At 39.0% G+C, this 144,179-nt stretch overlaps 4 protein-coding genes across 7 annotated transcripts; 1 reads left to right on the forward strand and 3 right to left on the reverse strand.

The window, feature by feature from the left end:
* Positions 1-61,885: 61,885 nt before the first annotated feature.
* On the reverse strand, positions 61,886-108,747 carry LOC143859735 (protein RDM16-like). 3 transcript variants are annotated; one of them, XM_077370391.1, is made up of 7 exons: positions 107,862-107,915; positions 67,528-67,608; positions 67,324-67,450; positions 66,726-67,193; positions 66,442-66,636; positions 66,193-66,353; positions 61,886-63,158 (listed from the first exon to the last, which is right to left on the reverse strand). In XM_077370391.1, the coding sequence occupies exons 1-7, from the start codon at positions 107,909-107,911 to the stop codon at positions 62,282-62,284; spliced, it is 1,959 nt and encodes a 652-aa protein (XP_077226506.1). In that variant the 5' UTR covers positions 107,912-107,915; the 3' UTR covers positions 61,886-62,281. The 3 variants fall into 3 exon arrangements, with proteins under 3 accessions (XP_077226506.1, XP_077226507.1, XP_077226505.1); XM_077370392.1 differs by having other exon boundaries at positions 67,324-67,445; positions 107,862-107,907; XM_077370390.1 differs by having other exon boundaries at positions 67,324-67,608; positions 107,862-108,747.
* Positions 77,699-80,261, reverse strand: LOC143859736 (uncharacterized). 2 transcript variants are annotated; one of them, XM_077370393.1, is made up of 3 exons: positions 78,509-80,261; positions 78,277-78,418; positions 77,699-78,117 (listed from the first exon to the last, which is right to left on the reverse strand). In XM_077370393.1, exons 1-3 carry the CDS (start codon positions 80,061-80,063, stop codon positions 77,829-77,831), a joined length of 1,986 nt encoding a protein of 661 aa, XP_077226508.1. In that variant the 5' UTR covers positions 80,064-80,261; the 3' UTR covers positions 77,699-77,828. The 2 variants fall into 2 exon arrangements, with proteins under 2 accessions (XP_077226508.1, XP_077226509.1); XM_077370394.1 differs by having other exon boundaries at positions 77,987-78,117; positions 78,204-78,418.
* Positions 108,748-112,930: 4,183 nt separating the features above from the next.
* LOC143859708 (uncharacterized) lies at positions 112,931-114,112 on the reverse strand. Its single transcript, XM_077370358.1, has one exon. It carries the CDS (start codon positions 114,110-114,112, stop codon positions 112,931-112,933), a length of 1,182 nt encoding a protein of 393 aa, XP_077226473.1.
* A 19,447-nt stretch (positions 114,113-133,559) lies between these two features.
* LOC143859709 (uncharacterized) lies at positions 133,560-134,555 on the forward strand. The gene has a single exon (XM_077370359.1). It carries the CDS (start codon positions 133,560-133,562, stop codon positions 134,553-134,555), a length of 996 nt encoding a protein of 331 aa, XP_077226474.1.
* Positions 134,556-144,179: the final 9,624 nt, after the last annotated feature.

The following is a 144,179-nucleotide window of genomic DNA, read 5'->3' on the forward strand; positions in this document are numbered from 1 at the left end:
TTTGGTTTTGATTGAATATTGGTACCTTGCTAACTAGGCTATAAATCACCTAATTAAGTTTGCTAATCAACAAGGGTTTTTGAACTTATATTAATTTGTAATATTGTTTAAGTTCAACTATTTCAAACTTAATTAAACAAGGGATAAGTCTTGGGTGAAATTTTAGTAAAAGTTTTCAAAAGGTAAAAGTTTTATAAACATCCTATTCACCCCCCCTCTAGGTTGCCAAACCAAGTCACTACTTGGATTTCAATTGGTATCAAAGCTTGGGCTCTTGATTAAGACCCTAACCGGTTAAGAGTTAAAAGATCAAACTTTTTGGCAACTCAAAAGATGGGATCTAGACTACCTATTTTGGATGGTTCGGATTATGGATCATGGTTGATCCATATGAAGACATACTTAAAAGGTCTAGATAAAGATATGGTAAAGATAATTGAAAATGGATTTATGTTAAATGCTAAATCTAAAGGATTAAATGAATATAATAAAAAATTATCTTTACTAAATACAAAAGCCCTAATTGCAACATGTTGTGCATTACCACCACACATTTATGAGAAAATATCCTCTTGTAAAAATGCTAAAAATGTTTTGGACTCTATTGAAAATCTTCAAAATCAAAACATGTGCTTAATGGGATTATCTAATGAAGACCCCTTGGATAATGCCGAATTCACACTTGAAGAACTTGTTGAAAATGTCCAAGAATTACATAAGAAACTTGAGGATCAACTAGCTAAGAATTCAAACTTGAAAAATAATTTAGCTAGTATTCACAAGGAGTTTAGGTCACTAGAAATAGACCATGCACATCTTAGTGAAGAGAATGAAATGTTTGAAAATAATTTTATCGAACTAAGTGAAACCATTAAATCACTAAGAGAAGAAAATGAACTCCTTAAAGAAGAAGAAGATAAAATCAAGAATTCCTCATCTCTTGAAACAAATAACTTCAAAATGGAAATCAATGATTTGAAAATCAAGAATGAGAAACTTGAGTTGGAAAATTACAAACTACAAGAAAGTGTAAAACATAATTGCCACCATGACCATTCTTGTAGATCATCATGTTCATCCCGTCCATCTACCTACTCATATATGTCTTGTGATTTTTGTGGTAGATTTGGACATTACAAATCTAAATGTATGTTTAGATTTGTAAAAAGCAGTAAGTTTGTTTGGGTTAAAAAGGACTTATCACCTAGAGCAAACTTGCTTGGAACCAAGATAGTTTGGGTTCCAAAAACCCCAACATGATATGTATTGTGTTTATCTTAGATTAGGGGATGTGCTTTAATTTTATATCATATGAAAATTTGTTTGGATACAATATACTTGTCTTGCTTGAATGCCATGTATCCATATTTTGTGCTTCAAATGATCATCCTTGAAAATCCAAAGTCTTTATGCTTGAAACTTGATAAGGCTTTGATATCTTGCACTAAAATGTTATATCTATTGGAAGAGGTCCCCTAGATATTTTATGTTTAATATCTAGTTGATATGTGCTTCATGATCAAATCATTTGTGACGAAACAACCTATATATACAATATACTTATATTGTTTGACTTGTATGTATCTATATGTATTTTTGCTAAGTGCACACACTATGACTTAAATCTTATCGCACTTAGAATATGTCTTTCATCCACATGACAACCACAATAGAGCATTAATGTGAAAACCATAAATTGTGCTTACAGGATATTCAACCACACCTTTGTGCCCTTGTGTTCAAATTGTACTCACAAGTATATCATCATATTTGAACATTATTTTGGTAGTTGCTAGAAGCTAGGTTATACGATCTATCACATCTCTCTAGCAAAACCAAAAAGAGAAGAAACCCATAGGTTTAAAGACTTGAACTTAAATGGAAATTTTTTTTTGGCAATTAAATAGTTTTTAAGTGAAAGTTGTGAATATGCCAAAATATTATTCTTTAAACTCTATTTTCCTTAGATCTTTCCCTAGAATCACAAAATGATATAATATGTAGGGAAGTTGAAACATGAATCTAGATTCAATGTATGACTTGAAATGACAATATCATAGATATCTAGAATCATATTTGGGCATTTACTCACTTGAGTAAAATTAAAATTCATTAAGGTGGTTGTATACATTAGATTGTGATGGGAACATGTGCCTCCCACACATTTTTGGTTTTCAATAGGGCTTATGCACCTTGTGCCTAATGCCTTGTCATTTTACATGTGGTTGTGGATGTAGATGTAATGTTTGGACCATGCACATTATGTGTTATGCCCTTTGTGTCCAAACATGGTAGATTATCCATGGAAACCTTGATGATCATATCTTTCTCATAAGGTATACTCTCACCTTCATGAATCATGGATGTCTCTCTAAGACATGGTATTTTATTGACCATTCTCACTATGTCTTAGTCCTATAGAATTGAACTCAAATTGGTATATATATATATATTCTATAGTTATCACCCCTTGTTTGATAATATCTACACGTATGAGATGTTAAACCATTAATCTTAAAAGTCACTCAATTGGTGCCCTTAGCCTTCTTAGATTCTAAGAGGGAGATGGTACATTCACCTTAATTAAAATATCTAACAAATTGGCCTTGTGCCAACATCTCAAACATGAATAGGTATACATTTATATGTGATCTCCCTAGCTAGTTATGTATGTTACATACTTAAGAAAGTAAAGCGTGAATTTGAAAATATGATATCACATTTAGGGGGAGCATGAGCCAAAGATTGAAAATCTTTTGTGCTATGCATGTTTATCATGATGAGCTAAACTATGTCTATCATTTTATCATGATAAACCGACACTTGGAGAGTAAGTGTCATTGTAGCCCAAGGGTTGAGTTTAACTTGGTATCTTTTAGAAAATATATCCAAAAACCTTTGGAGTCTATGCAAGGACATCCCTTTGGATTCATGCATTGCATGATTCATTTTCAAAAGGGGAGCTTAAAGGTCAAGATTTGTCCTTAGTGGCTTATCATATGATACTCAATGTATATATCATTTGGATTATGATAAGTACACCCATTAGGAGCCATGATTGCTCCATATGTGGTTAGTTCGGGCTTGTCTTATGCTCCTAAATTGGTATCATCTAGCATGTGACTGTTTTAAGACAAAAAGCCCATAGCCTAGGACTTAAAGTCATATCTTTTAAGCTTTTAGACTTATCTTGGATGATCTAGATTGGTATCATCTATTCCAAGAATAAGTTTTGATGGCCAAGCATTCAATTGTCATATCTTTGGCCTATTGTGTAATGTCATACCTTGTTTTTATATAAGGCAAATGACAAATACAAAGGGGAGAGATTACCTTTGCTATATTCATGTTTAAAATGACTATAATGACTTGCTTATATAGTTCATTTTTTCATTCCCCACCTATATGTGCTTATATGTTCATACTTTAACAAAAAAACAAACAAAAAAAAAACAAAAAAAAAGGCTTAAATGTTCATCTTTTTGAATTTTGTGCTCAATCTTAAATATCTTTCTTGTTTTCCATTCATAGGAGAAAATTATACTTTGTAATCTTAATCTCTATGAATTTGATTGCTTATCATGTGTACTTTCACTTGAAAATTTGTATTTTCATGATAAGTTTCATTGTCATGCCATATATCCTAATAGTTAGCCATATTAGGATCAAATGTCCATTTCTATGCATGACAATTTAAGAATATATTTTTAACTTGAAATATATATATTCTTGCTTATCATGATGAGTCTATACTTACACATCACCTCATGATAAGATTCTAATAGGAATTTTAAAAACAAAAGGGGGCTTATCATGCTAAGTCTAAAACTTGTTTAATTTCTTTCATGATAAGTAAAATATAAGCTTTAACTTTCTAATATATTACTATATTATGGGTCATAGGGTAGATTTATATTGGAATTATATATATACTAAGATATACCCTAAAAAGTTGTGCTAAATTTGGAATGTCTCTTTGTTTTTCCAACATAGGCTTGATTTGTTTTGTGTCATTCCTTTCCTATGTTGATTATCTCTTATCATGCCATATATACATTAATTTAATTGGTAAATCATGACAAGAAACTAGGGGGAGCATCATATTCTCATTGTATATCTTGATGCTTTATGTATTGTGCTTAAGTGCTTAATTCTTCCTTTTTGCTTATGCCAAAAGGGGGAGAATTTGTATAATTGATTAGATCCATTATCATATGCATTCTTGTATTATACCTTGTTGAATATATCTCATGCATATGTTGAGGGGGAGTAGTCATGATTAAATTGTCCATCTAATCCTCATAAGAGGTTCCTCCCACCTATCTAATCAATTTGGTTTGTCATCATCAAAAAGGGGGAGATTGTAAGCCCAAGGGTTCCCCATGGGTTCAGTCAATCACCTTGTTTTGATGATTAACAAATACAAATTGATTAGTCGTTTATGGACTGATCAGTTGCCTTGAGTGTTGTGTCTTAGACAGGAACTTGACATGCTTGACATGTCATATCGCCATTACACAATGCAACACAACACATGCTTGAGGATCAACATGCAAAGGAGCTTGAACACATTGGTGGCATCATCCTTGGAAGATGTTAAAGCAAGGAGCTCAAGTGAAGATCCCACAAGCAATCCAAGAACCACATTGAAGATCAAATGAAGATTGGCTCAAGAGTTCATTCAAGAGAGTGTTCAAAAGGGTAGTATGTATCACCTTTCTCTCTTGTGTTTTCTCTTGATCAAGGCACATCTTAAAACCCCTAAAATATGTTTTTCAAAGAGACTAACACACCCTTTAAGGACTTAAATGGATAAGTGAATGGCCATGGTGGTGTACCAACATGTTGGGACCCATATGGCATTCAACACAAGAAAGAACAAAACAGAGTTCCGAAGCAACAACCTGGACCAGCAACTAAATCCTATCAAAACTTATTTAAAACATTTTCAAATATTTTTTGAAAATATTTTTACCAGATAGCTCTCATTTTTCTCATATCCGTAGAGTATAAGAACATCGAAATCTGACGAGAAATGAGGGAGATATAAATTTTTCAAATGAAACATTGTTTGCTGGAAATCCAGGCTCGGAACTCCGAGAAATGGTCCAGGTTCTAAAAATAAAGGCTCTGTTTGGATTCTCGGAACTCCGAGAATTTTGCTCGGAACTCCGAGAATTTGCTCGGAACTCCGAGAAATGTCTCGGAACTCCGAGAACACTATGAGTTCAAAAAAATATAGCCGTTGTTGTCCAACGGCTAGTTGAATTTTTGACCCAGTTTTGACTGTTTTGCCCCCCAAACGGTCACATGGAGTTGGGACACCATATATACCCATCTAATGGGTCTAAAACAAGAGAGGAACATTGTCCAACTTCAACAAACCATAGAAAATCATTTGTGAACTATTTTTGGTTAAATTCTCTCACCAACCAAACTCTTTGTGCCTTGATTTGAGAAAATCTTTTGAGATTGGTTTAGGCTTAAACTTGTTTATTCTTGAGAGCATCTTTGGAGCTTCAACTTGCATTGTAGCCTACATAGAGGCAAAGCTTTTATCTTCTTCTTTATTCTATCGGTGGCAAGGGCATCCGTGTTTAATTCCCTTGGGAGAAAGCGCTTAGAACTCGGCGGAGAAGGAGAGTCATTGTAAAGGTGGAAGGGCATCCTTATCTAATTCCCTTGGAGTGTAAAAGCCTCGGAGCCGGGCGTCGTGGAGGTCTCAATAGTGGAAATCCTCAAGTGCGACCTTGAGTAGAGTGGAGTAGGCCGTTTGCCGAACCACTATAAATCTTTGTGTCACTTGTGTTGGTATTTCTCTATCTTTCTCTCCCTCTCACTTTCTTATTTATTTGTGCTTGCATTCTTACATATTTGGAATTGAGTGAGTAGTTAGCATTTTGGTTTTGATTGAATATTGGTACCTTGCTAACTAGGCTATAAATCACCTAATTAAGTTTGCTAATCAACAAGGGTTTTTGAACTTATATTAATTTGTAATATTGTTTAAGTTCAACTATTTCAAACTTAATTAAACAAGGGATAATTCTTGGGTGAAATTTTAGTAAAAGTTTTCAAAAGGTAAAAGTTTTATAAACATCCTATTCACCCCCCCTCTAGGTTGCCAAACCAAGTCACTACTTGGATTTCAATATACATTGGTGTATGTTCAAATGATTGAACCCTTTGGGTATTTTCTATATTGCAACATAACACCAATATTTATAATTGAAATTCCCAACAAAATTTAAATACTCAACACAATATTTATAACACCAACATTTTATAAATGACTAAACTCTTTGGGATTTTAATATCCAATTTTATATCAGATTTTGATCACAAATTATTTATGACATCTGTAATACCACTGTCAATCATCAAAATCACATGTTATCCAAATACGATAACAAATTTAGCATTTAGATTTGCTATAGACACTAATACATTATGTATCCTCAAACCATTTGATATTATAATCTTATCAAATATTTCTTATTCTATTTGTATACTTGAGCAAATCATATATTGAGCAAATTATTCAATGACTTACATATCTTATTTCGACTAGAAATAACTAAAAACTTAAAGTCATTCTATATAGGAAACTGTTGGTGAGCTTAAGCGCACCAAACTTATGGTGCGCTTAAGCTCCCCAATCACATGGGTCCCACATTTTCTGTGGTGATCCAAACCATTCATTTGCAAGGCCTTATCATAGATAGGGGGTGTACCAAAAATCAGCTCCATAGGATCATCCTAACCCCTCCATTTGTGGAGGACAAAAATGGGCAGATTTGTGGACAAACACTGTCTGTCCATTTTGTCCTCCACAAATGGAGGAGTTAGGATGATCCTATGGAGCTGATTTTTGGTACACACCCTATCTATGATAAGGCCTTTCAAATGAATGCTTTGGATCATCCTAACAAAGTGGGCCCCATGTGATTGGGCGCTTAAGCGCACCATAAGTTTGGTGAGCTTAAGCACACCAACAGTTTCCTCATATATATATTTATATATTCTTTGCTATCAAGATTACTACCAAGATACAATCTCTGCCATTCATTTAATACTAATGAATCTTAGAGATTAAGAACATGGTTTTCAATTTTAGCATTCAAAACCTAATTGTCAAAATAATTTATCTTCGCTTCCCTTATAATCTTTTGCAACTATTTTGATTCAGATTATTTATTGACCTATATCTCTTTATCTTTTTAAAGATCCACTTATAGCAAAAGAACTTCCACAATAGAGTCTACATTATTACTATCTCCATTCTACAATAGAATCTAGATACACTAATTCCTCTTTATAACCTTGAGGAGCAGACTCTACTCTTAGACTTATTAAGATGGGAGTTTAAGAGATTATTTAGTTGATCCTACTAAATAAACTTATGAAAACAAGATCACATTATCTTTTATTTCTCTTTTTCATATTATTATTCATTGGGTTTCTCCTCTTTATACTGTTGTAATGATTTTAGAATGGATTAAAATCTTCTAACTTTTGGACGGAGGAGAATTTAATCTTAAAAGATTACAACATATAGGTCAACAACTTTGTGACCTCCCATAGAACATCAAGTTTTACTTCGTAAGCATGTAAATTTACATATCTAGGAATATGTACTCAATACTCTTCCTTTCTAACTTCTTGTATTTGGGTACTTGAAATTAATCTTCTTATAATTTCTTCCTTTGAGATCACTTAAGAAAAGTTTAACTTTCTTCCATATCTTATAAGGATATACAAGATGAGTTTAGAGGTTAGTAAAGTTCATACACTAACTAGGATTTCTGTTAATATCATATTCATTAGTTTTGCTTCATTACTTCATCTAAGTAAATATAAGTCAAAACTTGTTTCACATATTTCCTTTATATTTTCATAAAATTATGAAAGAGGTAATTTCCCTTAATATTATACATAACAGGACATGAATGTATTTGATCTTCTGTTCATGAAAGATTTTCATAGATATTTTGTTGTAATTTGTTTGGAAATTTTTCTCGAGATTATGTTGTAATGAACCTGTATATGTGAAACAGTTTGTAAAACTGACATGGGTTGATGATAGGTAAAAGTTTATATATATGAGAAAATGGTTTCTACACACAAGTGTAGATAAGTTATCTACGCACTAGCTTAAAATATAGTGGTCGGCATATTGTTTGGGTGATCCAAACCCTTCATTTGATTGGCCCTCACATAGATAGAGTGTCCACAAAAAATCAGCTCCATAGGATCATCCCAACCCTATGATTTGTGGAGGTAAAATGGACGTGTATAAACCTTCACAAATCTGTCCATTTTTTGCCTTCACGGTTCGAAGGGTTAGGATGATCCTATGGAGCTGATTTTTTGTGGACACACTATCTATGTGAGGGCCAATCAAATGAATGGTTTGGATCACCCAAACATTGTGGGCCTCCACTGTATTTTAAGGTAGTGTGTAGATAACTTATCTACACCTGTGTGTAGAAACCGTTCTCTCTCTCTCTCTCTATATATATATATATATATATATATATATATCATGATAAAGTATTGCACACTTGAACCGGACAGCAATTCAATTTTGAATTTTGTATTTATGTTGTGTCCACCTTTAGGTAGTTTTGTAACCAACATAAGTGGCTGCAACCTTTCCACTCATTTTGAATTTGAATGCCCATTACTAGGCAGTTGGTATAACCAACTATAGTGGCTTCAATCTCCCTCTCTTCCAGTTATGTATTTTGAATTTGAATGTAACCCATCTTTTATTATTTAATGAAAGCCTTAGTAAGAGGCAAAATTAACTAAGCAAAATTAATTCTATCATGGTATCAGAGGGTGCTCCTCCAAACACCACCGATCCTCATATGGCCTCCTCATCCTCTCTTGTTTCTTCAACCTCCCCTCTTCCTCAAGCCAACGTCCAAAACATCACACATTTAGTATCCATCAAACTCTCCCGCACCAACTATGTTCTTTGGCGCAGTCAGTTACTTCCAATCCTTCGCAGTCAAGATATCCTCAAATACGTTGATGGCTCATATCCCGAACCACCTCCTTCCATCTCAATCACCAATGAAAATGGCATATCCAAAATTCTACCAAATCCTGACTACGTTACTTGGTCTTGCATTGACCAAATGTTGCTCAGTTGGCTAAATGCAACGTTAACTGAGGATGTACTCGCCCAAATGGTTGGCTTTCATACTTCTCGTGCAGTTTGGCTTGCTCTTGAAACCTCTTTCTCTGCCCCTTCCAATGCAAGAATCATTAGTCTTCGCTATCAATTGCAAACCCTTAAAAAAGGCAACTCTTCCATGACTGATTATCTTCAACAAATTAAAAGCATTGCACATGCACTTGCGGCTATTCAACAACCTCTTTCTCCTGCTGATCTTGTTCTTCACACCCTATCGGGACTTCCTTCTGAATATGAATCCTTTTATACTACTGTCATTGTGCTAGAAAATCCTATCTCCTTTCAAGAACTACAATCCCTCCTTCATAGTCATGCCTTACGCCTTGAACAAGTTCACCTTTCTCATCAAGCCATGGTTCATTCCACGGCTTTTACAGCTACCCAAGTTCGTGACTCCTCTTATCACCGTGGGCCTGGTCATAGTCGAGGGAGGGGTCGTTCCTCAGCCACACGCGGCCTCCTTCTAGCTCAAACACTAATGGTGTGCTTGGCTCACCCCCACCGACTCCCTCAAACTCCTCCCCTCTTCTTTGTCAAATCTGTGGCAAACGAGGCCATGGCGCTCTTCGTTGCTATAATCGCTTTAACCAATCATTTCAATCTGATGATTTACCATCCGCATTTGTAGCAATGTCTCTTCCGTAAGATGATCACCAATGGTATCCAGACACCGGTGCTACAAATCACATGACTCCAAATCTTCCACCATCAACCTCAAGGGTTCCCTATCATGGCTCCGACTCCATTCTTGTTGGCAGTGGATCCCACTTACCGATTTCTCATAGTGGTAATTTTGCTCTCTCCACACCATCATCTGTACTTCCCTTAAAAAATGTTCTTCAAGTTCCCACACTTAAAAAAAATCTCATTTTTGTTGCTCAATTAACCCGTGATTTAAATTGTGTTTTTGTTTTCTTTTCCGATGGTTTTCTCATTAAGGATCGTTTGACGGGGAAACTTCTTCATCACGGCAAGAGTGAAAATGGCCTCTACCCAATTTCAGGTGCCTCTCCCTCATCGTCATGTCATGCTCTTTTTGCCAACAAAGCCACTGCTAATGTCTGGCACATGCGTCTTGGTCATCCGTGTTGGAATGAAACCAACGAGGTTGGAGGGACAAGATGAGTTTCAAGAGAAGAAGATTGTTCTCTTGATATCAAAACACACAAAGAAAGTAACCCAAGTTGTTGTACTACTCAAAACCCTTCAAATTTCACTTAAAGAACTTACAAATGAAGAAGATACACAGTCTAAAACATAACCTACATTCCAAATCCGAATTTAATAAGACTTAACTAATCTTAGCTTCCCTAAGTACCACTAACACACTATCACATGAAAAGTAAATGACTAGCACAATTCCAAAACACAAAACATAGTCCCTAGGCCATTAAATGCCACAAAGGAGATTTCCAATCTGGTCAAGAATCTTCCAAGCCAAGAAGTCAAGTGGATAGATGATCATGATCTAGTGGTCAAGATTAATTTCCAACAGCCTCCCTTAAGCTAGACCACTACAATACCGAGTTTTGCCTTCATCTTGACGAATGTATCGGTCTTCAAAGCTTTTGTAAAAATATCCGCAACTTGATCTTGAGTCTTGCAAAAACGAACGTTGACAACTCCACCATTTACCAAGTCTCGAATGAAATGATACTTGATCCTTATGTGCTTGCTTTTGCCATGAAAAACTGGATTCTTTGTGAGTGAAATAGCCGAACTATTATCACAAAATAAATGTGTACCACGTTCTTGAGAATGTTTGAGTTCTTCTAATATCCATCGTAGCCAAAGACCTTGACAACCCGCCGAAGATAATGAAATGTACTCCGCTTCCGCCGTAGAAAGAACAACAACCGATTGCTTCTTTGATGCCCAAGAAATTGCACCCGAACCAATGTTAAAAACATAGCCGGAAGTACTATTGCTATCATCAACACTTCCGCCCCAATCACTATCACAATAACCAATCAAACTTGAATCTTTAACTCTTCCATAACGTATCCCATGATCAACCGTTCCACTTACATACCTTAGGATTCTTTTACCGGCTTCCCAATGACTTCTTTTTTGTGATTCCATAAATCTACTAAACATACTCACCGCAAACATAAGATCCGGTCTTGTAGCTGTCAAGTACATGAGACTACCGACAAGACTTCTATAAAGAGTTGCATCAACTCCTTTATCATCCTCATTCTTGCATAGTTTCAAACCAACTTCCATAGGTGTGCTAATATGTGTGGCACCTTTCATTCTAAACCTCTTTAGCAAATCCTTTGCATACTTCTTTTGAGAAATAAAAATTCCATCCTCTCTTTGGTTGACCTCAATACCAAGAAAGAAATGGAGAAGACCCATGTCAGTCATCTCAAATTCTTGCATCATATTTCTTTTGAATTCTTTACACATACTTGAACTATTGCCGGTAAAAATTAAATCATCAACATATAAGCAAACAATCAAAAGCTCACCTTTAGTGTTCTCTTTGATGTAGAGGGTGTGTTCATAAGGACACCTTTTAAAACCATTCTTCATGAAATATCCGTCAATGCAACTATACCATGCCCTTGGTGCTTGTTTCAAGCCATATAAAGCCTTCTTCAATTGGCACACTTTGCTTTCTTCACCTTTCTTCACATAACCGGGAGGTTGATCAACATACACCTCCTCTTCAAGAAACCCATTTAAGAATGCCGATTTGACATCCATTTGATAAACCTTCCAACTATTTTGTGCCGCCAAAGCTAGAACCATACGAATTGTCTCAAGACGAGCAACGGGAGCAAACACTTCTTTGTAATCAATGCCATACCTTTGCTTGTAGCCTTTTACTACTAAGCGAGCTTTATACTTTTCAACTTCACCACTTGCATTCAACTTTGTCTTGTAAACCCACTTCACACCGATAGTCTTTTGCCCATTTGGAAGCTCCGTTAGCTCCCAAGTATTGTTCCTTTGGATTGAACACATTTCTTGATTCATTGCTTGCTTCCACTTTTCTTCTTGACATGCTTCCTCAAAACTAATCGGATCGGCATCGGCAAACAAAGCAAAATTTGCTAACTTTTCATCGGTAATTCTTCTAGACTTTTCATAAATTTCTCTTATGCTTTTCGTCTTCCTTGGAGGAGAGTCAGGGCTTGTTGAAGACGATGAAGATGATGGAGCCGAAAAAGATGGAGAAGAATATGGAGTGATAGTAGGAGCCACATCCTCTTCATTTTCTTCAATTCCACCATCATGAATATCTTTGCTTTCATCCATATCTACCAAAACTTCTTTCTTCTTCTCACTTTGATTCCAATTCCAACATTCTTCTTCATTGAACTTCACATCCCTACTTATGACTGAAAATCCGATATAGGGGGTCCCAAGTTATAATAGAAATGGCAACTATGAGGAGGGAGAATGCGGTTGTCTAAGGAAACTAGAATTTACCAATTTGAAAAACTTAAACCGATTAAGGGATCAAAAACAATATTTTAAGCATACAAGTTAAATCTAATGGTGCAATGCAAATGAAAGAGCAAAGAGATAGAAAGAGTGCACCCGAGATTTAAAGTGGTTCGGTCCTCAAACCCGAGGCCTACTCCACTCCACCAACCAAACCCGTTGATGGCTTCACTATTTGATCTTCTTAACCTTGGCGAAGATCGGTGCCAATTACAATTGCTTTAACCTTGGTGGCAATCCTCACCACGGAGAAAAAAGGGCTCCGCTTCTCCGAATACTCGCCCGAATACAAATCTTGAAAGATGAAAGAAAGAACTAAAAAATCCCTTCACAAGGGTTGCAAAAGATGTACAATTGAGAGCCTATGATCCAAATCCTAGAGTTGGTGATGAGAGGCACAATTGAAGCTTGATTCACTCTTGGGTATTCAAATGAAGTTTAAGAGTGTTAGGATTGATCGTTTGTATGTTTAAAACACCCATATTTATAGGAAAACCAAAATATGACCGTTCAATGGCATTGAGGTAATTCCAGCAAAATTCCAAACGGCTCTTTTTCAGACCGTTGGAGTGTTCTCGGAGTTCCGAGAATTCTCGGAGTTCCGAGAAAAAATCTCGGAGTTCCGAGAAGCCACACAGAAATTGGAAAAAGTCTACTGGACCATTTCTCGGAGTTCCGAGAATTCTCGGAGTTCCGAGAAAAACTCTCGGAGTTCCGAGAAGCCTATGCAGAGCAGATTTTCAATTCTGTTTTGGGCTTCCAATTCTCAACCAAGATGGGATTGCTATGAGGGTTCCAAGGTGTTGGAACTCCACAAATACAATCACTTGTTTATTTAGGGTGTGTGAGATTAACTTAATTATGCCTCTAAAAACCTAATCTAGGTTTGGATCAAATACATTCTAAAAGACAAAAAATGGTCTTCAATATGAATTTCTTCATGTCTTCAAGTCTTCATGACTTCTTGCTTGATGACTTAGGCCTTCCAATTAGTGGTCCAATGTGGGCTTCTTGGCCTTCAATCCAAGCATCCTTGATCTTACTTTATCAAGATCTACAACTTAGACAAACAAACACATTAGTGATAAATGATCACTTGTGTATTGGAATCATCAAAACAAGATGGGAATGCCAAGGTAAAAACCATTGGGCTTACAATGACAATCTTCTTAGTCATGGGATTGAACAACTTGTACGCTTTTGAACTTTCACTATATCCAACAAGGATACATATTTCAGATTTATCATCCAACTTTCTTCTTGTTTCATCCGGCAAATGAGAGTACGCAATACTACCAAAAATTCTCAAGTGAGAAACACAAGGCTTATGACCACTCCAAGCTTCTTGAGGAGTCATACCTTGAGCACTTTTTGATGATGCCCGATTCAAGAGATAAATAGCACATGCAACGGCTTTCGCCCAAAACATATTAGGCATCCCTTTAGCTTTCAACATACTTCTAGCCAATTCCATAATCGTCCGATTCTTCCTTTCAGCAACCCCGTTTTGTTGAGGTGTGTACCGAGTGGTAAGTTGATGCCGAATCCCATTCTCTTTCAAGAAATTCTCAAACTCATGAGAAACATATTCACCACCTCTATCGGAACGCAAAATTTTCAACATGAAACCACTTTGCTTTTCAACCAAGCTCTTGAAAGTTTTAAAGCATCCAAAGACTTCCGATTTTTCTTTAAGAAAATAAAGCCATGTCTTTCTACTATAATCATCAATGAAGGTGAGAAAATATTGATTACCTCCAATTGATGTTGTTTGCATAGGCCCGCATAAATCCGAATGCACTAGCTCAAGAGGATTTGATGCCCTCCATGCCTTTCCAATAGAAAAAGAGTCTCTTTGATGCTTTTCAAGTGCACATCATTCACACACTTGATCTTGGCGGTCGATATTCGGCATGCCTCTCACCATATGCTTCTTGTTCATGAGAGATAAAGTGCTAAAGCTCAAGTGACCATAGCAAAGATGCCATAGCCATGACATATCTTTGACAATAGTGTTGAAGCAAGGAAAAGCTTTACTTTGAAACTTTAGAGGAAACATCTTGTTTTGAGTCATTCTCACCTTGGCTATGAGAACATGATTCTTGTCTTTGATTTCACATACATCTTCCTTGAAATGAACATCGTGCCCTTTCATTAGAAGTTGCCCAACACTCAAGAGATTGTGCTTTAGACCGGGAACATAGAAAACATTGGAGATGTGCTTGACGCATTTCTTTGTTTGAACAAGAATATCACCACTTCCCCTTACGGAAAGCCTCTTGTCATCACCTGTTCGAACTTCACTTTGGAGAGATTCATCCAACTTTACAAATACGCCTTTGTTGCCGGTCATGTGGTTACTACAACCACTATCAATATACCACATCTCTTCAAGAGCCACTTCTTGCACATTACAAGCAAGAAAAAGTGTGTCTTCTTCTTTACTTTCTTCTTTCTCATGCATGAAGGTGGAGTCTTTCTTGCTTTCTTCCGCAATCTTCTTTCTACAATACTTCATGGTATGACCAAACTTTTGACAATGATAGCGAATTTGGGATAGAGGTCTTCCTCTCCCTCTTCCTCTTGTAGAAGAACCACCTTCATCTTTTTCATATTCTTGATTTCTTTCTCCACCATTTCTCCCCCTTCCACGAAAAGAATTTCTTCCTCTTCCTCTTCCTCTAGAGCCTCTCCTAAAAGAGACTTGAGTTTGAAAAGCTTGTTCTAGAGGAGAAGAATCAAAAGAAGATGAGTTTCAAGAGGAGAAGATTGTTCTCTTGATATCAAAACACACAAAGAAAGTAACCCAAGTTGTTGTACTACTCAAAACCCTTCAAATTTCACTTAAAGAACTTACACATGAAGAAGATACATAGTCTAAAACATAACCTACATCCAAATCCGAATTTAATAAGACTAAACTAATCTTAGCTTCCCTAAGTACCACTAACACACTATCACATGAAAAGTAAATGACTAGCACAATTCCAAAACACAAAACATAGTCCCTAGGCCATTAAATGCCACAAAGGAGATTTCCAATGTGGTCAAGAATCTTCCAAGCCAAGAAGTCAAGTGGATAGATGATCATGATCTAGTGGTCAAGATTAATTTCCAACAATCCGTCGTTGCGTACTCTCCAGCACCTGAAGTCTCTTAAGAAGTTGTCATGTTGTGGTTCACTATCCAAAAAGAATATATGTTCTAGTTGTATGGCCAGTAAAATGGCCCGTCTTCCCATTAGTTTATCTTCTCATGTATCTACTAAACCTCTTCAGTTAATACATTCAGATTTATGGGGTCCATCTCCTATAACTTCTTTGAATGGATATCATTATTATTTATTGCTAGTTGATGATTTCTCACATTTTAGTTGGCTTTATCCATTGTGTAAAAAAAACGACACTTTCTCATGTTTTATTCATTTTAAACGAATGGTGGAAAATGCTCTTGATTAAAAAATTCTTGCATTTCAAAGTGATTGTGGTGGTGAATTTACAAGCATCCCTTTTGAGTCATTTTAGACTCCAATGGCATTATTCATCGACTTTCTTGCCCCCACACCCCGCAGCAAAATGGTATTGCCGAACGAAAACATCGACATTTGGTTGACTTAGGTCTTTCTCTACTCCATCATGGTCACATTCCTAAAACCTATTGGGTTGAGGCTCTTCAAACTAGTGCTTATATTATCAATCATCTTCCATCTGCAACCTTAGGTTACAAGTCACCCTATGAAATTTTATTTAATCAATCTCCGGACTATGGCTTTCTTCGGATTTTTGGATGTGCTTGTTATCCCTATTTAATGCCTTACAATCACAATAAATTTGAATTTCGAACTAAACAATGCATTTTTTTAGGATATGGGGTGCATCAAAAGGGGTACAAATGTCTTGAACCTTCTACTAGTAGAATATTTATATCACGTCATGTTGTGTTTGATGAGTCCCTTTTTCCTTTTGCTACTACTCCTCCGCTCACTTCTACACCACCCCCTCCTATTCCCAAACACTTCTCCATTGGTTGTTTCCTGCCCCTACTCCGTGTCAAGCAACAGATCATCATCACTAACTTCCTACTATTTTATCCAACCCAACACCTCCTATTGACCCCTTATCCACTTCACCATCGCCCAACCCTAATGTTTCCCACCAATGTGATCCCACTTCTTCCTCTTCTATGCCAACTCCTACGACATCTACACATCCTATGATTACACGCCTTCAGGCTGGTATTCGAAAACCCAAAGCACTATGTGCCACCAAGCATCCAGTACCATCTTGTTTTGCCTCCATACTTGCCTCCTCACTTCCACCCTATCCAAAAACGTACACTGAAGCCTCTCGCAATTCACAATGGCGAGAAGCTATGGTTGAAGAATTTAATGCCCTCTTGAGAAATGGAACATGGTCACTTGTACCTCCTCAACCGCACATGAATATCATTGGCTGCAAATGGGTTTTCCGTACTAAGCGGCATTCCGATGGCTCCATTGATAGGTATAAAGCACGTTTGGTGGCTAAAGGCTTCCATCAAGTGCCCGGTCGTGACTTTGATGAAACCTTTAGTCCTGTGGTCAAATCCCCAACGATTCATGTGATTTTGTCTTTAACTGTCACCTTTAATTGGCCACTTCGTCAGTTGGTGTAGACACCCCATTTTGACCAAACCCCAAATTGTCATTCTGAATAAGGTTCCTCTAAATAAGTGAATTAGTGTTCCCAAATATGCCCTAACCTGGTTTAGAACCTCAATAATGTGTCCGCCAAATTTCGTCGAAAACCGTCAGGGTTTGCCTAGCAAACGAGCGTAGTGCAGTGTGCATAGTGCAAAGGCAGAAGGAGAGTGGATTGTCCATTCAGGAAGGTGCCCACATCAATCCAGAAAAAAAGAGAAAATCTTTGCCCCATTTTCTACTTGGGCCCCCCCTGATAGGTTAAAAAAAATGCATAGATAGGGGCTGTCCAAAGGACAAGAAAGAGGTAGAATATATCATTTTTCTCAAGACCATGTCTTACCCGAGGCACTCCCCCTGCTGGTATAAAAAAAGTTTAAAAATACACTAGAATGGGCTGTCCAGGTAATGAATTGGGGGGTGTGAATTTCTTTTTTTTTTCTTTCCTTTTAAATACCCAGCAAATTAGGGCTTGAGGGAGGGGGTCTCATTTTACAGCCGCATAAGAGAGAAGCAGAGAAAGAGGGAGAGAGAGTCGCCTCCACCTCCGGCCTCGTCTCCGGCAAGCCAGCCACCGGCCAGCCACCACCACCTTTTCCCACCTCCTCCAACCATCCTCATCTTCCACCTCCATCTTCATCTTCTTTGCTATTGAAACCCACCTCCCATCACAGCCACCAACCCCCACCGCCATCTTCACCATCTCCGGTCCCCACTCCGGCCGTGCCACCTCCGACCATCCTCATCTTCCACCTCCATTTCCATCCCAAGCCACCACCTCTATTTTCATCTCTTTCACAAACCCAAACCCATTTCTGTTTCCCCTTTTCACAAACCCCATCTTCTTCAAAACCCATTTTCATCATCTCTTTTCTCCGACCATAAACTCCATTAAATCCGACCACTCTTCGCCCATTGCCACCACACACCTCCAGCACCGTCACCATTTCTAAGCCTTAAACCCATCTTCATTTTCTCCGGTGGCTCCAATCGGAATCCGGCCGACACCTTCAATCTTCTCCATTTACTCCGGCCAGCCCATTCCGCCGTGAGATCCGATCTTACCCCCCATCCACAACCCCCTTCTTCTTCTCCACCGGACCTTCACAACCCACACCACGATCGTATCGCATTTGCTTCATCACCCAAACCCACCACCAATCGGCCACTCTCTTCTTCTTCTTTTTCTTCTTCTTAAATCCCATTCTTCTTCTTTTTCACCCACCACCCACTACCTTGTCTCCGGCCGATCTCCAACTCCAGCAACCATCTCCAACTCCGGCAACCATCTCCACCTAAATCATCTACAGCCACCATTTTCCCCTTATTTCTGTTTCTTAATGTGTGTGAGAGAGAGAGAGAGAGGCTCGGCCTCGACTTGTCTTCCCCAACCCCAACTTCGGCCGGCACCACCATCGCCGCCATTATCTCGTCCACCCTCAATCTCCATCCACAACCCCCTCGGAGCTCCGGCCAAACCTCTGCAGATTTTCTTCTTCCCCTTCTCAGCCACCAACCCTTCATCTCAACCATCATCTTAAAACCCATTTCCCTTTTACCACCATCAACCGACCAAAACCCATCATCTTCTCCTTACAGCCACCACCGTTCCAAACCCACCCCAATCCCATCTCAGATCTCTCCTTTGGGGTTACTTGGGGTTGTGAAAAGAGCAAAGAAAAGAGGGTCGGTTAGGGTCCTCTGCAAAAAGCTTGGAAAGAAGAAGGAGACTAAGAGCCTCCATCGGTTTCTGCGATCGACTCCGGCGAGCTCCTCCGCCATCTTGGAGGCCAAATTTTGAAGACATATGTCCATCTCTTGTTAACACCATCTCCTTCTTTCTCAGCCACTCTGGTATTTTTTTTTATCCCTTTTAGCTATGATTAATGGGAAAATCATGCTTGCCATGACTATTTGGGTTCTGTGATTAATGCTAATATTTGATATGAACTTGATGAAATTGGTTTGCTATATCAGATTGTTTGTTGAGATTTTGTGGAAATTTAAAGGGATTTGAAGCACTCCATAGTCTAGGTTCTCAAAGGTTCTCTAGGTCCATATTTGATTTTGATTTTCCCGATTTATCATTGTTTGAACCAGCAGTCAACTCGAGATAGTGCTTGTTTCCTCGACCAAATTGTAATGCCTAAATGCACTTTTGGGATGATGTAGCTCTCCTTCATCCGAGCTTTACACTGTTTTCTATATATCAGTCGTTTTGCTTTTAAATCATTGGTATATGTGTTGAAAGCATTTCTAGTATTTTGTTGGGCATCTGTCCTTCATGATGGTGGTATCATAATCAAATGGAAAATGAGCTTGGTGTCTTCTGTTTCATATCTTCTCTGGTGCATCGTTCCGTCTAAATTGGACAGTGTGGTCTAAGAGTCTAACACTTAGTTTTGTTACTCCCTGATCCGTCTTTTGAGATTATGGGTGTGCATGTCCAAACAATATAGAGGTGAATTTTGCCCCTCATGTCAATTGAACCTTGAGTTTTCATGAACTTTTAATGTGTATCCATGTGTCTGAGTTGGTTTATTTGATATTAAATGATGAACTTTTGTTCTCTTGTTGGTTTTGGGTCATGAGCATTTGAAGCTTTGATTGTGAAAATAATTAAACCCTTAGGCAATTGTCTTGTTAGAAAAGCCGCTTCATTACTTGGGCCCAATTCGTTCTGAAGTTATTTGACGATGTTGATCCAAATGGTTGGATATAGTTGGATTCGGGCTTTTGTCCCTGGTGTTGAAACTCACATTTTGTCTTGACTGGGTTTGCATGTTGGAGTGGCGTGAAGAGGGGACATGATGTGTAGGTCTCACCCGTTGGATTTATTTTCCCAAAGCTGAGATCTCGGGTCGCCTTTGAGAGCTCATTCCGAGTACCTTTTCCCCCTCTTAGATTTTAAGCAATCGACTTCTTTTCAGTGGAATCGCAGGATTTATCCTCTCTGCCTTGTTCTGATCCACGTCATTTGCTCTTTATGATTGATAGGAAAGTAGAGAATGGCCTTATTCTTTCTTAATTCGAGAGCGTTTTACTGCGGTGTGTTTGTGTCAGAAAGAAGGGTGTAGAGGGATTTTAGATGCGGTTTCTTGATATAACTTTTCATCATGGTTTGGGCTCCTTAATGCGAATATCTGAATTACGCATACTTTTGGGTTTGATCCTATAGTTTCTTGGCTCCCATAATTTTGTGATCTTATCAAGGTAATAAGATAAAAAGCACGGGATTTCAACTAACTGGCGGTTTGAGGACTATGATGGGGCTACTCGAAGCCCCTCCTTTTTATCTTTTCCCTTTCGGGTTTTGGTATCAATATTCGGGTTTATTTGGGATTTCTTGAGCAAACCCTTGTCATCTTGATTTTCCATTAGAGCTTAAGTTTTTTGCAAGTGTTTGGCATTTCCATCGATTTTTGAGAATTTTCCTCTTAGGTTCAGGCGATGACGGAATATTTCTTGAGCCAACCCCTTGCCCTTCTTATCATTTTCCTCATCTTAGGGTCTTCGCAGGGTTTGAGGGGTTTCCTTTCTTTTCGGGATTGTTCTTCATACGTTCCTTAGGATCCTCTTCGAGTTTCGATGTTCCATCATGTCTTGAGATCACTTTGTCGTGCCAGGCGATGACAGAATGTTTCTTGAGCCACCCCTTTGCCCTTCGTGTTCATTTTCCTATCTCATCTTTTTCTACAGGGCTTAGAGGTTTCCCCTTCTTCGAGATCATTACTTCTTATAGGGTTTAGGAGTTCCCTTCACTTTCGAGATCATTTCTTGCGCGTCCCTCGGGATCCTTTTCGAGTTTCGGGATTCTATCGATTTAGTAGTTCTTTTTATAGGGTTTTGTCTGTTCCTTTTGTTTAGAATTTTACCCTTAGGGTTAGAAGCTTTTCATCTCTTGTTTGTTTAGGGTCTTCCCTCGAAGGTTAGTTTTGTTTTCGTCTCTTTGAGATTGTTTTCTCATATCGGAATTTTAGTTCCCTCGTTTATTTTCTTTCCCCCAAGGCTTTAGGGATCCCGTTTCCCTCTTTGATATCCTACCGTGATATGGTGGGTATAGAGGCTCTTCTATCGGATCCCCTTTAGCCGAAAGGGTGCTAACACACATTTAATCGTCAAAAATATAAAAGCACTTCAAAAACATTTGAAAACATTTAAAAAAAATCTAAAGTATTGAGTTTTATAGCATATTAGGAGAGTTCGTTTCGAACTACGTTGGCTTGATCCTCTCTCACGAGGTACGTAGTGCAGCTTGGGATCTTTATCCCAAGTCCAGCCAAACTTTTGTAAATAAACTTTGAAAATCTTTTAAAAACCTTTGAAAACCTTGTTTTCCAAAGATCTTCCTCTAGAGTTAGGAGTTTGTCCTAGATAGAGAGTTTTAGAGTTAGGAGTTTGTCTTTTGTTGTGTGCTTGTTGTGTGTTTATGTTAGAGTTAGGAGTTTGTCCTAGGTAGGAGCGCCTCCGTCCGGTCAGTTGGCGATTCACATCGCCGACTAATGACTAGGTCTAAGATGCGTTAGTGATCCCATTGTTTTCCCTATGACGCACAGCCTAGTTATACATAGGTTGTAGGAACCACTCGCATTAGCTTAGGGCTAACCTGCATTTAGTTAGGGCATATAAGGTGTCCTAAAATCTACAATTCACTTGAATTTAAATAATCGTACAAGAAGCTTTAAGAACTAGTCTTGTCTTTTAGATCGAGTCTAGGATAGAGGTGTAAGTGTCTCAAGCATCCTAGTTTAGAATAGGCGCGAAGAACTACGTTGCCTTGATTCTCGTGGAGGCGGGGATACGTAGGCTTCTTTGGATGAATACCAGACCATCCGAGGACTCGGGCTAATCATTTAGAGTCTTAGGATTTGTTGCATAATTATTGTATTTATTTTGATGTGTTTTCTTACTTTCTTGTACTAATCCTATACCTTTAACTGTAGCTTGTATGTATTTGTCCATCAGAACTTAGACACCAGTTAGGTATGTCACTCATAACCTAGCTATATTTAGGTGGCACCTTTTTCATTTATTTTTTGTGTGCTTATTATTTCTATTCTCAGGAAATGCATGCTTAGATAGACGACTCCTGAGGATTGTTCCCATTTCACATGATTTTTGCCCAAAACTCTTCGAGGTTAATAATAGATGGCATAAGAGACCAAGTGTTCGCACTCGGGCGAATTGGGGGCGCTCTTCAGACCTTCTCCATTCGTCATCAGGCACGGACCTCTTGTATCTCTGGTTATCCATTGCAAACAGAGCATTTGTTTTGGTTCCATGGCGCATCCATGGATGGTGACTCTGAGTTATTTTCAGATATATCTTGGTTTCGAGCCCTGGCTCCGGATCAGGATGTATCTCTTTCTTTTTTATATCGCCACTCATGCTATGCTGTGAGGGTGGCAACAGTTTCGAGAGTTCCTTGGCAGAGCTCTCCTTCACGTTGTGGATGATCCAGAAGATGTTAGGGACTCGTTCCCTCATCACCGTCCTCGGATCGGGGTCCAGAGGCTGGCGACTCTACTGGGGAATTCTTGAAACATTGCCTGACTCTATAAAAATGCAATTTTTACTAACTTTGGAGAATTTTGAGCTAAAATCATTTTAAATGGGAATTCTATCGTTAGAATCCAGGGGAACCAGATAGGTGCGTAATTAAAACGAGGGATTCACACACTGCACATCATACATTGGCATATTCTTTATTTCTTTCATTGTTTTCATTATTGGCCCCAGGGAATAGATATGACGCGTACCAGACGGGTAATTATGACCTTGAGGGAACCGTTGTATCTATTTCCAAGCTATGCGCCGGAGCTGCAGCCGTAGACACTGGATGTGCTGGTGTTCTACAGCAGCCGATGAGCGGTGAACATACTCTGTATAATGCTGGGTGTGCTGGCATTATACTTCAAGGGTATGGTCATATGCATAGTACCCTGCAGATATGCCTGCGCCCTACTTTTATTTCATTATATTATGTATATATATATTAGTTGCTCCCTTTAGAACCAAAATTAGGGAACCCTTACTAGGACACTATATATATGTACTCATATAGGGTCGAACATGTGTTACTTATACATGTAAAGCTTAGAGTTAGAAGCTGTATACACCCCCATTTTGCTCCGCTTTAATCAACAAAGAAGTTAGTGTTCCGCTGTCGGTTTTTCAGTATTTTCCTTTCCCGTGTCCGCTTCTTATGTGTTCTCAATCTTTCCGATCATTTCCGCTATGTCCTGCATCTTTCTTTTCGCCAAGTATTGAGAGGGGTTGTTCGTAAGAGCCCGAGCAAGAGAGAATTTAGACTCATTGGTCGGGCCCGCATTGAACATTTTAACTGGAAAAGGATCAAGTCCGCGTATCCCACATTGTTTTATTAAATGAGAGTGTTGAGCTCATGGATTCTCATGCTATGACCTACCAATCTGATAGATAAGATCATCATTAGGAGGTAACCACCACTTTACAGGGAGCATCTAAGTGAATGGTTCAGATCAGTCTTTGGGACTAGTACAAGGGGGCGCAACCTAATTTACATTGTCGCCCTTCAAATAGACAGTTTTGATCCTCTAATGGAGGGAATTTAGATGCCATCGATAATTTATATTGCAGATCGACAAATGGAGGGTTAAGATCATCTTATGGGAAGGATTTTTGAGGAGCACAACCTGTTCACATTGCGGCCTAGCGAATGGATGGCTCGGATCATTACATGGAAAGAATTTGGGGTGCCACCCTATTTTAGTGTGACCCATCACATGGGCGGTCCAGATTATCCTATGGGAATAATTTTTAGAGAACAGGTTATCTATAGAAGGGCCTCATCCATTTGGGTAATTTTGGATCATCTCATGGGCGGTCATGATCATATGGAAATAATTTGGGGCACATCAAATTTACATGGTGGCAGATCAAGTAGACAGCGGCACATCCAATTACAGCTTCAGCACGATGTGTACCCAATATATATGCATTCTATTTTTGGATTCAGATTACATTCGATTGAATCATTTTATTTATATAAGGAACGCATGGCAGGAATGAGGTTTGAATGGCCGGTTGTGTCTAAATATATGTGTGGGCCCAACTTTATGCTCAAAACAGCAACCTTGATTGAAGAGAAGGTTTTCTTAAAGCAAGAATGCCAAAATTAAAGCATGCCTATAGTGCTGTTCGTGGTTTTGAGGCATTGAGAAAAGCCAAAAGCAAAGTTGCTTTATTGGTTGTCTTGAAAATAGCAAGTGGGTAATTTTAGATGGGATGCTATGGTAACATGCCATGAGGATCAAGTGAAAAAAAAGAAACGTTCCCATTTGTTTTGGGGGAGAAAAAGATATAGTGGCTGTTATTGAGGCCGAGGAGGGGGAAGAAGAAGAAAAGAAAAAACAGAAGGGCAGCTATCATCTCCTTCCTCCAGAGAGTAGCTATCATCTCCCTCCTCCAAACAGCAGCTCCTTCCAAACAGCAGCTATCATCTCCCTCCTCCAAACGGCAGCTCTCCTCAAAACAGAGGCTCCTAATAGCAGCAGCTCTCATATTCTTCTAGAGAAGAGAGGATCGTCCCTCTCAATCCCCACTCTCCATAGCCCCTTAGCCTTCTCATCTCTCCATCTCTCTCACCTACACTCTCTGAAATTAACAAGAGGGGGGGGTGAATTGAATTTTAACACTAAATTATCCCTTTTGATAATTACTTGTGAACCTAGTTAGAATTTTTCTTCTTTAAATTATGTTTTTGGTTAGTGCAAGTAAGATTGAAAACAAAAGATATACCAAACCAAAAACAAGAATGAAAGTACAAAAATGAGAGATGACACACCGATATATAGTGGTTCGGGCAAAGCCCTACTCCACTCTTCTTAATATCGTCCTTAAGGATTTCCACTATTGAAGACCTCCACGATGCCCGGCTCCGAAGCGGTTACACTTCCAAGGGATATTAAATAAGGATGCCCTTACACCTTTACAAAAGACTCTCCTTCTCCACCGAGTTCTAAGCGGTGCTCCCTAGGGTATTAAGGTAGGATGCCCTAGCCACCTTTGCAAGAAATGAAAATTGAATAGCTTGGCTTCTTCTTGAAAGCTTGATGCTCTTTGTAGACCCTTGATTGCTCTTCAAAGATGGTAGTTGCAAGTGAAAGCTCTAAATATCCCAACTCAAGAAATTTGCAAGTGCAAGGCAAGTTTGGGAAGAAAACAAAATCTTTAGCACAAATGGATTATAAGTTTTCTTTAATGCTCAAGGAGGTTTTCAAATCATCAAGAGAGAGGAGATGAATCCTCTACATGTTGTATATATAGTCTCTCCAAAGAATATGACCGTTTGGGGGTGGGAATATCAAAAACCACAAAATAATTCAAATCCCAACAGCTATTTTTTGAGCTGTCGCGAGGTTCTCGGAGCTCCGAAAAATTCTCGGAGTTCCGAGAGAACGGCCAGAAGAAATAAAATTTCTACTGGACCATTTCTCGGAGTTCCGAGAAATTTCTCGGAGTTCCGAGAAAATGTCCAGAAGCTACTAGACCTTTTCTCGGAGTTCCGAGGGAACCCCGGAGCTCCGAGCTCGAAGCTCCGAGAAATATCTCGGAGTTCCGAGAAGCCTAAAAAATCAGCAAATTTGAGATTTTATTGCTTGTTTGATTTTTGGCTTTTGGAACTCAACTCCTATGATAATTATGGAATGTTTATGAGGGTCCCAACATGTTAGTCCACCACATAATCATTCACTAAACCTTTAAAGTTCTTTAAGTGTTATTTGAAAAACATTTTGAAAATACTTTGCCTTGACTTGAAAATCTAAAGAGAGGAGATGTACAATGATACCTATGCAACCTTCAATTTCTCTTTAGCTTTGGTCTTCAAGTTGATCTTCCATCTTTGTATGCTTGCTTGAGAGATGATGTGAGCTCTACTTAGCTCATTTGACTCTTGTTGGGTACATCTTCAAGCATGACCATGTTGTGTGTTGGTTTCTTCAATGACCAATTCTATCTTAAACACAACACTTCAAAGCAAATTGATTAGTATTCAAGAACACAATCAATTATGTTTAGAATCATCAAAACAAGATAGGAGAGTAGACCCTTGGGCTTACAATCTCCCCCTTTTTTATGATGACAAACAAAATTGATTATGAGGTGTGTGTGGAGTGACATAGTAGGCAAGTGAATACTGGAACTCCCCCTCAATATATGCACACAGATAAATGATAACAATTAAAAGCATATGGTGCATAAAGTCAATTGAATAGATAATCAATTTCAAACTTCTCCCCCTTTTGTCATCGACAGAAAAGGGTGTAAAAAATAAAGCAATTTAGGAGTAGATAAAGATCGAGTTAGGTACTCCCCCTAAATCAATGCTTATGGTATAAAAATATATAAAAATATATATAACCAAGTGATGCACATATACCTGTTCATGATCGAGATGTTGACATATGTCAAAATGTTAGGTATTTTAATTAAAGTGAAAGTACTTCTCCAACTTAGAAAACTAAGAAGGCTAAGAGCACCAATTGAGTGATTTTTAAGATTAATATTTGACATCTCATTCATGCAGATACTACCAAACAAAGATGATATATATAAATACTATATAGATAAGCTGGTGAAGGGCACAAAGTATTTATTTGGCAATTTCTTTGACTTGATCCGCACTCCAAATGTTTAAGGTGTCTCATTTCCCCGGAATCCGTATAGATACGGTATTTCATTCTCTCTGAGTCCATTTGAAAATGGTCTTTTCTCTTTGAACATCATACAAATGTGATGTCTCATTCTCTTGGAATCCGTATAAATACGGTACTCCATTCTCTTCAAACCATTCGAAAATGGTATCTTATTCTTTTTTTAGCTTCATACAAATGTGAGGTCTCATTTCCCTGAAATCCATATAAATACGTTATTTCATTCTCTCTGAGTCCATTTGAAAATGATATTTTCTCTTTGAACATCATACGAATATGATGTCTCATTTCCTTGGAATTCGTATAAATACTATATTCCATTATCTCTGAGTTATCTTCGAGCATCATATGAATATCGTGTCTCGTTTTCCTTGAAATCCATATAAATACGTTATTTCATTCTTTCTGAGTCCATTCGAAAATGGTCTCTTATTCCCTTTTGAACATCATACAAATATGATACCTCATTTCCTTGGAACTCCGTAAAAATACGGTATTTCATTCTCTTCAAGTCCATATAACTATGGTCTTTTATTCTCTTTGAGCATCATACAAATGTGATGTCTCATTTCCTTGGAATCCGTATAAATACGGTATTTCATTCTCTCCGAGTCCATACAATTATGGTCTTTTATTCTCTTTGAACATCATACAAATATGATGTCTCGTCTCCTTGGAAACCGTAAAAATACGGTATTTCTTTCTTTTCAAATCATTTGAAAGTGGTCTCTTGTTCTCTTTGAGCATCATATAAATGTGATGACTCATTTCCTTGGAATCCGTATAAATATGATATTCCATTCTCTTCGAGTCCATACAACTATGGTCTCTTATTCTCTTGGAGCATCACACAAATGTGATATCTCATTTCCATGGAATTCATATAAATATGTTGATTCTTTCTCTCCAGGTCCATTCGAAAATGGTCTCTTACTCTCTTTTGAGCACCGTACAAATACGATATCTCATCCTTCCTCAGTCTATTCCAAAATAGTCTCTTATTCCTCTTTGGAATCCATACAAATATGGTTGCTCATTCTTTTGGGAAACCGTACAAATACGGTCTCTTAGCCTTTCAACCCCGTACAAATACGAGGCCTCATTCTTGTTGAATCCATTCAAAATGATATCTCGTGTCCTTTGAATCCATATAAATATGTCTGAGCCTGTTAAAAAATGATGCTTCGTTTCCTTCAAAAATCTTTCGAAAGTCATCCATCATTTTCTCTAAGACCATTCGAAAATGGCGCCTAGTTTCCTCTGAAGCCGTTTAAAAACAGTATTCCTTTCCCTCCGAAAATCCATTTGAAAATGGTATCCCATTCCTTGATTGCCCGTTCGAAAACGGCGCCGCTTCATAATCATCTTTTGTTCTGGATTGTAAGATTTATGCACCCGGAGTAAAGCTGATTTTTCGTTATTCTAAACTGCCATTTCATGGTGTTTTGAGTAAAGGATTTTTGATAGATGTTCAAATTCTAGGACTTCATCTAGTGTGTTGTATTATGTTAGGTTGCATACACTCGCATTTAGGTTGCATTTTGTCTAGAGAGTCCTTGTTGGCAAAGCGCTGCGCAAAATGGTGTTGTCACTTTTGCTTTGGTATTCAATGACTATGTCATCTCTACCAAAGAGGGGCATCTGTATACACCCCCATTTTGCTCCGCTTTAATCAACAAAGAAGTTAGTGTTCCGCTGTCGGTTTTTCAGTATTTTCCTTTCCCGTGTCCGCTTCTTATGTGTTCTCAATCTTTCCGATCATTTCTGCTATGTCCTGCATCTTTCTTTTCGCCAAGTATTGAGAGGGGTTGTTCGTAAGAGCCTGAGGAAGAGAGAATTTAGACTCATTGGCCGGGCCCGCATTGAACATTTTAACTGGAAAAGGATCAAGTCCCACATTGTTTTATTAAATGAGAGTGTTGAGCTCATGGATTCTAATGCTATGACCTACCAATCTGATAGATAAGATCATTGTAAGCCCAATGGTTTTTACCTTGGCATTCCCATCTTGTTTTGATGATTCCAATACACAAGTGATCTTTTATCACTAATGTGTTTGATTGTCTAAGTTGTAGATTATGATAAAGTAAGATCAAGGATGCTTGGATTGAAGGCCAAGAAGCTCACATTGGACCACTAATTGGAAGGCCAAAGTCATCAAGCAAGAAGTCATGAAGACTTGAAGACATGAAGAAATTCATATTGAATACCATTTTTTGTCTTTTAGAATGTAATTGATCCAAACCTAGATTAGGCTTTTAGAGGCATAATTAAGTAAATCTCACACACCCTAAAAATATATGTGATTGTATTTGTGGAGCTCCAACACCTTGGAACCCTCATAAGCAATCCCAACTTGGTGTTAAGTTGGAAGCCCAGAAACAGAATTGAAAATCTGCTCTTCATAGGCTTCTCGGAACTCCGAGAGTTTTTCTCGGAACTCCGAGAATTATTCTCGGAACTCCGAGAATTATTCTCGGAACTCCGAGAAATGGTCCAGTAGACATTTTTTCATCTTCTGTTAGAATTCCCGGAACTCCGAGATTTTTTCTCGGAACTCCGAGAAATATTCTCGGAACTCCGAGAACACTACAACGGTCGGATTTTGAGCCATTAGGGATTTTCCAGAAATTACCGTAATGCCACTGAACGGTCATATTTTGTTTTTCCTATAAATATGGGTGTTCTAAACATTCAAACTATCAATCCTAACACTCTAAAACTTCATTTGAATATCCAAGAGTGAATCAAACTTCAATTGTGCCTCTCATCACCATCTTTAGGATTTGGATCATAGGCTCAAATTTGTACATCCATTTTGTAACCCTTGTGAGGGATTTTTCATTTCATTCTTTCAACCTTCGAGTGTTGTATTCGGGCGAGTATTCGGAGAAGCGAAGCCCATTCTCCGTGGTGAGGATAGCCACCAAGGTTAAAGCTGTTGGGGTGAGGATAGCCACCAAAGTTAAAGCTATTGTAATTGGCATTCGATCTTCGCCAAGGTTAAGAAGATCAAATAGTGTAGCCATCAACGGGTTTGGTTGGTGGAGTGGAGTAGGCCTCGGATTTGAGGACCGAACCACTTTAAATCTCGGGTGCACTCTTTCTATCTCTTTGCTCTTTTATTTGCATTGCACCATTAGATTTAACTTGTTTGCTTGAATATTGATTCCTGATCTCTTAATCTTAAAATCGGTTTAAAGGTTTTAAATTGGTAGATTCTATTTCTTAAAACAACCATATTCTCCCTCCTCATTGTGTTGCCATTCTAGTATAACTTGGGACCCCCCTACATCGGTTTTTCACTTAGTATCAAAGCCTTGGCTCTTAAAAGATTTTAAAATTTTTGTGAAAGTTATTTCAAAATCTAACTAGGGAAAGATTTTATTTGGCAACTTCTAATTGTGAAATGGCACACCAAATTGGAACCGGACTTCCGGAAGGCCATTCCACAACTAGACCTCCTTTCTTCAATGGGTCAAACTATGGACATTGGAAAACAAGGATGCGCATCTATCTTCTTTCAATAGATGTGGAACTTTGGTACATTGTTGAAAATGGATACAATGTACCTTCCAAACCATTTGAAGAATGGAATGTGGTAGAGAAAAGGCAAGCTAATTTGAACTACAAAGCAATAAATTCTTTGTTTTGTGCCTTAGCTACCGAGGAGTTCAATCGAGTTGCTCTTTTTTATTCCGCCAAGACTATTTGGGATACCCTTGCGACTACCCATGAGGGAACATCACAAGTCAAGGATTCCAAAATAAACTTGTTAAAGAGCAAGTATGAAATGTTTAGAATGAGTCCAAACGAGAGTATTTCGGAAATGTATACTCGTTTTTCTATTATTTCTAACGAACTAGCTAATCTTGGTAAATCTTATCCTACTGATGAGCTTGTAAGTAAGTTGCTTAGGTCTCTTCCTCCACATTGGGATCCAAAGGTCACCGCGATTCAAGAATCAAATAATCTCAAGACGCTAACCATGGAGGAGCTTGTAGGATCTCTCATCACCCATGAGATGCTCCTTACTAGCCGACAAGAGGAAAAGAAGCTGTAAGCCCAATGGTTTTTACCTTGGCATTCCCATCTTGTTTTGATGATTCCAATACACAAGTGATCATTTATCACTAATGTGTTTGATTGCCTAAGTTGTAGATCATGATAAAGTAGGATCAAGGATGCTTGGATTGAAGGCCAGGAAGCCCACATTGGACCACTAATTGGAAGGCCAAAGTCATCAAGCAAAAAGTCATGAAGACTTGAAGACATGAAGAAATTCATATTGAAGACCATTTTTTGTCTTTTAGAATGTAATTGATCCAAACCTAGATTAGGTTTTTAGAGGCATAATTAAGTTAATCTCACACACCCTAAATAAACAAGTGATTGTAATTGTGGAGTTCCAACACTTTGGAACCCTCATAGCAATCCCATCTTGGTTGAGAATTGGAAGCCCAAACAGAATTGAAAATCTGCTCTTCATAGGCTTCTCGGAACTCCGAGAGTTTTTCTCGGAACTCCGAGAATTCTCGGAACTCCGAGAATTATTCTCGGAACTCCGAGAATTATTCTCGGAACTCCGAGAAATGGTCCAGTAGACATTTTTAAGATTCTGTTAGAATTCCCGGAACTCCGAGAATTCTCGGAACTCCGAGAACACTAATAACGGCTAGATTTATATCCGTTGGTGTTTTTCCAGAAATTACCGTAATGCCACTGAACGGTCATATTTTGTTTTTCCTATAAATATGGGTGTTCTAAACATTCAAACCATCAATCCTAACACTCTAAAATTTCATTTGAATATCCAAGAGTGAATCAAACTTCAATTGTGCCTCTCATCACCATCTTTAGGATTTGGATCATAGGCTCAAATTTGTACATCCATTTTGTAACCCTTGTGAGGGATTTTTCATTTCTTTCTTTCAAACCTTCGAGTGTTGTATTCGGGCGAGTATTCGGAGAAGCGTAGCCTATTCTCCGTGGTGAGGATAGCCACCGAGGTTAAAGCTATTGGGGTGAGGATAGCCACCAAAGTTAAAGCTATTGTAATTAGCATTCGATCTTCGCCAAGGTTAAGAAGATCAAATAGTGAAGCCATCAACGGGTTTGGTTGGTGGAGTGGAGTAGGCCTCGGATTTGAGGACCGAACCAATTTAAATCTCGGGTGCACTCTTTCTATCTCTTTGCTCTTTTATTTGCATTGCACCATTAGATTTAACTTGTATGCTTGAATATTGATTCTTGATCTCTTAACTTTAAAATCGGTTTAAAGGTTTTAAAATTGGTAGATTCTATTTCTTAAACAACCATATTCTCCCTCCTCATTGTGTTGCCAATCTAGTATAACTTGGGACCCCCCTACATCGGATTTTCACTTGGTATCAGAGCCTTGGCTCTTAAAAGATTTTAAAATTTTTGTGAAAGTTATTCCAAAATCTAACTAGGGAAAGATTTTATTTGGCAACTTCTAATTGTGAAATGGCACACCAAATTGGAACCGGACTTCCGGAAGGCCATTCCACAACTAGACCTCCTTTCTTCAATGGGTCAAACTATGGACATTGGAAAACAAGGATGCGCATCTATCTTCTTTCAATAGATGTGGAACTTTGGTACATTGTTGAAAATGGATACAATGTACCTTCCAAACCATTTGAAGAATGGAATGTGGTAGAGAAAAGGCAAGCTAATTTGAACTACAAAGCAATAAATTCTTTGTTTTGTGCCTTAGCTACCGAGGAGTTCAATCGAGTTGCTCTTTTTGATTCCGCCAAGACTATTTGGGATACCCTTGCGACTACCCATGAGGGAACATCACAAGTCAAGGATTCCAAAATAAACTTGTTAAAGAGCAAGTATGAAATGTTTAGAATGAGTCCAAACGAGAGTATTTCGGAAATGTATACTCGTTTTTCTATTATTTCTAACGAAGTGGCTAATCTTGGTAAATCTTATCCTACTGATGAGCTTGTAAGTAAGCTGCTTAGGTCTCTTCCTCCACATTGGGATCCAAAGGTGACCGCGATTCAAGAGTCAAAAAATCTCAAGACGCTAACCATAGAGGAGCTTGTAGGATCTCTCATCACCCATGAGATGCTCCTTACTAGCCGACAAGAGGAAAAGAAGCCAAAGGAGAAGGAGAGGGAATTTAGATCCCTAGCACTCAAGGCTTCCAAGGAAGACTCATCAAGTGAAGCGGATAGTGACGAAGAAGAAGCTTTACGAAGATTCAAGAGCTTGTGGAGAAAGAAGCATAAGAAAGATAAGAAGAAGAAAGAAGAAAGTGATGTTGATAGAGCCTTAAGATGCTTCAATTGCAAGAAGATTGGACACAAAAGACCGGATTGTCCACTTCTAAAATCAACTTCCTCTAAGTACAAGGGTAAGAAGGATTGGAAGAAGCATAAGGCTCTTGCCGCCGGTTGGGATGCGTTAAGCACATCGGGCAAAAGCTCAAGTGAAGGGGAAGACAATAAAAAAGATGATCTTTGCTTCATGACATTCACCCATGAAGTTGAGGTAAACTCTAACCCCTCATATTCTTCATCTAGTAGTAAAAGTGAGAGCATACCTTATGATGAATTGTGTGAAACCTTGCATACCCAAATTTCCAAAAACAAGGTTCTTAAAAAATCCATTTTAAAATTAGAAAAAGAACTTGAATTTTTGAAAATTAATTTATCTTCTTCAAAATCTCAAGAACAAGTTACACTTGAAAATCATAAACTTGAGATTAATACCCTTAAGGGTAGTTTGGATGAGAAAACTTGCCAACTTTTAAAATTTCAAAATATGGCAAGCTCATCCAATTCTTATGAAGATGAAAGAAATGAGCTTTTAGTTCAAACATCCCATCTTCATAATGAAAATGAAAGACTTAGATTATGTTTACATGGATTTCTAAATGGAAATAAAATTATTGACATAATCCTAAGTAAAACTAGTCTTAGACCTCAACATGCTTATCATGATAGGACTAGTGTATCTAACCCTCTTGTTAGATGCCATTTTTGTGGAATGAATGGTCATTACCAATTCCAATGTGCATCCAAGAGTAGGGCTAGATGTGGGACCAAGAAATCTTGGGTTCCCAAAACCCCCATATGATGTTATTCATATTGTGTAGATCAGGGGTTTTTGAACTTAAAATTGAATATATTTCATTTGTATGATTTTTTGATAACCCCTCTTGTATTGTAAAATTATTTTAACTAGTGGGAGTTAAAATTGAATTTTTCTTTGAAAAAGGGGGAGCTTTAAAATTGTAAATTTTAAACCCTTTGTTTTTCTTACCCCTTCTTTTTGTTGATGACAAAGGGGGAGAAGAATCTAGAGTAAAGACTCTAGAGTAAGAAAAATGTGAAAAGAGTATATGCTTTGATTTGTAAATCTCTTGTGCTTGTCATCATCAAAAAGGGGGAGATTGTAAGCCCAATGGTTTTTACCTTGGCATTCCCATCTTGTTTTGATGATTCCAATACACAAGTGATCATTTATCACTAATGTGTTTGATTGTCTAAGTTGTAGATCATGATAAAGTAAGATCAAGGATGCTTGGATTGAAGGCCAGGAAGCCCACATTGGACCACTAATTGGAAGGCCAAAGTCATCAAGCAAGAAGTCATGAAGACTTGAAGACATGAAGAAATTCATATTGAAGACCATTTTTTGTCTTTTAGAATGTAATTGATCCAAACCTAGATTAGGTTTTTAGAGGCATAATTAAGTTAATCTCACACACCCTAAATAAACAAGTGATTGTAATTGTGGATTTCCAACACTTTGGAACCCTCATAGCAATCCCATCTTGGTTGAGAATTGGAAGCCCAAACAGAATTGAAAATCTGCTCTTCATAGGCTTCTCGGAACTCCGAGAGTTTTTCTCGGAACTCCGAGAATTATTCTCGGAACTCCGAGAAATGGTCCAGTAGACATTTTTAAGATTCTGTTAGAATTCCCGGAACTCCGAGAATTCTCGGAACTCCGAGAATTATTAATAACGGTCATATTTTGTTTTTCCTATAAATATGGGTGTTCTAAACATTCAAACTATCAATCCTAACACTCTAAAACTTCATTTGAATATCCAAGAGTGAATCAAACTTCAATTGTGCCTCTCATCACCATCTTTAGGATTTGGATCATAGGCTCAAATTTGTACATCCATTTTGTAACCCTTGTGAGGGATTTTTCATTTCTTTCTTTCAACCTTCGAGTGTTGTATTCGGGCGAGTATTCGGAGAAGCGAAGCCCATTCTCCGTGGTGAGGATAGCCACCAAGGTTAAAGCTGTTGGGGTGAGGATAGCCACCAAAGTTAAAGCTATTGTAATTGGCATTCGATCTTCGCCAAGGTTAAGAAGATCAAATAGTGTAGCCATCAACGGGTTTGGTTGGTGGAGTGGAGTAGGCCTCGGATTTGAGGACCGAACCACTTTAAATCTCGGGTGCACTCTTTCTATCTATTTGCTCTTTTATTTGCATTGCACCATTAGATTTAACTTGTATGCTTGAATATTGATTCCTGATCTCTTAATCTTAAAATCGGTTTAAAGGTTTTAAATTGGTAGATTCTATTTCTTAAAACAACCATATTCTCCCTCCTCATTGTGTTGCCATTCTAGTATAACTTGGGACCCCCCTACATCGGTTTTTCAATCATCATTAGGAGGTAACCACCACTTTACAGGGAGCATCTAAGTGAATGGTTCAGATCAGTCTTTGGGACTACTGCAAGGGGGCGCAACCTAATTTACATTGTCGCCCTTCAAATAGACAGTTTTGATCCTCTAATGGAGGGAATTTAGATACCATCGCTAATTTATATTGCAGATCGACAAATGGAGGGTTAAGATCATCTTATGTGAAGGATTTTTGAGGAGCACAACCTGTTCACATTGCGGCCTAGCGAATGGATAGCTCGGATCATTACATGGAAAGAATTTGGGGTGCCACCCTATTTTAGTGTGACCCATCACATGGGCGGTCCGGATTATCCTATGAGAATAATTTTTAGAGAACAAGTTATCTATAGAAGGGCCTCATCCATTTGGGTAATTTTGGATCATCTCATGGGCGGTCATGATCATATGGAAATAATTTGGGGCACATCAAATTTACATGGTGGCAGATCAAGTAGACAGCGGCACATCCAATTACAGCTTCAGCACGATGTGTACCCAATATATATGCATTCTATTTTTGGATTCAGATTACATTTGATTGAATCATTTTATTTATATAAGGAACGCATGGCAGGAATGAGGTTTGAATGGCCGGTTGTGTCTAAATATATGTGTGGGCCCAACTTTATGCTCAAAACAACAACCTTGATTGAAGAGAAGGTTTTCTTAAAGCAAGAATGCCAAAATTAAAGCATGCCTATAGTGCTGTTCGTGGTTTTGAGGCATTGAGAAAAGCCAAAAGCAAAGTTGCTTTATTGGTTGTCTTGAAAATAGCAAGTGGGTAATTTTAGATGGGATGCTATGGTAACATGCCATGGGGATCAAGTGAAAAAAAAGAAACGTTCCCATTTGTTTTGGGGGAGAAAAAGTTATAGGGGCTGTTATTGAGGCCGAGGAGGGGGAAGAATAAGAAAAGAAAAAAAAAGAAAAAACAGAAGGGCAGCTATCATCTCCTTCCTCCAGAGAGTAGCTATCATCTCCCTCCTCCAAACAGCAGCTCCTTCCAAACAGCAGCTATCATCTCCCTCCTCCAAACGGCAGCTCTCCTCAAAACAGAGGTTCCTAATAGCAGCAGCTCTCATATTCAGAGAAGAGAGGATCGTCCCTCTCAATCCCCACTCTCCACAGCCCCTTAGCCTTCTCATCTCTCCATCTGTCTCACCTACACTCTCCACAGTAAGAAAAAAGAAAAAAAAAAGAAGAAAAGAAGAGAGAAACAGGAGGAACGACTCTCTCTCGGCTCGAGCTGATCCCTCGCCACTCTCGACAGCTCTCTCTCTCTGATCCTTCCCCACCCTCTCTAACCATCGCTCTCAATCTCTCATTCTCTCTTTGTCTCTCTCATTCCCACTTTCTCTAAAAAATAAAAAAAATAAAAAAATAAAAACAAAAAAAAACAGAGTATTGTGTTTTCTGTTTCTCTCACCCTCTGTTTCTCTCGCATTCACTCCCTCTCTGTTTCTCTCACACTCATTCCTTCTCTGTTTCTTTCACATTCATTCCCTCTTTGCCAAACTCTCGATCTCTCATTCCCTCTCTAGCCATCACTCTCGATCTCATCTCCCATTCCATCTCTGTCTCTCTTTGTTCTCTCTCTCAACCTCTCTATCTCTCAATCTCTCTGTATCTCTTTGTTCTCTCTCTCAATCTCTATTATCCTCACTCTCTCTACTACTCTCTCTCCCTATCTGTCTCCCCATCTCTCTCTCTCGTTCCCCATCAACAAAAAAAAATATAAAAGAAAAAAAAAACAAAGAAAAAGAGAAAGAAAGCGGAAGCGGATCGTGCGGCGGCGGGATTTTCGGATTTTTCGGCTCTCGGATTCGGCGAGGATCTCCATCACAGGTAGGCGCACAATTCTCAGATTTTTCCAGGATTATTTGGCATTTTTATATATTTTTGCATGATTTTTAGCATTTAATTATATTTAATTCCAAATTATATGTGTGTGCTAAAAATCATGATCTGCATGAGGGTTTCAGTTCCAATTCGTCCCGAAATTTAATACAATGATCTACTTAAATAGACTAAAATAACCATCGGATCGTATCAGACATTGGATCAAAGGGTTTTGAAAATTTGAGTGAAGAATGGAATTTTATTTAAAATAATGGCTGAGAAATTACAAAATTCGAAAAAATAGCTATCTCAAGATGATCTATTTTTTGGAATTTAAAATTTTTCTTGTGTTCATCACATCAGAACAAGATTAAAAGATATTTTCCGGAGTCGTAATTTTCTCGAAAAGCATATTTTAAAAATAGAAAACTCTTCAAAAAAAAATTTTGACGAAGAAAAATAAAATATATACTAAAGATTCCAAAATTAATGAAATTTCGTGAGAAAATAATATAGTACTGATACATTCTACCATGAATGTTTAAGGATTTTTGGATTCTGCTTGATATATTATTTAATGCTTTCTTTGAAAATTATCAGATTTTGTGAGACTTTTTACTGACATCAGATCACTATTAAAATTCTAAAATTTTTTACAGTAGTCTTATATTTTATATTTCTTGCTGCTGTAAAATTTTTAATTGATTTAGATCTTGTTTCCTTAGGGATGTAGTGTAAACTCATAATCTGGTCAAAAAAATTGAAAAATCCGAAATTGGTAGTAAATACTCTTTAAAATTCATGAAAATCTCACAGCATGCTATGTTTACTCATATCTTACTACTGTAGAAATTTTAATGAATTTAGATTTCTATTTCTAGTAGTTTCTGTGTTATTTTTACAATCTGGTCACTTAATTGTTAAATCAAAAATAAATAGGAGCATAATGTAAAAATCTGCAAAACTCTTTCAATAAGCTACATCCCATCATATCTTGTTGCTGTAGAAGTTTCAATTCATTTCGAATTCGTTTGCAATAATTTCACTTGTAAAATCACTCATATGGTTTAAAATTGATAAAATCCATTGAAATTTTGAAATTAATTAAAAATCATCATAAAGTTCCTAAAGAACCTTGAATTTTTGTCACATATTAATTCCTTAATCCATTGAAACAGAAATCTTAGGGTCTTTAGATTTCCCTGGTAAAATGGTCAGTGCATCCATAATCGTATCCCAATTGCAATCGATCTTAGACAATTTGAATATTTAAGCTATAGCATGTTATTGGCTCCGAGGTTACTGTCCACAGAAATCCTAAGATATTCCAGGCAATAAGGTACTATTACCTAAGTATTAAATTGCACAAGGAAAGAGCGCACGATTCCCTTCCTTGGATGCTATCCTAGGCCGAAATTGGTGAACCCTAGAACCATTGGTAATCCTTAAATGTCCAGAAACTGAAAATCCTTGAAATCTGAAATTCATTAACTTCAAGAACTTAAATCAATTTGTCTCATGTCTTTCGAAACCATTGGATTATGGTTTCCGTCATAAGGACCATTAGAGCCCAATTTAGGAACACTTACGTCTTGTCGTGTCCTAAGTTTTAGGGAGTCCTAGGTTTTAGGGAGTCCTAGAGTTAGGAGTCCAGCCTCATCACGGACGTTTGCTATGGATAGCAACCGTGCCATAGGTTTAGTTACACTAGTCACCCTATCTTTCCCTAGGACAAGCCTAGTAAACTAGGATGTAGGTTAACCTGCATTAGTCTAAGGAACCACTTGCATTTAGATAAGAATCATATAGCATCTTAGATGAAATCCTAGGATAATAAAATCCTCAACTTGAATTAAATAACTTCTCCTAAAACTGTTGAAACAGTCAATCCCGTCTAGGTCGGTGTCTTAGTTGAGTTAGGCATAAGTAGCTTAGCTTAGGTGCACCGAACTACGTCGACTCTGATCCCAGTGAGGCTTGAGAACGTAGGCAGCATGGATGTCTGATGGCATACCAACCGCGAGTCGGCTCCACAACAAATTGTGGGGTTTTGTATATTAATTTTCTTGTAAATTCTTAATTAAATCACTTAGGATTTTCAATGAAATTAGAATTTTAGGAAAACTTTTACTTAGATTGAATCCAGACAAATTAAGAAATCAAGATACACATTTAGGATTCATATTAAAATTAGATTTTAGGATGCATGTCACTTAGTTCGCACATTAACGGATAGTTGAATGAGCCACTTAAAATAAATTTAAAAGAGTTAACTTTTGGAATTGAAGACCGATTATCGGGCAGGAATGGTGCATGTGGTGGATAACTCCGCATACCTTCCATTCTTGTAACCAGGTAACGAGTCTAGATTTCTGGTTAATTATGGGTCCTAGATCTCACATTTAAGTGGCGACTCTGTCACTCTCTTTTGTGTGGAATTCGGATTGCCTTAGTGATCCCAATTTCACATAAAAGATGAATTAAAATCAATAATAAAAGAGCACACGCCAATCGCGTGGGTACGAGAGACCAAGAGAGAGCGTGGCGGCTCGCGCCCCACCCCTCTTGCGGGATCGGGTCCCACAGAAGCTTTGTTCCATTTGTAGACTACGGTGGCTCATTTTATATGGCTACAACACAGTCATAGTGCACTCACAAGTATGTCTTGAGTCAAGATCTCCTTGACTCCGCTAGACTATATTTAGGGCTGGTGCCCATGGTTAGGTTGTACGTATATGTATATATGCCTTTTTATTGATTATTAGAATAGGGTTCTCTTCTTAGTTAGGGTTTCTTATCTAATTCAATCGGTTATATCAATTCTTTATTCACATCCTGATCTGGTCTGTGGTTTTTACTTGCCGTTACCATGGCCATGATCTATCATTTGATCTTTCAGTCATTGGAACTAACCCGTTGTTACATGTTCTCATCTATGGTTAGTCCTTCTTTTGATTACCTTTTTCTGGTAGTCAGGAGTCGTTTATTGGTCGTGAGCTTTTCCTGCCACTATCATTTTAGCATCAGTATTTTTGCTGAGAGTCCTGTTCTATTGGTTTTTTTTTATTCATTCATATACCCTTTTGTTGAGCCGTGGGGATCCCCTGTATAGCCGTTATGCTGCCGGATTTTATCGAGAGCATTTTTTTTAGCATGACCACTATTTCTTAGAGTTAGGAGAACCATGAGTTTACATTATCTTGACTTTCTTGTCTAGCGCCGTTATGCTGCCGGATTTTATCCAGAATATTTTTGAGCATGACCGCTATCCTTCAGAGTTAGTTAAATCATGAGTTTGTCTTACCTCGATCTTCTTGTATAGCCGTTATGCTGCCAGATTTTACCTGGAACATTTTGAGCATAACTGCTATTCTTCAAAGTCAGGGATAGACCATGAGTTTGTTGTATCGTGATCCTTTTGTTTATTCCTATTTATCCATTTGTGGATTATCATCAGATTCTTGACTTTTGTCATCATTTTTTTTTTTGATCTTTTGTACATATAATTGATTCATATTTTCCATCATGGATTTACCTTTCTTATATCATGATCATTGATGGATTAGCTAAATCTTGCCTATCTGTCATAAGTGCAGGATTGTTGCTGAGGTCCAAACTCATTTAGATTAGGGGTGTTTATCATTCCTAACTTTTTCAGACCCCAAAAGAGAGCAGTCATATTCCAAAAAGACTTAAAGGGATAAATTGAAGATTCCTTGAGATCCTGTTGGTGTAGGTCATGTTAATCAGTGCCTACCTTTCTTTGACCTTCATAGATTGACTTACTTGTTTTGTAATTCAAACATGTTCAGGATTATTCTTGTCTCTATTTGTAGAGGATATTTTATCCCCATTATCATTCATTTAACCTAGTGTTTTAACCTCAATTTTAGGATTCTTAAGGTGAGCAATTGTCGCTATCACCCTCAAAAGAGATAACCAATTGAAACCTGCTTGGTCTAGATCATCTTCGGTATCTAGACTCAGTTGATCCTCCCATTACATCGAGAATACCTTTACTCTCTTTGTCTGATTGTCTGAATTACCAGAGGTTCATCCAATGGCTGACCCAGTTGATCCTATGATAGCCATTCAGGAGATGATGAAAAATCTTACTCGTGACATGGCGAGCATGAAGGAAGAGATTACCCATTTGAAAGTTCAGAGTACTGACAAGGCCCCCAATTCTAGAGGGCCAATACCCCAATTTCCTCAAGTTGTGTCTCCAGATTCGAAGAGACCAATTGTTTCACCATTCGAAATCAATTTAGAGGATGAGCAATATGCTGAAGAATATTGTGTACCTGTGGTCAGTAAAGAGAAAGGGATGTATGACAAGTTAGAGAAGGAGATGTACAACAAGTTCAGAAAGTTGGCTCAAGATGTAGAGAATATGAAATTTCAGGGGCCAAAGAAGTTCGACATTTCTGAGTTTATGATACCTCCTGAGGCTATTCTGCCACCCAAATTCAAAACCCCTGACTATGATAAACATGTAGGATGGTTCATAAAGCTTTCCCAACAACATGGACTCAACCCTGAGCAGATGGCACAACTATTCCCTGTGTCCCTTGTGGGAATTGCAAAATAGTGATTCTTGCGCTTGAAACCCGAAGAAGTCAGAACTATGGAGGCCATAGCAAACAAACTTGTCGAACAATTTTCGATGGAGGACGGGATAGAGGTTACGAAGAGGGATTTGAAGCAGTTGAAACAAGGGCCAGGAAACCTTTACCTCTTTTATCCGACGATGGAAAAGAAAATTAGCGCAATTGAGTCAAGCACTCTCAGAGGCAAATCAAATCAAGCTGGTAGTAAAGAGCCTATCCTCCGAATATTTTCATTTCATGGCACCTCAGCACTACCCAAGTTTTGATCATCTGATAAAGACGGAAACTCAAACTGAAGATGCTTTGGTAAAAGGCCTGAGGTCCAAGACTTTATCTGATATCAAAGAGGGGAAAAGACCTATGGTCGAGCCAAATGAGGTACATAATGTCAATTCTGTTAGGACTCCAGTCAAAACAGTAGTGGAAGGGGAAGAATCAGCAGAAAAGAAAACAAGAAAATTTACTCCGCTTCCTTGCTTGTTATCCTACCTTCTCAGGAGATTGATCAAGGACAGCAAGATCGAATTGCCTGAACAAAGAGTTCTCCCTAATCCTCTGCCTAAGAATTGGAGAAAGGATTTATTTTGTGCATATCATCGTGGTTCGGGTCATACGACTGATAAATGTTATACTCTGAAGCATAAAGTGCAAGATATGATCGATGAAGACGAGCTCACTATTGAAGAGTCTGGTGTTCCTCAAAAGCCTTTCGATGCTCATGCTGCCTCTCCGCTAGCTTCGATAAATGTCATTTCTACTGAAGGACCAATCTTGGATCCTGCATCTCTCATTCACCCTATTTCCGAGACGCTGCTTGTCCCATCAAGCACCCGATCTGTAGAAGAATCTGTTGAGAAGACTACACTTGTCAGAATGGAAAACTGGATGGTCAATCTCTTTGGTCAGATGGCTATGCTAACTGAGGAAGTAAGGGAGATGAAAATTCAGATGCAACACTTGTCCATTAAATGTGACTCTGCTCCAAAGCAACTTGTTGATATGGGTACTATGACAGAAGAGGCCTCTGTTCAGAGTTTAATCCTTGATAGATATGTTGATTTGCATAATGGGAAAAAGCCTTCCGTTGCTTCAAAGGAAGTTAAAAGTGTTGGACCTTCTCGCCAACCTCTTAAGAAACCTCTCATTGCTCCGAGAGAGGTTAAGAATGTTGAACCTTCTCGCCAACCTTTAAAGAAGCCAGTGGTAGATGAAGAAAATATGGGTCAGAAATGGGAAACAGAATTCACTCAAATGCCTTGTTCTCTTATAGCCATCATCAAGAAATGGGTCAGTGAAGGTTGTTTGAGACTTCCAGATATTAAACTTGTGCCTGAATCATTCCCCAACAATTGGAGGATGGATCAATACTGTGAGTATCATAGAGGTCCGGGTCACCTGACGGAAAATTGTTTAGCTTTGAAACATGCAATCCAGAACCGGATAGAGAAAGACTTTTCTGCTCTTGCTGAAATCTATGCCTTTGCGAACCAGCCACTTGAAAGAACAATTCAACCTCGCAGAGATCCCGTCACTTATGTCACTCCAGAGCCAGGGAATAAGTTGAAGGGAAAAGAAAAAATGTCAAAGTTTGAATATCTTAAGAATGTTGAGGCAGATAAGGTGCTGTCACCAGCAGGTTTTCAAAGGCAATTTGGGCCAAGTCAACATGACTTCAGAGGACCACCCTTTCCAAGGTTTCTGAACTAGGGTCGAACTCCTTAGCCAGCATTAACATGGAGGAAAGCGTGCTACTTGTGAACTTCAGTGCCAAGTCATCGCCTCTGTTCAACTGTTATGTTTCAAGAGTCATATGTCAAGTATCTTATTTCAAGATTCGTTTTTTGTCAAGTTTATACCAACTCCTAGGTTGAAAGTTGGTGGGTCTTGTAATGTCAATGTCAAAAAAGAAAAGAAAAAACGAAGTGTCATGTCTGTCAGTCTTTCATATATAGAGTCAGTTTTTTGTTTTTTATCAGAACTGATGAAGAGCCCATAGAGGCGTGTCTGTGAGTCATCTATGTAATTCAAAGTTTTCAATTCGATAAAGCATTTGGTTCTGTATCTTCAATGTTTTATGATTCACTCTTAGATTTAATGTTTAAACAACTAAAGACACCCTTCTCGGATGAGAATGCAGACGAAATTCACCTCGAGATCTGAAAGAAGGTCAAACGAGAGGAAGAGCGTCGAGCATAGCCACTTGAAGAAGAAATCGAAGCCATTGATAGTGGTATCAAAATTCGAAACTCGAGAAAGATGGAGTGGCAAAACTTTATCTCCCGAGGAGCGCAAAGAATCGATAAACCTGTTTAGAGGGGCTTGAGGTAGTCTTGCTTGATCCTATAAGGATAAACCAGGGGAATACCCTGTCGTTGAGCAAAGCAAGACTCCATTGGCTTTAAACATCTAGTTGAAAGTGAAGATTTTAAAGAGTAAAACATCAGACATCCTGGGGAGCTGATGAAATATTGAGAAAAGACTTTCTGGCAAGGAAGTTGTATGATAAATTTGAGCCCTAAGAAAAAAAAAGGGGAGAAAAACAAAAGAAGAAGAAAGAGACAAGGAGTTGTGGAACCTTGAGCATAAATTTAAGATCTTCGAGATGGGAGTGGAGCACAGTGTTGTAGCTTTGCCTGACATGCCGTCAGACTCCTAGAAATTTTTTTAAGTCTTTGAATCTTAAGCAAAAGAGCTTGTACACCAAATATACCAGGAGGCCATCCTTGATAGTCTGAACTTCTATAGCCAAAATCCTAATGTTTTAAAATCCATTTGTAAACCCTTTGGGCCAAAAAGTCAAATCAAACCATATTTTTTCTAACCATTTTATAAACCCGGGGCATTTATGCACCCGAACTACGTCGGACCTGATCCCTAACTCTTCACGGGTACGTAGACAACCTGATTTACTCAGGTTCGGTCAAATCTTGGATTAAAATCTCTTTCAAAATTTTGAAGCTAAATGCTAAACCATTCTTTGAAAAATCCCAAAGCGAACTACACGGATCTGATCCTCAATTTTTGGGGTACGTAGGTAGTCTGGCTAGACCAGATTCGGTCCAAATCGTTTGAACTTTAAATATCCCACCCTTTTGATCCCAAGCCTTCCTAGAAAGTCCTTCTAGTGCAAGCGAAAGTTGAGACAAGTGGTCTTTTAGACCAAATACTGGAAGGCAATAGTTGTGACTTCCTGTGAAGAGAGAAATCAAGGAGACGGATAATCAACCTCTACCCGGGGCAGGATCCTGGAATCCGAGTAGTGTCGACAAGACTTACTTTGACATCCTTTTAAACTAGGGGCATTAAAACCGAGCAACCCAAAGGGGTAATAACCATGACGGATTTCCGATGGAGGAAATTAGAGCCTCTTGATATTGTTTTCGAGAATACTCTAAGAGTGGCTAGCCTTACCACAATAAAATGACACATTTTATCTAAGGGTGAATCAAAAGTGAGTCAAGTCTCTTGAGTAATTTGAGTCTTCTTTGATTGAGTCATTGGAAGTATTTTTCTTATTTGGATCATTTTTTCTCTCAACGTCCGAAGTGTTTGGCACTGGAAAAGCGAGAGTACACCTTTTGAAATGTAAAGAGAATTCAAAGTGGATCCTGGCCTGGAAATCAAGGAAAGGGCAAGACGCACTTTGTTCAAACTTGCCAGAGACATCAAAGCCTCAAGTAGTGAGCAATGAAAGAAAAAAATTCTCAGACTCATCCATTATGGATATCCTTTTACCCATATACCAGAGAAAGAACCCATGCAAGCTTAAAATTTCTTACCTATCCTGGTTTTGCTCTCCAATGAATCCTGTCATGGAAGTAATCATAATAGGGGCATCTTTTATGACTTACGTCATAAAAGATATCAAATACAAGATAATTGAGATAAATATTTTCAGCAAATAGAAGCAAGAGAAGCTTGAACGCTCTCTTGAATCAAATTCATCAATTGAATTCATTCTTTGAAAGAGTCAATGTTTCAGAAACTCTAGTCCCCAACGGAGTTTAGAATTCACTTTTGCAATCTTCAAATCTTAGCAGAATGCTTTTCCTCTCTTTAAAAGAGTCAATACCCAAAAATTCCATCAAGTTCTTTCGAGTTTGGTCTTCAGCAATGATCATGCACTCCCATTTATTCTCGGCAGGAGATAGCTATGCTATCAATGAACTCGATATAAGATCGATAAACCCATCAATCATGTTTGCAAGCCCTTTGAGCCTAAAAAAAATATTTTTCCTTGTTAAACCCAAACCAGGGGCATTTTTTTTTAGAAAAAAAAATGAAATCCTTTGATGTTTGGTGAGGTGCCAAGTAGTGGCCTGTTTAATTGTTGTTTGGTGAAAGGTAGTTTCGCCTTGGTATTGAATGTTTGAGAGAGAAGTAGTTTCCTTAAATATTTGAATACCGAGGTGATTAGCAGTGAAATGTCAAGTAGTGACTTGCTTAATCATCGCTTCGCAATGTACCGCTACCTAACGAGTTAGGAGTCAGGTATATCTGCGTGGATTTATATGGAACTGTTTGGCAGGACCATGTAAATCTTGGGTGATTCGCTACCTTGAAAGAGAGGAGTCAGAGTTACCCGGATAGCTAACTAGATGGATTTTCAGCAATGGTCTGTATAGCTATCGTCTGGTGAAAAATAGTTTCACCGTTTTTTTGGGGCGAAAAGTAGTTTCCCCGTTGATTGGAAGATTGGGCGAGAAGTAGTTTCCCCATGATTTGAAAGATTGGGCGAGAAGTAGTTTCCCCATGATTTGAAAGTTTGGGCGAAAAGTAGTTTCCCCGTTGATTGGAAGATTAGGCGAGAAGTAGTTTCCCCATGATTTGGAAGATTGGGCGAGAAGTAGTTTCCCCATGATTTGAAAGTTTGGGCGAAAAGTAGTTTCCCCGTTGATTGGAAGATTGGGCGAGAAGTAGTTTCCCCTTGATTTGGAAGATTGGGCGAGAAGTAGTTTCCCCATGATTTGAAAGTTTGGGCGAAAAGTAGTTTCCCCTTTGAATTGGTAGTTTGGGCGAAAAGTAGTTTCCCCTTTGAATTGGAAGATTGGGTGAAAAGTAGTTTCCCCTTTTAATTGAAAGATTGGGCGAAAAGTAGTTTCCCTGTTGATTGGAAAAATGATCGAAAAGTAGTTTGCCCGTGATTTGAAAGTTTGAGCGAAAAGTAGTTTCCCCTTTGATTTGAAAGATCGAGCGAAAAGTAGTTTCCCCTTTGATTTGGAAGACTGGGCGAAAAGTAGTTTCCCCTTGGATTGGAAGAAGTTTTTAGAGAAAAGTAGTTTCTCAATGATTTGAAGATTTTTGGAGGAGAAAAGTAGTTTCTCAAAGATAGAGTTTTGGAAGAGAAAAGTAGTTTCTCAATTATTTGAAGATTTTTTGGAAGAGAAAAGTAGTTTCTCAATTATTTGAAGTTTTTGGAAGAGAAAAGTAGTTTCTCGTGAATAGAGTTTTTGGAGAAAGTAGTTTCTCAGAGATAAAGATTTTGGAGAAAAGTAGTTTCTCGTGTTTATGATGTTTCTTGGAAAAGTAGTTTCCTTTTGGTTTTGATTGCTTGATAGAAGAGTAGTTTCTTTTGATTTAGAATGTTTGTCAGAAAAGCAGTTTTTCCATTGTTTTGATTGCTTGAGGTGAAAAGCAGTTTCACCAATATGGTTTGTTTTGCCAAGTTTAGAGTTTAAAGATAAGCCATCTCATTGATATGTCACGATATGTTTTGTCGAGTTAAAGGTCAGAGAGAGACTATCTCCCTTTTGCTTGCAGTTTTAGAGTTTTGTTAAGAGTCTTTTGGCCGGTTTACCTTTGTGATTCAAAATCAAAACCCAAAAATTTGATTTGCTTTGTTTTCGGGTCGATCAAAATGTGTTGTCTGTTCAGCTTTGCCATTCGCGTGTTGCATACGCTCTGCCAAAGAGGGGCATCTGTAGACACCCCATTTTGACCGAACCCCAAATTGTCATTATGAATAAGGTTCCTCTAAATAAGTAAATTAGTGTTCCCAAATATGCCCTAACCTGGTTTAGAACCTCAATACTGTGTCTGCCAAATTTCGTCGAAAACCGTCAGGGTTTGCCTAGCAAACGAGCGTAGTGCAGTGTGCATAGTGCAAAGGCAGAAGGGGAGTGGATTGTCCATTCAGGAAGGTGAAGAAAGAGGTAGAATATATCATTTTTCTCAAGACCATGTCTTACCCGAGGCACTCCCCCTGCTGGTATAAAAAAAGTTTAAAAATACACTAGAATGGGCTGTCCAGGTAATGAATAGGGGGGTGTGAATTTCTTTTTTTTTTCTTTCCTTTTAAATACCCAGCAAATTAGGGCTTGAGGGAGGGGGTCTCATTTTACAGCCGCATAAGAGAGAAGCAGAGAAAGAGGGAGAGAGAGTCGCGTCCACCTCCGGCCTCGTCTCCGGCAAGCCAGCCACCGGCCAGCCACCACCACCTTTTCCCACCTCCTCCAACCATCTTCATCTTCTTTGCTATTGAAACCCACCTCCCATCACAGCCACCAACCCCCACCGCCATCTTCACCATCTCCGGTCGTGCCACCTCCGACCATCCTCATCTTCCACCTCCATTTCCATCCCAAGCCACCACCTCTATTTTCATCTCTTTCACAAACCCAAACCCATTTCTGTTTCCCCTTTTCACAAACCCCATCTTCTTCAAAACCCATTTTCATCATCTCTTTTCTCCGACCATAAACTCCATTAAATCCGACCACTCTTCGCCCATTGCCACCACACACCTCCAGCACCGTCACCATTTCTAAGCCTTAAACCCATCTTCATTTTCTCCGATGGCTCCAATCGGAATCCGGCCGACACCTTCAATCTTCTCCATTTACTCCGGCCAGCCCATTCCGCCGTGAGATCCGATCTTACCCCCATCCACAACCCCCTTCTTCTTCTCCACCGGACCTTCACAACCCACACCACCATCGTATCTCATCTGCTTCATCACCCAAACCCACCACCAATCGGCCACTCTCTTCTTCTTCTTCTTCTTCTTTTTCTTCTTCTTAAATCTCTTTCTTCTTCTTTTTCACCCACCACCTTGTCTCCGGCCGATCTCCAACTCCGGCAACCATCTCCACCTAAATCATCTACAGCCACCATTTTCCCCTTATTTCTGTTTCTTAATGTGTGTGTGTGAGAGAGAGAGAGAGAGGCCTCGACTTGTCTTCCCCAACCCCAACTTCGGCCGGCACCACCATCGCCGCCATTATCTCCTCCACCCTCAATCTCCCATCCACAACCCCCTCGGAGCTCCGGCCAAACCTCTGCAGATTTTCTTCTTCCCCTTCTCAGCCACCAACCCTTCATCTCAACCATCATCTTAAAACCCATTTCCCTTTTACCACCATCAACCGACCAAAACCCATCATCTTCTCCTTACAGCCACCACCGTTCCAAACCCACCCCAATCCCATCTCATATCTCTCCTTTGGGGTTACTTGGGGTTGTGAAAAGAGCAAAGAAAAGAGGGTCGATTAGGGTCCTCTGCAAAAAGCTTGGAAAGAAGAAGGAGACTAAGAGCCTCCATCGGTTTCTGCGATCGACTCCGGCGAGCTCCTCCGCCATCTTGGAGGCCAAATTTTGAAGACATCTGTCCATCTCTTGTTAACACCATCTCCTTCTTTCTCAGCCACTCTGGTAAAACTTTTTTTTATCCCTTTTATCTGTGATTAATGGGAAAATCATGCTTGCCATGACTATTTGGGTTCTGTGATTAATGCTAATATCTGATCGGAACTTGATGAAATTGGTTTGCTATATCAGATTGTTTGTTGAGATTTTGTGGAAATTTAAAGGGATTTGAAGCAGTCCATAGTCTAGGTTCTCAAAGGTTCTCTAGGTCCATATTTGATTTTGATTTTTCCGATTTATCATTGTTTGAACCAGCAGCCAACTCGAGATAGTGCTTGTTTCCTCGACCAAATTGTAATGCCTAAATGCACTTTTGGGATGATGTAGCTCTCCTTCATCCGAGCTTTACACTGTTTTCTATATATCAGTCGTTTTGCTTTTAAATCATTGGTATATGTGTTGAAAGCATTTCTAGTATTTTGTTGGGCATCTGTCCTTCATGATGGTGGTATCATAATCAAATGGAAAATGAGCTTGGTGTCTTCTGTTTCATATCTTCTCTGGTGCATCGTTCCTTCTAAATTGGACAGTGTGGTCTAAGAGTCTAACACTTAGTTTTGTCACTCCCTGATCCATCTTTTGAGATTATGGGTGTGCATGTCCAAACAATATAGAGGTGAATTTTGCCCCTCATGTCAATTGAACCTTGAGTTTTCATGAGCTTTTAATGTGTATCCATGTGTCTGAGTTGGTTTATTTGATATTAAATGATGAACTTTTGTTCTCTTGTTGGTTTTGGGTCATGAGCATTTGAAGCTTTGATTGTGAAAATAATTAAACCCTTAGGCAATTGTCTTGTTAGAAAAGCCGCTTCATTACTTGGGCCCAATTCGTTCTGAAGTTATTTGACGATGTTGATCGAAATGGTTGGATACAGTTGGATTCGGGCTTTTGTCCCTGGTGTTGAAACTCACATTTTGTCTTGACTGGGTTTGCATGTTGGAGTGGCGTGAAGAGGGGACATGATGTGTAGGTCTCACCCGTTGGATTTATTTTCCCAAAGCTGAGATCTCGGGTCGCCTTTGAGAGCTCATTCCGAGTACCTTTTCCCTCTCTTAGATTTTAAGCAATCGGCTTCTTTTCAGTGGAATCGCAGGATTTATCCTCTCTGCCTTGTTGTGATCCACGTCATTTGCTCTTTATGATTGATAGGAAAGTAGAGAATGGCCTTATTCTTTCTTAATCCCGAGAGCGTTTTACTGCGGTGTGTTTGTGTCAGAAAGAAGGGTGTAGAGGGATTTTAGATGCGGTTTCTTGATATAACTTTTCATCATGGTTTGGGCTCCTTAATGCGAATATCTGAATTACGCATACTTTTGGGTTTGATCCTATAGTTTCTTGGCTCCCATAATTTTGTGATCTTATCAAGGTAATAAGATAAAAAGCACGGGATTTCAACTAACTGGCGGTTTGAGGACTATGATGGGGCTACTCGAAGCCCCTCCTTTTTATCTTTTCCCCTTCGGGTTTTGGTATCAATATTCGGGTTTATTTGGGATTTCTTGAGCAAACCCTTGTCATCTTGATTTTCCATTAGAGCTTAAGTTTTTCACAAGTGTTTGGCATTTCCATCGATTTTTGAGAATTTTCCTCTTGGGTTCAGGCGATGACGGAATATTTCTTGAGCCAACCCCTTGCCCTTCTTATCATTTTCCCCATCTTAGGGTCTTCGCAGGGTTTGAGGGGTTTCCTTTCTTTTCGGGATTGTTCTTCATACGTTCCTTGGGATCCTCTTCGAGTTTCGATGTTCCATCATGTCTTGAGATCACTTTGTCGTGCCAGGCGATGACGGAATGTTTCTTGAGCCACCCCTTTGCCCTTCGTGTCCATTTTCCTATCTCATCTTTTTCTACAGGGCTTAGAGGTTTCCCCTTCTTCGAGATCATTACTTCTTATAGGGTTTAGGAATTCCCTTCACTTTCGAGATCATTTCTTGCGCGTCCCTCGGGATCCTTTTCGAGTTTCGGGATTCTATCGATTTAGTAGTTCTTTTTATAGGGTTTTGTCTGTTCCTTTTGTTTAGAATTTTACCCTTAGGGTTAGAAGCTTTTCATCTCTTGTTTGTTTAGGGTCTTCCCTCGAAGGTTAGTTTTGTTTTCGTCTCTTTGAGATTGTTTTCTCGTATCGGAATTTTAGTTCCCTCGTTTATTTTCTTTCCCCCAAGGCTTTAGGGATCCCGTTTCCCTCTTTGATATCCTACCGTGATATGGTGGGTATAGAGGCTCTTCTATCGGATCCCCTTTAGCCGAAAGGGTGCTAACACACCTTTTAATCGTCAAAAATATAAAAGCACTTCAAAAACATTTGAAAACATTTTAAAAAAAAATCTAAAGTATTGAGTTTTATAGCGTATTAGGAGAGTTCGTTTCGAACTACGTTGGCTTGATCCTCTCTCACGAGGTACGTAGTGCAGCTTGGGATCTTTATCCCAAGTCCAGCCAAACTTTTGTAAATAAACTTTGAAAATCTTTTAAAAACCTTTGAAAACCTTGTTTTCCAAAGATCTTCCTCTAGAGTTAGGAGTTTGTCATAGATAGAGAGTTTTAGAGTTAGGAGTTTGTCTTTTGTTGTGTGCTTGTTGTGTGTTTGTGTTAGAGTTAGGAGTTTGTCCTAGCTAGGAGCGCCTCCGTCCTGTCAGTTGGCGATTCACATCGCCGATGATGACTAGGTCTAAGATGCGTTAGTGATCCCATTGTTTTCCCTATGACGCACAACCTAGTTACATATAGGTTGTAGGAACCACTCGCATTAGCTTAGGGCTAACCTGCATTTAGTTAGGGCATATAAGGTGTCCTAAAATCTACAATTCACTGGAATTTAAATAATCGTACAAGAAGCTTTAAGAACTGGTCCGGTCTTTTAGATCGAGTCTAGGATAGAGGTGTAGGTGTCTCAGGCATCCTAGTTTAGAATAGGCGCGAAGAACTACGTTGCCTTGATTCTCGTGGAGGCGGGGATACGTAGGCTTCTTTGGATGAATACCAGACCATCTGAGGACTCGGGCTAATCATTTGGAGTCTTGGGATTTATTGTGTAATTACTGTATTTCTTTTGATGTGTTTTCTTACTTTCTTGTACTGATCCTATACCTTTAGCTGTAGCTTGTATGTATTTGTCCATCAGAACTTAGACACCAGTTAGGTATGTCACTCATAACCTAGCTATATTTAGGTGGCACCTCTTTCATTTATTTTTTGTGTGCTTATTATTTCTATTCTCAGGAAATGCATGCTTAGATAGACGACTCCTGAGGATTGTTCCCATTTCACATGATTTTTGCCCAAAACTCTTCGAGGTTAATAATAAATGGCATAAGAGACCAAGTGTTCGCACTCGGGCGAATTGGGGGCGCTCTTCAGACCTTCTCCATTCGTCATCAGGCACGGACATTTTGTATCTCTGGTTATCCATTGCAAACAGAGCATTTGTTTTGGTTAAATGGCGCATCCATGGATGGCGACTCTGAGTTATTTTCAGATATATCTTGGTTTCGAGCCCTGGCTCCGAATCAGGATGTATCTCTTTCTTTTTTATATCGCCACTCATGATATGTTGTGAGGGTGGCAACAGTTTCGAGAGTTCCTTGGCAGAGCTCTCCTTCACGTTGTGGATGATCCAGAGGATGTTAGGGACTCGTTCCCTCATCACCGTCCTCGGATCGAGGTCCACAGTTGGATATTCGAAATGCCTTCCTACATGGCACTTTCACTGAAGAAGTCTACATGTGGCAGCCTGTTGGATTTGTAGATCCCACTCGACCTCAGTTTGTTTGTAAGCTCCACAAGTCACTCTGTGGACTCAAACAAGCTCCACGAACCTGGTACACCCGTTTCAAAAATGCACTTCTCAAAGTAGATTACTGCAATAGTGCTTCTGATGTTTCCTTATTTATTCGGCACTCCAAAACTGGATCGGTTTTTCTGTTAGTCTACGTTGACGACATTATAATTACGGGAAGTGATTCTGTGGCTAAAGGCTTCCATCTTGGTCCACTTGATTTTTTCCTTGGTATGGAGGTTATAGGATCATCAGATTGCATGTATCTAACCCAACGGAAATTTGCCTTGGACTTACTAGAATGCACAACTATGTTGGGTGCAAAACCTATAAGCACACCAGTTGCAAATGGCTCCAAACTTTCAAAATCCGAGTACTTCTCTTGTGGATGCTACCAACTATCGTAGCATTGTTGGATCTCTTCAATATCTCACACTCACCCGACCTGATCTCTCATATGCAGTAAATCAAGTTTCTCAATTTCTCGAAGCTCCTACAAAGACACATTTTGAAGCCATCAAACGAATTCTACGCTATATCAAAGGAACGATTAATCATGGCTTGTCCTTCCGTCCCATTACAAATTTTACTCTTAAGGCTTACTCAGATGCTGATTGGGCCGGATCTCTAGATGACCGTCGTTCCACTACGGGAAGGTGTGTCTTTCTTGGACCCAATTTAATCTCTTGGTGCTCCAAAAAACAACCAACGGTATCTCATTCAAGCACTGAAGCGGAATACCAACCTCTTGCACATACCACTGCTGATATGTGTTGGCTCCAAAACTTGTTCCGAGATCTAAATATTTATTTACGGCATCCACCACTGCTACTCTGTGACAATGTCAGTGCCGCCTATCATGTGGCAAATCCAATTTTCCATGCCCTTGCAAAACATATAGAAGTGGACTACCATTTTATTCAGGAATGATTTGCTCATGGTGCTCTTTAAGTTCAATTTATACCAACAACACATCAGTTGGCCGATCCACTTACAAAGGGACTTCCTTCATCATGCTTTACATCTATGCGTTCCAAAGTCATGGTCGTTGAAGCGCCCTTGAATTTGAGGGGGGAGGGTGATAAAGTATTGCACACTTGAACCGGACAGGAATTCAATTTTGAATTTTGTATTTATGTTGTGTCCACCTTTAGGTAGTTTTGTAACCAACATAAGTGGCTGCAACCTCTCCACTCATTTTGAATTTGAATGCCCACTATTAGGCAGTTGGTATAACCAACTATAGTGTCTTCAATCTCCCTCTCTTCCAGTTATGTATTTTGAATTTGAATGTAACCCATCTTTAATTATTTAATGAAAGCCTTAGTAAGAGGCAAAATTAACTGAGCAAAATTAATTCTAGACAAGTGTATTGGATATTGGCATGAACTTTGTTATTCCCAATTGATCAATAAGATCTCAGTCAATGAATTTGCAACCTGTTTGCACTACCAGTTGTATAGTTCAGTTTTCCTCTTAATTGTTTGCACTACCAGTTGTGTAGTTCAATTTTCCTTTTACCTGTTTGTACTACCAGTTGTATAGTTCAGTTTTCCTCTTAACTGTTTGCACTACAAGTTGTATAAATTCGGTTTTCCTCTGAACTGTTTGCACTACAAGTTGCATAAATTCATTTCTCCTTTTTAACTGTTTGCACTATAAATTGCATAAATGCAATTTTCCTCTTTACTGTTTTGGAGATGTTAACAATTGTTCTATTATAATAGTATGGTCATGATTTTAAAAGAAAATATAAAGTTATTGAACTATAAACAATGGTCATTGGAAGGCTACTTCAAAAATCTATTTCGTTACTTAAACCCAAGTCACCTTTTCAAAGCAGTTTAATGGCCTAAGTTAATTTTTTTTTTGAGATATAATTATTAGTGTGAAATCATGTCCAAAAGTTCATTTATTATTTTCATGGTTTGATTATGTGGTGGCCGATGCTTGGGTGTGATTTCAATTGTGTGGTTTGAAAATTTTGAGAGGATTGTGTAGTGCTGTGATCTAATTTCAGTCATCCCTTGATTTTTTTTTACATTCGCTCAGAAACCCTTTTTCACTTTACACTGTTCTAAATTTTGTGCTGCTAGAATGTGTTATACACGTGTTCAACTGTTTGAGATATTCATATTTTCTTTACTACTTAGGACTTTATTTAAATCAAAATCACCAGCTGATTATATTGGTTGACACTTGTTATCATTGTCTGTATGTGTTCTTGGTCACCCAATTCTTAGTAAGTCTATGGATTCGACAGGTTCACTCAATAAATTCATGTCTTTGATGTTAGTGATTACACATTGCTATAGTATTGACTTCCTTTCAGTCCTTTAATTAGTCAAGATAAAACCTTTTACACTAAAGTTTTCATTTGAGCAAGGATTATTAATTGGTCATGTTAATGCATCTCTAGGTGTACCCTGTACATGCTATCTACTTTTGTTTATGAGGCTACAGATATATTGAACTGCCACGTTTAATAGTGAGATAAATGGATATCTTTCTTTATTATTTAGCTATTTGTCAAAGTTCATTACAATCCCAAATGAATTTCCAAAAGCTGAGTGAGAAAGGAAGGTCAGGTTAGGTTGCTATATTATCAAAGCAGAGTTTTTTGTTTTTTAAAAAAAAATCAGTTTCCACCTTATTATTTGCATCATACCTTATATATTCTAGCTGCATACTTAAAGGTCATATGGTTACGACTTGGTTGTTTAATTTCATTTCACTTTGGTTGAGTTTTTTTTATATACATGTGTTTAAATGGTATATGAAGTACACCTTCGTGATTCTTGAGTATCTATAAGAATAACAAAGCCAAAGAACCAATTGTTTACCTTTGTTCCTTTCAAGCTTCCACTTTAAGGCTTCCTTTCTTTTGGAAATTTCTTTTGTTTTCTTTGAAGTTGATTGTTTTTTTTAAGAGTCTGGCCTTTACCTTGAGTATGGATTCTCATCGCAAGGGCAATGAAGGAGTCATCTCAAGCCCATCTTTTAGAGAGACTTGCTTAGTCTTTATAGCACTTCCTCTTCCCTTTTGTTCTTTATAGAGACTAATTAAGTCTTTTAGATTATCCTTATCTATCATAGCTAGGGCTATGATGGCGCTAGCTGGAGCCTCCCCCCTTTAGGAGACAAACTTCGTCTCATTTAGAGAGTTTACCTATAGGAGACTACCTCAAGTCTCATAAGTTGCATCCCTATTTGTAGAAGACCAACTTGGTCTGTTAGTTACCTATACCCATATTTATATTGCAAGGGCAATGATAAGAATACTTGGAGCCCACCTCTGTGTCTAGAAGACTTGTCTAGTCTCACTAGCACCCTTTAGTCTCCTCTTCTTCTAGGACACATTCTTTACCTTATTAGCACCCCCCTTAGAGTGTCGCTGGACGTGTTTTGCCTTGTTTTGCACCCCGTTTGTAGAGTTGTTAGACATTGTCTTGTTAGCACCCTTCATTACTGTTGATTTGTGTAGGAGTTTATCTCATAGACTATTAGTTTGTCCTCTAGTTAGGAGTTTGTCCTATAAGGTTTACCTTTATAGATTATGAGTCTATCATTTAGCCATTGTTTCTTCCCTTTTAGGGACCATATCAATCTTGTTAGAGCTTAATTTGGGATCTTACCATTTTCATTTAGTTGGTACACCAGTTTACTTGTTTAGGGTTTTTCCTTTAGCCCTAGAGATTTTGCCCTACTGAGTTGTTTTGTATGTTCCCCTTGGCTAAAAGGGTAAAATTATTTAAAAATCCAAAAACATTGGAACATTTTAAAATTAAAAAAATATCTGAAATTTAAAACATCAGAAAACTTAAAAGATTTTAGGAGCGTATTAGGAAAGTCTGTTTCCGAACTACGTTGGCTTGATCCTCTCCCACGAGGTACGTAGGCAGCTTAGGATCTTTATCCCAAGTCTAGTCAAACCTTCAAAAATAAATCATTCAAACCTCTCGAAAAATCTTTCAAACAAATCTTTCCAATAAACTGTTTTCAAAAAGGTCTTCCTCTAGCATAGGAGTCTGTCCTAAATGTTTGGAGTGTTTTAGAGTTAGGACTTTGTCCTAGAGTTAGGAGAGTCCTAGAGTTAGGAGCCTCTGTGCGGTCAGTTTGACTATATAGCTTGTCGCATAGTCAACTGATAGCTAGAATAATACACTTAAATAGCATATTTTTTCAGAGGATTCAACCAGTTGCACATAGGATATAGGGCCCACCTGCATTAGTTTATGGCTAACTTGTATTTAGCTAGGGCATATAGAAAGTCCTAAAATTTGCAATTTAATTCAATCTAAATAATCGCATTCAATAAACTTTAAAAATAAGTCTGGTCTTTTAGGTCGAGTCTAGTTTAGTGGTCTAGGCACAAATAGGCATCGTAGCTTAGAATAGGCCACCGAACTACGTTGATCTTGATTCCAAAAATGAGGCTTAGATACGTAAGCAACTTGGATGACTGGTCATCCAGGCCCAGATCGTTGGGGTGCACATTTTTTTTAGTGTCTTATAGTTTTAAGGCTTGTGTTTTGTCTTTATGATTTCTTGTATAGAGACATGTTAGTGTGTTTTCTTTCTTTTTATGAGTGTATATTCTCTTTTGATACATCTCTTGTGTAGTTTTGGTTCCTTGGTTTATTGCTTATTGTTATCTTCCATATAGGAACATGTTATTATGTTTTCTTCTATTACTTTGATTACCTTTATTTCTTGTACAACCTCACATGATTGCACACATTTAGCTGTAGTGTACTTATTCTTTTACTGTTTCCTTATTGCTCTTCACATGTTTAGACGTAGTGTTCTTATCTTTTACCGCTTTCCTTATTGCTATTCAAAAGCTTAGTTATAGCTCTCTATTGCTTTCCTGTTATTATCTCCTGATCACATGCTTAGCTGTAGCTCTTTTACTACTTTCCTGCTTATCTCATATTATCAAATCTGCTCTTTTATTTTATCACCTGCTTAGCTGTAGCTATGCATGTTGTTGTTTACCGCTTTCTTAGATGTGATAACGTAGGGTTAGATGTGATGAGTTAGGATTAGTGGAGACAGGTAGCAGGGTTATCTGATATTGGATTTGCATTAGACTCCTCCGCCTCCTCTTGAGCGATGTGAGCTTATTCATATGCTATACGTGCTTTTTGCCTGTATATTATTTCTCTTCTTGAAAGGAGGAGACGACAGATTCTAATGTGTATTCCAATGTCAGGTTACACTGATACCAACCCTCCATAGGGCTTGGATGTTTTATTTTTCTTTGCCTATCCCCGGGTCATGCATGCTTAGGTAGACATCTTCTCACGGATGTTTGTTCCCATTTCACGTGATTTTTTGCCTAAAATTCTTCAAAGTTAATAAAAATGGCATAAGAGACCGAGTGCGCTCGGGCGAGTGGGGTGCCTAACACCTTCCCCACTCATAAACAGGCACGGACCCTTTTATCTCTGGATTTATCAATTGTACAGAGTATATTTTATGGGTTCCATGGCCTTAATCCATGGATGACGACTCTTTCATATTTTTAGGTACTTCTTGATTCTGGAATCTGTCTCCAAATCAAGAGGTATCTCATATATCGCCACTCATGTTGTGAGGGCACTATTTCGAGAGTTCCTTGGTAGAGCTCTCCTTCACATGTGGAGATCTAAAGGATGTTGGGGGATCCATCCCTCACCGTTCCTCAGGATCGGATTCCACAGGCTGACGACTCTGCTGGGGATCTTTTGAAATTATGCGTAACTCTGTAATAAATGCCATTTTAATTACTTTTGAAGAAATTTGGCCCAAAATCATTTAAAATGGGAACTTTATCATTAAAATATAGGAGCACCAAATAGGTGCGTGATAAAAAAAGGGCTCACACACTCACTCTCATCCCTTGTATATATTATCCTGTTTTGTGGTTACTTTCTGCTATGATTTATTGTGGATGTGATATCAAAATGACCTATTCAGGGTACTACTAGCAAGAGGGTTGCATGAGCTATACCCACCTCCCACCAGCACCGCACCAGTAGTACACTCAGCTTCTGGACACTTCGTGTATAAAACGGACATAGTTCGTACATTAGAGGAAACTCTCAGTGTACAAGTAATTATGCACCTGGCCAGGAGGACCTCAACCTTACCCCCTCTATATATTGCATTTGTCATTTGTTTGCATATATGAATGAACATATGTAGGTTACACATGTAAGACTAGAGTTAGGAGCCATTTCATATTTATAGAATAGGGTAGCTCACCTCATGTAGCTACAAATACGGTCATAGTACACACCAGTCTGTCACGAGTCAAGACCTCCTTGACTCCGCTAGATTAGACAAGGGTTGGTGCCCCTGGTTAACCCCTACAAAAGCAGAGGGCAAAAATGGGCAGATTTATAGCAAACGGTGTCTGTCCATTTTGCCCGCCACTTTTGGATGGGTTAGGATGATCCTATGGAGCTGATTTTTTGTACACACCCTATCTATGTAAGGGCCTTTCAAATGAATGCTTTGGATCCTCCTAACAATATGGGCCCACATGTGTTTGGGCCCTCAAGCTCATATATGCTATATGAGCTTCAAGCTCACAATCATTTTCCTCATATATATATTTGCCACAAATCTGCCCATTTTTTCCCTCCGCTTTTGTAGGGGTTAGGATGATACAATGGAGCTGATTTTTGGTACACACCCTATCTATGATGGGGCCTTGCAAATGAATGCTTTGGATCACCACAAAAAATGTGGGACCCATGTGTTTGGGCCCTCAAGCTCATATAAGCTATATGAGCTTCAAGCTCACAATCATTTTCCTCATATATATATATATATATATTGATTGTTAGATTAGGGTCTTCTCATTTAGTGAGGTTTCCTTATCTAATCCAATCAATTATATTAATTCATCTTTCAGATTTGGACCTGGTCAGTGGCTTCTACTTGCCACTCTCATGGCCACAGTCTATCTCTTGATCTATTGATGATCAATCTTATCTTTATATTCCTTGATCATTAGATTAGGGCCCATTTTTAGTAGGTATTCCTTGTTTAAATCAATCAATTATATTAATCCATCTTTCAAATTTGGACTTGGACAGTGGCTTTTACTTGCCACTCTCATGGCCACAACCAATCTCTTGATCCATTGATGATAAATTCTACCTCAATATTCCTTAATTATTAGACTATGACCTACTTTTTAGTAGGGATTCCTTGTCTAAATCAATCAATCACATCGATCCATCATTTAGGATTAGATCTTGTCCATTGCCCTACTTTGCAATGATTATGACCATGATCTATCCTCTGATCTGTCCAATATCAATTTGATCTATGTTCATCTATTATAAGATTTACTTACCCTTAGATCACTTTGAGGTCATTGATGGAAAAAGTTTGATTTTGCCCGTATCCTTTTTGGTCCATGATTTCATCTCCATCATACAACAACAGCCCTTCATCACCTTTCTTTCCCCTGGCTTTTGTAGATCACAACCTTCACATTCTTCCGCATCTTTCCCCTCCTTTCCATACCTTTTATACCATATGTCACCTCCATCACAAGTCAAATTCTCCCTCTTTCCATCTCCTTTCTTGAGGCTTAAACAACCACCGCTCCTCTTTTCAGCACCTATCACTCTCTCATCTCTTGGAGATCCCTTCACATCATGAAGATCAAGGTTGAGACCTGCACGACCCAGGTATGGAATTCCTCTGTTTATTTCCATATTCAGGTATGGAATTCCCTGATTTATTTCCGTTATAACTTATAAGTTAAAACCCATCTACATCAGCCAGTGTTGGCCCGTTACCCGTCTAACTATTACTTTATTTGCCCTAATCAGCCCCTTTTTATCATCCCTAACCATCACCTCACACTTACCCTTGCCCTCATCCAACAATCGCTCCTACTACTTGCTGTTTATTTTGTTATAGGAATGTATAATTGCTGTTTATTTAAATTAGAACCTATTTTACACTACAGTTCGCAGGAAAGTCAGTTGTGAACCCTAGGTTTGAGCCATAAGCCCAAAAACACATTGAACAGACGATTAATGGTTCCATCAATGAGTCATTTCTTGTTGCTTGGGAACCATTGGCTATAAATAGATAGTCATCATCCATTTTCAGGCCACATATTGAACGGTATCTGGCGTGACTATTGGTCCATTTGCCCATCCATGGCGGAGCTGTTCACCTGTCTCACCAGAGTTCCAATCACTAAACACGCCACTTAAGTAGGCCCACAAGCCACTCAAAACCAAAATGGTCCTTCAAAGAATGACAATATGCCACAAAATTTCAAAAGAAACATGATTTAAACGAGAAGTTATATATAGAACAGAAAGTACAGAGAGAAAAATAGAACAGAAAGTATACTGTTTGAGTTACCCTTATTGACAACTTTTCAAACAGGCAGTGAGTCCATGTGAGCTCTGAATGGACTAACAAACTCATGTAACATAACCTTCCTACGCTATCATGAAGACAACACTGCGAAAATATCGAATGGATGCTGACAAAACTGATACCAAATATTTTCCAAAGCATGAATAGCAGTGGAAAAGAAGCTTTCCGTACGTTCATCAACCAACAATTTACAGCTCCATGCAGACAACATTCTTGTAGTGCATTCAGCCATACAACGACTCCAGTGCAAGTCCTACTAAAGACCCTCTGCTCATACATTCTCCATTCATACTAGGTCATCAGAAAAGTTAGTCGCCAGATCCCAGTAGTGTCCGACACCAGCATCAGAGAAAACTTTCCGAGCAGCACTTTCAGTTCTACATTGATGAACGAGAAATCTATTGAAACTTGGTTTTGCAATGCTGCCTTGCCACACTAGCACACATTTGTTAATGGGGGCGGCTTCATTTTCAGCTTCCTCTTCTTCATTTGCCACAGCAGCTGCCCAGTTGATCCGCTTAAGCATTAGCTTTCCGTACCTTTTAATAGGTTTGCTACCACCTTCTACAACCACAACACTGATGACATCTGATATAACCACACAACCTGTCAATCGGTTCTCTTGGGCATTCACATCAACCTTAAAGCGTGTTTGTGGGTGGGATAGGTCATTAATCTTATAAACAGAAACTAAGGTCTCCAGCGTATTTGGGTCATCAAAGAGCTTCCTCTCTTTCTTCTCACGACGCTCTGATGGGGTGAGCTTGCGTGCAATGTTTCTATCAACATGGGCCTGTTCACGCTCGGCAGCAGCACTCCGAATCTCCATTTCGAGCCTTGTTGGATCTTGAGTAGCTTCAGAACCAAGTACTTTCATAAGGTTGCTCATCTTGATCTTTGCCTTTGGAGGTTCTATCAAGCCTTGTCTTATCATCTCCTGCCTGTCTTTTTCCTTAGCAAGGCGTCGTTGTGTACGTAATTTCTTCTGCTCCTTTTTTGTTAGCTTCAGAGGTTGTGAAGGTGGTGGGGCAGGCTCAGCAGGGGGCTCAATTGGAAGAGGGTGTTCTACATAAATTGTGATTTTATCCATCTTAATTTTATCTTCAGTGATGTTATCCTCAGTCACATCACTGTAGGTGCCAGAAAGCAAAAGAGGCGCATCCCTGATTTTGCATATGGAAGGTTAGAAAAGCATCTATAAGAGCATCTAAATTAAACAAGTATATTAAGGGAAAAAAAATGAATTAGAAGTTATTCGAGAAAAAACTCAAGTTTTCTGAGGTGTTTCAAAGCTTTAGGTTTTATAGAATTATAACCCCATTATAGCGGAATGGAGCAAGATTTATCTGTCAGTGGAGCAAATCGGGTGCCGTTGGGATCTAAACAGACAGGATTTGGAGGTCTTCGGCAAGATTTATCTCTCAGTGGAGCTCAGGGGAACGGGGCTAATAGGAACGAAAACACTCAACTTCGAGTTCAAGATGGTCAAAATCGAGATCTGGGGAGGACGGCCAGGAAAGATTGGAGATGTATGAGTTGTAGATATCTAAACTTCAAATGGAGGACAAAATGCCGATGGTGTGAGCATGGCCATCTGATAAATAATCCCTCTTTGGCGGCTCCTAAGCCTAGTGGAGATCCATCAAAGGAAGAGGGATTTTAGTCGGACTCGGGGGTGACCTTTACTAGCATGGAGAGTGGAGTTCCTCTGTTATCAATTTCCGGTAAGGAAATAGAGAAAAGGAGAGTTCTCTTGAAAGCATGTCTGATAGGAAGAACGATGGCGAAGGAATGGAGTGTCGAGGAACTTTGTAAATGGGCTAGACAAAGCTGGGCCATTCCATCTTTAGCGACTCCTAGTATTTTGGCCAAGAATGAATTTCCTTTTTATGTTTGACAGTGTAGAACTAGCTCAACAAGTCCTAAACATGGGAGCTGATGCTTGTGGTGACCACCTATCCTCTCTCAACCAATGGGACTCGGAGTATCTTCAGGGTGCGGAGGTGTTCTGGGTTAAGTTCTATGGCCTTTGGCCTCTTCATGTGTGGGCAACCTCTACTGTAGAAGCTCTGGGGAGATGTCTAGGATCGGTGTTGGAAATAAGAAAGGAACAAAGCGGTGGCCAGAGCATGGAATATGCAGCGGCGAAAATTCTTGCTCCAAAATGGAAGCTGCGAACACCTTTCCTTCGTCTCCGTGTAGAAAACTCTTTCTTTATGATCGGAGTGGACATTCAGGAAGAATCTTCGTGGCTAGAAGGGAGGTTTCATGGAGATTCGCCGGTTTGCCCGGCGGTGGCGATAGATATCCGTCGGAAAGACTCAGAGTTGTCAAGTTCCGGTCTCAACGGTCAATTTCTCACCAACAGGTGTCAAGGCGGGCCAAAGCATAGGGATGGGGAAAGGAAGAGAGTGGCCCACTGTCAGGGACACAGTCCTCAGTAATGACAGCAGGGTGGACTTTTCTAATTTCAAATTCAAAATCTCCCCCCCCCCCCCCCCCCCCCCAACCAGGTACTCTAATGAGATGGCAGCTGGAGAGAAACAAAGGCAAGGAAAAAATTCGAAAGGGTTGGCAGAAAAAGTTAAGCGGGCACATGGAATCCTTAGAAGCAGTGCAGGTGGTCCCACTTTCAAGAAAATGGCATTTTAGGAAAAATCGTCTATTAGACGAGTCTGGAGACAAAAAGGTGAGTCACCTTCGCCTGTCCAGTTAAAGGAGCACAATCCAAAAAATAAAAAAACTCAAGTCTCTCGTTAAAATCTCATCCCGGGCCGTGGAAAGAGTTCATCCGTTGAACCTCCCTCCACAACCTGTTGTCGCATTTAACTAATCAAATCCTCCCCGATTGGGAGTCTAATCCTCGCTCCCAATGAGGATGGGGTTTTGGAACATTAGGGGATTGGGGGAAGATAAAAAGATTCGCCTTGTGAAAGATTTTGTTTACCAGCGAAAATTAGATTTGGTGGCTATCACGGAATCGAAAATAATGGGGGTTACTGACCAATTAATTAACAAGTTATGGGACCGAAACCATAGGGAATGGGTTGCATTGCCATCAGTAGGGACTGCCGGGGGAATTATAGTGATATGGAAGGAATGAAAATTTGTCCAATCTCTCCCTATGCTATCGTGTGGAACATCTGGAAGGAGCGGAATAGGCGAATCTTTTAGGACCAAGGGAGATCGGTGGGATGGATTGCTATGGATATGAAGGTGGAACTGATTTCATGGGCAGGGAATAAAAGGAAATTACCATATGGGGTGGGGGATTTGATACGGAATTGGTGAGCAATAATTTGAGAGAAGACAATCCAAACCAAACCTAAACCGAAATGGATTGCTCCGCCTGTGGGATGGCTCAAACTCAACTTTGACGGAAGCTCTATGAGTAATCCTGGCAGGGGAGGGATTGGAGGCCTAATTAGAGATATCAACAAAACAATCATTATGTCCTATTCTGGCCCAGGGGGCCAGTGTGATGCAAATGAGGCAGAATCAAAGCTCTACTATTCGGACTACGTGGGCTTATGAGAAAAACTTGAGGTTTCTGATAGTGGAGGAGGATTCAACGAATGATGTTGGATGGGCCTCGGGTAGTTCGCCGGGTCTGTGGCACCTTCAGAATATAATAGCCGAAGTGCTTGATCCTATAAGGGTCTTGCAACCAAAATTTGAACACCGGAGAAGAACAACTAATGAGGAGGCGGATGTTCTTGCCAAAACAGGGGTGCTAAAGGAGGAGACCATAGTTAACACAATCCTAGTTAGTTCAGCTGGTTGAAAATTGTATTGGGGTTACATTTTTATTTACCAACCTTGGTGTACTCGGATTTATCCGCTTTTTTTTTTTTTGAAAGATGACGACTTCATTGATATTAGAAAAGCATTGGGGACCAGGAGTCCCAACCTGCATTACAAAATATCAATAAAAATGAACAGGATACCCAGAACCAGATGAGGTAAACCTAATGGAACAAATTTCCTACCAAACGATTAAATATTCCCTACCACTCCATTGTTACCTTGTTCTTTTTCCTTTCTTTCTTTTTCTTCTTTTTCTCTATTTCTTCTTTTATCTTACCACTTCAATATACAAAAGCGGATTTATCCGCTTTTGTATATTGGCGGGGACATGTCCCACCCATTACTTAATAAAATGTCAACTTTCAAAAAAAATAAAAATGAATTGCATACCACCACTCGGTATCAGGAATTGGGTCCTTCTGTTTTTCTTTGGTGACAACTCTTTCAGAAACCTCTATCAAATTTGGGTTGATATCGGGCTCGGCCTTTGCCTTTGCAAGCTGTGCCTGCTTCGTCCTTAACTCTTTTGCTTGTGCTTCCCCAAATTGACTCTGTAAACTCAAAGGCGCATAATCAGGGGAGGGAGGGAAGTAATTAGCTATGGAGCAGAAAACAAAAGGCTCCTCGAATATGCATTACCTTAAATTTAATTATCTCTGCATCTTTCGACCATTTTCCTTCCTCTACAAACTGAAATGACATCCTCTTGGGCCTCAGAAGCTTCGTTTTATTGATGCCCATTCTTGCATCAAAATGCGGATTGGATTCTGTATCAGTATCCAGTTCTGGTCTAAGTATTTGGAATGCTTCTTTTTTCTGTTTGTTAATGTTGACCTGGTATTAACAGACAAACCACAAAAAAGATAACCTCAGTAATGAACAAAAAGCTAGAAATGGCAAGAAACATAATGACACAAACAAACCTTTAAGGTGCTAAGGTTCGTGAGCTTAGGCATATTGACTACATTTCCATGTTCATCAATTTCTCTACCAAGTGCATCTAAACGCAGAACAGGAGCTTTGGCTGGTTTCTGTTGCCCAATTACATCTGATGCCATCTGTCCGGGAAACATATTTATAAGAGGAGCAAACTCTGGGTCCTGGTGGAATCCCATCTTGGCGGCAAGTTCCTGGGCTCGTTTTACGGCTTCAATACTTGGAATAGTTGTGAGCCCAGAGAGGGCAGCCATGCCACCAGCAGGTGGCTTTACGGATGCAGCGCCTACAACAGGTACATTCATTGTGCTCGATGTTGCCGGAAGAGGGGCTGCCAAAGCAGCTGTTACAGTTGCTTGAGATCTATAATGCGTACCTATGTTTGATGAAGGTTTAGCTCCCCCCTCGTTTGCCACCATGGTAACATCTGAGCTTGAGCTAGCAGATTTGTTCAACTGCAGAACATTAAAAACAAAGAGCATGTCCTTGGTCATTTACAAAAAAAGAGAAGCATAAATTAACTATGCAAAGTTCAAAGCATTGTGCCTAGATTAGTTTTAAAAAAAACTTCACTGAATAACTTACCAGAGGAATTTTCTTCAACTTTTCAGACAATTCCTTCTGCATTTGTAAAGCTTTCTTAGCTTTAGCTAAAGCATCTAGAGACAAACTTCCAGTTTTGCCGGCGGCTGAAGTTCTTGCCCCATCTGTACTGGATTTTTCAGGAACCTCATGAGACCTGATAACACTAACTCCCTTATTTTCATTGGTGGTAGAAATTGAAGATACCTTAGTAGGAAGGAGATACTTGGACGTAGAAGATGTCTCAAGGACATGCCTTGATGAATGAAGTGGTTCCAGGGCAGCACCCTGTAAAATAAGAAATACAGCCATGTGTCAAAAAAAACCCCCTCATATACACAGTGATCTTATACAACTTATTGGCGTACATCTTTATAAATTATAGACTGATAATCACATGCATATCAAGTTGTGTATCCGTAGAAATACAAAGTCAAAGTTCAAGTACAAATGGTGATATCTGATATATGGAGTAACACACAAGGAAATGCTTTACAAAAGGCAACAGCCTATTTGGACTTATAAATTGAATGCGAAGAGTCATATAAGGCGAAAATAATAGCTAATATCACAAATGCAATGCAATGCAAGTGACATCCCATTTATGTTTCGCATAGTGCATAGCAGAATGTAAAAGATAAAATGGACTCCTTTTAACATTGCAAACAGTAAATGCCAATGAATATGAATACAGGCGCGTGTTTAAAGCACGCCCGGCACGCATATAAAAGTGCGCATGTGCTTGTGCATCCCCTGGGGACATGCACACCCAACGAAGGCAGACCAAGGCCTCTAAAATTTGCCCAACAAGGAAATTCCCGCAATCACCGTTTTAGGCTCAGTGAAACCAGCCAAAATGGCATTGCGGCCTGTATGATGACCTTGAATTTTATTTATTTATTTGGGGATAGTTGACAATAATTTAATAGAAGATGAAAAGGGAAATGTGCATGAAACATGAGAAGAGTAGAAGACAATGAAACTTTTACACACGGGGAGGAGAAACCCCTAAAGAAGAAAGTCTCCACTCTCCATACTCCGATTCGCTAGGATACTAGATTTCTAGTTGTATGTTTTGCCTTCTATGGAATTACAAAAAAGGAAACTTACAATGAGTAGCAAAAGTCATGGATATTCTCCAACAGCTAGATGATATCAACAAACTTGGTCAATCCCGGGTTGCTCAATGAATTGCCATTCAGAGAATTACTTAAGCTAATAAAAAGTCAGAGAATGAGCCTAACAAGGTCCTGCCTCCTACAAATGAACATCTCTAGTAGAGGAAGGCTTTGGCTTCTTTCTTTTTTTTGAAAATTGACATATTTTCATTGATACCATGGAAGTTACATTGGGGACCAGGAGTCCCAACTGTCATTACAAAGTATCAATTAAGGCTATTCAGGGCATACCCTGAATCATGACTCCTTAAGCGAAAGACCATGGTCTCTCAAGCTATCAGGAATTTACTTCCTACCTTTAGCACACCTGAAATTTGACTTTATATGGGCCAGTTCCTCCCACTATTTCACCCACCTATCTACAATATTGTGTTAAAAACTATTGACAAGCTAAAACATTACTTCGTAAGTACTACAAATTTAACCCCAAAATCCAAAATCCCAAAAAAACCAAAAAGTACCATTCTGTTCAAAATCCAAAATTAAGATTCCCCAAAAACTAAAATCTTTTATGCACCAACCAATCACATCAGAGAACACTTTCTTAATTTTCAACGCTATTCTGCAGCCTCTTATCCTTAGAGAAAAAAAAATGATTGCAAACTCCGGTGTAGGGACTTCCTCCACCGGATCCTCCAGAGTAGCAATTAGATCCTCCAACCTACTGATGCAGAGAATTCGGTCGGCCTCCCACCCAATTCGACACATACTATCTTCGAATTTCAATTTGTCCTTGAAAAACTGAAGCTTATAAACCGGTACACATATTCTTGATATTTCAAGTGCCAGCCAAAGAAAATAACTCCTCCACATTTGGCTTTTTTTATTATAGCAAAAGCCACATCAACTTTAGATCTCCACATATGACACCGTGGTTTTAAATTTCGACCGAAATCCGAAACTTTGGACTAAAATTTCGGATTTCGGTCAGCACCGAAACTGAAATGGCTAATACCCAAAACGTTACACTTTTTCGGCCAAAATTTCAGTCGAATTTCTGTTTTCCCGGACGAAATTTTAGGAAATTCAGCCCAAAAAACTTGTTTTTTAATTAAATAATATTTTCCAGAAATTTTGGCCAAAATTACCAAAATTTATGTAATTTCGGCCAAAATTTTGTATAAAATAAAATATTACTACTTCGGTTGAAATTTTGTATTAAATAAAATATTACTTTTTATGATTTTGGCCGAAATTTTGGTTTCGGCAAGGGTCGAAATGCATACCGAAACCGAAATTTAAAACCATGAATGCCACCAATGCCAAATGGGAAGCGAAATCCCATAAAGTTATTAATAGGATACAGAACTTTTATTTCAAAAAAGAAAAAGAAAAAAGGATACAGAACACTCGTGCAAGGGTTTAATGTCTAACCAACTTAGTTTGTTCCTTGGTGCATGGTGTGAGGCACACCCAAGAACACAGTTAATCATTCGTGCCGCTTCAGCGCTAACGGAGGGACGATGCTCGCCCACCTGCACCTTGTGCCTAGGCACATCCATGGCAACCACCTTAGATAGGCCATCAACTTAAATGGTTTGAATGAGCTTGGTTTGATGAAGGGGAGAAATGAAGAAGATAAGAAAAGGAGAAGAGGAAGAGATGAACCGGAAGACAAAGTTAAACTGTAAATGCTAACGAGAGAAAAGACCCACTTTGCCTTACATTAGCATAGACAACATATTACAATGACTACAATATCCTTAATGAGAGTGCAACACTAAAAAAGATAATAAAAACTAGTATGCACCACAAATCGCTATATACGATGAACAACACTCCCCCTCAAGCTGAAGAATGCAGATCAGACAAACCCAGCTTGACACAAGTATCCTAAAGAAGAGCAGGCCTTAATAAAAAATATCAAGCAATTAATGACATGAGGGAACATGATGAATCTCCAAAGAGCCATCTCGGAGCATCTATCAAACAAACTGCATATCAACGTCAATGCGTTTGGATTGCTCATATAGGACAGAGTCAAAAGTAATTTAGAATGGTTTATTATCACAATGAGGATCCATAGGACCATCAGCAGTAAATCCCAGCTGAGAGATCAAAGAGTGAAGCCAAAGAATCTCACAAGCGTCATGGGAGAAAGCCATTTACTCCGCTTAGCACTAGAGAGAAACAATTGATTGTTTCTTGCTCTTCCATGCAACCAGATTCCCCCCGAGAAGGCACATTATCCAAAAATGGAATGGCGATCGGTGGTGGATCCTGCATAGTATGCACCAGTGCAGCAAGAGATAAAATGAAAATGACAGCAATACACCAATCCATAACCAGGGATGGACTTGATATAGCGAAGGATCGGATGAGCGGCATGATGTGGAGCGGAAGCGGAGCTCAAGCTCAGATCCAGATCGGCATGCTTTCATACCAAGTCTGATGTGGAGCGGAAGAGGAACTCAAGCTCAATTCTGGTATTGGCATGCTAAAATACCAATTTTTATGTAGAGCGACAGTGGTGGAACAAGTTCAGTTCAGATCGGCAGTGTAAGATCTGATGTAATCTCAGCTCCGGTTCAGATGCAACTGCCTTGATTCATTTTTTTTAATGACACGTGCACCTGCCTTGATTCATACCCCAAGAGACTGCGTACAATTCAATTTTGGATTGAATATTTCCCCACTATTCACGGTTTCACGTGAACCAGATCTGATTCAATGCTGAATCAGTTCCCAAATTGAGCTGTGCTGAAAGTCAAAGCTCATTGTTTCAGGCCTGATCCAAAATTGTCTGAACTGGATCATCAATATAAAATTGGATTCTGAATTTAATGATTATAGATTAATAGATCTAAGCTGCAATTGTTCAACGACAACAACATAGAATTATACCAGATCTTCTAACCAGTCCGTTATGTAATTACCAGTTGGAGTTGCAGGGTTACATTGAACGAATAGAACTGATTGCATAGGACTGCTGGTTCCTAACTCTACTATCTGTTCCCATAGGACAGCTGGTTCCTAACTCTGCTACTCACATTTTCTCCCTCACAATAACGGGGCTGAATGAATCTAAACAGTTCATGTTTCAGTTCATACAGAAATGAACTGACTGAAAGAATAAGCACATCATGTTTCAGAGAACAGCTCAGTCCAAGTTCGGAAGTCTCAGAAGCAGAAAACCTTCTGACTGCTCACAGTTTTGCTTTGGAACTGACTTTGAAATTGATTTGTGGTTTACCATGGCAGATTCACTCTATTCAGTTCAATCCAAAGGTGGGGAATAAACGGGCCAAAACTCATAAACCTCAGCCCGATCTGGAATTAAAGAACAAGCAGACATTGCAGGAAATCTGCAGATGCTGCAGCGGACGAATGTCTACTTTTTTTTTCCCTGAGTGGTAACAGATTTCATTGAACAGAGGGAAGACTGAGAAAGTCACTCGAGAGTACAGAGAGAACAAAAATAGGAAAAACAGACAAAACAAGCATGACCAAGAGGCCAATCAAGGAGGTAAGAAATCGAACAACTCTAAATTCTGCATATGTATGCTCTCCCTAGCTAGATTGTCAGCGATCTCATTTGCGGATCTCCACACATGCGCATAAGTGCCTTCTGTTCTATCCTTGATCTCGTCAAAGAACCGAGCGAATCTCCAAGGAGGCACCAGTGAGCCCCTTAGCCACCTTATAACATTGAGCGAGTCCCCTTCTACAATGGTTTGGGACATGCTATCTTTGTCCAGCACCTTAAAGCTTGATCTAGGTTTTAAATTTCGGTTTCGGTGTCGGTTTCGGTCACCACCAAACCAAAACGTTTCGGTTTCGGGCCGAAATTTCGGCCAAAATCATGTAAAAATATGATTATGATTTCGTTTTTTGTTTTTAATTTCGACCAAAATGTCTAAAATTTCGGCGATTTCAGTGCAAAATTTGGCTATTCCGGTGAATATTTCATAAATTTCGGTGGGAATTATAACATTTTGGTGGATCTTTTAAAATTTTCGGTGGATCTATTTAAATTTGCAATGAAAATTTTGTAAAAAAGGGTAAAAACTTGAAATTTCGGTGACATTTCGGCAAAAGCTTGGAATTTCGGTGAAATTTTGCCTCTAAAATCTAGTAAAGAAACGACTTCGTGCAAATTTCGTTTCGGCAGAAATTTAATACCATGACCTTGATAAACCGCCGTAACCTCTACTTCACTGGCATCAGCTGACCCAATAGGACATGAGTAGGACCATATAACCTCCCCCGATGAATCCCTTATAGGACATGAGTAGGAGCTTATAACAACCCCAATACCTGCAGGCCCGGGATTCCCCAGACTAGAACCATCAAAATTTAACTTCGACATACTAATGGGGGGAGTTGCCAATGCTGAACCACCAAGGGGGTTATCCTTACTATTGCATATCACACTCTAACCCTCCCATAACTCATAAGCCGGGACAAAGCGAATAGAGGGAAAGACTTAACCCAAGCAATAGTTAAAGCTATAACCTTGGTGACAAGAAAATAGGATGATTTTGCTATTCCTTCAAAAACTCTGTCATTTCTTTCTTTCCACAATACCCACAAAATAGCCAAAAAGGATAGCGATCAAAGCACCTTTCCCTTTTTTCTCCATGGAACCAAACACGAACATGTAGTAATTCTTGAAGGTTAGAGGGGTAGACCCAGTCAATACCAAACTTGGACAAAATACCACCCCATACCTCCTTGGCAACTCTACAACAGATCAAGATATGGTCCATTGTCTCACCTGCCACAATGCATAATGCAAAATGGTTTACAATCAGCATATTTCAATCCTTGTGAAAGTCCACTATGAATCCGACCGCGAAGAGCCGCCCAACTGAAAGTGCACACCCTTGGAGGCGCATGGATTTTCCAAACTTTTGCTTCAATGGGAGATGCAAGACAAGGAACCAATTGATTGTAAAAAGACTTAACAGTAAAAACACTGGTAGAATCCCAGATCCATTCTTTTGTTAGTCCTAGAAGAGCTAATGTACACATCTTCAAGCATCTAAAGAAATCTGTCAACCGACGGCATTTCTCTATTGAAAAAGTTTCTCCTGAAGACAGGCTTCCATATTACCCTTTCTCCTGATCTCTCAAAACAATATTTCACCAAGGCATCCTTATCTGCTGCTACAGCAAATAAATCAGGGAATAAATCTTTTGAAGTCTGAGAGGAACACCAACACATGTTCCAGAAAGTAATTCTGTCACCCGAGTGTACTCTAAATCTGAGGTCACGATCAAAATTGTGGTCCATACGCATAATGTCTCGCCAAACTGTAACCCTGGGTTTTCTAAAGCAATTCATAGCTTTCCAATTGCCAGTCTGACCCATATTTATCAACTATTACTCTAGCCCATAACTGTGTTTGCTCCTCACCAAACTTCCGCAACCACTTCCCAAGAGGGAATTATTGACTTGCTTTTATCTTCCTTATACTAACGCTGCCTCCTTTTAAAGCTTTGCACCACATCTTCCCAACTTACATCCGAGCTCCCACCCAAAGGAATCTCCTCAGAATCTGTTCAATTCGGTTTACGACACTCAGAGGGCATTTAAACAATGATAATTAGAAGCATGATTTTAAATTTCGACCGAAATCCGGAATTTCGGATTTCGGTGGAGACCGACACCGAAATTGACCAAAACCGAAACGGTCATTTATTTCGGCCGAAATTTCGGTTTTTCCGAAATTTGACCAAAAAATTTTTGTTTTTTTAATATTAATTTAATATTTTACAGAATTTTCGGTAATTTCGGCCAAAATTTAATATTAAATAAAATAATCATTTCGGGTTATGTACCAGATTTCGACCGAAATTTCAGTTGAAATTCCTTAGTCCGAAACCGGTACCGAAACCGAAATTTTAAACCTTGATTAGAAGATTGGAATATTTGCCAAAACAGCCTTGATAGGCGTGATTCTGCCTCCCCTCAAGACCAGGTTCCTTTTACAAGTGTCTAGACTCCTTTCTATTCTTTCCACTATGGGATCCCAAGCTACTTTTTTTGTCTCCCAACCCCTAAGGGAAGACTCGAATACGTCGTGGGAAATTTCTCCAAAGGGCAGCCCAAAAGGTTGGTTAGGCCCATCGCATGTATTCACAGCATACAACCTAGATTTTAAAAGATCGGATCTTTGACCTGTAATGAGCTCGTAACACCTTAAAATCGCCTTCAGATTCATAATCTTCAAGGCATGAGGGGGGCTAAATAATAAAGTGCCGTCAGTGAACTATAGATGCGAGACCTCAACCCCATTTTGACCAAACTTGACCCCATTAACCAATCTCATTGATCTACCTTTCACCATGAGCAAGCTCAAAGTATCGGCCACAATAACAAAGAGGAAAGGAGATAAAGGATCCCATGACGTAGACCCCTCGAAGATTTAAAGAAGCCTTTAGGTGAGCCATTAACGAGATTTTAGAACCAAGCCAAAGACACGCAACACCTAATCCATCCGCGTCATCTAGATCCAAAACCAATCTTCCCAACAAGATGATCCAGAGTCCAGACATTACCATTCAACTCTGTCATACGCTTTTTCCATATCTAACTTGCAAATTACGCCACCGATACTAGTTTTTGCCAACAAGTACACAGCATCATAAGCTACCAGAGAGCAATCCAATATATGCTTCTGACTAACAAACGCCCTTCGATAATTAGAGATAATGAGAGGAAGTACCACTTTAATCACTTGGCTAAGACTTTTGCCAAAACTTTGTAAAGACAACCCACCAAACTGATAGGTCTAAAGTCTGAGATCTTCACTGCCCCTTTTACTTTAGGAATCAAGGCAATAAAAGTCGCACCGGTACCCCTATACAACTCCATCCATTCATGGAACTCCTGAAAGAATCTCATGACATCCATCTTGACAAAGCCCCAACAACATTGAAAGAAAGCAAGATAGAAACCATCAAGAGGAGGAGTTTTATCACGGCCCAGAGAAAAAACTCCCTTCTCCACCACTTCTTCTATAAAGGGCTTCTTAAGAGCCACTCTATGACGCTATCTAGAACTTTAAAATCCACCTCTTCTAATAAAGGGCGCAAAATCCCCTCCGAAGAGTAAAGCGATCTGTAAAATTTCAAGACTTCCTTGATGATATCTTCTTTATTATACAAGATGCTTCCATTGATCTCAAAATCATCAATTCTATTCCTCCTAGCACTAGCAAAACTGTGGAAGTACGCATTTTTTTATCACCCTCCTTTGACCATTTGGCCCTCAATTTTTGCCTCCATGAAATTTCCTCCTACAGCAGTAATCGTTTATGCTCTTCTTTAAATTTCCCCATGTCTGTCCCGTCTTCCTCATAAGCTAGTCCGGCCTCCTCGGCCACGGAGATTTCCTTAAGTTTATTCTTCAGCCATGACTTTCTTTTCGAAGCTGATGCATATCTGATTGAATTCCACTCTTTTAGCTTCTTCATTACATATCGAAGTTTCTCCCTAATCACTAGATCAGCCGCCCTCTTTACTTTGTGTGACCATTCCCCCATCATCTCTTCCAACTTTGGAGATTCAACCCATGCCAATTCAAACCCGAAAGGGCAAGGGCCCCAAGATTCTAAATGCAGGGCCAGCAATAAGGGACAGTGATCAAAGACTGAATGAACAAGCACTTTCTGGCATAGGTCAGGGAAAAAGGAAATCCACCCAGGGCAGAAAGAAAGCGGTCAATGCGACTTCTACTTGAATTTCTGGCCTAGGTAAATTGCGCCCTCGTCAAAGAGTTATCAATCAACTGATTGTCTGCAATGACGTTTGAAAAAGCCACCATATTTTGAGTCGCCCCACACCCCATCCTCTCTTCAATGGATCTGATTTCATTAAAATCACCCCCAAGGCACCAGGGATAACATCTTCTCCTGACCTCCACAAGCTCCTCCCACAAAAATCTTTTTTCTTCCCTAGCTGATGGGCCATATACACTGGAGAAGGTCACCATTATCTGCGTAGTACAATCGAAACCGAATATTTACTTACACAGGAATCTTGAATCTCCCAATTCAACTGATCCCAAGTAATTAAAATACCTCCTGCTACCCCAACTGCATCCAATGTCATGAAATTCCAATGAGCTTTACCACCAAGACCTTCGATAGTAACTCTATTCACTGACCCCAATTTAGTTTCTTGTACACACAGGTTGTCTGGCTCTGGCTTATTAACTCTTTAACTTGCGCCTTCTTGTCTAAAATCCCCAAACCGGTAACATTCCAGGCTAGTATCGTCATGGATAACTTGGTGAAAAGAATTCTCTTTCCAGGGCCACCTTGCCTAACCACCCCCCCCAACACACACACACACTGCATTCTGCTTATTGATCCTCCACAGTTCACATCCGATTTAACCTTTGCTAGTTCGCATAACACTTTCCTGATACCCTCCAGACTCGATGGATCCAAGAAACTTCGCTGATCTAATTCCCTTCTTTCTGCTGCCCTTGAACATGTTCCTCAAATCAACCTCCAGGCCTATGTATATCAGCCCCGGAGCCCTGCTCGTGGAGATAATATGGTTCACAAAGACCTCTAAAATTTCCATTTTTGGATATTCCCAAGAGATGGGCTCTATATTATCCTCTTCGCAAATAACCAACACTAGACTGTTCTTATCTGACCCTTCCCCTAACCAAAGTCTTTTACTAATTCATTTTCCAGCCTGCAACTTTCGGTGCCATTCCTCTGAGTAGGACAAAATAGCGGGAGATCGGGGATATCTACTGTGGGGGTACTGATTTCAAGGAAAAAAGAACAGGATTCTGATCCTGCGCCCTGCAATCCACAAAGGACAGGAAAAAACATTAAATTATCAGATGCTGCATGTACGATACTTGTGGAGAGAGTAGGGGTCCTCCTATCCTGTGCATATTCCACCGACGGTGATTTGCAGAGATCCATCCTTGACTCTGAGAGGTCAGCTTCTGCATCCTGATATCGGCCATTCCTTTCTATGACTTCTGAAATTTGCACCTCTTGCTCCTCTTCAGAGAATGACTCCAATCATAGTTGTAAATTCCGTTTCGGTCGCCATTTCGTTTTGGCCACCGAAACGAAATTTCGGTGGGCTTTCGGTCATTTCGGTGCATTTCGGTCGAAACTTTTCGTTCACACAAAAAATATATTTAAAAATATGAGCAAAATCCAAAAAAATAAAAAATCAATAGAAAAAGATGAAAAACTAATAAATCCAAAATATGTGTCCCAAAAGGCATATTCATTACTTAAACACATAAAGTCTTACACAAGTCCAATTGATAGTCTGATACATAGAAAAACATAAAAAAAAAGAGATACATGAAAGTCAAACATAGACAATAGTTAGTAGCAACAACTCTCAGTCATCATAACCCGGATAATCATACTCAATGTCTTCTTCGTCGTCGTCGTCGCCGCCGTCATCACCACCTGGACCACCAGTAGGGACATCCTCTTCAAGAGGCATGAGAAAGTCGTCGTCGTCGTCCCCCGCCCCAACCACAGCAGTAGATGCTTCAAGATTTTCCCACCTAATGTCTTCCGGCGTGAATATAACATCTTCTTCTTCTGCAACCCAATCCATCATGACATCCAGATGGTCTATGCTCAAAGGGTCACTAGTGGTAGATGATTTCCTCAACAAGTCCCTGAAAAGGAAAACATTAAGTTTAATGTCAAAGGTTAAACTTAAAAGCTTAAAGTGATGAGGTGAGAGTTGAAAACATTATATTACGTTGTATACTTTTCTCAAAACTTAAGATTGTAATGGACAAACACCAAGTCATCTAATCTCTGGGTGCTCCAACCTATTTCTCTTTGCAGAGTGAATGTGTTCGAAGGTGCTCCAATTCCTTTCACACCCAGTTGCACTGCAGGTCTGACTGAGGATTCTGATCGCAAAGGTCTGTAATTCTTCCACGTCACCTCCGAATTGATTCCACCATGCAACTGTAAAGTAACAAATAGTAAAGCATTATTTATTGAGAAACTGAAAGTTAAAATGAATTATACTTAATTAAACAAACAACTCAAATATACCTGGTCCCAACTTCGTTCGGTTGCGAATTGCAAGCTTCATTCCAAACATACCCTTAGCCTCTCGATAATCCTCAATCTGATTGGTGATGAGGTCTTGTGTAGCTTCATCAGGTACCAGTCGAGTGATGCATGCCAACAAGCCTCTGGTTACTTCATTGTGCCTAGAAAAGGTAGGAGTGAAAAAGAGAGCAGGGTTAAGAAAATATCCTGCTGCATGGAGTGGACTGTGGAGTTGCCTATCCCATCTTTGGTCGATGATCCTCCAGATGGGCATGTAATCTGATTTTCTCTTCAACCTCTCCTTGATGTTCTCTTTGGCCTTATCCATGGCCTCATATAGGTAACCCATCGCCGATTTGTCCTGCCGATCTACCAAACACAGCACTCTCACTAAAGGCTCGCTGATGTTTAGAATGTACTTGCATTGGTCCCAAAAAGATTTATCCAACACAGTACTAAGTAACCCTTCACTCAGTGGGTGTTGGACAAACCTACTAGTACTATACTCATCAGACACAAACATCTGCTGAAGTGCTTTCCGATTCAATACCAGACTTTGTATGCTAATGAAATTTGTAGCAAATCTGGTTGCAGCAGGGCGGCACAACTCCTTCCCACCTGTGAACTTCTTCCTCATCAAATTCAAGAGGCTTCCATAGTTGTAGATGAACTTTGTAATCGTCCGAGCCCTCTCAATTGTGGTTGCTATGTGAGGAAATACAGTCGGTTTGCACAGATGCTCCAAGATGAGATCTAAGCAATGAGCTGCGCACAGAGTCCAGAAGAATGTACCAAACGCGGCTTCTAGTCTTTTCCCAGCAGCTTTGTAACTTGGCTCACTGTCAGTTACAAATTGCACCACATATTCCGGATTCACCTCTCCGACAATCTTTTCAAAGATATTGTATAATTCATCGGCATTCTTCACTATGCCAGATGCATCAACGGATTTGAGGAATATGACTCCTTTAGGGCAGTACACCAAAAAGTTGATTAGGGAACGTTGTTTGGTGTCTGTCCATCCATCTGCCATAATGCTACAGCCATTGTATCTCCATGACATCTTAATCTCCTCCAAGTAGTTGTTTACCTCATCCACTGTATTCTTCAAAATGGAACCCCTTAAAGCATGATAAGTAGGTGCCTTATAACCCGAACCCACGGCATTCACAGCATCAAACATAGGTTGCCAGAAAGGTGAATTGGCAACGTTGAAAGGGAGATTGGCATCGTAGCAAAGCATGCCAACCGCCATGTCTGCTCTATCCATTGTTTCTTTAGTAGCCAAAGCACTTTTAATGCTTGGCTGGGCTCCAGGGGTTGTTCGTGGTGCAAAGAAATTCCTGATCCCTCTTGTGATTCCCTTCTTCTTCCTTTTTGTACCACTCCATTCTACAAGAACTTCCTTACCTCTTCGTTGAGGCAATTGTGTGCCAATATCTTCTTCATCCTGCTCTTCTTCTTCGTCTGGTGTGCCATAAAAACCTCCAACATCTGCTCTGGATAGGCTCATCCTAGCCCTTTCTTTTCTCTTTGCATCTAAAAGTTGCTTCATTCGATATTTTACATCTTCAGTCACTTTTTTGCATGATGCTACTTCACCAGGAACAGCCGCTAAATGTTCTTTCAAGCGAGTTATACCTCCACCTGATATGACTTTGCCACAGAATATGCAAGTTACTTTATTTTTTTGACCCGGAACCAATGTACCGTAAGCCCATGCCGGGTAATCCGATCTAGCGGGTGCCGAACCAATAGAAGATGCTCTTGCAGAAGGTCCCGAACCCAACCCACTCATTCTGAAATGAAGTAGAAGAAGGGGAAAAATGAAGTAAGAAATAAAAGAAAGGAAATGGAAAGAAATAAAGAGAACCTTGAGGTTGAACTTGATTTGAAGAGAATAAGATAATATTAGCCTTCCCTCACTTGAAATTTGTAGTGTAACTTGTAAGCCTTCACTTGAAATTTGTAGTGTAACTTGTAATTTGCAAGCCTTAGGAAATAGTTCTTGTAGTTATAAGTTGAAGGTAGGCCTTCCCTTTGCTCCAAAATGGACTTGGATTGAGTTGAAGAAGAGTGTAGACTTGTAGGAAATTTATTAGAATAGATAGTGTAAGTAAAAGTAGAAAAAAGAAGGAGAATCACTTATGTGAAGGTGGAGGAGAAGAAGGTAGGGGAAATGCTATTTATAGAGTTTTTTATTGTTTGTGCAAGTAAAAATGACTAGAATACCCTTCCCAACAGCTATAAACGGTCACATTTGGAGGCTAAAATGGTCAAAAACCCAAAAGAGCCGTTACAGGGGCATTGATGTAATTTCTGCAAAAACAGTCAAACTAGCCGTTACAGCCAATTTCGGACGAAATTCAAAATTTCGTCCATTTCGGACGAAACGAAATTTTGAAGATTTCGTTTCGTTTTCGGAACGAAAATGAAATGTTTCGTCCATTCGAAACGAAACGAAATTTATAAGTATGACTCCAATAGATTCGCGCAATGAAGGAATAATCTTCGTTGACCCACAGAAGCTTCTCTGCTCTCTGTAATGACCTCCCTTGGGAGCTTACTATTGGCCAGATCCGGTCTGACTCTGGGCTCCTACCTCTATCCCATTCCTTTCCAAAGAACATCCAGCTTGAATATAGGCTCCATGGCTAGACATTTGCCTCCGCAGGCACTTAGCCAGTTCCGACGGGGAGAGGGGAAAATGGATCAAAGAGTGCGACCTGTTAGTGTTCTACTTCCGAAGAACAAATCTACTAGTTGATTTGTTCAAATCAGTACAACAAGATAGACCTAGTTCACGAACAAAAGCTGACCTGTTAGTGTTCTAGAGGATGACCATAACAGATCTTGAACTTGCGGTTGCAAATTTGCAATCACAAGAACGGATTTTAAAAGAATTTCACAGTCTGTATCACTCCAGCGTTAGTAACAGACTCTTCTAGGAGTTAAAGCAAGGTTAATATTTAGACTGATAGCCATAGGAGTTCTTCATGAAACAGCAGAAACAGATTCGACTCACAGAGCAGAACAATTCAGATATGAACAGATCTTTGCTCTTTCAACTTTGAAGTTGGCTGGCAATGTATTTTCATTCTAATGTTTAAGAGCCTTGAGCTCACATCACAGATCTAAATATGAACACTAGCAGGAAAGGGATTGCTGGTTTCGATAATGTGATGATGTCGGGACTAGCAACCAGATCCAAAGAACCAGTTCAGATCTGAACATCCAGTTAACTAAACTGAATTTCGAAATGACAATTCAATGCAGATCTTAAACTTGCATATCTGAAACTTCTTTAATGGCAATGTAGGATAAAAAAACACTTGCTTTGAGTGAGTGAACAAAGACGAATCTAATGAAAGGAAATTTCAGGGCACAAAAGAAAATTCAGAACCGGATTCATCAAGATAGAATGATTACATTCTAATGGATAAAGGAAAAGATAGAGGAGGGAACTGGAAATCTCTTAGTCCAAGGATCTTCCAATTCACCTTCCTCCATGGAGGAAAACTCCTCTCCTAGAGCTCACTAGCTCTCCACAACTCCTAAAACACTTTATCAAATGAAGAACCGCCTTAAATGTACAGCTCCCTAGACAAACTTAACCCCTATTAGTGGTGTCCAGATAGCAGCCAGCTCTTAGCCAGCTGTCATGCCAGCTATTGACAACTCATATGAGTGCTTAGATGGCACCAGAGACACATAGAAGTCAGCTGTCTTGCCAGCTCATTCACAGCTCACAACATGGTGACATGGCGTACTCCTCAACACACACAACACCTACACTCATGTACACACACTTGCTAGTAATACACACAATTAGAAGTCATGTAGTGCTTGTTCCCAATGTTTTGAAAATCAGAATCGAATCATAAATTGTAATAGGGGTCGAATCGTAAATCGTATTGTTAATCATAAGATTAATCCAGATATACATATAAAAAAATATAAATAAATAAGTGAATAATAAAATAGCAAATTATTCATTTTTCATCTTAATTCATCAATTTAAATAGAAAAATGTCATGATTAGTTATTCCATATCTTGCTACAGTAATCATCCATTTCCTATTCAAATCCTTGCATATGAGATAATAATCTTAAAAACAATAACAAGACGCAAGATCACATCAAATGACAAATGGCAATTATAAAAAACATGTAAGTCACCGATGTTGCCCTCATATAAGTAAGTCTCCCTCCTCGATGTACTTCAAAGCCCTCAAGCACATGCACTGTGCTTGAATGGGTCAAACTGGTTCGATTCATTCGAACCCCTCTTCTTTCTTTGTCTTCTTCCTTCTCACATGAGGGTTTTCGAATGAAGTGGGTCTTTGAAAAGAACATATAAAACTTCTTTTTCTGTGGGTAAGCTAGGATCGAACACCTGACCTTGGGGTGAAAGAACAAAGTCTTTACCAGCCGAGCTAGATGCTCAACCCCATTTATATATAAAACTTAATTAGGATAAATTGCATAAATTGTACTATTTACAACAGAATCGTAAGATTCAATTGAAAATCGCATGAATCATACAAATTAAGATCCAATCATGGGATTCAAATCAAATCTTATCGCAATCCATAAGATTTGATTGATAAGATTTGATTTGATTCGTAAATCATTAGATTTTCAAAACAATACTTCATCCACTCCCAAACCAAGCCTCTTTGTCTTCAATCTCTTGGAAGTCCCAAGAGTCTCTGTCTTGCCCCACTTTATTCCATGAAAAGACTGTACTCTATGTAACAAGAACTCTTCAATTGTGATTCATTCTACATCACGCAACAAGATGAGCGGCACAGAGAGAGTGCGGGAACTGGCTAACCATGCTGGCAGTAAAGGTATCCAGTCACATAATGGTCAGGCAGATCATACGGCCATCCAGACATTGGCACTCTTGCGGCTCACAAAGAATATCACCCTCACAAACATAGAGGGAGTGATTCAGATCCATAGGAGAATGAGAGTTTGCACCCTAACATTATAGTGTTGTTCAGGGGATCAAGAACATACATTTTCTAATAAAGAAAGATATCTTTCCTAGATTGAGCAACCTCATGACCTAAAAAGAACTTTACGATGCCCAAATCCTTTATCTTAAAGATATGACTAAGCTCCCATTTCGCATGGGTAATGAAAGAGGTATCGTATCCTCACCGGTGAGGATAATATCATCAACATATAACAATAAGATAGTAAGACCAAGAGTGCCATAGCGTATGAAAACAGTGAGATCCAATTAATGTTGTCGAAAACTCATGTCCCTAATCACTCTGCTAAAGCGAAGGAACATGCTCGTGGAGACTGCTTCTGACTATAAATAGAGTTAAGGAGGCAACCCTACCCATCCTCTCCAAGAACTAGTAAGCTAGGAGTTACATACACCTCCTCTATGAGGTGTACGAAGGCATTCTTCACATCAAGCTGGTGAAGAGGCCAATTCTGAATGGCGACGATCAAAATGAGAACCTAAATTAATGCCAAATCAGCCACAAGGACAAACACGGCATTGTAATCAAGACCATGTATTTGCATGAAACCACGACCAACGAGACATGCCTTATATCTCTCTACCCAGCCTTCAAGGGGATGCTTACAAGCAAAGACACATTTACATCCAATTGATTTCTTTCTATGAAAGAGAGTAACCAGATCCCAAGAGTCGTTGCATTGAAGAGCTTCCATTTCCTTAGTGATAGCCACACCAAGATGACTGTGTGTGGCATGAGCGGTGCGAGGACTAGGCTATCATCAACAGTGAGAAAGGCCCTACCTATAAAGAGGCATTGATTGATAAGACACATACTTACCAAGGGGATGAGCAGAAACACAATTGTACAACCAGGCACAAGAATCAGGTTTATGACAAGTGTGAAGAGGCTCCTTTAAAGGTGGCGTTCCCCAAATTGTTTATCGTAATAGAGAACAAGGATGCATTTGTAAAGGATTCCTTTGGGTGAAGGGAAGGCGAAATCTCTTGGAAGCTTAACTTTAGAAGAAATTTCTATGACAAAAAGCTACCAAGGGTGGCCAGGCTATTGGGAATGCTAGAGAATTGTTGTATTAAGAAGACGGGAGGAGATAAAAGGGTTTAGATCTTGTGCTCTTCTGGGGAATTTAGTGTCGAGTCATTTTATCCTCAAATTGTACCTTGTCCGACGCCTTCACAACTAGCCAAAGTATGGAGTTCTCCAGCCCCACCCACGATATGTATATTTTGCTGGACGGCCTTCCGGGACAAAATATTGATAGTAGATAACCTGTGAAACCAACATTCTAATATCGATTATTGTGCATTATGCATTGAAGCGGGAGAGACAGTGGACCATACACACACGCACGCACGCATGCGCACGCACGCATATATATATATATATATATATATATATATATATATATATAGAGAGAGAGAGAGAGAGAGAGAAGAGTTGCTACACGCTAGATTAGATAACTTATCTACTCCCTACACTTACTATAGCGCCTAAAGACTCACGGCCATTAGATGAGATATGATCCAAGCTGTTCCCTGAAAAACACAAAAACAAGTCGAAAGTAAGATAATTCAAAATCGCGTCGATAAGAAAAAGGGTTTCTCTGTCTTCAAAACCCTCGCAGCGAGGAAACCCTAAACCCTTTAGCTCTCTCGATTTGAAACTCACTCCAATTTTAAGGAACTCAGATCGGCTCGTCGCTCTTTAGTTTTTGGGTCGGATTTTTGGGAGAAGTATGCAAACACTAGAGCTCTTTTTTGTGGTTCATCTATTAGGGTTTAGGATTTTCATATTTTTTCTCTTTTTAAGGGTTTTTTATCTCATGATTCAAAATAGTGAAATGGTGATTTGATCAAAACCCTACCTCGATCTCCTATTTGAGATATAAAAAAAACCTCTATTTTATCAAAACCCTATCTCCGTTCGTGTGACTATGCTATATGTGAAGAATGTCCAGTGGGGTGTAATCTTAGGCCCGGTTTGGATTGTAGTAATTTTCTGCAAAAGTTTGGAGAAATAATTTAGGGAAATGGTGATTTTGATCCAGATGGATTCTGATTTGAAGGGATATTCATAAATTGAAGGTCTATCCAAGTTTTTTTAAAAATCATTGAAAAAATTAGTTGTTTTTTAAACAAATCAACTGTTTGTTGAAAATCTATACTCTATTTGTAAATCTTTTTGAAAATCTACTCTGTGAGAATTACTTGTTTTAAAATCTCTTGTTTTAATATCTCTGTGAAGTATTGGGCAAATCCAAATCCGAACAGAAAATCGATTGAAAATCTTTTTCAAATCCGAACAGAAAATCCTTTCTCACATTCTCAGATCCATATCACCTCTTTTTAGCTTGTTGTTATTTTGGATTTTTATAAAGGTATTAGGCCATGTTTCTGTATATTGTAGTTTGGACTCCCAGTGTAAAGTGTAATATGTAGTTTAGATTCTATTTTTGCAGAGAGAGAGAGAGAGAGATGGCTTCATCTAGCAATAGTGATGGAAGGTCAAGTGGGTTCAGAACATGGTTTTAAATTTCGACCAAAATCCGAAATTTAGGATTTCGGTCGAGACCGACACCGAAACGTACCGAAACCGAAATGGCCGAAACCTACGAAATTTCGGATATTTCGGTCGAAATTTAGGCAATTTCATCGAAATTTTGGAAAAAAATATTAATTTTTTATTCCCGTACCAAATTTCGGTAATTTCGGCCGAAATTTCAGTCCCAAAAAACGATATTTCGTGCCTCTTTACTGAATTTGGGCCGAATTTTTGGGATTTCGGCTGAAATTTCGGTTTCGGCTGGGTCTGAAATTTATGCCGAAACCGAAATTTCAAACCATGGTTCAGAACTAACCTCACTAAAATGTAAATGTGGAAGGAAAGCTTCTCTAAAGATAGCTGAGACGGATATGAACGATAACCAAGACTGCGTCTTCTACTCTTGCGCATACAATGTAAGTAAAGATTCATTAAGTGTAACTTTATTTGTGTAGGCAATTTCAAATTGCTAACGTTTCTAAAACATGAAGGACTTGGGTGAGATTTTTTCCTATAGGCCGATGATGTTTTAGACATTCGCAAATTTGGGCGCCAGAGGGAATCTAACAACCGTCTGCGAAGATTGGATGATGAGGTATCCGAATTGAAGGTGATGATGTAACACACAAAGGATCTGGTAGCCAAATTGAAGGTTTTGATGCAACACAAGAAGGAAGAGGTAGACGAATTGAAGGTCTTGATGCAACGTGCGAAAGTAGTAGAGAATGAAATGGCTGGATTAAAGGGGTTGTTGGCCTTTTATCTTCTTTTTTTTTTTTTTTGTAGCTATTCAAGTGACTTAGAAAATGACTGTCTATCAAAGGAATGTTTATTGTAGTGGTTGAATGTTTATGAATGGGTGACTTACAAAATGAAAGTCTTTCAAGGAATGTATATATCTAGCACTATTGTGAGGTTTAAATTTGCCCGTTAGAAGGATTGAATGTTTTAATTGGCATCTTTATAATAGTCCCTAGAGCAAAGTTATCATAAAGTGAGTAATAAGCCTTGTACTCACATTGTGCCTATTGAATTCTTTTTATAAAATTTCATTCTTTGATTGGGTTATAGCAGGATATGTATGATGGAGCAGTAACTAGTGTCAGAACCACAGATGGCACGTCTAGTGAGTTTCCAATTACGATAAGACTGCACGAAGGATCAGCTCTAAGCCCTTATCGTTTTACGCTAGTTATGGATGAGCTTACGGAGGGTATCTAGGATGAGGTGCCGTGGTGTATGCTATTTGCAGATGACATAGCAGTAATCGACGAAACCAAAGCAGGAGTAAATGCTAAGTTAGAGTTATTGAGAACTGCTTTAGAATCTAAAGGTTTTAGACTGAGTAGGACTAAGACAGAGTATATGAAGTGCAACTTTAGTAATGTTAGGAGGAGGGACGAGGATATAGTAAATATGACTGGACAGGAGGTACCAAAGAGGGATATCTTTCGCTATCTTGGTTCAATTCTACATAAGGAGAGATTGAAGAGAATGTTAACCATAGAATAAGAGCACGTTGGTTGAAGTGGAAGCTTGCCTCAGGAGTTCTGTGCGACCGTAAAATCCCTACCAATTTGAAGGGAAAGTTTTATAAGACAATTGTGAGGCCAGCCATGCTATACGGCTCAGAATGTTGGGCCACCAAGAAGCAGCATGTGCATAAGATGAGTTTTTTTCCCGAAAAGGATGAAGAATGTTAGTTTTCATGATCTCGATAACGATAATTATAAGAATTTTGGGAAAACGAATCAAAGGCCTTTCGTAACGTGACCTACAACCTGTGAAGCACGGGTGCTTCAAATTGCCTAAAGTACCCGTATCGGGTGCGTATCCGACACGGGTGCACTCGGGTGCGTCCCGGGTGCGTGTCGGGTGCGCACCCAATTTAAAAAAAAAAAAAAATTCCAATTTTACGGTGGGGTGCGGGTCGGGTGCGGTTGGGGTGCGCACCCCGACGCACCCGACACGGTTTTTATGTGTTTTAAAAAAAAAAAAAAAAAATACGGCTGTCAATAGCAATTTGGGGGGGGGGGGGTTTTAAGTTATATAAAAGGGTTTTTATTAAAACCCAAAACCCACCGACTCTCTCCCTCACCCTCTCTGCAACTCTCTCTCCCGTCTCTCTCTCGTCTGCAACTCTCTCTCTCTCTCTCTCTCTCTCTCTCTCTCTCTCTCTCTCTCTCTCTCTCTCTCCCGCGTCTCCTCTCTCTCTCTACGTCTCTCTCTCTGCGTCTCTCTCTCTCTCTCTCTCTCTCTCTCTCTCTCTCTCTCTGCAACTCTCCGTGAGAGATCTCTCTCGGCCCGGCCCGAGCTTCTCTCATTTTCTCCTCTCATTTTCAACTCTCCGTGAGAGATCTCTCTCGCCTCCGCCTCCTCCTCCGCCACCGTCGGTCGTCGGAGCCCTAAGCTAACCCTACAAAGGTACTCTCTCTCTCTACTTCTCTCCTCTTTTTTTTATTATTATTATCTATACTCTCTCTCTCTCTCTTTTATTTTTATTTGTGATTTGCATTATTCTATTTGTGATTTGCCCTAAAAAATAGCCTAAAGTCCTAACCGATTGTGAGTCACATAAAAATCAATTTGGAGCTCACAATCGGTTGGCATAATCTTAAAATGGAATGTGATTTTGAAGCCCTAAACTGATTTAATTTTCAGTTTGGAGGTCACAATTGGGAATTTCGGATTTAGGGCTTTGGGGCCTAAAGCCCTAAATCCCAAATTTCCAATTGTGAGCTTTCAGGCCATGTTAATTTGAGCTTGTGACATTCAATTGGGAGCCCTTTAGGGCTCAATTAGAGAGGTTAGGTCATTAGGGCTTTAGACTTGATTTATATTATTTTTCATCTGAACCATCAAATGCTAGTAGACTTGATTTATATTCTTTTATTGGTAAGAAAAGATAAATAGACATTATGATCATTAATTGTCCATAAAGCTTATCACTTATTATCTGAAAATTGCAATCTTTGCATAGTTTGGTTTCATTTTCTTGATTGGGAACGAAGATATAAGAACTGATGAGCGATCAAAACATAAAAAGCTCAACAAATGAATATATGCTCTTGGAAGATGAAAATTAGGGAATAGACTATCTTTTTGCTAGCTATTACATTGGAACAATTCAAGGAATTAGAGGACAAGTTACTCTTCATGGTTTTGCACTGTAGTATTGTGTGTGATTTTGCTTTGGTGGTTGCCAATATGGCAATATCTTTGCATGCTTGAGAAAGTTATCAATGAAATAACCTATATTCACTAATCAGCTTGGTTGGTTGGGATCATGGGTCACAAGGCTGGTGTAATTCAGTAGTTGATGTTTTTTCTTAATAATCTTCTCCCATTGTTAATTTCTAATTTTGTCTCAATACAAGTGCCACACCACCCTAATCTTGTTTCCTCTCATTCTTACTTGACTCCCAAAACTAAATTTGTGTTTGTTCTTTTAATAGAATGTCTTCATCCGGGGCTAGTAGCGCCGCCCAAGCCACAAATGCACCACCTTCTACTTCTACTGATGAAGACCTCTCGAAGCCCTTATGGAGGTATGCCACTAGATTTGATAAAGATCCGAAGGGTGGAGGGAATGTGAGATGGGAATGTAATTTTTGTCATAAGAGTTGGAATAGCTCCTACACAAGGGTTAGAGCGCACTTGTTGAAGGTATCAGGACAAGGAATCGGAGCGTGTCCTAAGGTGAAAGCAAATGACCTACTCGGAATGCAAAGGTTGGAGGAAGAATGCAAGGAGGCTATGAAGCAAAATGCTCCCAAAAGAGTGCCATTGCCGCCATCATCAAGTAGTGGATCATTGAGTTGCCCAAGTAGTATGTTTGTCCCTCCAAGTTTTGATCTAAAGAGGAGGAAGACAAGTGGTCCAAGTGGAAGTATGAGTGCTATTGAAAAGGCATTTAACATGGCGGCCCGCGATCAAGTACATGGTGAGATTGCTCGGATGTTTTACTCCGGTGGCTTGCCATTTCACCTAGCAAGGAACCCACACTATGCGAGTTCATACTCTTGTGCGGCCAACAATCAAATTTCCGGTTATTTGCCTCCGGGGTACAACTTGCTAAGAACGACTCTACTACAAAAAGAGAGGGCAAATGTTGATAGGTTGTTGCAACCCCTTAGAGAGACATGGAAGGATAAAGGGGTGAGCATTGTTAGTGATGGATGGAGTGACTCACAAAGGCGGCCTCTCATTAACTTTATGGCGGTAACCGAGGGTAGGCCTATGTTTCTCAAGGCGGTAGATTGTTCGGGGGAGACAAAGGACAAAAATTTCATTGCCAACTTGTTGAAGGAGGTAATTATGGAAGTTGGGCATGAAAATGTTGTCCAAGTAATTACCGACAACGCCGCAAATTGCAAGGCGGCCGGGCAACTTATTGAGGCACAGTTTCCTTCCATCTTTTGGACCCCATGTGTGGTGCACACCCTCAACCTTGCTTTGAAGAACATATGTGCGGCGAAGAATGTGGAAGCAAATCAAGTTACATATGACGAATGCAGTTGGATAACGGATGTTTTGGGAGATGCTAGCATCATTAAGAATTTCATAATGAATCATTCCATGAGACTAGCCATATTCAACGAGTTCAACACTTTGAAGTTGCTTGCCGTGGCAGAGACTCGATTTGCGAGTGTTATTGTTATGCTTAAGAGATTGAAACTCTTAAAGCAAGGTCTTCAAGCAATGGTTATTAGCGACAAATGGACTTGTTATAGGGAGGATGACATGGGAAAATCGAGGTTTGTAAAAGAGAAGGTGTTAGATGACATATGGTGGGATTCTATCGACTACATACTCGCATTTACATCCCCCATCTATGACATGCTTAGAGACTGTGACACGGATACGCCTTGCCTTCACTTGGTTTATGATTTGTGGGATACCATGATAGAGAAAGTAAGGGCGGCAATATATAGGAAAGAAGGAAAGAGGAAAGAAGAGGAGTCCAAATTTTTTGACGTGGTGCACGAGATTCTTGTTGCTCGTTGGAACAAGAGCAACACTCCACTTCATTGCTTGGCTCATTCATTGAATCCAAGGTTAGGTGACTTTAAATTTATTTGGATTATTAGTTATTTATGTTTATTTCCAAGTTCTAACTTTTGACTTGAAATTTGAAGCTAAATTAGTTTTTTCTTTCTTAAAGGTATTATAGTGAGCAATGGCTTAGTGAAGATTCAAGTAGGGTGCCTCCACATAAGGATGCAGAAATTTATACTGAGAGGATGAAGTGCTTCAAGAGGTACTTCACCAATTCCTCGGACCGCACAAGAGCTAATGTGGAGTTCGTGCAATTCTCCATGAAGTCCGGATTATTCAATGATGTTGATTCCATCAATGAACGGTTCACTATCAAGCCTCATGAGTGGTGGGCCATCCATGGTACATGTGCCCCTATGCTTCAAAGCATAGCTTTGAAGATTTTTATGCAACCTTCATCGTCATCTTGTGCCGAGAGGAATTGGAGCACTTACTCTTTTGTGCATTCTCTCAAGAGGAACAAGATGACTCCACAACGAGCTGAAGATTTGGTTTTCGTTCATAGCAATCTTCGGCTTCTCTCAAGACAAACTCCACAATATAAGCAAGGAGAGACAAAGATGTGGGACATAGGTGGAGATACATTTGATTCCTTCGAGGATGTAGGGGTACTTGAAGTTGCTAGTCTTTCTTTGGATGAGCCGGAGTTGGAGTCCATTGTTTTTACCGACGACGTAGAGGACGATGTTGTCGATATTGGAGCTGAAGCCTGAAGCGACTGACTTCTAGGATTGATGATGCATTGATGCTTTATGTTATTTTGGTGCTTTATGTTATTTTGGTGTTTTAATGATGAACTTAATCACGTATGAAATGAAGAGTAATATTAGAATTTTCCATTTTGGTGAATGGTGATGTTATTGTTATTTGATTGCTTTCCTATTTTTTTAAAAAAAATTTAATAAAAATTATTATTATATTCAACGCACCCGAACGCACCCGCACCCAAGTTTTTTGGAAAATCACGTACCCGCGTACCCGTGTCGTGTCGCACCCGCACCCGCACCCGTGCTTCATTGCCTACAACCAGTAAACGTGTCATGTTTGCTCCTGCATTTATGAGTGACTCACGGCAGTATATGAAGGGTTTTTTTTACGAACATTCTTTACACGCATAGAGGGTATGGGACCGAGGTAAATGAAAGCACATCCTTATTGCCAGTGGACAGAGTGGGGTGTTCATTTCTGTATAAAAAGAAGTCAGTGAAGAGGGCTCCTAACAGACGAAGCAGGAAAAAGTTTGTCTCGAGTCTGCTATCAATGCTAGAAAACTTCGATCAATCTGGGGACTCCTCATCTTCTAAAGGTGGGGAGTTTACAGATCGTCACAGTGATAGGAACCAGGCAGAATAGTAAAAAGAAAAGGAAGCGGCATGAATTATTTAGTAAGGATGAAGTGGCCCAAGAATACATCAAGCTTCAATGGAAAAAACTGCAAGAGGAGGCTAAAAGGGAAGGGAAAGGAACTGAAGGAACTCACTGGTAAGAAGTCTTTGGAAGAGGCATGCATCCTGGTCTATGAATTGCCCTACTTTAAAAAAATACAACAAGCTTTGGATGATGAGTAAATGGCAGGAGAGAATCAGAAGGAAGAAATCCCCGAGGAACCGCGTGGAAAGGCGCTTGTGGATAGTACGCCTGAGTTAGAATGTGAATCTGGGCCTTCTTGTGACTCTCTGGATGCTGAGCTTACTGTCAACATTAAATCTTGTCTTATTAGGGTTGATCACGAATCGGTGGAGGGGGATAAAGAGTTTTCGGAGGAGGAAGATAAGATGCGATCAGAAGAGTTTGAGGAAATCGCGAATATGTGGAGTATTATGGGGATTGGTTATGAAGAAAATGTGGAAGAAACTAAGAGAATGTTCTTCGATATTGAGATGCGTGATGCTGGTGTAGAAAAAAAAGGAAAGACACTGAGTAAAGGTAGCAGGGAGCTTAAGGCCCTGACTAGTTGAAGAGTCCTGGTTGTAAATATAGTTTTTACGCAATACTGATTGGGAAGAGGTTGCGAGTTTGCTATGATGGTTTATGTATCTGTGTTTAGGATTGGGTACCGATGGGACAAGGATGGCATATTAGCACTACAAGAGTGCGCTTAAGGGACCAGGGTCCTTCGCTGCTTGGGGATGTCGGTTTATCCCTTGGATTGGAATTTTCTTCTAGTCTTGATTGGGATGACATTTTAGATATGATAGTAGGTAGAGGGTTCTGTAACTGTATCTCTCGTGTGCTTGAGAGACCATGGTCTTTCACGTATCGGGACATCCTCTTCTCTTGTTTCCAATTTTGGATTGCAAGGTCGGGGCAGCATATCATGGGAATTTTTTTGGCTTTTGGTTGGGGTGTCTTTCTTATGTAATGGGGTGGGACTACTGGTCCCCAATCTCTGTATATATGCTATTATGAATAGATATGTCTTTCAAAAAAAATAAAAAATCATGAGAGATAAAAAAAACCCTTAAAAAGAGAAAAAATATGAAAACCCTAAGCCTGACGTTTTAGATATGATGGTGGGTAGAGGGTTCTGTAACTGTATCTCTTGTGTGCTTGAGAGACCTTGGTCTTTCGCGTATCAGTACATCCTCTTCCCTTGTTTCCAATTTTGGATCGCAAGGTTGGAGCATATCATGGGAATTTTTTTGGCTCTTGGTTGGGGTCTCTTTCTTATGTAATGTGGCGGGACTACTGGTCCCCAATCTCTGTACATATGCTATTATGAATAGATATGTCAATTTTAAAAAGAATCATGAGAGATAAAAAATAACCTTAAAAAATATGAAAACCCTAAACCCTAATAGATGAACCCCAAAAAAGAGCTCTAGGGTTTGCATACTTACTTCGCCCAAAAATTCGACCCAGAAAACCAAAGAGCGACAAGTGGATCTGGGTTCCAAAAAATCAGACCGAGTTTCAAATCAAGAGAGCTAAAGGGTTTAGGGTTTCCTCGCTGCGAGGGTTTTGAAGACAGAGAAACCCTCTTTTCTTATCGACGCGATTTTGTAGCTACACATACGTGTAGCTAACTTAGCTACACATACGTGTAGCTAACTTAGCTACACCGACGCCTTAAAATACAGTGGGCCCCACATTGTTTGGGCAATCCAAACCATTCATTTGATAGGCCCTCACATTGATAGAGTGTGCCCAAAAAATCAGCTCCATCGGATCATCCCAACACTACGATTTGTGGAGGAAAAAATGGACGTGTAAAAACCTTCACATACGTGTAGCTACACCTCTCTCTCTCTCTCTCTCTCTCTCTCTCTCTCTCTCTCTCTATATATATATATATATATATATATATATATATATATGAGGAAACTGTTGGTGAGCTTAAGCACACCAAACTTGCGCTTAAGCTCCCCAATCACATGGGGGCCCACTTTTCTGTGGTGATCCAAACCATTCATTTGCAAGGCCTTATGATAGATAGGGGGTGTACCAAAAATCAGCTCCATAGGATCATCCTAACCCCTCCCATTTGTGGAGGACAAAAAATGGGCAGATTTGTGTCTGTCCATTTTTGTCCTTCACAAATGGAGGGGTTAGGATGATCCTATGGAGCTGCTTTTTGGTACACCCCCCATCTATGTAAGGGACTTTCAAATGAATGCTTTGGATCATCCTAACAAAGTGGGCCCCCATGTGATTGGGCGCTTAAGCTCACCATAAGTTTGGTGAGCTTAAGCGCACCAACAGTTTCCTCTCTCTCTCTCTCTCTCTCTCTCTCTCTCTCTCTCTCTCTCTCTCTCTCTATATATATATATATATATATATATATATATATATATATATTCACCCACTTTTGCTAATTGGGGCAGCCCCTCTATTGTAAATCTGTAATTTTCGATTTAATTCAAACCGAGGCACATCCAAGCACACCCGATATGTACCCAAACCCCAAAACTAGATTTTCGTTTTGTTTGTTGTTTGGGTGCGTACCGGGATTACCCAAGGACACTCGCACCCAACACGGGTGCATGGGCCTCCGGAGAGTACCCGTACTTCTTAGATATATCCATTGTGAACTAACCAGGGAAGTATAGTGTAGAGTTTTGAAGAGATTTGTAATGGCTTAGGTTTTTCCTTCCAGGCTCATTGATCTCTTGGATTGGTAGTCATTGGATCCATGGTAGAAGAAAGGAAAGATCTTATGGAACATAACTTTACTAGCCACGATATAGGTACCATGGAAGGAAAGAAATGCTTGTGTATTTGGAGGATTTGTAAGAAGCTCTCACTTTATTTTCTTAAAGGTGACGGCTTTTAACATTTCTTGGGTAAGGATCCTTCCAGCTTCAGATTTGTATTGGCATTTAATTTGTGGGAGGAATGGAGGGAAATTTGTGCAAGCTCTAAAAAGGTGTTCTTAATGACTCGAGGCCGGGAGACACCAGATCCAGGTAAGATGAAGTTTACTTTCGATGGGTCCAATATGGGCAATTCTGGTCTAGCTAGAGTGGGAGGTTCTCTTAGAGATGAGGACGGAACCACAAGGAAGGCATTCTCGGGCCCTATTGGGATCACCGACTCAAATGAGGCGGAAGTGAGGGCGGCTCTCCAGGGTATTGGGTTGTTAGCATGGTTTAAAATTTCGGCCTAAATACCGAAATTTTGGATTTCGGCCGTCCATGTATTTCTTGTCGGCCCAGACCGACACCGAAAGTATATATTCGGTGTAGGACTAGATTAATTTTTAATTTTTTTCTATTTTTTTCAAAAATTTTTGGTTTTTTAAGAAAATTTTGGTATGAACAAAATTATGATTTTTTACTACCGAATTTCGGCACATGAACGAAGCTTTGATTTTTTATAACCGAATTTCAGCAGAAATTTCGTTATTTCGGTTTCGGCCGCTGCCGAAACCGACACTGAAATTTTAAACCTTGGTTGCTAGAACGTAATATAATAGACCAACTAATAGTGGAAGGAGACTCATTTAACATCATACAGTGGCTTAAGGGATCTCAAGCCATCCCATGGAGGTTTGCTCAATACATTGACAGGAATCGGGTTCCTCTAGACAGTTCGTCGATTGCCTTCCAGCACCTATGCAGGTCGAGAAATAGGGATGCCATTGGCTAGTAAGAGGAGGGGTATCAAAGGAGAAATTAGGGCTTTTTATCTTTTCCCCCTGGAGAACAGCCAGTTTTTAATATTTAGTTTTCTTTGCCTCTTGTATCGGCTGCTCCTCTTTTCTCATTAATACAATTATTAGACATTAAACAAATGTACACCCCCTTGCGAAGAGCAATAGGTTGGTCAATGTCAGAAAATAATACAGGGATCTGCATTATCCGTAATTTTCATGTAGAGGACATTAGACATAATGTGCATGGAGTCTCACGAAAGGATACAATCATATAGGATCTTCAACAGAGGCAGATTATTAGGGGTATGGGATCTGGTCATTGTCCAGCCTGGATATTGCTCATTAGAATCATGGTTTTAAATTTCGGCTGAAACGAAACAAAACAGCCGAAATATTTAGGTTTCGGCCAAGGCCGAAACGAAATTCACATGAAGACATTTCTTTACAAGATTTTGGTGAATGAAATATCGGTTGAAATGATCTGAAATTTCATTTTTAGCCTTTTTTTACAAAATTTCCGCCGAAATGTTATAATTTCCACAAAAATATGCGAAATTTCAACTGAAATCACCGAAATTTACACCGAAATTTTAGACATTTCGGTCGAAATTTTTTAAAAAAAGAAATCATTAACATATTTTTACATGATTTTGGCCGAAACCGAATTTCGGTTGCGGTGGTGGCCGAAACCGACATCAAAACCGAAATTTAAAACCTTGAATAGAATGGCACTCCATAGCCTACTTTGAGGGTGGCACCTCCAAGCCTTCTGTGGGGGAGTAAATAAGAAACCGTTCCAATTATAAGGAACTTTTTACCTCATGATGGATCAAACTAGGATAGGGCATCTCAAACCAGAGTGAAACAACATTCAATCTACAAAGAACAAAGGTGAACAAGAGAACCCCGATCAACCGACCAACTTTCCAAGCCATGGCAGAGGAAGACAGAATTAGTTCAAAATGAAAGGAAGAGGCTAGAAATCTTCATCCATTGAAATAGAACAAGCCCATCTCCAATACGAGTAATCACCACCTATTGCTTCCAAACTCTTATCATCCAATTAAAAACCTAAACTCAAGTCTTGTGGAGAAAATTTTCAAAAAACGATCCATCATAAGGGTTGTAACGGCATACGGGATTACCAAACGTTCATTGCCATCTGCGACAAGCTTGAAGAGGGGCGACAATGGAGATAAAAGTGTCCAACTCTACAAGCTTTTATGAGCCCAACAACGGTTTTAAGTTTTAACACCAATAGACTATGAAGGGAGAAGGGGCATGAATCAGGGCCTCCAACCCCTACGAGAACATCTCCTCAAGTACGGCTACATACCCCTCGAAAGTCAAAAGGCTCAACAAATGGATAGGATTGATCCTGGTGCAAACCTAGGGTTCGCAGGTGACTTTTTGGGAATTTAGGAGCAATAAAATGAGTTCGAATTCAATAAAATCAGCAACATACATTCCCAAATCTGGATAAACATGACGTGAATACTCAAAATCAGCAAAGGATTTTAGAGAAATTCTACGCTGGAAATCTCAATCATCAATAAAATTTAAATTACCCAAACCATGTTCCATACTATATGTCCCAACAAGACTAAACTGTAAATCTGTCACAATAATTAGGTTTAGGAAATGCAACCAGTATGACCTGCAAGATGTTTTAAGGGGTGATGATATGATGGGTGAATGGTAAAATAAGCTAGGGGTTGTGAGCGAAAAGGGTAGGGTCGATTCGGGTAAAATAAGGATATAAGGACTATATTGGAACGGTCCAAAGGAATATGGAAGTATGCGTAGGTCGCCGAAAATGAAAGTGAATGTGTTTTGTACCTAGGAATAACGTGCTGGATGTCTAGCCACGATCGTTTGCTGCACGATGTGTCCAAGGGAGGAAAGAAAGCAAGCTAGAGAGAGGGAAAGGGTGGAGATAGGGTTGCAACTCGAGTCAAGCGGGTCAGGTTTTCCAGAACCCTATCCTACCCAAGAAGCTATCTCAAGTCAGGTCGGTAAGGTTTTTTTTTTTAAACCCAAGATTCCTAAACCCGTCCCTACCCAAGATAGTTTCTCGGAGAAGGGTCAGGTTTGGGTTTTCAAAATTCTCAATGCATGTATGTTGAACTCGAAATTTTACCCAAAAAAAATGGATAAAGGTAAAGTCCCTTAGTAAAAAAGAAGAAAAAAAGAGAGGCGGTGGTTACGCATTGTGTTATTCCTAAAAAGCAAAAGAGATAAACACAAAGTTAAGATACTTTAGTAGAAAGGAGAAAAATCCACAACTAAGGGAAAAGAAATCCCTAAATTTAAGGGAATAAAGTAACTCTCGCAAAAGAGGAAATAGGCCATCAACTTTCAAAAAGGGAAGTTACATAACTCCCCACAAAAGAGGAAGTTGTGATCATGGAATCCTAGATAAGGGATGAGGTGGCACCCACAACGGCACCAAGAAGGGAAACTTGAGATTGTGAAGTGAAAGGGATGAGATGGCACTTGCCAACTACTTCAAAAGACCTTTATAAATAGAGAAAAGATCCTTTGGAAGTGGATCTGATCCAATCCTGGGGAGAAAAAGCTACGGGGATCTGATCGGATCTTTTGGGGAGAAATAGCTATGCGAAAGGAGAAACATAAGATAAGAAAGGTGAGAAGATTTGGCTAACAATACCTTTTTCTTTCTTTCTTTCTTTTGCAAATTTTCTCTGGGGGAAGAAGACCTTTCTCTTTCATGAGAAGGATGCAGAAAATCCCTTTAGAATCTCTTCCAGAGACTTTCTAAAGGTCCCTTTAGGATCTCTTCCCAGAGACTCCCTAAAGGAAGATGACTTTTCTCTTCCAGGAGAAAGATGATAAAGACAGCGGTTTCCCCCCAAAAGATAAAGACGGCCGTTTTCCCAAAAGAAAGAAGAAAATCCATTTAGGATCGCTTCCCAGAGACTTCCTAAAGGGAGAAGACCTTCGCTTCCGGAAGAAAGATGATAAAGATGGCGGTTTTCCCAAAAGAAAGAAGACCTTTCTCATTCGGGAGAAAGAAGAAAATCCCATTAGAATCTCTTCCATAGACTCTCTAAAGGGGTCCTTTTAGTCTTCCCAGAGAGTTCCCAAGGGGGAAGACCTTTCTCCTCCAAGAGAAAGATGATAAATATGGCGGTTTCCCAAAGGGAAGATGAAGAAAGTTCGGGAGGATGAAAGTCCCCAGGACAAAGAAATTCCATCCGAAAAAATCTGTTAACAAAAATCAGATCTTTCTGGAGGATAATTAACTAAAAGTTGTATTTAGAAAAGGAACCTCTTGATGGATAATCAGATGTATTTTCTTTCTTCAAGAAATGTAATTAACGGGCAATAAAGTCGGAAGTATACGATCCCTACCAAAATTAATAAAACCTCTTCTCGCAAGAGGGAAATTTGATCCCAATGCGTTTAATGAGTGTGATTCTCTTTTTCATACATGTGAAATTTGTCGCGAACAATGTACCATAAGTAGGATTTCTTGACTATTGTTCTCTTTAATTTCTTTCATGTTATATTGGCCTGCCAAGTGCCTATCCTTACAAATCATAATTTTGTGTAATATTTCTCTTTAATCTCTTTTTTATTCTTCCTACACTTCCACTCGCATGTAAATTAAAAAAAAAAACCAAATAGAAAAGATGGATTTACAGAGGAAGTGAGAAAGATGACACAAAAATCACTATAAAAGCTGGTTCATGAGCCATTTGAAAAATATAAACTACTATGTACAAAACATCCCACATCGAAAGCCCCAGGAAGATAGGAAGGGCTATTACTCTTGCTATTGTTTCCCATGATAGAGTACACCTATCCAAGCTCAAGCGCTGCTCTGCTTGCCTCCAGCGCCACGGTAAGCCCAATAAGGTTTTGCAGGGCTGTGTTTCAGCATCTTCACCCCATGTGGGTTGTTCTTGTTTGTGAGAAACGTCCCTGCATCAACATCGCGACAGGGTATTCATGACAACAGGTGGCGGACTCAAGGGGGCAGCATCCCCATTTAAAGCAGTAGGGTCCATACTCAAACACAGCAGAAAGTGGTGCTGTCTGGGCCGACGTAGTAATTGTCACAAATGGTGGGGAGCACCACAGAGGAGGGAGGGGAGGGGAGGGGCCAGGATTGGGCAGGTTCTGTCCCTTCTTGGTGGGATATGATGCCTCCATGGCAATGCCGCACTTGCCTGTATTAGTGCCAGCAAGGTTGCGCTCCATACACAGGTACCCAGCATCTCCATAGCTCTCACCCCATGAATTCCTTAGAATCCAGTAATCCAAATCACCTAAATTGACACTGAAATTTTAGACATTTCGGTCGAAATTAAAAAAAAAAAAAACAAATTTAGAATCATATTTTTACATGATTTCGGCCCAAAACCGAAACATTTTGGTTTCGGTGGTGGCCGAAACCGACACCGAAACCGAAATTTGAAACCTTGGCTCAGATCAGCGAATCTGTTCAAGCCCAACTTGTAGCTATGGTTTCCTGCGTTGTGATCGTCGATGAATCGGAGATTATCCTTGAAAATCTCAAACCTCTTCTCCTTCTCGCCCAATCCATTATAGGCCTTCCCGTGTTTGGCCAACCATGTTTCGTAGAGACCCTTCACTTTCTCGTTGCTTCTTCCGACATGCCTCTTGTCACAGCTTATGATCGACATGTCAAGGGCAGACGACAAAGCAACAAGCCACAACAAGGCGGTCACGGTCACCATACGCCCTCCCAAACCCATACCCAAAACGCTCTTCCACTCGCATGTAAATTATTACTGTGGTTTTAGTTTGGGAGAAAAAAAAGTATATGGTGCGTTGGTACGTGATAATAATAATAAAGAATTTTAGTTGGAAATGAAGTATCATAGGTTTGATAGATTCGATTACAAGAACACCTATAAAATCAATGAAACATATCTCAATCTTAAGATCTTTCTGACTAAAGCAACATCGGCTCTTTGTTGTTAAACAAATACCAGATCCATCATCATCGTCAGCAAGTTCTAGTACGCCTTCCCAGTATCAAAACATTGGGAGAAACTTGCAGAGATATGGACTTCAAGCTAATTGAATTATATCATACGTCATCAATTTTCACTTTTCTTTTCTTTTGTTATTTTGTCATCGACTCATCGTCAACGAAAGACACAAAAATTGTAGTTGCAACTCGTTTCGGGTTTTCCAAAACCCTGCTCTACCTACATATACTATCTCAGGTAGGGATTCCTATACCCGGCCCATGATTTTTTCGGGTCGGGTCGATGCGGATAGGGTAAAACCTGACCCAAGTTGCAACCCTAGGTGGAGAATCAAACGAGAGAGAGAGAGAGAGAGAGAGAGAGAGAATACAGTGGATAGAGGGACGGGTTATGGAACCAACCGTAAGGGCGAGGAGAAGAAGATGAGAATAGATGAGATGGAAAAGACAGTGAAGGAAGATGGAGGTAGATAGAGAGGGGGCGGTTACACGAGTCTATACGAGCCTAGCGGGGAAAGAGAGGGTGGGAGAGAGAGGGAAAGAGAGAAGAGAGAGGTGAGGCCTACATTGCAGCCAAGAAAGAGGCTATTCCACAATTTCCAAAAGTTCAGATGACTTCCTTCTTTTTGGTCTTTTATATGGGCTGAGGAATTGCACACTTACTAAAAATAGTAAGTCCGTGCTTACTGTGTTTCACATTAGTGATGTGTGGGCTTTGGCTTAAGTGATTGGTAGGCCTTGGAAAAAAGGTGAGAAATGCTGGTCATATGTTGAGGTGGACATCCCCCACATCTAGGATAAAAAATTATAACTAAAAATAAAAATAAATCCCAAACAACAGAACTAAACAAGTCTGATGAATAAAACTAACTAAAATCAAGTCTATGGCTGATGGATCACATTAGTTTCCCCCATGTCGGAAGAGCTTAATTCTGTTGAGCAGAAGTCCCAACATGTCGTATCACATCCTTACGTAGTCGCCGCAATTGTACTGTATCCAACCATGAACACTCGAGTAGATAACGCCCTCCCCAACGAATGAGGTATCCCCAATGAAATCCATGGCGTATCTATGTCGATCGAACATCTATATCATAAAATCCAAAAGGTGACGAAATGATGATGATTATAAACTCTGATAAATCTCCAAGTATTGATGATGACTGTCTCCAGTCACGGATGGGTATTAAAGAGGGTATGTCGTCAATAGAGCCCATGGGCTGTAGAAGTTCTCTCTTAAGCTGGTCAACAGTAACCTCATTCCCATTAATACTCAGTCACAGCTCTCTAACACCTCTCAATGTACCTCCTCGATACAGCGGTGTCGGCTTCGGCAATTCCTTTCCAAGGACAGAATATAGATGTACAGGCTCAAATCTCGTAAAAGTCCTGACTATAGGGTTATACATGACACTGTTGGGAGTATGACTGTGAATGGACAGACCCTGCCATGGGTCACACAAGTTGTTCTTGCATTATCCTCATCAAGTATGATTTCATCATGTTTGCCTTCACAAGGTTGCTCATTTGTTCCCTCATGTGGAAAACTTTCATTACAAAGACCATTTCCTTCCTCTAGGCCAATTCTACCCTCATCATTTACTAGTTTTGATTGGTTAGTTTGAGGATTGAATGTCGTACATGGGCAATCGGGCAATCGGTGACTCCACTCCACTTGAAACATTTGAAGGTAGCACTGTGTGGTTTGGGTCTTAGACGTGCATGAAGCGTGTTCATCTCACCTAGAGGTAGTCTCGTGGCACAACTCTTAGGAGGAAGATTGGGCTTCAAATGACTAGCCATGGGATCACTAATAGCTGAATTTGTAAGGTCTCGGTCAATGTCCTTTCAGCTTGCCTTGCGTTGCACAGGTGGATAGGCTGGTTGTGTATTCCTAGTAGTCCTTAAGCCCAAGATGTTGGTTAATGCGATTCAAGATTACTTTAATTTTAGGTATAACGTCTGAGTGATGATCCAACGTAGTCTGAGTGCCTTGTTCCCAAGCCCCCTAGGGTTGGACTCGTCCTTGTCCCTGATGTGGAGAATTGGCTTTATAAGCCATGGTTGAAAGCGGAGGATAACTTGAGATGCAGGACAACCCTGCGGACTCTGGAAAGATATTTAAGACACCTAAACAGAAATAAAATGGCACAATGCCAAGTAAATGACACCTAAATGACCTAGGACAGATCCAACAACCTAATTGAAATACAGGTGTGACAACCCAAGAGGGGGGGTGAATTGGTCAATTAAAATTTTAGGCTTAATTAAATGGATTATTAAAATTAAATTACTAATTAAGCACTTATTAATCTAACCCTTGTTCAAATATTCAAGATAATGAAATTTAGGGTTTAGATATTACTTTAAGCTTAATTACCCTAACCCTTGTTTTAATAAAACATAAATACAAGAAAGGATAGAGTTTACCAATTACCACAAAGTGCAAGAGATGAAGGAGAAGAGAAGCAACCACAAGGAACACACGATTTATAGTGATTCGGTCTATCACAAGACCTCTACTCTTCCAAGTTTACCTCCTTGGGATCTTCACTAAAATATGAGATTTTTCAACGGGCGAATCTCCAAGCCGTACACCAACTCCTTCAACTCCAAAGGGGACACACCATTTTTGCACGAAGCCTTGCCGAGGGGGCACACCCTCTTACAATGATTCACCTTTGTTAACGGGCCGAATCGAAGACCCTCAAGAGCAAATGAAGAAAATGAAAGAAGAACTCTCTTGCCTCTTAGATAGGCGGATTAAAAAGTTTGATAGCTCACCAACATTCCAAGGAAAGATAAAATGTAAAGCCTAAGGAGTTCCTCTTAATAGAATGTGCAAATGCAAGTTCAAAGAGGTTTAGCTTTTGATGAAATGGGTTTTGCTCAAAGAAGATATGATTTGATCTTTTTAAAATATTCAAAAGCTAGTTTAGATAGGTTTTAATCATGTATATATAGTGTATTTGAAAATATGACCGTTTGGGGATAAAACTGTAAATAACTTGGTTGAAAAAGTCAACGTACGAAAGCCCCAACGGCTAGTTTGCCTGACCGTCGCGGTCGACCGACCCCATGGCGGTCGCCCGCAAGGGCTACCTGTTCGCTCAAAAATTCAGCTCAAAAACCTATCTCGGTTGACCGACCCACGGCGGTCACCTGCCCAAACTCATAACGGAATGGTTCTGTTGAAACAGAACCCATTCCGCGGTCGCCCGGCTTGACCCGGTCGGCCAGCCCGATAAATTTCGAGATGCCCTGGAATTTCAGGTTTCATCTTGCGGTCGCCCGGGACACCCCGGTTGACCGGCCCTGTGTAAAATTCCATTTTAACATTAAAAATCAGGGGTTTTTGTGCCATGGTCTTTGGGCTTTAGTTCTAGGTTTTCAAACACATTTTTTGGTGTGTGTATTATTTTCAAAGATGTAAAAAGTTATGTATGAAAACCATTTGAAAACTTTTTGAAAGTGCATTTAACATAAAATCAAGAGGACTCTACATACATTCTAAAAATAAGAACCTTGAGTCTTCTTGGAATGTATCAACTCCTTTGCACTTCCTTAGACTTCTTCGGCTTGAGAGAACATCTTGAACTCTGTCTTGGCTCTTGTGACTTGTCCTCCAATTTTCAATGCATGTTGAGGTACATGAGGTGTCACCATGGCATGTTCGACTCCAAGCTCCTTCTTGACACTTGTTAGGAACTTGTGGAATCTTCATGATAGGCTTCTTGATTTGAACATCTTCAAATGAGGATGTCTTCACTGTAAGTGCAAGCTCTTGGTTCCTTTGCTCCTTGATCCACAAGCCATGTGTTGGAAAGAGTTGTGTAATGGCGATTATGACATGAAATTCTTGTATACAACACAACATCTCAAAGCAACACATTAGTCCATAAATGCTAATCAATTTGTATTTGTTAGCATCAAAACAAGAGGTAAGGTTAATGATTTAGACCCATGGGAACCCTTGGGCTTACACTAATGATGCCCCAACGATTAAGATTGAATAATCTAGACTCTAGCAGGAATTTAATTGAACACTTGATGTGCGCTAGATGAGCTACCTAAGACCTACACTTGATGTTAATCAGATCTAATTCTGATACCAATTTGATGTGAACCTCTCTCTGATAATACTACTTTAATGCAAATCCAAGGCTCTAATACCAAATTGGTGCAAATCTAGGGTTCGTAGGTGACATTCTAGGAATGAAGGAGCAATAAAATGAGTTCTAATTCAATAAAATCAGCAACATGCATTCTTCAATCAAAATCAACAAAACTTTTAAGAAAATCCTAGCTCAGAAATTTCAATCATATATACGTCATGATGCCTATAAAAAAAATACTATAAGTCCTGATAAAAAGTTATTAATTAAAAATCAGTCATCAAGAGTTAATCCGTGCCAATAATCAGATCTATAAAATCCAACTAGTATGGCCTACAAGATGTCCCAAGAGGTGAGGATATGATGGATGAATTGTAAAAGTAAGGTAGGGGTAGTGTGAGACAAGGGTAGAGTCAATCCGGGAAAAATAAGGGTGTAAGGAATATTAGAACGGTCCAAAGGGGTTGGAAAATATGAGTAGGCTACTGAAAAAATAAAGTGAATATTCCATACCTGGGAATGGCGTACCAGATGTCTAGCCTTGGTCATCTACTGCAAGATGTGTCCGAGAGGGGAAAGAGAACAAGCTAGAGAGAGGGAAAAGGATAGAGAATAAAGCATGGGAGAGAAAAGAAAAGGGATACAGGGACAGCTTATGAACCCAACTGTAAGGGTGATGGAAAGAAAGAAGAAGAGATGGTAGGAGAAAGAGACTGAAGGAAGAGATGGGAGATGTAGGAAGATAAAGGGGGGCTGCTACAAAAGCTGAGAGGGAAAAGAGGTGTGGGGGAGAGGGTGAGGGAGAGAGGGAGAGAGAGAGAGAGAGAGAAGAGAGAGGGGAAGCCAACTTTGTGGCCAAGCGGGAGGCTTTTCCACAATTTTTAAAAGTTCCCAAGGCTTCCTTCTTTTGGTCTATTATATGGGCTGAGGGGTTTTGCACTTGCTAAAAATAGTAACTCCATGCTTATGATAAATAGTAAGTTTGTACTTTGCATTAGTTATGTGTGGGCTTGAGCTTAAATGATGGTAAGCCTTGGGGGAAAAGGTGAGAAAAGGTGGTCCATATGTTGACGTAGACATCACCCACATCTAGAATATAAAATTCCACGGTTTTTAAAAGTTCCCAGGGCATCCTTCTTCTGGTCTACTATATGGGCCGAGGGGTTTCGCACTTGCTAGAAATAGTAACTCCATGCTTATGATAAATAGTACGTTTGTACTTTGCATTAGTTATGTATGGGCTTGAGCTTAAATGATGGTTAGGCCTTGGGAAAAAGGGTAAGAAAGGTGGGTCATACGTTGGTGTAGACACCACCCACATCTAGGATAAAGAATTATTACTAAATATATAAATAAATCCAAAATAAAGAAGTAAACAAGTCTCTCGTGAAAAAAAAAAACTAACTAAAATCAAGTTATGGCCGATGGATCGCACCAGATCCTCGATCAAATGGATTTGGCACCGAATGGATGCTTGACTGGATGACAAATGCTCATTCAGTGCTGCAAATGTTACAAAAAGCCAAAAATAGGGAAAGGCACATGATAACAAGATAAAGATGGATTTTGCTAGGCTTAGCCATTTCCATCAATTATAAACTGGGAAAGAAACCATGTTATCCACTTAAAATTCTTCTTAATTTCCAAGCCCAACTCAACAGATTTCTCTTATTCCACATAAAGTTTCACATATCAGCCATCATCTAACACCTTAAACAAGTAGCACACTCTATAACCAATTAAAACACTAAAATTGTAACCAATAACCAACTAAAATTGTCTAATTATTTAGTCTTTTACTCATTGAATAAACCAAACATAAAGTTAGATAATTTACAACTGATCAGTACCAAAGGACTTGCCAACTTGTGGTCTCTACTATCATTATGCTCATTTTGTTTCTCTAAAATCATATTGAACTTGCCAACTTGTGGTCTCTATTATCATTACACTCTTGTCATTTCTCTAAAATCAAATTGAGTAAAGCAGCAACTAAATTTTTTTATGTAGGTGGCAGCAACTAAATTTTTAATACTATGAAAGTGAAAAATAAATATTTAAACAAACACATCCCACAACCAAGTGCAGCATAAGTTACATAGAGGCCAAGAATACGGACTGGCACGTGACAACAAGATAAGATAATTCTCTAGTCTACTTTCACTTCTTTCAGTCATAACCAAAATTGGGAAAAAAAAGACCATGTCATCCGCCTAAGATTCCTCTTCACTTCCAGGCCCAAATCAGCAGCTTTCTCTTATTCTACACATACAAATTCATAACCAAGTAGCATGATTTGTAACCAATTGCAAAACTAAATTTCTAACCAGTCATCAATTAAAGAACACTAACATGAATTAAGATAGATAAAACACTGTATATGGCAAAATTCACTATCTACATTTTAGAAAACGTTTCCACTGCATTTCAAGAAAAGCTTAAATAAATATCTTACACTCAACATCCCATTTGAAGCAGATATAAACATATAAGAAGCACAGAAAGAGAAAATAAAATTTGCAGTAAACCCACAAAAGTAACAGAACAGTCAACTCACATTAGAAATGGAACCACTCCCATTTGAAAAGGCGGCCGCACTTTGAGCATTATCCAAGTGCTCATCTGGCAATGGTTTTTCCTCCAAATTCCCAGTTGTGTTTGATAGTTTCACTTTTTCCAAATCTCTGTGATTCTCAATTTTTCGTTCCTCTCTCAGATTTTCTTCAATAATCCCATTCGTATCCCTAGTATCCTCCACAACCCGATCCTCGAATCGCCGTTTCTGTCCCATCCCTTCCGAAACCCTAATCCGTTTTTCTCCCTTATCAGATTGCTCATCAGCCCCTCCGTGGTCTTTCCTCTTGTGCGTATGCGAAGAAGACCTTCTCTCCACTGATTCTTCACGAAAACCTCTATCTCGATCGAGAGAAACTCGAACCCTTTCTCCGCTGCCTTCACTCAGGTCCCGGTCGTGCGATCGCTCGTGCTTTGGCTCGTGATAGTGGGTATAATCCTTGGATCGATGGTCTCTGTGCCTATCATCCTTCGAATGACGAGAAGACGAAACCCTATCTCTGAAACCCTCGTTGTAGTTGTCTTTTGAGGAGGGTTTCTCGTCCCGGTGCTTCTCGTCTTGGCGCCGTTCTTCGATCTCTCTGGTTCGGTGCTTGTGACCGGGTTCTCGATCTCGATGGCGATCAGAGTCGCGGTGCTGATCTTTGCTCGATTCTCTGTCTCGCTCGTCTCTAGGTTTTCGGCTCGATTTCTCCCTCTCGTGAACCCTTTCCATCTTTCAGGGTTTATTTTACTTTCGGTTTGCTTATTTTCTCTTGGAGGGGAGGGATTTGTCAAATTACAGGACGAGAAGAGACTACTACCCCGCCTGCAAAAAAATGTGGAAGAGAGACGCAGGCCAGAAGGTTTTGGGGATTGGGATTTGTTTTATAAGGGAAAAAAACATAGAGGTGAAACGAGTTCTAACTTCTAAGTTGGTTTTAAATTTCGACCGAAATCCGAAATTTCGGACCGAAATAAATAAACCGAAATTTGCCGAAATTCCGAATTTCGGCCATCACCAAATTTCGGCCGAAATTTCAGAATTTCGGTTAATTGTAATTTTTTTTTTTAAAAATATGTTACAAAATTTCGGCCGAAATTTTGGAATTTCAGTCCGAAATTTCGAAATGAATTAAATATTATTTTTTAATTAATACCAAATTAAATATTATTCTATAGGATTTTCTATGTCTAAAAGGTTGTTGTTTTACAAAGTTTCTAAAATAAGAAACTTTCTATTCTTTCAATCTTTATCATTCATCAACTAAATCTAAGATTCAATACCATCTTATCCTTATCCCAAAACTTGGCTAAATGCTCCATGATACCATCTCCACAGTTTTCTCACTCTAAAAGATTTATGTTTTATAAAGTTTCTAAAATAAGAAACTTCTAATTTTTTAAATCTCCATCCTTAATCAACTTAATTTAAGATTCAATACCCTCTCATTCTCATCCCAAAACTTTGTTAAAAGCTCGTTAGCATCATCCTTAGGGTTTCTGATGTCTAAAAGATAGTGATTTTATTAAGTTTCTAAAATAAGAAATTTCTATTTTTTCAATCTTCTTCCTTCATCAACTAAATCTAAGATTCAATATCACCTCATCCTCATCCCAAAACATGGCTAAAAGCTCATTGACATCGTGCTAGGATCTCCTATCTCTAAAAGATGGATGTTTTATAAAGTTTCTAAAATAAAAAACTTTCTATTTTTTCAATCTTCCCACATTATCAACTAAATCTAAGATTCAATGCCTTTTCATCCTCATCTCGATACCGGGCTAAAACCTCCTTGACACCATCTTTAGGGTTTTCCATGTCTAAAAGATGGATGTCTTATAAAGTTTCTAAAATAAGAAACTTTCTATTTTTTCAATATCCATCTTTCACCAACTAAGTATTAGATTCAATATCATCTCATCCTTTTTTTTTATGGGCAAGCTGGGGTTAGGCAGGGACCCCGACCAGATATATTAGAAAGAGGGGAGAAATTACAAAGGGGGGGCACATGGGCAGCATAAACAGCAAAAAAGAAGCAAAATTAAACAAAGATCTCCAACAATCTTGCCGATCGGGTAATTAGGAGCCGCCAGGGAGAAACTGTAGGAGGAGTAGAGAGGACCTGCATCAGGTCTCATGAATTCACTGCCCCTAGCAGCAACAGAAACAGCCCACAAATCAAAAGCTCGATCATAAACAACAAGAATCATGGGAATAATCATCTCAATCGAGGATAGCAAGTACCCAATGAATCTTGAAAAACAAGCTCTACAAGCCGGGAAGGAATGCCCATGACCTCTATGTCCATCCCTTTGCAGGGGCATTCAGGCTTGGATAGATAGTCAGCTGGCTGGTTCGCTTCTCTCCATATATGGGATACCTTCCAGTTATGGAACTCTTGAAGACGTCTTATTATTGTATTGAACAGAGATTTAGCTCGCCAGGGGCAGTCCCAGCTCCCATTCAGAATCTTCACAGCTACCATCTAGTCAGACTCAATCCAAATATTACTGATATTCAGGTTTCTCGCCAACTCAAGACCATAGAATATTGCATCCATTTCAAGAATATGAATGGGTTTCAAATCAGTATTCAAGGAGAAACAGCCTCTAATAGTCCCTTTATAGTCGCGAAGGATACCTCCAATGCCAGCAGCGTCCCCTTTCATAGACGCATCAGAGTTTAGTTTTATCACGTCTCCACCCGGTTTCTCCCATTGGCAGAATTGAAGGGAGGAGTTGACATCGAATAGGGGGCATTTGAATTGTGTAGCAAAGCATAGATTTCGGTGACCCGATTCATCTGACAGATTGAGGAATAATACTCTGTTTCTAATGGTGCTAATGATCCATCGAAGAATGGTTTGTTTGTGAGTGCTAGGATTACCATGAATTCTGGTGTTTCGCTCAGCCCATATGAGATATATGGTAGTCCCGAAGGCAATGCGCATGGCAGTGGCACATTGACCACTACCTTTGAAATGGTTTCTTATCCAGGCTTCTTCCTCAGATAGAGAATTCAGGGGTTTTCTTTTCTGATTGAAACGCCGGAGGATGGAGCTCCATATCCATGCAGAATAACCACATCGAAAGAAAATATGGTTGACAGATTCTATGTCTGAATTGCACAGGAGACATTTGGTTTCTCTTGAATTGCCCAAGAAAAGTAGCCTGTCACGAGTGAGCAAACGGTTTTGAACGGCCTGCCAAGCAGTGAAGCTATGCTTTGGCACATGGCCTTTAAACCATATGGAGGGGGCCCAGATTGCCTTGGGCCGCAGTATCCGGATGGAATTCTAGGCTGATTTCAGGGAGAACTTGCCACTAGGTTCAGGTTTCCAAACAGGGTATGGGTCATCTTCATTTGTAAGAGCAGAGCTGATAATTAGGTTTAATTCTCCACCCCCAGAATAGTCGAGGTATTCAGCCCATATTCCATCCTCCATCAGCGAACTAATGGTAGTATTGAGAGGGATTGAGTTGATCTGAGGATCTTCGAAAGTTCACTGAATCAGAGCCCCAGAAGGGTGCCAAGGTTGACACCAAAAATCAATTCCAGCACCATTTCCAACCGAGTAGCAGACATACCTCATAGCAACAACTTTGATTTGGAATATGCCCCTAGCACCCCAGGATGGGTTGGATGGATTTTTCATTGTCCAGAAGTTCTTCCTTTTGACATATTTCCAATGGAACCAATCCGCCCAAGGGTTGCCCTTAGAATTCAAACATCTCCACAGGCATTTTAGTTGGAAAGCCTTGCTAACCTCATAAATACTCCGGATACCTAAGCCACCTTCATCCTTGGGGGAGCAGACATTATCCCAGCTGATGGGGTGATATGAGTTGACTAGGGATGATCCTGCCCAGACAAATTTTCTCATAATTTTGTCAATTTCATTGAGGACTCCCATCGGAAGTCTGAAAGCAGAGGACCAGTAGACACTGAAAGCAGAGGACCAGTAGACACTAAAAGAATTCAGAACAGATTTTATAAGCTCCACCCTGCCAGCCCTAGATAAGAACCTGTTTGCCCAGGAGGCAATCCTCTCACGGATTTTAGATATGAGGGGGATACAGTCGCCACTGGTTAGTCTACCATAAGTCAGGGGCAATCCTAGATACTTCATCGGAAGGGCTCCTTCATTCATCTGCAGCACCCTTCTAATAAGACCCTTGAGCCTATGATTACATCCAGCAAATATAATCTCTGATTTATTGAAGTTGGCCTCCAGCCCGGTGCAATTTTTAAATCTGTCAAGACATTCTTTGATCTTTATAGCATTGGCAACAGAGGCATCCGCAAAGAGCATGACATCATCTGCATAAAACAAATGGGAAATGGGCAGATTTTCTGTAGAGAAAGGGGATGTGAGAACACCAGAACTGATAGCTTCAGTAAGGATACCCGATAAGATTTCCATAATGAAACAGAAGAGGGTGGGGGACAGGGGATCTCCTTGTCTGATCCCATTGGTGGCTTTGAAATAGCCCTGAGGGCTCCCATTGAGAATGACAGCAAATGATGGGCTGCAGATGCACTGTTTTACCCACCTACACCACTTCTCATTAAAACCCATTTTTGCCATGTATACAAGAATGGCTTCATGAGACACCTTATCATAGGCTTTTCTGAGGTCAATTTTGATGCAGATTGCAGGTTTGGCATTTTTTTCGATGGAAATTATGAATAACATCCTGCGTCAGTAAGATGTTATCATGAATCGATCGCCCTTTTATAAAAGCTGATTGGAGAGGACTAATGATACCATTCATAAAATGACGGATCCTATTGGCCATAATTTTAGTAATGATTTTGTATGAGAAATTGCAAAGGGCTATAGGGCGGAACAAATCAGGGGAAGCCGCATCACTACATTTAGGAATTAGAGTGATATTGGTAGAGTTTACCTCAGCCAGAAGGGTATCATTTTTGAAGAAGTGTTGAATGGCCTTCACAACGTCAGCACTAATAATGTACCAGAATTTCTGATAGAATTCGCCGTTGAAGGGGGTTTCCATCCATTCCGAAAACCGTAGCTTTGATTTCCTCCTCACGGACCGGGCTGGTTAACCAATCAACTTCCTCCTGCAAAAGGATTTTGGAGGGGGTGGGCAGCAGAGACGTCTCACAATTGTGCCAGAGTTGAGCAGGTTTTGAAAATAGGATATCATGATGTTTTCAATCTGGGAGTGATCAGTAGTCAGGTTACCATGAACATCGAGGAGACCCCCAATACTATTTTGATTTCTTCTCGCATTCATAACAGAGTAAAAATAAGCAAAGTTTGAGTCACCCAGGTTTAACCATTGCACTATCGCATTCTGCCTGCGCATGGATTCTTCCATCCGAGAGACTTTGAAAAATCTCTCCTTGAGAGAGGATTCTCTGCTTCTAAGGTGTAAATCAGTTGGATTAGATGCTAAGGCAATTTGAACATCTTCAAGGTCTTGCTTAACAGAAGGGGCAATCAGATTAACCCTCCCAAATTTTGTTTGATTCCAAATCTTGATAGCCTGTTTAGTATTTTTAAGTTTCTGAGAGAGACGGAACATGGGATTACCTTTAGAATTGATACTCCAAGCTCTTTCAACACATTCAAAGATCGAGAGATCCATAAGCCACGCACTAAAGAACTTGAATGGCTTCTTGATCTCATTATGTCTCTCGGCGAGATGAATAATTAGGGGGGCATGATCATATCGATAGATAGCAAAAGAATCTATAAGAGTATTTATCCATTCGTCATTCACCAAGGCTCGGTCCAACCTTCTCAGCTTAAGCTCGCTAGTTTTAGGGCTGTTACTCCAGGATAAAGTCTGACCCATACATTTGAGATCATGGAGGGAGCAGCAATCAATGCACTCATTGAAATCAGCCATCTCAATCCTGTTTGGTTCAGCTCCTCCCACACTTTCTTCAGCAAACCGAATTACATTGAAATCCCCCAACACCATTGAAATCCCCCAAGGAATTCTGTTAGTAGGAGCTATAGAATCGAGAGAATCCCAAAGAAGTCTTCTTTCATTACCAGAGTTAGTCGCATAAACAAAAGTCAGAAGAATGGTAATATTGTAATGAATGAAAGTAACTTCTGTATGCACGTGCTGTTTAGATTCATGAAGAACATTAACCCGAATCTGACTCCTATCCCAGACAATCCATATTCTGCCTTTAGTAGTGAAATTGTAGTTGGCGTGACAATCCCAATTACCATGAATGTCACTCACGTAGGATGTAAGTTTGTCCATGTAAGCTTTCGTCTAAGATTAAATATCATCTCATCCTCAACCCAAAACTTGGCTAAATGCTCCTTGACACCGTCTCTAGGGTCTCTTATGTCAAAAAGATGGATGTTTTATAAAGTTTATAAGATAAGAAACATTTTATTTTTTCAATCTCCATTCTTAATCAACTAAATCTAAGATTCAATACAGTCTAATCTTCATCTCAAATATTTGCTAAAAGCTCCTTGACACCATCTCTAGGGTTTCCTATGTCTAAAAGATGGATTCTTACAAAGTTTCACAAATAAGAAACTTTCTATTCTTTCAATCACCATCCTTCATCAACTAAATCTAGGATTAAATTTCCTCTCATTCTCATCATAAAACTTAGTTAAAAGCTCGTTGACATCATCTCTCGGGTTTCATATGTCTAAAAGATTGATGTTTTATTAAGTTTCTAAAATAAGAAACTTTTATTTTTTCAATCTCCATCATTCGTCAACTAAATCTAAGCTTCAGTATCATCTCATCCTCAAACCAAAATATGGCAAAAAGCTCATTCACAACGTCTCTATGGTCTCCTATGTCTAAAAGATGGAAGTTTTATAAAGTTTCTAAAATAAGAAACTTTTTATTTTCTCAATCTCAATCCTTCATCAACCATGGTTTAAAATACCGGTTTCGGTCCCTAAGAAAATCGTAATTTCCGTCAAAATTTGGTAAGAAATTAAAAGAGTATTTATTTAATTTCCAAATTTCGGACCGAAATCCTGAAATTTCGGCCGCATTTTGTAACAATTTTTTTTTTAAAAAAAAAGTCTCAAAATGAAATTTCAAAATTTGGTATTTAGCGAAAAATGGGATTTCGGGAAATTTCGGTTTTGGTCCCAACCGAAATTCGAATATTTGGATTTCGGTCGAAATTTAAAACCATGTCATCTACTAAATCTAAGATTCAATACTATCTCATCCTCATCTCAAAACTTGGCTAATAGCAACTTCACACCATCTCTAGGGTTTCCAATGTAAAAAAAAGGATGTCTTATAAAGTTTCAGAAATAAAAAACTTTCTATTTTTTCCATCTTCATCGTTCATCAACTAAATCTAAGATTCAATTTCCTCTAATTCTCATCTCAAAACTTGGCTAAAACCTCGTTGACATCATCTCTAGGGTTTCATATGTCTTAAAGATTGATGTTTTATAAAGTTTGCAGAATAAGAAGTTTATATTTTTTCAATCTCCCTCATTCCCCAACTAAATCTTAGATTCAATACAATCTCATCCTCATTTCAAAACTTGGCTAAAAGCTCCTTGACATCATCTCTAGGGTTTCCTATGTCTAAAAGATGGATGTCTTAAAAAGTCTCTAAAATAAGAAACTTTCTATTTTTTCAATCTTCATCATTCAACAACTAAATCTAACTGGAAAGTATTTTATTTTTCAATTTTCAATCTTCATCATTCAACAACTATTTTTTCTCCACTTGGAAGTATTATATTTTACCAAAAAGAGAAATTTCTCCGCGAAATTTCCCAAATTATAAAGATCAATCCACTTGGAAAGAGTGTTTCTTTCTGGAAGAATTTTTCTTCTTCTTCTCTTGCAAGAGCTTAGATCCAACTGGTAATGGATCCTTAATCCTGTTTTGGTTGCAACTTGTCGTGGGTGATTTAGTCAACCGATAAATAAGGTTATTAACAAATCTTGGCTCAGGTCAGGGTCTTAAGGTAATGGATGCTCTCGGTCCCTCATCTCCTGATGGTTCTGATGGGGATTCCCTTCCTCATCAGTTTGGAGGTTTAACCAACTGGTCCCCGGGGCTTCATCTTGTTTAGAACAAGGAAGGGGCCATGACAGCCAACACTGAAGAGGAGTTGGCTCATGAAGGAGCAATATCTCAGAATCCTGAGATATGCAGCTCCTCCGAATCTGACCTGGAAACACTCTCATTTCCTCAACTGGTAAAGCTCAAAATTGACTCCACGCCCTCCCCATCTAGGTCTCTTCAAAAGCTTCGTACCCAAATTTCCAATGGGGAGCTCAATTGCATTGAAGCCTCAGTTCATGAGAAAATGCAATTTTTAAAAGCTGTTGATAAGGAGATTCAACTGTCTTCCTCCTCAACTAAGAAGAAGAAAGGTGCGAAAAAGTCAAGGAAAATGGCGAAATCCCATATTAAGCAGCACATTGAAGATGGAGAAGACATTTTCGCCTCTTTCGATGACCGTTTGAAGCAGCTCTTGGGTAAAACCAAATCTTCCATTTCTGAAGATGAACTCTGCATTCAGCACTCTGAAAATCCAAGTTCAGAAGAAGAACACGAAACCGCCATCCTGGAAAACCAGCAGTTTTTGGTTACTGCTGATGGGATGATGGAGCAGTGCTTTCCCTCTCTTGTCACCTGCAAGCCCTCTCCTCCATTAAATGCAGCCCCTGAATTGTCTGCATTAAATGTATTGGGAGGCAAAGATGGAAAGGCCAGCTACCTCCTTACCTTGGGAAAAGAAGATAAGGGTCGTGCTCCCTCTGGTGAGCATCCTGCTAGTGGGCCATGCCTGCAAAGTAAACCTGCAGCCTCTCTTACTGCTGGGCAAGATGAATCAGTATTAAATGCAAAAGAGCCCCAAGTCAGTTCAGCTGATACTCCCAAGCCAAGTTCGTAAGATGGAATCAAATCCCAGCTTTCCCACCCTCTCTTGATTCAAATTAAAGAGAAAAGTGACGATAACAAACCTTGTCCCAATGATAACCACCTCACATCAACATTTAGTGCAGTTGACAGTGCCTCTGCAATGAAGGAAAACCCCTTTTCTTCTCCAAAGTCTAAAGGACGTAGCTTACCTGCAGATGGAAATTTTGAGCAGCAAGTTTCTGACCCTTCGAATCCCAATGAAAGTCTTATTGGCCTTGGTCCTACACCCTGTTGTGTGGTTACTGAAACTGGTCAGCACCTCTCCCGAGAAGGTCAGAATAACAAAGGGAAAGAAGCCATATGCAAGGATGGACTCCCTGATCCTCTTCTCACAGGATCCTCTGCTGGACACAAGTTTGCTGGTTCAACGTTGAACTCTCTCCCTGAAATCCTTCCTCCTAGCACCATTCAAGGGCAAAATCTCAGAATCAAAGATCAATCTTTCATTGCATCTGCTAGTACCTTTCCTGGAAATGGAAATCCGACCCAAAACTCCCCATGGAAAGCTCTTTTCTCAGAACAAGTTGCCCCACCAGTTCCTTCTACCCCAACACCAACAAATCTTGATTTTCTTATCCCAAATGAAGATGAAGTTACGAACCTGGAACTAGATATTAAAGATGAAGAAACGGAAGAAGCAGAGATCAAATGGTCAAACTGTCTTATGGGTTACTTCTTAGGTAAGAGACCCTACTTCATTGCCCTTAAGGAAAATCTCTCCCGCAAATGGAAACTCAAGGGTGACTTTCAACTATTTACCCTAGAAGAGGGTTTCTTCCTGTTTCAATTTACAATCTCAGAAGATTGCACCCGTGTTCTTGAAGAGCCGAGCCATAGCTATGGAGGACGGCCTCTAATCCTCCAAAAGTGGTCCCCCAACTCCTCAATTGAGAGGAAAAAGATCCAGGAAATTCCCGTATGGGTTCGACTTCCGGGGCTCCATTTGAAGTTCTGGACGGCACATATCTTAAGCCGCATTGCAAGTATCATCAGGAAACCTCTCTATATGGACTCCCACACAGCCGAATCCACGAGATTAAATTATGCCAGGTTGTGCATTCTTGTCAAGGCAGGTAACTACCTTCCTGACTCTATTAATCTCAGATCCTCCTTGGGTGTTATCTCTCAAAAAATAGTATATGAATGGAAGCCAGAGGCTTGCAATGTTTGTTTGGACTTTGGCCACAAGACTAAGGATTGTCACCTTGAGCAAAATCATCATCCCATCTCTAAACAGGTTTGGAAACCGGTTCAAAGAAAGGAAGAGTATCAGTCAGCTCCTCAGAAAGTTTCAAATGAAAATCCTACCAATTCGCGTCCTTCAATATCTTCCCCAAACAGCAGCATCAACTTCAAAAGGGACCCCCTAGCAATACCTTCACCCACGCATGGAAATAGTTTTTCTGCTCTGGAGGACCTAGATCAAGATGGCATTGATCCCTGGCAAATGGTTAAAAAGAAAAAAGGAAAGCCTCCGGTTCTTCTTCTCCGGCCCTCTCCTTCTTGTATTCTGCCATCCCTCTCAAAATTGCCCCCAAAACTCAGTTAAGTTTGGGAATCTATGGTGGCGGTTCTTTTTGGATGTCTCCGTCTCTGTCAATCTCCGTATCGGTGGCTGGCTCGTGTGCTCAATTTTCCTGTGTTCTTGTTGGACCTCTTGCCATGATTTTTTTCCTGTGCTTTAGCTTGTTGCTTTGGTTCGTATTTCGTTTTTCTCTTTGTTGGTCTTTTAGCCTTATTTTGTTGGCTTGAGTCTTTTGGTTGTTCCCCCTTCCATGTGTATGGGGGCTTGTCTCTATTTCTTCATGATGTATCTTTTTTCTTATATAATATATCTGGTAGGGGTCCGCCTAACCCCAGCTTACCCATCAAAAAAAATAAAATCTAAGATTCAATATCATCTCATCTTCATTCCAAAACATGGCTAAAAGCTCCTTAACACCATGTCTAGGGCTTACTAAGTCTAAAAGATTTATGTTTTATATAGTTTCTAAAATAAGAAACTTTCTATTTTTTCAATATCCATCCTCCATCAACTAAATCAAAGATTCAAAACAATCTCATCCTCATTTCAAAACTTGGCAAAAAGCTTCCTGACACTATCTCTAGGATTTCCTACGTCTAAAAGATGAATGTCTTACAAAGTTTCTAAAATAAAAAACTTTCTGTTTATTCAATCTCCATCCTTTATCAACTAAATCTAAGATTCAATACCATCTCATCCTCATCTCAAAATTTAGCTCAAAGCTCGTTTACACCATCTCTAGGGTTTCTTATGTCTAAAAGATGGATGTCTTACATAGTTTCTAAAATAACAAATATTTTATTTTTTCAATCTCTATCATTCATCAACTACATCTAAGATTCAATATCATCACATCCTTATTCCAAATAATGGCTAAAAGCTCCTTGACACCATGTCTAGGGTTTACTAAGTCTAAAAGATTGATGTTTTATAAAGTTTCTAAAATACGAAACTTTACATTTTTTCAATCTCCATCCTTCATCAACCAAATCTAAGATTCAATACAATCTCACCCTCATTTCAAAACTTGGCTAAAATCTCCTTCACACCATCTCTACGGTTTTCTACGTCTAATAGAGGTATATCTACAAAGTCTCTAAAATAAAAATTTTTCTGTTTCTTCAATTTCCATCCTTTATCAACTAAATCTAAGATTCATTACCCTATCATTCACATCTCAAAACTTGGTTAAACGCTCGTTGATAACATCTCTAGAGTTTCCTATGTCTAAAAAAGATGGATGTTTTATAAAGTATCAAAAATAAGAAAGTTTATAATTTTTCAATCTCCGTCCTTCATCAAATAAATCTAAGATTCAATACCATCTCATCATCATCTCAAAACTTAGCTAAAAGCTCATTGACACCATCTGTAGGGTTTACTAAGTCTAAAACATTAATATTTTATAAAGTTTATAAAATAAGAAACTTTCTATTTTTTCAATCTCCATCCTTTATGAACTAAATCTAATATTCAATACCATCTCATCCTAATCTCAAAACTTGGCTAAAAGCTCATTCACACTATTTCTACGGTTTCCTAAGTCTTAAAGATTGATGTCTTACAAAGTTTCTAAAATAACAAACTTTCTATTTTTTCAATCTCAATCCTTCATAAAAAACATCTAAGATTCAATATCATCTCATCTTCATTCGAAAATATGACTAGAAGCTCCTTGGCAACATGTCTAGAGCTTACTAAGTCTAAAAAATTGATGTCTTATAAAGTTTCCAAAATAAGAAACTTTCTATTTTTTCAATCTCCATCCTTCATCAACTAAATCTAAGATTCAATACATTCTCATACTCATTTCAAAACTTGGCTAAAAGCTCATTGACACCATCTCTAGGGTTTCCTACGTCTAAAAGATTGATGTCTTACAAAGTTTCTAAAATAAGAAACTTTCTATTTTTTCAATCTCCATCCTTTATCAACTAAATCTAAGATTCAATATCATCTCATCTTCATTCCAAAACATGGCAAAAAGCTCGTTGACACCATGTCTAAGGTTTACAAAGTCTAAAATATTGATGTTTTATAAAGTTACTGAAATAAGAAACTTTCTTTTTTTTTTCATTCTCCATCCTTAATGGACTAAATCTAAGATTCAATACCCTCTCATTCTCATCCCAAAACTTTGCTAAAAGCTCGTTGACATCATGTCTAGGATTTCCTATGTCTAAAAGATGGATGTTTTATAAAGTTTCTAAGATAAAAAACTTTCTGTTTTTTCAATCTCCATCCTTTATCAACTAAATCTAAGATTAAATACCATCTCAACCTCATCTCAAAACATGGTTAAAAGTTCCTTGACAACATCTCTAGGGTTTCCTATGTCTAAAAGATGGATGTTTTATAAAGTTTGTAAATTTAAAAACTTTTTTTTTTTTTGGTATCCATCCTTTATCAACTAAATCTAAGATTCAATACCATCTCATCCTAATCTCAAAACCCGGCTAAAAGCAGTTTTACAACATATCTAGGGTATACTATGTCTAAAAGATGGATGTGTTATAAAGTTTCTAAAATTAGAAACTTTCTATTTTTTCAATCTCCATCCTTCATCAACTAAATCTCAGATTCAATACAATCTCATACTCATTTCAAAACTTGGCTAAAAGCTCCTTTACACCATCTCTAGGGTTTACTAAGTCTAAAAGATGGATATTTTATAAAGTATCTAAATTAAGAATCTTCCTATATTTTCAATCCCCATCCTTCATCAACTAAATCTAAGATTAAATATCATCTCGTCATCATCCCAAAACATAGCTAAAAGTTCCTTGACGGCCGTGTCTAGGGTCTCCTATCTTTAAAATATGTATGTTTTATAAAGTTTCTAAAATAAGAAACTTTCTATTTTCTCAATCGCCATCTATTATTAACTAAATCTAAGATTCAATAACATCTCATCCTCATCTCAATACTTGGCTAAAAGCTCCTTAACATCATCTCTAGAGTTTACTAAGTCAAAAAGAAATATATTTTACAAAGTTTCTAAAATAAGAAACTTTCTATTTTTTCAATCTCCATCCTTAATAAACTAAATATACAGTTCAATATCTTCTCATCCTCGTCTCAAAACTTGGCTCAAAGCTCATTGATACCATCTCTAGGGTTTCGTATGTCAAAAAGAAACTTTATGTTTGATAAAGTTTCTAAAATAAGAAACTTTGTATTTTTTCACTCTCCATCCTTCATCAACTAAATTTAAGATTCAATACCTTCTCATTCGCATCCCAAAACATGGCTAAAAGCTCGTTGACATCATATCTAGGGTTTCCTATGTCTAAAATATGGATATTTTATATTGGTTTTAAAATAAGAAACTTTCCATTTTTTCTACCTCCATCCTACATCAACTATTCTAAGATTCAAAATCAACTCATTTTTATCTCAAAACTTGGCTAAAAGCTCTTTAACACCATCTCTAAACCAGTTTCTAAAATAAGAAACTTTCAATTCTTTCAATCTACATCCTTCATCAATTAAATCTAAGATTCAATATCATCTCTTCCTCATTTCAAAACACAGTTAAAAGCTGCTTGACACTGTCTCTAGGGTCTCATATGTCTAAAAGACAGATGTTTTATAAAGTTTCTAAAATAAGAAACTTTCTATTTTTTTCAATTTCTATCCTTTATCAACTAAATCTCAGATTAAATACCTTCTCATTCTCATCCCAAAACTTGGCAAAAAGCTCGTTAACATCATCTTTAGGATTTCCTATGTCTAAAAGATGGATGTTTTATAAAGTTTCTATTATAAGAAATTTTCCATTTTTTCAATCTCCATCCGTCATCAACTAAATGTAAGATTCAATATCATCTCATCCTCATTCCGAAACATGCCGAAAAGCTCTTTGACACCATGTCTAGAGGTTACTAAGTCTAAAATATTGATGTTTTATAAAGTTTCTAAAATAAGAAACTTTTTTTCCTAATCTCCATCCTTAATCAACTAAATTTAATATTCAATACCCTCGGATTCTCATCCCAAAACTTGGCTAAAAGCTCGTTGACATCAATTCTTGGGTTGCCTATGTGTAAAAGACGGATGTTTTATAAAGTGTCTAAAATAAAAAACTTTCTGTTTTTTCAGTCTACATCTTTTATCAACTAAATCTAAGATTCAATACCATCTCATCCTCATCTCAAAACTCGACGAAAAGCACCATGACATCATATTTAGGGTATCTTATGTCTAAAAGATGGATGTTTTATAAAGTGTCTAAAATAAGGAACTTTTTTTTCCAATCTCCATCCTTCATAAACTAAATCTAAAATTGAATACCATCTCATCCTCTTCTCAAAACTTTGCTAAAAACTCCGTTACACCATCATTAGGGTTTACTAAGCCTAAAAGATGGATATTTTATAAAGTTTCTAAAATAAGGAACTTTTAATTTTTTTAATCTCCATCCTTAATCAACTAATTCGAAGATTCAAAACCCTCTCTTTCCCATCCCAAAACTTGGCTAAAAGTTCGTTGACATAATCTCTTTGGCTTCCTATGTCTAAAAGATGGATGTTTTATAAAGTTTTTAGAGTAAGAAACTTTGTATTTTTTCAATCTACATCCTTTATCAACTAAATCTAAGATTCAATATCACCTCATCCTCATCGCAAAACATAGCTTAAAGTTCCATCACGCCGTTTCAAGGGTCTCCTATCTCTAAAAGATGGATGTTTTATAAAGTTTCTAAAATAAGAAACTTTCTATTTTTTCAATCTCCTTCCTTCATCTACTAAATTTAATAATCAATACCCTCTCATTCTCATCCCAAAACTTGGCTAAAAGCTCGTTGACATCATCTATAGGGTTTCCTATGTCTAAAAGATGGATGTTTTATAATATTTTTAAATTATGAACTTTATATTTTATCAACCTCCATCCTTCATCAACTAAATCTAAGATTAAATATCATCTCATCATCATCCGAAAACATAGCTAAAAGTTCCTTGACGGCCGTGTCTAGGGTCTCCTATCTTTAAAATATGTATGTTTTATAAAGTTTCTAAAATAAGAAACTTTCTATTTTTTTCAATTTACATCTATTATTAACTAAATCTAAGATTCAATAACATCTCATCCTCATCTCAATACTTGGCTAAAAGCTCCTTAACATCATCTCTAGGGTTTACTAAGTCAAAAAGAAATATATTTTACAAAGTTTCTAAAATAAGAAACTTTCTATTTTTTCAATCTCCATCCTTAATAAACTAAATATACAGTTCAATATCTTCTCATCATCGTCTCAAAACTTGGCTCAAAGCTCATTGATACCATCTCTAGGGTTTCGTATGTCAAAAAGAAACTTTATGTTTGATAAAGTTTCTAAAATAAGAAACTTTGTATTTTTTCACTCTCCATCCTTCATCAACTAAATTTAAGATTCAATACCTTCTCATTCACATCCCAAAACATTGCTAAAAGCTCGTTGACATCATATCTAGGGTTTCCTATGTCTAAAATATGGATATTTTATATTGTTTTTAAAATAAGAAACTTTCTATTTTTTCTACCTCCATCCTACATCAACTATTCTAAGATTCAAAATCAACTCATTCTCATCTCAAAACTTGGCTAAAAGCTCTTTAACACCATCTCTAAACCAGTTTCTAAAATAAGAAACTTTCAATTCCTTCAATCTACATCCTTCATCAATTAAATCTAAGATTCAATATCATCTCTTCCTCATTTCAAAACATAGCTAAAAGCTGTTTGACACTGTCTCTATGTCTAAAAGACGGATGTTTTATAAAGTTTCTAAAATAAGAAACTTTCTATTTTTTTCAATCTCTATCCTTTATCAACTAAATCTCAGATTAAATAGCTTCTCATTCTCATCCCAAAACTTGGCAAAAAGCTCGTTGACATCATCTCTAAGATTTCCTATGTCTAAAAGATGGATGTTTTATAAAGTTTCTATTATAAGAAATTTTCTATTTTTTCAATCTCCATCCATCATCAACTAAATGTAAGATTCAATATCATCTCATCCTCATTCCAAAACATGCCGAAAAGCTCTTTGACACCATGTCTAGAGTTTACTAAGTCTAAAATATTGATGTTTTATAAAGTTTCTAAAATAAGAAACTTTTTTTTTCTCCAATCTCCATCCTTAATCAACTAAATTTAATATTCAATACCCTCTGATTCTCATCCCAAAACTTGGCTAAAAGCTCGTTGACATCAATTCTTGGGTTTTCTGTCTAAAAGATGGATGTTTTATAAAGTGTCTAAAATAAAAAACTTTCTATTTTTTCAGTCTACATCTTTTATCAACTAAATCTAAGATTCAATACCATCTCATCCTCATCTCAAAACTCGGCGAAAAGCACCATGACATCATATTTAGGGTATCTTATGTCTAAAAGATGGATGTTTTATAAAGTGTCTAAAATAAGGAATTTTTTTTTTCAATCTCCATCCTTCATAAACTAAATCTAAAATTGAATACCATCTCATCATCTTCTCAAAACTTTGCTAAAAACTCCGTTACACCATCACTAGCGTTTACTAAGCCTAAAAGATGGATATTTTATAAAGTTTCTAAAATAAGAAACTTTTAATTTTTTCAATCTCCATCTTTAATCAACTAATTCAAAGATTCAAAACCCTCTCATTCCCATCCCAACACTTGGCTAAAAGTTCGTTGACATAATCTCTTTGGCTTCCTATGTCTAAAAGATGGATGTTTTATAAAGTTTTTAGAGTAAGAAACTTTGTATTTTTTCAATCTACATCCTTTATCAACTAAATCTAAGATTCAATATCACTTCATCCTCACCGCAAAACATGGCTTAAAGTTCCGTCACCCCGTTTCAAGGGTCTCCTATCTCTAAAAGATGGATGTTTTATAAAGTTTCTAAAATAAGAAACTTTCTATTTTTTCAATCTCCTTCCTTCATCTACTAAATTTAATAATCAATACCCTCTCATTCTCATCTCAAAACTTGGCTAAAAGCTCGTTGACATCATCTATAGGGTTTCCTATGTCTAAAAGATGGATGTTTTATAATGTTTTTAAATTAAGAACTTTATATTTTATCAACCTCCATCCTTCATCAACTAAATCTAAGATTCAATTTAGGGGGAGTACCTAATTCAATCTTCATTCACTCCTAATTGCTATACATTTTAGTTCACCCTTTCTGTCGATGACAAAAGGGGGAGAAGTTTGAAATTGATTATCTATTCACTTGCCTATATGCACTATATGCTTCTAATTGTTATCATTTATCATTGTGCATATATTGAGGGGGAGATCCTGCATTCATTTGCCTATTATGTCACTCCATACACACCTCATAATCAATTTTGTTTGTCATCATAAAAAAGGGGGAGATTGTAAGCCCAAGGGTCTACTCTCCTATCTTGTTTTGATGATTCTAAACATAATTGATTATGATCTTGAATACTAATCAATTTGCCTTGAAGTATTGTGTTAAGATAGGTTGATCATTGAAGGAACCAACACACCACATGGTTATGCTTGAAGATGTACCACACAAGAGTCAAAAGAGCTAAGGGGAGCTCACATCATCTCTCAAGCAAGCATACACAAAATGGAAGATCAATTGAAGACCAAGACTAAAGAGAAGTTGAAGGTTATATAGATTTCATTGTACATCTTTTCTCTTTAGATTTCTAAGTCAAGGCAAGGTTTTTCAAAAAGAGTTTTCAAAAACACTTAAGAACTTAAATGGTTTAGTGAATGGTTATGTGGTGGACCAACATGTTGGGACCCTCATAAACATTCCAAAATTATCATAGGAATTGAGTTCCAAAAGCTCAAAATCAAATAAGCAATAAAAACATAAAAATCTTCTTATTTTAGGCTTCTCGGAACTCCGAGATTTTTCTCGGAGCTCCGAGCTCGGAACTCCGAGAAATGGTCCAGTAGTATTTTTCACTTCTGGTCATTTTCTCGGAACTTCGAGAAATGGTCCAGTAGAATTTTTCCAACTTCTGGCCGTTCTCTCGGAACTCCGAGAATTTGTCTCGGAACTCCGAGAACGTCGCGACAGTTAAGAAAACAGCCGTTGGCTTTTGAATTAAAAATTAATTTTTGAATTCTTTAATCCCAAACGGTCATATTTTGTTGAGAAGCTATATATACACCTTCAAGAGGATTATTTTCCTCTCTTGAATATTTGGAAAATCCTCCTTAAGCATTCAAACAAACTTGCAACCCATTTGAGCTTAAGAATTTATTTTTCTCCCCAAACTTGCCTTGCAACTTGCAAATATTTTGAGTTTGGATTTAGGCCTTCACTTGCAACCTATATTGGAGAGCAATCAAAGGGACAACATTGTGCATCAAGCTTTCAAGAGAAGCCAAGCAAATCTTCATCTTCAATTATTGTAAAGGTGGCTAGGGCGTCCTATCTTAATACCCTAGGGAGTCTCGCTTAGAACTCGGCGAAGAAGGAGAGTCGGTGTAAAGGTGTTAATGGCATACTCATTTAATATCCCTTGGAAGTGTAATCGCCTCGGAGCCGGGCATCGTGGAGGTCTCGCATAGTGAAAAATCTTAAGGACGATCTTAAGAAGAGTGGAGTAGGGCTTTGGCCGAACCACTATATATCGGTGTGTTCTTTTTCTGGCACTTTCATTCTTGATTTCGGTTTGGCATTTCATTTTGTTTTGATCTCATTTGAACTAACCAAAATCTAATCAAGAGAAGAAAATTTAAATTAGGTTCAATACTTAAATTTAAAAAGGCATAATTTAGTGTTAAAACCAATTCACTCCGCCTCTTGTTTATTTCATTTATCAACTAAATCTAAGATTCAATACAATCTCATCCTCATCTCAAAACTGAGCAAAAGGCTCCTTAACTCCCATCTCTAGAGTTTCCTATGTCTAAAAGATGGATGTCTTATAAAGTTTCTAAAATAAGAAACTTTCAATTTTTTCAATCTCCATCCTTTCTCAACTAAATCAAAGATTCAATATCATATCATCCTCATCTCAAAACTGTTAAAAGCTCATTGACACCATCTCTAGGATTTCCTATGTCTAAAAGATAGATGTTTTATAAAGTTTCTAAAATAAGAAACTTTCTATTTTTCAATCTCCATCATTCACCAGCTAAATCTATGATTCAATACCATCTCATCCTCATCCTAAAACTTGGCTAAAAGCACCTTGACACCATCTCTAGGATTTCTTATGTCTAAAAGATTGATGTTTTAGAAAGTTTCTAAAATAAGAAACTTTCTAATTTTTCAATCTCCATCCTTCATCAACTAAATCTATGATTTAGTACCCTCTACATCTCATCCAAAAACTTGGCTTAAAGCTCGTTGACATCATCTCTAGGGTTTTCTATGTCTAAAAGATGTATGTTTTACAAAGTTTCTAAAATAAGAAACTTTCTATTCTTTCAATAACCATCCTAAATCAACTAAATCTAAGATTCAATATCTTCTCATCCTCATCCCAAAACATGGCTAAAAGCTCATTGACACCGTCTCTCGGTTCTCCTATGTCTAAATGAAGGAAGCTTTATAATGTTTGTAAAGTAAGAAACTTTCTATTTTTTCAATCTCCATCCTATATCAACTGCTAAGATTTAATACCCTCCCATTCTCATCCCAAAACTTGGCTAAAAGCTCGTTGACAACATCTCTAGGGTTTCCTATGTTTAAAAGATGGGTGTTTTATAAAGTTTCCATAATAAGAAACTTTCTATTTTTTCCTTTTCCATCCTTTATCAACTAAATCTAAGATCTAATACAATCTCACCGTCATCTCAAAACTTGGCTAAAAGCTCCTTGACACCATCTCTAGGATTTTCTATGTCTAAAAGATTGATGTCTTATAAAGTTTCTAAAATAAGAAACTTTCTAGTTTTTTAGTCTCCATCCTTAATCAACTAATCAAACATTCAATACCATCTCATCCTCATCTGAAAACTAGGCTAAAAGCTCCTTGACACCATCTATATGGTTTACTAAGTCTAAAAGATTGATGTCTAATAAAGTGTCAAGAATAAGTAACTTTCTATTTTTTCAATCTCCATCCTTCATCAAGTAAATCTAAGATTCAATACCCTGTCATTCTCATCCCAAAACTCGGTTAAAACCTCGTTGACATCATCTTTAGGGTTTCCTTTGTCTAAAAAATATATGTGCTATAAAATTACTAATATAAGAAACTTTCTATATTTTCAGTCTCCATCCATGATCAACTAAATCTAAGATTCAAAACTATCTTATCATCACCCCAAAACTAGGCTAAAAGGTCATTCACACCATCTCTAGGGTCACATATGTCTAAAAGATGGTTGTTTTATAAAGTTTATAAAATAAGTAACTTTCTATTTTTTCAATCTCCATCCTTTATCATCTAAATCTAAAATTCAATAACATCTCATCCTCATCTCAAAACTTGGCTAAAAGCTCATTGACACCATTTCTAGGATTTCATATGTTTGAAAGATGGATATTTTATAAAGTTTCTAAAATAAGAAACTTTCTAGTTTTTCAATCTCCATCCTTATAACCTAAATCTAAGATTTAATACCATCTCACCCTAATCTCAAAACTTTGCTAAAGGCTCATTGACACCATGTCTAGGGTTTACTAAGTCTAACAAATTAATATTTATAAAGTTTTTAAAATAAGAAACTTTTCTAGTTTTTGAATCTCCATCCTTTATAACCAAAATCTAAGATTTAATACCATCTTACCCTAATCTCAAAACTTGGCTAAAAGCTCATTGACACTATCTCTAGGGTTTACTAAGTCTACAAAATTAATTTTTTATAAAGTTTCTAAAATAAGAAACTTTCTATTTTTTCAAGCTCCATCACGCATCAACTAAATCTAAGAGTCAATATCACCTCATCCTCATCTCAAAACATGGCTAAAAGCTCATTCACACCGTCTCTAGGGTATCTAATGTCTAAAAGATGGATGTTCTATAAAGTTTTTAGAATAAGAAACTTTATATTTTTCAATTTCCATCATTTATCAACTTAATCTAAAAGATGGATGTTCTATAAATAAGAGATTTTATGTTTTTGAATCTCCATCCTTCACCAACTAAATCTACGATTCAATACCAGCTCATCCTCATCCTAAAACTTGGCTAAAAGTACCTTGACTCCATCTTTAGGGTTTCCTATGTCTAAAAGATGGATGTATTATAAAGTTCCTAAAGTAAGAAGCTTTCTAATTTTTGAATCTCCATCCTTCATCAACTAAATCTAAGATTTATTACCCTCATGTGCTCATTCCAAAACTTGGCTTAAAGCTCGTTGACATCATCACTAAGGTTTCTTATTTCTAAATAATAGATGTTTTAAAAAGTTTCTAAAATAAGAAACTTTCTATTTTTTCAATGTCCATCCTTTATAAACTAAATCAAAGATTAAATATCATCTCATTTTCATCTCAAAACTTAGCTAAAAGCTCATTCACACTATCTCTCGAGTTTCTTATGACTAAAAGATTGATGTTTTATAAAGTTTCTAAAATAAGAGACTTTATATTTTTGAATCTCCATCCTTCACCAACTAAATCTATGATTCAATACAATCTCAACCCCATCCCAAAACTTAGATAAAAGCACTTTGACTCCATCTCTGGGGTTTCTTATGTCTAAACGATGGATGTCTTATAAAGTTCCTAAAATAAGAAGCTTTCTAATTTTTCAATCTCCATCCTTGAACAACTAAATCTAAAATACAATACTCTCATGTGCTCATCCCAAAACATGGCTTAAAGCTCGTTGACATCATCACTTGGGTTTCTGATTTCTAAATGATAGAGGTTTTTCAAAGTTCATAAAATAAGAAACTTTCGATTTTATCAATCTCCATTAATTATCAACTCAATCTAAGATTCAATACCATCTCATCATTATCTCAAAACTTGGCTAAAAGCACCTTGACTCCATCTATAGGGTTTCCTATTGATAAAAGATTGATGTTTTATAAGGTTCATAAAATAAGAAGCTTTCTAATTTTTCAATCTTCATCCTTCATCAACTAAATTTAAGATTCAATACCCTCATATGCTCATCCCAAAACATGCCTTAAAGCTCGTTGACATCATCACTAGGGTTTCTTATTTCTAAATGATGGACGTTTTACAAAGTTTCTAAATAACAAACTTTCTATTTTTTCAATCTTCATTCTTTATCAACTAAATCTAAGATTCAATACCATCTTATCCTCATCCCAAAACTCGGCTTAAAGCACCTTGACTCCATCTCTAGGGTTTCCTATGTCTAAAATATTGATGTTTTATAAAGTTCCTAAAATAAGAAGCTTTCTAATTCTTCAATCTCCATCCCTCATCAACTAAATCTAAGATTCAATACCCTCATATACTCAACCCAAAACATAGCTTAAAGCTTGTTGACATCATCACTAGTGTTTCTTATTTCTAAATGATGGAAGTTTAACAATGTTTCTAAAATAATAAACTTTCTATTTTTTCAATCTCCATCCTTTATCAACTAAATCTAAGATTCAATCCCATCTCAGCCTAATCTCAAAACTTGGCTAAAACCACCTTGACACCATATCTAGGGTTTCTTATGTCTTTAGTTGTTTTATATAGTTTCTAAAGTAAAAAACTTTCTTTTTTTTCAATCTCCATCCATATTCAAATAAATCAAAGATTCAATACCATCTAATCCTCATCTCAAGACTCAGCTAAAAGCACTTTCAGACCATTTATGAGGTTATCTATGTCTAAAAGATTGATGTTTTATAAAGTTACTAAAATAAGAAACTTTCCATTTTACAATCTCCATCATTGATCAACTAAATCTAAAATTCAATACCATATAATCCTCATCTCAAAACTTGGCTAAAAGCACGTTGACACCATCTATTTGGTTTCCTATGTCCATAAGGTGGATGTTTTATAAAGTTTATAAAATAAGAAACTTTCTATTTTTCAATCTCAATCCTTCACTAACAAAATCTATGAGTCAATATCATCTCATCCTCATCCCAAAAATTTGCTAAAAGCACCTTGACACCATCTCTAAGGTTTACTAAGTCTAAAAGATTGATGTTTTACAAAGTTTTTGGAATAAGAAACTTTCTATTTTTTCAATCTTCATCCTTCATCAACTAAATCTAAGATTCAATACTCTCTCATTCTCATCCTAAAGCTTGGTTAAAATCTCGTTGACATAACCTCTAGGGTTTCCTATGTCTAAAAGATAGATGTTTTATAAAGTTTCTAAAATAAGAAACTTTCTACTTTTTCAATCTTCATCATTTATCAACTAAATCTACGATTCAATAGCATCTAATCCTCATCTCAAAACTGAGCTAAAAGCTCTTTTGCCACATCTCTAGAGTTTCCTATGTCTAAAAGATGGATGCCTTATAAAGTTTCTAAAATAAGAAACTCTCTATTTTTTCAATCTCCATCATTCATCAACTAAATCAAAGATTCAATATCATCTCATCCAAATCTCAAAACTTAGATAAAAGCTCCTTCACACCATATCTAGGGTTTCCTATATCTAAAAGACGGATGTTTTATAAAGTTTCTAAAAAAGAAACTTTCTATTTTTCAATCTCCTTATTTCACCAACTAAATCTACGATTAAATATCATCTCATCATCATTCTAAAACTTGGCTAAAAGCACCTTGACACCATCTATAGGGTTTCCTATGTCTAAAAGATTGATATTTTAGAAAGTTCCTAAAATAAGAAACTTTCTAATTTTTCAATCTCCATCATTCATAAACTAAATCTATGATTCAATATCATCTCATCCTCATCTATCAACTAAATCTAAGATTCAATACCCTCTCATCCTCATCTGAAAACTTGGCTAAAAGCTCCTTAACACCAGCTCTAGGGGTTCATATGTCTAAAAGATTGATGTTTTATAAAGTTCCTAAAATAAGAAACTTTTTATTTTTTTAGTCTCCATCCTTAATCAACTAAATCTAAGATTCAATATCATCTCATCCTCATCTCAAAACTTTGCTAAAAAGAGCTGAGGAGAGAGAAACTCTGAGGAGAGATAAACTCTGAGGAGAGAGAAAAGTCTACTTCTTCCTCCCCCTCTCTCCGGAGAGAGCCGGCGGCGGCCGGCGAAGCAGCAAGGGCCCAAGCCCTTCTTGTTCCTCCCTTTCCTTCTGCCAAGTTCTGCCAAGTTCAGTCCTTGGGTTCCTGTCATGGAATCCATTCCCCCAGATCCGGGCAAACTAAAAGTTATTGATTCCAGTTCTGCTCCTAGTTTGGATGGGACTTTACACTTTCCAAACTTAGCTCCAAGAGCCAGAATGGGGCAAGTTCATCCCTCCTCTGGTTTGCCCGGAGGAGGGAACAAAGGGTCCTCGTCTACCCCTCGTGGTGTAAAGAAACCAAACCCATCTCCTTTGGGTATAACTTTTGGACATCCCGACCTAACCCTGGAAAATGGGGAAGGGCAATCGTTGCCGAACCCAAACTTCTTAGATCAGCTTCAGAAAGCCAGAGCCTGTGAGGAGGAATATTGGCCATCTGGTCACCTCAATCTCCCTGAATCTCGAGTATCTCCCTCAAGCCAAAAACCCTTCAACTCTCTAACTTTGGAAGATCTTGGAAATCTTCAGTCCTCTGGAAGCTCCTCTCTCCAAGAACTTGATTTTGATCCTAGTACTCACTGGAGGAAGGGCACTAGACTTCATAAAATCTTCACAAAACCTATCCGATCCTTGCCCAGTTCTCCATATACCTCGAAAAAAAAAACAGAGGCACCCAGGTCCACTCAAGCAACCTCATCTGTAGCATTCAATCTGGATGGCTCCCAAACCCATTCCTCTAGTAAATCCTTAGGTTCATCCACCATCTCTCCCCAGATCTCAGATGGCCAGAGGTTGAAGAAGGCTACCATAAAGGGAAAGGAGAAACCCAGCTCTGTATCCATTACCAAAAATAGCAAGGACCCAGCGGTTGCTTTCCTGAGCCCCAACCACCCTCTGTCATTTCCGACAAAGCTTGACAGGCCTCAGGCTTCCAGTGCTTTTCTCTCATCCGTAGATCCAACTTCCTCCTAGATCCCAAAGCTAGACCCAGAATTTCCCCCCCAATCTGCAAGCCCGCCCAAAAATTTGAAACTTGCAAATGCTGGAATATTTGAATCTGTGTCCCATAATCAAAATGCTATTCTCAAAATCCCTGGGCTTCCCTTATTTCATTCAGGTTACCTTGACCCTAAAACTCCTCCCTCTCAAATTTTGCAATCCCAAAATTTCCCGCCTCTTCCAAATCACTCCATGGAAGACACCTCTCCTAATAAGATAGCTGCACCTTTGCCCCCTCTGCTCCCTGATCCAAAGTCTAATCCTTCCTGGGCAAATTTGCTCTCTGCATCCCCCATTCCCCCTCCTCAGACTGAATCAAACCTCCCTTTCTTCTCCCCCATCATCTCGGAAAAGGGGGAAAAAAAAGCTATTTTTAAAGAATCTGATTATGTTGAGGCGAAGGACAAATGGAAACATTGTCTCCTGGGTTTCTTTCTTGGTAGAAGACCTTTCTTCTCCACTCTTAAACAGCACCTCCAACGCAAATGGAAGCTCAAGGGAAATTTTCTTATCTCCTCCCTTCCCAAAAACTTCATCCTATTCAAATTCTCTTTAGAAGAAGATTTTCTTAAAGTGCTGGAGGCACCAATTACAACCTATGGTGGGAGGCCTCTTATTCTTCAAAAATGGTCCCCAGAGTGTTCGTTGGAGAAAAGAAAACTTTCTTCCATCCCTATTTGGATTAGATTCCCAGAACTTCACCTCAAGTTCTGGACACCCAGTGGGCTGGGCAAGTTAGCTAGTACTATTGGCCATCCCCTATTCATGGACTCCATTACTGCTGAAGGCACACATCTGAACTTTGCCAGAGTGTGTGTTGAAGTCACCCCTGAGGACGAACTTCTTGACTCCATTGAAATTGAAACCCCCTCAGGTACTTTTTTCCAAGTTGTTGAATATAATTGGAAACCCAAAGCTTGCATTACCTGCAGAGATTTCAGTCATTCTGCTGATCGCTGCCCCCTCATCCCTCTGCCTATTCCTAAGTCTAAGCAGGAATGGATAAAAATAGCTTCAAAATCTGTTGAAAATTCCCTTCCTGTTCCTCTCAATTTCAAAAACCTTCCTGAAACCCATGCTTCTCACCCTCAGCCTCAAATTAGTACCCAAAATGGTTTCAGTATTTTAGACTCCTTAGATTCAGAAATCCCTGTTGAGACCAGGTGTGGACCCCGATCCCGAGGATGAATGGGCGAGGGACACAAGATCCCACGCCGATCCTCTAAGATCTCCACAATGTGAAGGAGAGCTCTACCAAGGAACTCTCGAAATGGTGCCACTCACAGCATGGGTGGCGATCTAAATGAGATACCTCTCGATTCAAGGACTAGCCCCGAACCAAGATGTACCTATAACAAAGAAGAGTCGCCATCCAGGGAAGTAGGCCCTGGATCCCATGAAATACTCTGTTGCAACGGATAACCAGAGATACAAAAGTCCGTGCCTGATGACGAATGGGGAAGGTGTTAAGCGCCCCCAGTTCGCCCAAGTGCAAGCACCTAGTCTCTTATGCCATTTTTAATTAATTTTGAAGAGTTTTGGGCTAAAATCATGTGAGATGGGAACGAGTATCCCCGAGAAAACGTCTATCTAAGCATGCATGACCCGGGGATGGGCAAAAGAAAATAAACATCCAAATCCTAACTCACCGCATCTAATCCTAACACATCACATCTAGGAAAGCAGTAACATCCACACGCATAGCTACAGCTAAGCAGATAATCAAGATAAGATGAATAAATGTTACAACTAAGCAGGTGAGAGGACAGATAAGCACAGCAGTAAACTACCAAAGCAATAGAATAAACACACTAGCATGCGAGCCTATGTAAGAGATAATGCTGAGAAAATAATAATCAATCTCCTGCTAGGAGAGTAAGCAAGCTAACAATAGCACATAAGAAGTCAAAGATAAACACACAATGAGCTAAAAGATACAGGGAAAGAAATGAATCGGAAAATCAACGGTACATGAGGACCGATAATGTCAGGGAAAAGAAAATGGAGCGTACGATAGGCTCAGGGAGTGATCCTGATCCGCTAAAGATCGGATAAGTCTCATGATCGTCATAGCCTATCGTTGGGCTCAGCGAGGACAATCCCTATAAAGGGGCCACGCTACGTCGTCGCCCGTCCCAAAACCCGATAAAACGTCGAAAAACCGATAAAACCGGCAAACCACGATCAAAATCGGAAATGAAATGAAAGGAAGGTTCCGAGTGACCTGGCAATCACCATCCTTGCCCATTTTGGTTTTTGTATTTTTGAGAAAAGCTTGAAAGATATTTTTAGATGCTGAAATGATTTTTTTGAAGGGTTTAAAGGATTTTATTAAAAAGTTTGACTGAACTTGGGATGATGATCCCAAGCTGCCTACGTACCCTGTAGAAAGGGATCAAGCCAACGTAGTTCGAAACAGCTTTTTGAAAAATGCTTTGAGTGTTTTTTTTATGTTTTTTGGATTTTTGTTATTTGATTTTTATGTATTTTTATCCCTTTTGATTGAAAGGGGTTTTTGGCTCAAGAGGTTACCGTCCGTCATCGCCTAAACCCGACGAAATGTTCCTGTAATCAAGGGAATCCCAAAGTGCGAAGAGAATCCCAAGGAACGTGTGAAAAGATGAACCTGAAGAAGGAAAGAAATGAATCCCTAACCCTGCAGAAAATTATCATCTCGGAGAGGAATGTACCCTTGAGTCCTGTAAGAAAGGATGGCCTCCAAAAAGGGAAAATCCCTAAGCCCATGAGAAATGTGGAAATAAGCAAAGAGACATGAAGGGCGAAGGGATGGCACAAGAAACACTCCGTCATCGCCTGGACCTTAAAAGGAAATTACGAAGAAGGTCCCTAAATGGAAGGAAAGAGAAAAGAAAAGGAGGGGATCTGAGTAGCCTTATCATAGATGAAGACAAAATCTGATGGAAAGTGAGCTTATATGGTTGTCCTCACATACAACAGCACGATTGCAAAATGCCTTTCGCAGTGGACTCTAACGAACCTCCTTGAGAAAGAGAGAGAGACAAGTTGGGGTCACAACCATCAAGACATAGTTGAATTTATGAGGGAAATGATATTAACACCGCGATGCTCAGATACTTGCATTAACCCACCCTAGATTTTAGTGCTCATAGGACTACTTCCGAAGATTATTGCAATTTCCAAGATCAACAAGTCCCATGAAAGGAAAAGACAAGGTAGAATTAGCTAGATATAATTGGTTCGATATCACAGGTTAGATTCATCCAAGAAATGTTAATGCTACAGTTCTCCCAAAAACTGCCCCAACTCAACCCGTCCTTTATCACAACAGTTGTGGATAACCAATACCATCTAAGAGGAATGGGGATTAGGCAAACTGAGTTAATGCAATTCACAGAACATGGTTAACATCTCAGGCTAACATAAACTATATAACTGCATGGCATCCACAAGTAATAAAACAGGAGGAAGGGAATCACCTTGGTTATTGACAGATATTGACGGAGTTTTTTATTCGAGGTGAATTCCCGCGGCCAATGAATTGTAGCCGAAGAAAATGGCGCTGCTGGTCGGAAATTGCCGGATTCCGCAGAGTTGCCGAAAATGATTTGCCGAAGATGTAATATCTCACGCCAAGGCTTGGGTTGCGGATAATTGGAATTGGGCTTAAGAGGGTTTAAAATGGTTCAGATTGGTTCCAATGGGTAAAAAAAAATACGTGGGTTTGAGATCTTGGGGAGAAGGGCTGAGAAATGGGGTGGCTGCCGGTGGAAGAGGTGGTGGCTGGAAATTGGGAAGTTTGGCAGGAACGAGGTTGGGGAAAACGACCCCAAACCTCTCTCTCTCTCTTTGTCTCTCTCTCTGTCTCTCTTTCTCTTTCTCTCTCTCTGTCTCTCTCTCTCTCTCTCTGTTTTCCCTTTTTTTTTTTGGAAATGGGGGTAGCGGTGGTGGAGGTGGTAGTGGTGGCGATCGGACGGAAATGGTTTGAACAGGGGGGGTGGCTGGCTGATGTGAGTTTGGGTAATCTCTGGTTAGGTAGAGAAGGGTTATTGCTACAGATTTGGGTTTGAAAGCATAGGAGCTGGTGGGGGATGTTGCAAAAGGAGGTGGTGGTGGTAGTGTTCGAAGGTTAAAGATGGTGGTGGGGGGTCAGATTCCAGAGGGAACGGTCGGAGAAGACCAAGTGGCCGGATTTAATGGTGTCTTGAAATGGGTTTTGATGAAATAGATGGGCTTTAGGTTGGGCAGAACTGGGGTTTAGATCTAGGTGAGTTTGAAGTGGGTTTTGAGGTGGATTTCTATGGCTGATATGGAGTGGGGGAGAAGAAGGGGTTGATCGGAGATGGGTTTGTAAAGGGTTTGAAGCCGGATTCCGGCAAGGACGGCCGGAGAAGATGGGTTTGAGAAGATGAGGTAGGATGATGGTGGCTATGGGTTGGTGGTTGAAGGTTGAAGAAGGGTGGTGGTGGTGGTGGTTGGTTCGGTGGTGTAGACACCTCATTTTGACCGTGCCCTAAATCCCTCCATGATTGTTCAAAACCATATCAAATCAGTGAGGTAGGACTCCAAATTTCACCCTAAGCTAGTGTAGGATCCCATCTAGGTCCCTACAAAATTTTGTCGAATTCCGAGCGCGTTTGCCTAGTGAACGAGATGGGAGAATGTCCATAGTGTAAACCAGAAAAGGGGGGTGAATTATCCTGTAAAGGTCACGGCCTGGGGCAGAACGGGACACGATTTCAATGTGCGCTTATCAATTTTTCCGCCATTGGCGCGCCCATCAATTTGGAGTGCCGTTATCTACATCCTGCGTTGCCTATAAATACCAATTTAAGACTTCATTTAGAAGAGGAGGAGTTTCGCTAATCTTTTAGAGAGAGAGAGAGAGGGGAAGCTAGTGAGAGAAAGTAGATCTCAAACCCAAACTTCATCTTCTCCGGCGAGATCCCACCGGAGATCCGATCACCGGAATTCCTCCACATCACCTCCTCTTCTCTCTTATACTCATCTAAATCCGAGATCTACAGTCTAGAGCCTTAAATCTATCTTCCAAACTCTTGAACAAACCATAAATTCTGATCTTCTCCGGTAAGATTTTTGCCGGAATCCGACGAATCTCCATGGAATCCGGCTAGGTCAAAACTCTCTGCAGATTCCTCGCACATCTCTACAAAATCCAGCAAAATTTGTTCATTTTGCCTGCAAAGAGTTTAAACTCCTTGGTCCAGCTATGTCATCAAGCACTAGCCTGATTTTGAGCTAATAAAATCTAATTTTTCATCATTTTCCAGACTATATACCTGTTTCGATCATATTTCCTCAAACCCTCCCTGCTAAACAGAGTTTTCTCCTATCAGTTCTCTTTTACATTCGAAAATTTCAGAAGAGAAGACATTGGAGACCAAAGAGAGCTCTGTATTTTGAAAATAGCATAGAAAAGAATAGATCGAGAAATTTAAGAGTGATTTGAGAACAGGAAAGTCGAGAGGGCAAGTTTTTTTTTTTTTTTTTGTTAAGGTTCTTGCAAATTTGAAGCAGGAAGAAAGCAGAAGAGAAAAAAAAAAGGAAATCAGTGCCATTACACTTGATCAATGCAGGTAATCTTCTTCGTTTCTTCTAATTGGTGGTTTGAGTAGAAATTTATTCTCATTACAGATGGTTTGCCTTCTTTCATATTTGAAATCCATGCATAATAGTGCAAAAGGGGTTTAGCCATTTTCTTTTCTTACTCATGAATTGGTTTTGTTGCCTGAAGCCATTTTGTTACAACCATGTTTCTCATAGTTGCAGACATTCTATTAATCTTACCTAGATTATGAACTGTACAGGGTTGATTGTAGAAATCATAAGGGTAAGGTTTATTTTTTTTATAGGGAAAGTATAAAATCCAATCGAGAATGTCTTGTTTAATAAACGAGTCAGGCTCACCTTTCCATGTTGGTACACTCATAGCTTAGTTACCTTGTCTTGTATGCCTTTTATCTGAATTTTACCCCAATATTGACCATCGAGCTTCTATTGTTGGTGATGGCCTGCTCTTCTTATAATGAGAATTTATATTTTTACATTAGAAAGAACTAGGTTTACATTCTCTTTAAATTCCTTGGTTGATAGTTATAAGGGAAAAGGATTTGCAACCCTCATTTTGCTTTGACATGTGTAGCCCTCTTTTGCTTTGGCATGTGCAGCCCTCACACTCTTTTGATATTAACAAGCCCTCACATTTTTTATACTAGCAGCCCATACACCCCTTTTGATAATGACATCCCTTTATACACTTGATAATGGCAGCCCATATACATTTGATATTGACAGCCCTTATAGCTTGTTTTGGCAACCATCTCCACATCTTTTGATATTGGCAGCCCACACTCTTTTGTTAATGGTAGCCCACACACCTTTGATAATGGCAGCTCACACTCTTTTTGATACTAACAGCCCTCACATTGTTTTAATATGTACAGCCCTCTTACCACTTTCCTTCACTTATTTTAATATGCTTAAGCCCAAGTTGTTTAGTAACACTATTCTTTTCTTGTTATTTTGGTTGAAGTAATATTTCCTCTGATTTTCTCCTCTGTAGATGCAAGGGGACTAGACAAAATTTTATACTTATATATACTTGTAGCATGTTAAATTTCTTCTATGGCTGTAAGTGGACTAGTAATACCCTGTACTTGTAATGTGGATGTAAGGTCATGAGATTCCTTCAATCTTCTCCTCATTCTATGCACCCTTTTAGCTCGTTGAATCACGATTGTGATATTTTTAGTTGCGTGCATAAGTTTGTCAAAGCATGTATATTCTACACTGTTTAGGTCAATGGTATCAGGTTTGAAAGAAGGCTTAAATTCTATATGATCTATTGATTTGTATAGAATAGCATGGTGATAATTTAAAGTAGTAAATCCAGGTCATATTTTGATTGAACTTGGTTACGTTTGGTCTTATTAGGAACATTCAATCTGTCAAGTAGTTGGGTGGTTTTGAGGAATATAATATGATTATGACACTAAGATTACTTGGAATATGACAGTTGATAATTTCATTGTTTGGTTTCCGTAGTATTGAACTTAGTTACATTGTTTCTATATTTATGGTGCTTGCTATTTTTTATTTTTTTATTTTTACTATGCCTGTGATATTTGTTTGATGTGAAGGGTTATTGTGCTGGAAATGTTTGGGGGTTACTTGGAATGTTCTATCAATAGTGACAATAATTTTGGGCTGATGGACTTTAACTTTGATTGGCATAATTTTGTTTGATACAACTTGATAAGCATGTTGGACATGTCTTGATCTTATATTATTTTGAAGACGGTGCTGATACCCTCTATTGGTCACTAGAACAGAGTGGTCTTGTATATAATAGTGGAGATGGGACGCTTTTAAATTTTCCTTATCCATTTGGGCTTTTGGGGTTTAGGTTGATTACTAGTTGGGATAATCCTGTTGTTTGGATTTTTCTGTGGTGCATTAAAGGTTAAAAATTTCCTCATGATTCCTTTAATTTCCACCTAAAGTAGATTATTTAGGATCTTTAGTTAGCTTTATTCATAAAATAATGGTTCACATGGCTTTTATGGTTAGTTACAAGTTTTAAATTGTATTAGTTTTAAAGAAACCTATTCTCTTGTGTGGGGGCGATGAAGGCGTTAGCCCAAGCCCATCCTTTAGGGGGACTTACTTAGTCCCGGTAGTACCCCTTTCTTTCTTCTTCTCTCTATAGAGACTTGCCTAGTCTTTTAGACATTCTTTTAGACACCCTTGAAACCATAAAATCCTTTTCATTGCAAGGGCAATGAAAGAGTCATCTAGAGCCTTCTTTTAGGAGACAAGCTATGTCTCGGCAGAAAATCAAACCCTTTAGAGATAAGCTCTGTCTCATTAGTGAGTCGTACATTAGGAGACTGCCCGAGTCTCACAAGCAGTTGTACCCTCACTAGAAGACCAACTCGGTCTACTAGTTGCCCCTCCTTGTCTCTCTTTTATCTAGAAGACATGCTTTGTCTAGATAGCATCCCCTCTTAGAGTCACTAGTTTCAGAGTCAGTCCTTTAGCATAGGAGTCTGTCCTTAGCTAGAGAGTCAGTCATTTCTTTCAGGAGTCAGTCCTATCATCATAGGGGTTAGGATTCTATCCAACCTCTCGTCAAATCATGTGATTTTTATCCGCTCCTGCAAGGTATAGGATGCTGTCCAACCCTTGCAGAGTTGTTATTCTGTCATTTTCCCCCGCAAAGCATAGGATGTTGTCCAACCTTTGCGGGATATTCAGGAGTTTGTCCTACCCTTATGATGATAGGGATTTGTCCTCTTGTGTCAAAAACTCAAAAACATTCAAAAATTTCAAAAACACTTGAAAATTCAAAAACATCTAAAAACTAAAAATCCTCAAAAAAATCTGAATCTTTTAAGAGTAGTTAGGAGATCCGTTTCGAACTACGTTGGCTTGATCCCTTCCAACAGGGTACGTAGTGCAGCTTGGGATCCACATCCCAAGTCCAGCCAAACCTTTAAAAATAAACATTTCAAACTTTCCAAAAATACAAAAATTCTTCAAAACCTTTTTCAATAGGATCTTCCCCTAGAGTTAGGAGTCTGTCTTAGCTATTTAGGGTGTTTTAGAGTTAGGAGTCTGTCCTGATTTGTTAATATAGTGTGTCTTGTCGTGTGAGTGTCCCTAGAGTTAGGAGGCCTCAAGTTGATCGGTTAGACACTTAGTCGAACCGATAGCTAGACTAGGAAGCATATAGTCAGCCCATGGTTTTCCTTAGGTTGCACAGCCTAGTTACACGTAGGATGTAGGGCCCACCTACATTAGCTTAAGGCTAATCAACTTGCATTAGTTAGGGCATATAGAGAGTCCTAAAAATTACAATTCACATGAATTTAAGCAATTGTACAAAAAAGCTTTAATAATCAGTCGAGTCTAGTGGATCGAGTCTAGGATAGCGGTTCTAGATGGTTAGGCATAATAGTTTAGAATAGGGCATCGAACTACGTTGACTCTGATTCTTCCCGAGGCCGGGATACGTAGAGCAGCTGGGATGGACAGCCATCTTGGTCCGAGTCAGGTCACATTAGAGTTAGAACTCATTTTGTCCAGTCATGTATAGAATTGAATTGTGTTGTGTGTTTTGCTGTGTTTTCTTACTTTCATGTACAGATCCTATACCTTTAGCTGTAATATGCATGCGTTTGCACACCAGAACTCAGGCACCAATTAGGTATGACACTCATAACTTAGCTTTTTAGGCTTGTCACTCAGAATCTAGCTACTCCTAGGTGACACTTATTTTATTTCTTTTATGTGTGCTTATTATTCATCTCCGAGACATGCATGATTAGATAGACGTCTTCTCGGAGATATTCATTCCCATTTCATTTGACTTTCGCCCAAAACTCTTCAAAATTAATAAATAAATGGCATAAGAGACCAGGTGTTTACACTTGGGCGGATGAGGTGCTCTTTAGACCTTCCAAATTCGTAACCAGGCACGAACCCTCTTTTTATAATCTCTGGTTATCCGTTGCAACAGAGCATAGTATGGGATCCTTGGCCCACTTCCTTGGATGGCGACTCTTCTTTGTTTAAGGTACGCCTCGAATCTGGGCTAGTCCCCGAATCGAGAGGTATCTTACCTTTTATATCGCCACTCATGCTGTGAGAGGCACTTCTTTCGAGAGTTCCTTGGTAGAGCTCTCCATTCACGTGGATGATCCTGAGACTTCGCGTGGGGCACGTCTCCCGCCCCTCTCTCGGATCGGGGTCCACAGGTGGAGGTTGGTTCGGTAATGGAGGTGGCGGTAGAGAAGATGGCGATTATGATGGTGAGTGGGGGTATGGTGGCTGATGGTGGTGGCTAGAGATGATTGGAGATGGGTTTGTGCCGGAGATGGGTATGGTGGAGGTAGTCGGTGGCCGTGGTATGGGTGGAGGAGGTTGGAGTGAGGCCGGAGAAGATGGCCGGTAGTGGTGTTCGATGGAGGTGGTGGATTTGAGGAGGGTGGTGGGGGATGACGCTGGTTCTGAGGGGGTGGTGGGGGATGACGCTGGTTCGGAGAAGGGTAGTGGCTGTTGGAGTAGGTGGAGAAGGTTGAAGATGGTGGTGGTCCGAGGCAAGGAAGAGGGTTTTTGCTGCCCAGCTCTCTCTCTCTCTCTTTTTCTCCTTTACTCCTCTGCTATTTTTTTTTCTACAAATGGAGCTCCACCCTTTCCCAAAACCAAAAATCCAGCCTCTCCTGTTTCATGAACTCTCTTGGAGAGTTATAGACTTAGGGTTTTTCTTTTGCAATCATCTTGTCCCTTCATCCATCCCACTTATTTTTTTCAGCCATAGATTTCTTTCCTTTGCTTTAATACTACCCTAGAAACCCTAGAAGCCTGGAATGTTCTAATCTAATCTAGCCCTACATCTCACCCCTTTTGATCCAATGGCCTATGTCCATTGCTTGCAAAGAAAGTAATGTCCATTTTACTAAATACCCTAAGGAGAAGGCAATTTTACCCTCTTGCCACTATACCCTATTTGGCATTTCTTCTCTTAAAGGGAATGGTATATTATTCCCTCTCTCTTCTCCAAGCAACCCCAAGCTGGCTAATTCACTCCCCTCCTGCTTAACATGGGAAAGTGATTTAACACATGCACACTTCGATAAATGCACTCCTAGGGATATTAGCAGCCTCTTAGGGATTTTGCACTGCAGTGGGTGGGTACCATTTTGAGTTTTCTCTACACTTAGGGCCCACCTCTTCAGGAATTTCGGGATTCGGCTCAGGACCTCGACTCAACTTCGGGATTGGAATTTTATTCGATTTCGAGAATTTATT

This window comes from Tasmannia lanceolata, unplaced genomic scaffold (genome assembly GCF_043159265.1).
Source record: "Tasmannia lanceolata isolate RefF3 unplaced genomic scaffold, GAP_Taslan_0.1 ptg000036l, whole genome shotgun sequence".
NCBI lineage: Eukaryota > Viridiplantae > Streptophyta > Magnoliopsida > Canellales > Winteraceae > Tasmannia > Tasmannia lanceolata.

Bases quoted from the DNA above. Each gene is read 5' to 3' on its own strand.
- LOC143859709 (XM_077370359.1), top strand. From the start codon at position 133,560: ATGGAAGACACCTCTCCTAATAAGATAGCTGCACCTTTGCCCCCTCTG.
- LOC143859736 (XM_077370393.1), bottom strand. From the start codon at position 80,063: ATGAAGCAACTTTTAGATGCAAAGAGAAAAGAAAGGGCTAGGATGAGC. The intron at 78,419-78,508 runs GTATATTTGAGT...GTTACTTTACAG, and splicing joins CCGAACGAAGTTGGGACCAG to TTGCATGGTGGAATCAATTC. The intron at 78,118-78,276 runs GTTGGAGCACCC...TTTCCTTTTCAG, and splicing joins CACTCTGCAAAGAGAAATAG to GGACTTGTTGAGGAAATCAT.
- LOC143859708 (XM_077370358.1), bottom strand. From the start codon at position 114,112: ATGGACAAACTTACATCCTACGTGAGTGACATTCATGGTAATTGGGAT.
- LOC143859735 (XM_077370390.1), bottom strand. From the start codon at position 108,593: ATGGAAAGGGTTCACGAGAGGGAGAAATCGAGCCGAAAACCTAGAGAC. The intron at 67,609-107,861 runs GTGAGTTGACTG...CTTATTTTACAG, and splicing joins GGAGTGGTTCCATTTCTAAT to GGTGCTGCCCTGGAACCACT. The intron at 67,194-67,323 runs GTAAGTTATTCA...AATGTTCTGCAG, and splicing joins AGTTGAAGAAAATTCCTCTG to TTGAACAAATCTGCTAGCTC.